Here is a 144,179-nt window from a genome sequence, read left to right on the forward strand (position 1 = left end):
GGCAACAGAGGTTTAGCAAAACAAACCAGCATGTATCGGTTAGCTTGAAACAGAAACAAAAAATGCCTGGGTCAACAAGCCAAATATCTCCAAGAGATACATCTGTAATGGAAAGAAAAACTGTCTTTGCAGCCTTTGTCTTCTCATTTTTATAAGCCTGTTTCTGTCTTGCTGTGCCCTCATGGAAAAGGTTTTATTTATATGGTTTCTCTAAGGCCTTTTTTGAGAGGAGTCACTGTTGTAATCTTCAATGGATGCTACCTTCCACTGTTTTGGAAAAGATGATACCATCACCAGGTAATTGTGTGCTCTTCAGGGGAGCACAGGTTAGAGTGCTGGATACATATAGCAGTGGGCTCATCTCTTGGCTCAGGCAAATTTTAACATTTTCTTTCTTTACAAACTGTATATTCTACTATAGGGAAATTGAGGCAGGTATCCTGAACATTGTAAAACATTATCATAATCTCTGCACAGTTCTTTCCCAAGAATATGCTTCAGGGGCCTGGAGAAAAGAAAGCATAGCAGAGCAGTCCAGTCAGACCAGATGAATGTTAAGAGTTCAGAGGTCCAGTACTTGAGGCTGAAATACGGTGCCTTAATGAGTTTTGAGCCAGAGACAGTCTGCCAGTACAGGATAGCGTGTGACAATTCCTTTATGAGTGAATACATAATAAATTGAGGATTTTCTTTTATTTTGATTAATTAGTATTCAATATTTGCATTATGGAAGTGCCTGAAGGTTCCAGATGTGATTAGTGTTTTATTGTTCTAAGCAGTGTATGAAACCATGGTTAGAGATGAGGAGCTTACCATCTAAACAGATGAAATGGATAAAGGGTGGGAGACAGGAAGTAGCTATTATTCTCATTTCATAGCTGGAGACTTTGGACACAGACAGATTAAGTGACTTTCCCCAGACTATATAGGAAAGCTGATGTGCAATGGTAGACAGCATTAAATGTCCAGCATCCCAGCTTAATACCCTAATCATAACACATCACATTTCCTGTTTAAATGTATCTTGCAACAATCTAATAATAACAACAAAGCATTTTTGAATTTTTTCCTTAAGACATAAAACATGCAAGGAGTGCCCAGAAAGGTTACACGGGTGTTGGGTGTAACTATCTGAACAGAATGATGATCCTCAAATGCCATTACAAAACATTGCTACCTTAGTAGCAAAGATGATCTGTCTTCGTTCCAGCTGCTTTGCAGTACTGGCTAAAGTAATTTCTCTCAGAAGATGCTGCTGTGGCATAACAGACAGGGAGATCAAAATCTGATAGGCCAAAGGAATGAATTTAGCACAATCTGTAGTTTAACAAGAAAGTTTTATTATTGATAAATACTCAGTAATACTACCCCTTGCAGGTTGGAAACTGTCCCCCCTGGTTCCTAATATATATTTTGGTGTAGAAGAACTTGATAGCCAGCCTGTTCCAGACTTATGGACAATTACTGAATCTACTGGCATTAAAATAATTTCTTACCATAATCTTTCAATTCAGCAGCATCTTGAAATGGTATGTAATGAAGGATACTGAATTGAGTCTCACAATAGTCCTTTTTTATGCAACGAAGGGTTAATATTAATTTGTGTGAAGTCTTTCCACCAAGCAACTGACACACAAATATATAGAACAACTTTGTTTATCATTTAAAAGAAAAAGATGAAAACTATTCAGACTGGATTTTCAGAAGTGGGTTTCTATGATAAGTTTCCTAGGTCTGTATTATTCTAGCACCTTAAAAAAAGTTCAGCGTTGCCAAGAAAGGGAGCCATAAATACTTTGGAAACCAGGTAAATATTTTAGCTGCCAGAGTTTGGGTTTGGGCACTTAGTTTTAAAAGAACTTAAAAAGAAAATCTTGGACGAGTATTTAATCACACACAGCATGGTCAAGCAAAAATTATGGACAAGACAGCTTGAATAATAGGGGGGAGATGTTGCTTCCCATCGTCCTCCATGGAGAAGCTAAAGCCTCAGTGATGTGCACGGCCAAATTAGAACCTAGAGGATTTTTCCTCATCGCTCATAAAAGCTTTAGTGCATGGATTTTCTCTTTATTTTTCTTCCATATTATATTCCCATTTTCATCAGATAGAAATGTGACATGCTAGCAAATTCAGCACTGGTACTAGGAGAATTTGCTACCAGCAGGTACCGTATGGCCTGTCCCTCTCATACCTTGCCATCTGTATGCAATATGGCAGGAACTGTGGCTTATTCCTCACTGGAATTCCCATGGAGGAACAGGTTTCCATGGGACCTTGACTACATTAATATCTCCAGGATTTAAGAAAAGGTCAGAGAATCTATGAGGATCAGAACTGAGGGTTTCTCAGAAACTCTGTGTTTCATTTGTTTCTAAGGTGACATTTTCCACATCATCCACGGGAATTAGTTGCCCATCTCACCTTTTCTCTCAGTGGATGCAAGCCCTTTTTCCTTCTGCTTTGTTAAACTTAAACTTTCATCTCCAAAAGTGCTTGAGCTGGGCTCCTGTGGATCGAGCTCAGGAGCAGTCTGAAGTCAGGCACATTTTCATCTTGCTCTGTCAGGAAGAAGAGATGCCAGGTGGAAATGGGTTATGTCTTCACTCTCGCAGACAGAGCCCTGTCGGCATCAGAGATTTTACTGAGCCCAGCTGTGCTTTCCCTGCAGCTGGAGCCACCTCCTTTGTACCATGCCCCACGTTGAACATTAACTGTATGCCTGCCTGTGTGTGGAAGAGGGAACCAGGAGTCCAGCTGACAGCAGTGACAAAGAGCTGGGAATACTGAAAGATTCAATTTAACTTTCCTTCTCCTCCCCCACTTCCATATGCTAGTGGACAGCAGTGTTCGTGCTTTTGAAAGTTGCGGTGCAAAGGAGCATTGGTATCCTCATTTTCCTTCCTCCCTATTGATGTATCATTGCCAGGATGAAAAAGGACGTCTCAAGAGCTTTTGAAAAAATGGGTGACTACTCAAGACATTTTATAAAGGAGGAAGAATGGGAGAGAAAATAGAGCTTGGTAGGGGGTAGAAGGATTCTGAATGTGGGCCTTGTCTGTCTTTTCTTCTGCTTGAAACCTGGAGCTGTTGTTCCTATTTCAGTTCAAACTGTCACCTTTAGTTCGTGATGGCTTTACTGCCCTTGCTTCTGAACCTCAACAGATTGGGGCTTATTTACCTATTCACACTCCACTGTGGAACCTCATTAATAGGCTTATTAGCCACACCATTCACGTGCAGGAGGGCTCACAAAAAAGATTCCAGCCACTTTGAGAGGAGGAGGAAAAACTGTAAAGAGATTATGCTCTCATTCAGCAGCCTAACTGCTATGAAAGGCTCCCTGGGCCCACTGAGATCTCTTGAAGCCTAAATATGATGACAGAATTGATCCTCTCCCCACCCCCTTTAATTCCAAACATGCTTCTGCTTTTCTCAGATTGAGGGGTTTGGCTGTTGTGGGTCACTTTTAAGAGAATGTGGCTCATTTAAGAGAATAGGGCACTATTGATAAGACTGCTATCTTTTCATTCCTCAGAAGAATAATTTCTGACAAGTGCTTCCAGACATTGGAAATAGGTGAACTGATCTGTCATTTTTAGTGGAATGCTTCCTTTTCTTTCAGAGTATGCAAAGATATCGATGAATGAGGCAAGGTATTGCAGCTTCCTGTGTTAGACAATAATTTATGTGAGAATGCATTAATAGCGTTTTCAATGGGCATGCTTGGACCTGGGAAAATTGGATCTTGACTGTGACATCTCAGCTTCTCAATTAGAACATTCAAATGTCTATGGCTTTAGGAACCTAAGAAAAAAAGAAAATTGTGTTTCTAATCAATTACAAATTTGTTTGTTGTCCCTCACAAAGCTTGCATTACTGCTAGTGATGATGGGAAAGCACTTTCTGGGAGGTACATACATACTCTACAGAAAACTTGTTTTCAGGTCTTTTGGTGTCTGGAAGTATGTACAGAGTTACACTGTGCAGTGAAGTCATAGTCCTTGAAAATCCCGTCTGTCAATATTGCACAAAATAAAAATGTACCGTAGAGCTATGCTTAAATAAATTGATCAGCACTGATTTGATTTGAGGCATCCACCACTTACTGATTTTGTTGTCAAGCTGATTTTACAAAGCAAGCATTACATGGACTCTGTATTGGCAACCTTTTAGTTAATGGTATTAAAGTAACTTATACTGCATTTTAAATGGTAATATTATGCATTGTTTTAAATTGTGTGTCCAGGAGAATAATGTTTTCTGAACTATTTGACAACTTTCCCTCTTTGGGCACCACATACGCAATTATTAAAGGCGTTCTGTCGCAATAATCCAAAACTGGCATTGCACTAAAAAGACTCCTAAGAGGATGGTGATTTTTTGGGCGCGCGTTATCCCTTTATCCTCGCAAACTGGAACAGGCTTCCAATCAGCCAGCCACGGCCCTCGGTCCTCAAAACTGCAGGCAAGGTTTTGGGGGAAAGCTGTGCGGGCCGGCGGCCAGGCCCCGACCCCGCGGTCCCGTGGGGACGGCCGGCCCCGCTCCCCAGCTTTCCTCTCCAGCCAGGCAGAAAACTAAACGCAGTAAGGGAGGTGCCGCGGGGCGGGATCCCCCCACGCGCCGCCAGCCCCGGGCGGGATGTGCTTCCCCGGGGCACGGCCGGCTCCTCTCCGTAACGCTGCTCCGCAGCGAGCCCCCGGCGGAGGCGGACACCTCGCCGCTTCGCTTCTGCTGAAGGACGCCCCTTTCCCTGCCGGGGAAGCCGCCCCGACCCCCGGGGCGGGATCGCGGCCGCTGGCCCCGCGGCCGGCGGCGGGACGGCCCCGGGGGCGCACGGCACCGCGCCGCGCCGCGCCGCGCGGGCGGCAGCGGGGGAAGGGGCTCCGCGCCGCGGCCGCCGCGATTGGCAGAGCCCAGCAGCGCCGTCCAGGAAACGGCTCGGGTTGCAGCGGGGGGAGTGACCAGGGGAGGGAGGAAGGGAGCCGGAGGAGTGTGCGGAGAGAGAGAGAGGGAGGGAAAAAAAAAAAAAAAAAAAAAAAAAAAAAAAAAAAAGAGGGGGTTGTCGGCTTGACAAAGCTGCGGCGATTACGGGAGGGAGCCTGGATGGAGCGGACCGGGACCCGCGGCGCTCTGCTCGGCGATGCCCGGGGGGAAGTGGCCGCTGGCGCTGGGCACGGCCGCGTCGCCCCTCTGAGGCGGTAGCCTGCTGCAGCGCAGCCAGGGCACGAGCAGTCGGGCCGGTTTCTGCCTCGCCTCCCGGCCGCGGCTCCTGCCTCCCCGCGCAGCCGTGCGCCGAGCCGCGTCCCGCCGCGCCCGCGCCCCGCGGGGGATGCGCCCCGCTGCGCCGCTGCGGGCTTGCCAGCCGGCCCCGCCGGGGCTGCCTGCGGAGTGACCCGCGGCCGCGCAGGAGTTTCTGCCCGTCCCGCGGAGCCGCTGCTCGGCGCTTCGCCTCCGCCCGCCTGTTGCGGCGGGAGCGCACCCTCTCCGCGGAGCTTCTTCGCTGCAGGTAATGGCACCCGGCTGGGTCCGCGGCAGCGGCGGGCGGGCGTGGGCGGCGGGGGGCACCCCCGCGGGGGGTGGCGGAGCGCGGCGGCGCCGGCCGCGGAGCCGCGAGGGGCCCCGCACCTGGTGCGCGGCGGCGGCAGCGGCGCGGCGCGGCCCGGCCGGGCGCTGCCCGCGGAGCGGCGCGGCGCTGCCCGGCGGCTGCGGCCGCAGCCTGCGGCGGTGCGGAGCGGGGACCTGGCGGGGCCCCGCCGTGCTCGTGTGCCACTCGGCTCGGGGTGGGGGAGCCTGGCGGAAAACGCAGCCCGTTTGGTGCGTGCGCGCCCTCCCCTCCGCAGCCGTTTGATGCGCGGAAACCTCTGGGGAGGGTTTCCAGCGGTGACAGCAGGAGGGCCGTCGGCACAGCTGGCGGGCTTTTTATTAGAAAGGAGGCTTAACGTCTGCTCCCCCGCCGGTTAGGTGCTCGCAGGGCCGCCGGTGCGGGGCACCCGCGCAGCCCCGCTCCCAGCTCGTCCCCGCGGGCTCCGCAGAGCCCGGCCGCCAGCGCCTCGACGGGCCGCCCGGAGCCCGGCGCAAAGGCGGGGAGAAAGTGCCGAGAAGCGGGAGGTCCTCGCCCGCCGTGCCCCGCCGCGACGCTCGGGGTAAGGGGCAGGCGGTACGTAACTGCCCCCGCCTGAGATGAGGGGGGGGGGGAAAGAGATTCTAAATGAAATATATATTTAAATGCAAAACTGCCCGTTCAAACAGTGATCCATTATGTGTTTGGTGTGAAACGCTATCAACATTTAAAACTTCATTGTCTCCTTTGTACGAAATCCCTGTAAATCTTCCACTAGCCTTTACTCATTTTCATCTGAAAAGCCTGTTTGCGCTGAATAGACAGCAATCAGCAGCCTCTGGACTTCTCTCTCTCTCTGGAATGTCAATTAAAATGCAGATTTTTTTTTCTGATCTCTTAGTGGCAAAAGACTTGAGAAAAACAGGATAGTCCTGGAAAGCAAATGAAAGAAGTTTGAACAATGAGAAAGTACTGAAGCCGCCAGCCGGTTCCCATTAGTCCTTCAGAATTAGTGTTTAATAGCTGTGATGCTCAAATCTACTTGGAGATTGAACTGTGATGAAGAGTCTTGTTAATCCGTATGTGTATATGTATATATATGTAGATTAGGTATACACGCACACAGACACAGAGGCTTGTATATTTATGTTTTTCATATATATGATTATATAAATACATAATAGCTAGTTTTAAAGCTTCATATACCTGGATTTTTCTGATAAAGCAACTAGTTCAGGTACTAGAAGTAACAGTGAACTATTGTTGTTAGGGCATTTGGGTTTTCTTTGAGGAGGGAAGATCCATATTTCATTCAGATTTTGCTATTCCCTGCCTAGCAGAGAAAGATGCTAAAGGGTTATACAGTGAGTATAACCCTTTATTGACGTATTGATTTGCTTAACATACTCTACAAATTGTACTCTCCTGGGGAGTGATAAACATCTTATAAACAACAATGGAAGTAGATTAAAAAGAACACGGAGCATTGAATTTAATTAATGCCACTGCTGAACAAGTACTACTTGTTTGTGTGTGCGTGTGTTTAAACTGAAGTACAGCTTTCAGGAATTTGGTTGGGCTCCCAAACCAGTCTGCTTTCCCATGCTTGTCAGTTTGGCAAAGAAATTTGGGCAGGTATGTGACGAGGTGAAAATTGACTTGATGAGCGAGTGGCAAGGAGAGCCATCAATCATTGGAGGCTGACAACTCCTCCCCAAAGTGTAGGCTGAGAAGAGAGACAGAGTTCCCTTTCAAGGGGAAAAATAAACACTACGTGTGGCTTTCACTGAGTCTGAGACTCCAGGAGGGATTATGGTATTGTAGTCAGGAAGCCAGAATTGTGGAGGCCAAAAAGCATGCTGGGGCTGTGTTCCAAACATTGAGATAGAGGTACATAATTATCCAGTGCAGGAGGTCTTTCCAGAGAATCGTCCCCCAGCAACTGTGGCGATTAAACTATGAAAAGAATTTGATTTTGTTGCTTTTTCATTGGACTCTGCTTTTTTGGGGAAAGGGCAATCCTTGAATGATGGTCACTATCATGGTTGTAAAAGGTGTTTTGGTTCCAGAGCTCTGATTTTTGCCTTGCTACACCTTTGCAAGACGCTTTTTTTTGGAATTTTCTGTTGTCCTGTGGATGAAGACTCATTTTGTTCTGCTGGCAAATGTTCAGGTGCAGAAACCGTCAAAAATCTTCAGGTGAGAAGGTACATTGGCAAGTAGCCTTGTGCTACAGTTCAGGACTTAGGATGCTACGTGCATGCTATGAACGGCTTTTAGTATAGCCTAATAGTCGTAAGCAGCTGAACTGTGAATAGAATTGATGCTGTTTAAAAAAGTCCGGAATATATATTAGCATTAGAGTATGTTTTCTTTTTTGCAAAATTATGATTAAATTTTGCATGTATATACCTAGCCTTTAATCAAGTTTCACAGGATGATTTGTGGAAATTGAATGAGCGTTACATTCAGCCTGTTAATTGAGGTTTTTACTCACTTTGCAGCTGGATAAACCGAGCTACAGCACTGTGGCTGTCAGACAGTGAGTCAGAGGGTTGATCTGGGTGATAGTGTCCAGGAGGGCTTGCTCCAGTCCTTCACCAAACACAAACACCAAACACAGTCACGGAGATAAAGCTCACATCAATTCTACACCTGCTCTGCACTTATTTAAAGAAGCGTTCACAGAGCTCTTCGCAAATGTTTATGCAGTGGTCTGGTGGTGTTTTTACTGAAGATTTAATAGTGATTGCTAGCTTGGGTTCTAAAAGAGGCCAGAGCATTGAGCTGATACTAGTTGAGGTGAAAAAATCCTAACTTGAAATGTCATGGCTTCACTAGAAATACCATGTGTTAATGATTTTTCCTCAACTGCCTTATTTATGTCTTCTAAAATCCATTTCTACTGACTTCAGAAGTTACTATATGTGGTATCCAAGATGAAAGATACCTCAGCAGCATTTCTGCCCTTAATACTATGAAGCTGGTTTGTATGTACCAGGTCTTAGCTAAAGGCTAATAAAATTTGAATACACTTCTTAGTGTATTTATAAAGGGAGAGAATAATTTGTCCATGTTTCTGAGTACAGCATATTGAGGTTCTGCACGTTCAGATGACAGGGATTTCTGAGAAGTTTGCCTTTATCCCTGCACTTCCCCTTTCCCCCTTTTCAAGGGTGAAGGCGGGAGGGAAAAAGATTTTATGCTACCTTTTTTTTTTTCTTCAAGATGGGTGCCCTCGAAACTTCAGTTAGCTTTCATCATGTCTAAGATTAATTGGCCAGATTAGAACAATTGATGCAGTTACTGGATTTATCCACTTGTTGAGGTATACTCACTTTTATTTTTGGAGAGGAAAATAAGGTGCACTTTTCTGGTTGAGCTGTGAAGTCACCCTTTGAGGATGCTCTTCAGACCCACACCTGGCATCTTGGTGTGGTGGTAGCTGGGTCTGACACTGAAGGCAGTGTCAGGTAGTTTGGTGCTGTTTTTCTCCTCTTTCTTCCATCAGCACATGGCTGATTTACCACACAGTCATCTGCATCTTAAATGATTTGTTTTACAGTGAATGAAGTAGGCATTTTCCCCTCATTTGTAAAATACATATAAGTAAGCTTCCCCAAGCGAGAATGAGCAGAAATACGTCTGCGCAGGTGAGCGTGTTTTGCAGTTTAGCATTATAGGAATAGAAAGTGATGCTGGGGAGATCTCCCATGAAAAAGCAATCTATATCAAACTTTATACAGATTTTAATTGCTTGCAGTCGTGTTTAATTAAGAATTACCTCTTCAAAGACTAGCTCCTTTTACCTGTACTGAACTCTAAGAGAATCAAATGGACACTGAACTAAGGTAGAAGGAGGGAAGCATACAGAACAGTTAGAATTCCCGAAGAGATATAAAGTTTTCCAGATTATCTAAGTCCAGAGAGTATTTTTCAGCTGTTTTCCTTGTAGAAAATTACTGAATTACTGAAAATTCATCTGTCTGAAGAACTGTCTAGGTAAAAGACTGAAAAATAGGGCAAACTAAACATTCAAACAGTAACAAGAATATAATTTCTATAATTGTGGTAATTTTATAGTATTAAAGGTTATGTGCCTGCACATGTGTGTACTTTTATTTTTTTAAAGCTGTATATTTTCCTGTCATTAAAATACCTCTCTAAATATGTGCTGAGAAGTGATTTTTTGAAAACAAGGAGGACTTGGTTACGCCTCAGGTGATGATGGAAACTGCTAACAGAAAATGAAAAGTCACTCACTTTTCACGTGTTCTTGAAACTGGAAAACTGCTTTTCCCATCCTCCTCCTCCCCCTCTCAGCCCTGTCGGGGCTTTGTGAAATTTTTCAGTTTGCATTTAAAATGGTTGCACTGACGCTGCTAAATCTCTCTCTCCCCCACAGCAGCAGACGACATTCCAAGAGAGGAGGTATTATCGTGGCCAAAGGCACTGCTTTCTGTCCATGCTTCTGTAGAGGTGTTCAGATGGGATTAAAGTCCACATGGAGATATGGAAATGGACCAGGAATTTACACTAAAAAGATGGTCAGCTGGGATTTGAGTTGCCTTATATGCCTGGTGGTGGTCACCATGGCTGGACTTTCCCTGGCTCGACCCTCCTTTAATTTAGTTGTTGAAGATGCCACGTTGGAACCTGAAGGTAAATTATTCTAGAATGCTTAATTCTGCAATACAAGTTAATTTTAAATGCCTGAATATCTGGAATAGAATCCAGTCTCTTTATGTGCTTTGGTAAATACCAGGCAAGCAACCAATTAGCCCTCAATAATTGCATGGTTTCCAGCTTTTACTGTTTACACATTGACTGTGTTCAATGCAAGCATACATATATTTAACTATATGCAAGCAAGTGGTGTCAGTGATTTCACTGAGATTGTCATCACTTCATATAATCTCAATGTATATATAAAAGTTTCCAAGAATGAGTCGTTAAGAAAACCAGTGCGTTGTGCTTGCATACCTGTTGCATATTGACATCTCCAGAAATGAAAATGTTTGTGTAGCTATATGCCTTTGTGATTCTAACTACCTGAAGAGTTAAGAGGAAAAGAAAAATCCCGATAATTTTTTCACTGTATGTCCTACGTGTTTAATTTTGCAGGGTACTCTCCTAAGAGAATAAAAGCAAGTGTCTCAGTTTTATTGATGTTTGTAGTGAGTTACTATAAAGTTCCCTGTTGTTGTTCATGTCCAAAAACAATCAGTGCACGACTGCAAATTGCAGAAGTGTGAAATTTTTGTATCTGTGCAGCGTGGATAGCAATTTATTACTGTGAAAGCAAAGACTAGTTGAAACATTCATGTTGAAAGAGATATTTCAACAAAACCTCCTATTTTGAACCTGTATCTGGTGGTATGTTTTTGTAGGTATATCCTTTACCCAAACTTTTCAAAGTGCTTTCCTTCGGTAAAGAGTTAAAAAAAACTCTGCTCTTTTATTGGCTGTGTTGGCTGTATTTAAGAGTGATTTTACTATTTTGTGGAGTACCCTTCCTGCTCTGTGAACGCATTGCGGGGGAAGTGAGGCTTCCTTCATAAGGCTGTTTTTGGCTGTTCAGTGGAGTGGTTGCATTTCTAATAACTCAACTATCAAAACAATATAATAATCTATAGGTCATTTATGATCCAGCAAGCTTTCTGGAGACAATTTGATTTTTACGCATTTTACTATTCATGTACAGGGACACAGCTTTGTTTTTACTTAACAAATTTTCATGTAAAACTGGTTTGTTTCTACCCATTGCCTCAAAAAATAGATGTCACCAGCTAGCACAGTTTAGAATCCATTCCTAATACATTTTTATTCATGACAGAGCTTGAATTATTTAGAAGTGATGAGCCATCCTCTCTAGCAAGCATTCCTGAAAAAGTCTAACAAAGTATAGTAATATTGTCATCTTTCATTGACAGAGATTGTTGATAGCAAAACTTTTTTTTTGGGGGGGGGAGGGGAGGTAACATGAGAATCAAAAAAGCCCAACTCTCATCACCACTTACTGTTTTATTTATTAATTGTACATCTGGTGCCTTTTTGGCTTTTCAGAAGAACGACAAAATCATGAATAATTCTGGTTTCAGATTAGCTGTTTGCAGTGAGGTCCCCTAGTTTTAGGGTTAAATCAGAAAGAATGTGATTGCATGATTGGTGAAGTATTTTACAGGGACAAGAGTAACATTTTCTGCTTGTGCTTGGTGATTTTTCAGCTTTTCACCTTTATTTTAAACAGCACAGTTTAAAAATACGCTTTTCCCAGACTGAATATCCAGTGGGTAGAATCTGGGTTTTATCAAAGTGTAAATTGTTAAAAGGGATGTGAAACTTCTTCCCTGGACAGGAATGTTACTTACATGGAACAATTTCAGATGTGCGAACCCTGAATCATTACCAGAAAGGAGGAAAAAAAGCTTCCAAGTTAATGGTATAATAAGAGCTTTTATGCTGTAGAATACAGGGAATTGTGTGGGATTTATATCTGAGATTTGGGAAATAAAACCTCCTTTATGTACTTCATTAAATCCCTTTTAAAAAATAACAATTTTTTACACAATCACCTTCTCTGGGTTTCATCAGTGCCACCCACGAGCTCTCTGGGCAGAAAACAAAACAAAAAACCTTTTGGAAAAGCTCTTCAAAGACAAAGCTGTTTTTTTTTAATTTTGCAAATGCCAAATATTTTTGAGCCACAGTTAATTTGGAGGGTAAGGTGCTACAACAATATAAACTGTCAGTAAGGCTACTGAGTCACCGTCAGTGGTGCTACAGCATTTTGGACCAGCTGAGAAGGTCGCCAGGGCTATGACCTTTTATGACATACTTTGATCTGCTCCTTATTTTTGATAAAACCTGTTTTGAGCCTGTATCTGTTGGTACATGCTTGTCTGTATGTCCTTTCCTAAACTTTGCAAAGTCTGGACATACCTTAAATTTTATCCATTTTGGTGTTAGATGCTTTGATTGTTACTATTTATTGTCGTAGTGACTCAGAATATGTAGAAAGCTGTATGTAACTTCAGCAGGAATTGAGATTGTAGCTTTTTGTTTATTTTGATTGTAACATCTAGTTGAAATGTAGTCTTATCTCTTAGCTAAACAACGTTAGGGATATTTGCAACTGTTTTGTTCGTAGTATTTGGTTAACTATGTACTTCAGCACAAGCGATATTTATCCAAATAATGATCCAATAATCAACTGCATAGATACGTATTCAGTATCCTGTCCTGAATATAAGATGTTGTAATGCAGCAAAGTGTTTTACTTTTGATTATCTACAGTATAACTGATCTCGTCAGTGGCAAGCTTCTCTAAGGTTCTTTTATAAAATGCTGGGCTAGTTGAGCTCTGAATCTGACCTGTGACCAGTAGGTATTACTGTGATACATGCAGAAGTATTTGCACTGGAGACAGTATCTTAAGCTACTGTGAATTATAATATCAGTGCTGATAAAATGGATAGTCACTAAGGGTGGATCTTGAATATGTTTATTACCGGTTGCAGCGTTTTCTTCCTTAAGCAGTGAAATCTGAGGCTGTAAGAGGTGTGTGCGTAAACAGGACCTGCAAGAATTCTGGGACTGTCAAATTTGAGTTGTATCTTGCATTATGGATACGTTTTTTATTCTGGGGAGCTTAAAGAATTTTTGCGTTTAAGTATTTAGAAAAAATGACTACCCCAATGTGTAAAAAGGAGTTATTCTCTTTCTATGCACCCAGGCTGTGAAGTCCTTTGATGATAGCCAACATTTCAAAAGGGCTTTGACCGCACACGTAGGTTGAAGGGTTACTTTGTGAACTGAATAATTAGTTTAGACATATACTTGATAAATAGCAAGCTCTCCTTTGACCTTCCCTTGCCCATGTTGTGTGTTATCGTTCTGCTGGGTAGCTAATTTAGTCTCTTCCACACACAGTGCCCTGACACTGTCCTTGGAGCACCAACTCAGGGCCCTCGCCGGGTGCAGTGGCAGTGTGTTCTAGTTCTTCTAATTTAGGTCAAATTTCAAAGGAATAATTTAAGCTTTCCACAAGAGACAGCCTAATTCCATGTCCTGTGAAAATCACGGTAGTTTGAAATGGGCCTTAGATGTGTGTTTGGGAGGTTCCTAGAAGGAGCAGTGGCTGAGCCCTGCTTTAACGGGTGATATGTTCTTATGCTGCACTCTGAACGTGACCAAATCAATTGGTCATTTGATTTTTAACTGTGTCACAGCTGTTTGCTGACAGTGAACAACATAAAAATACAGTCGCATTCAGTGCAGTACCCGGAGCAATAAATTCAGTTTTGTTCAAAAAGCGAAAAAGAAGAGGTTGCACAACACAGAGCAAACGGCAGTGCTCAGAGGTTAGCGTCGCACGCTCCGCAGAGCCCAGCCGCGCACCGGTCAAACGCAGCCTGAGCGGGGCTCCCGCGGGGACCCCGGTGTCTCCCGCCACCGGGTGCAGCGCGTGCTGCATGCTTGTCCCGGCTGCCGCCAGGCTGCCGAGCCGGCGGCGCGGCGGCATCCCCGGCGCGGCGGTCCTGGCGAAGCGGGCGGGACGGGGAGCGCCACGGCGCGCCGTCCCGTCCGAGGAGGAAGACGCAGCCAAAGCGCCTGCCCAGGGCACAGACGTGCCCAGGGTTCCCGTGCGGTACTGTGGCCGTCAGAAGAGCAGTTGTGGTCCCGAAGTCAAACTCACGTTAAAGCGGAGGTTTTGCACTTCCCTCTTCTAAGGAAGCGTGACTGACTGTCGCAGCCCCGTGTCGAGGAGCGGGACGTCCGCGCGGCTTCAGGCGGGGGCTGGATGCCTTTCCAAAGATCCGCTGTCGGAGGTTGTTCGGGCCAGTCCCGGGGCTGCTAGGTGAGATGCTGGTGAGTGGTACACGCAGCCAGATTAAATGAGCCTTAACGTGTTCGTTCTGCATTTGAAATCCACAGTCCTGCCGCAGAGACGCGGTCTTGAGCTGCAGACTAATTAGGCATGGCTATGGTTGATTTTTGCAGTCGGTGGTGGTGAAACACTGGGAGCTGATAATGTGTCAACACGGCAACTGTTTTGCCAAATAGCACAAATAATTGCACATTTCAGGCCTATCTGCCATATGTTAAAATCTGAGCTTTTGAAAAAATTAACTCTTAGAAATTTGATTCTTTTTGTGGTTTTTGGAGATTTTCAGACATGCTGAACTTTCTTTTTAACCACTTCTATAGATAAAACTCGAACCCAACTACCAACTCCAATGGCTGCATACTTTTCTAATTTTAAAATGGATCTTTCTTGGCAGAGAAGTCACAAATAAATTTCAGGCTACAGAAAATGTTTACAGACAATTTTCAAATTTATGAAAGTAGAATTTACAATGACAACGCTGACACAACTTTGGCCATGTAAGGTTATATATGTATGAGATAATGGGCTACTGTAGGTTTTTGTAATAAATTTAACATAGGTCTTGATGAATATATTTCTTCATCCAGCTTTCCAGCTTAAGTAGAAAAGATCATTTGGCTTTATTCAAAAACAATTAGAGATTAGTATTTTCTTAGAATGAATATTTAGTTTAGGAACAGATGGAAATGGGACAGAAATACTTAACTATGCTTTTTTTGTATCATTAAAGTGAGAAAATTTCTTATGAGAAGTCTCTTTTTTTAAGTGATAAAAATTTTGTGATCCTCAAGACTGAAGCTTTACAGTGAGAGTAGAGACTTCCTTTCTTGGAAGCAGGAGAACACCTTAGCAATATAAATCTGTATTTTTAAAAGAACCATCACCCACTTAGGCAAGTTATATCTTGTCTATTTGCAATTATGCACCGTGTTTAATTAGAAGAGAAATTTTATTTTAGCAAAGTTAAACAAGTGCAAAATCTGTGCAGGACTGAAAACACATGGGGAACCCAGAACATGTCTAAAATGATTAAGAGGCTGGAGTTTTGCACTAGTTTTGCTAAGAATTTGGTTCTGCTGTCATTAACCCCAGGCATGTTGCACTCCTGGGTCTCTTAGCAGCGCAAAGCTCCTGTGGGTGAGGTAGGAGCATTTTTTGTGAAGTCAGTCAGAACACGCTAATTTGTGTTCGTGATGGCTGTGGGAAACCAGGCAATACTTGATCTGGCCTAGAGCCTGCCAGGGTGAAATTATCCTTACAGCAGTTTTGGAACTGACTTCAGTGGGAGAGTGAGTTTGAATTTAGGTTTGGTGTGTTGTGCCATGTGGCAGTGGCATTTTTGATTCGACACTGTGTGCCCCCAAATCAGAGATTCCATCGTGTAGTGCTGGGGACTAGCCTGTTTTTTAAGCTGATTGAAAGTGAAGTTGGAACAGCTTTGAATACAGGCAAATCCCAAATAAAGACCAGATTTTCAAGTGCGCAGCAGCCAAGAGCTCCTGTTATAATTATGCAATGTGCACTTGGAGTGCTGCGCTCTTTTGGAATTGTGGCCTTTCTTGCTTCAGTCAGAAAATCAGCAAAATTATTCATTGGCGTGTAATGCTTGCCCAATTGCACCCTCTTTTGAAAAATAACAGTTGCAAAATGGAATATTGTGCAAAAGTAATGGGTAAATATTTGGGTTTATTTTACTTTTAAAACCAAGTATTTACCAATTAATGTACATCTCCACTGTATCCTTTCTCACCTCTTTATTGTTGTTATCGTTGCTGATTTTTTAAAGAAACGCTTGTTTAGGAATATAGGGCTTTGTCTTTCCTAGCTCAAGTTCTGATTGTCAGAGTAGTCAGCACCTAATACAAATACATCTCATAGACTTCATTTTTTACTGATTCAGGTCCTTTTTATTGCTTGTCACTGCATAAATGATGTTATCCGTATCAAAGAGGGACAGAAGGGCAAAGTAAGTGCTAGCTGAATTCTACTGTGCAGCTTTCCTTCAGCTGCCGTGCTATTTTTATTTTAATTGTATTTTTAAAATTACTGTGGTGAAAGCATTTGGTAAACCTCGGAGAAGCTGAAGAGTTCTGAGATCTGACCTACTTTAATTCCCTTCCTCACATGCCTTTGCAAGTTCTGTGTAATTATTGCTTTTCCTCCCCCACAAAGAACTGGCTCATCACAGTTTGGGACAGTAACCGATTTTGAGCAGCTTTCCAAAGCTCCTTGCAGTAACAAAACCGTATGAACTGAGAGGAGGGGAGAATTCGCAGCTTTCGTTTGTGAGGGTTTCGTAGGAAGGACGATGTTCTAGGGGACTGGAAGGGAGAAAGGAGGGTGAGGAGCTGGCTGGGGAGTGCAGAATCATCTTTTCTGCCTCGCCTCCCCTCTTTTCCCTCCTAGCTTTTCAGGCGTTTCTATTTTGAAAGGGGTTTTGTGACATGGTAGTTATCACCTCCCGCTTTCTCCCAAGGGGCTTGTCTGTGTTGTCGCTGTGCTTAAAAGGGATTGGGAATTAGATACTGTGGCCAGGCATGCTTTAGCCGTTTGTGCTGACTGGGACGGTCCGTAGGATGTTAAATTGTGGTTAGATGGAATAGAACAGGCTCACAGCACCGTGCTGTAGCTTAGTTTTTGCATGTGATTAAAAGATTTGGTAGAGAGAACTCCATGGAGTTCATTACTCTTTCTTTAGGACGGCAAAAATAGGTGTGTAGGGGGGTACCAGGTGAGCAGCGAGCATGACTGGCTGCTGGGCAGCAAGTGAGTGTTTGCTTTTATGGGACTTGCTTTGCAAGTTTGTGAAGTGCCCTGCTCAGTGTCTCTGTGTTGCAATGTTTAATTTGCTTCAAGTAAAGTAATATGATTTATAATCCTGAATGCTGCCTTAGGCCACCCAACACCCCTTAAAAATCACTTAAAAAAAAACTGTTTAAATTTTAGGCAGTTCTTGAACTTAGTTCTGGTAAAATGGTTAAATCATGAAAAATAATCATGTTTTGATTTTACGCTGTTGAAGCACCCAAAGGGAGATTACGGATTTATCCAATACTGTTTACTCACTAGTGGAGCACAGACCTTTCAGACATGCAGGATTAACCTGCCAGCTTCGCAATAAATCCACAGTGCATCACTGCCTTTCTACTAACAGTTCAGAAACATTTGAACCATCTTCCATTAATATGGCTATGAGCCCAGGAGTGACTGCTACAATAATGAGCGGCTGATAGGTCTTCAGGTTGAAAATAATCCTTGTCACATAAATGACTGCAGGCCACCTGGAGCCGCAGTTAACTACGCTTACTCCCGAGTACTGCTGGTTGCTACTTTCATTTTGTGGAGTTAGACTTAAATTAGCTTTCGGTACTCTTTTTGAATAAACATTACTTTCAGTGAAAAGGGAGTCTGCTATACCTGGAAGCTCAGTGATTTTGAAGTACATGGAGAATATCCTATGGTTTTTATTCCCTGAAGATAGGACTTAATGAAAGTGCTGAAGAGATGTTTTGGGGATCTTGTTTGCAGTGACTTTTTTTTTCAAATCTTAACTTTAGGAAGTGGTGGAAGTGGTGTTTCAGAGGCAGAGTAGGGAATAAGCAAGATGAGACTTCCAGATGAGCTGCTAAAATTAAGAGGATTTGTATAGTCAAGTAAAAATGGGATTGCACACAAAAGAAACAGCTGCTGACTTGCTTATAGGGAATGTGAGTAGATGTTCTGTGCATCCAGAACTAACACGTGAACATGAAATTGTGCAATTTTTAACCTTACAGTTGTAATTTATTTCTTTTGCATGTTGAGTAGTAATAGTCTCAAGTATGGCCTTCGGCAAACCTGGAACAAAAAGATTATGTTTTTATATTTTGTTTTATGCTATGTTCTGTTATGTTTTTACGTTGCTCTTGAAATACAAATAAAGGATCTGAAATAAGTTATGGATTTGAATGGGTGTAAGAAAATATTAAAAATAATAACACCCTGTACAATTATATATGCAGGCTCATCCCTTTTTCCAAGACTGTATGTGCATTATGGAGCTTTTCCAAGCAGACTTTAGTGCTAAGCTGGAAGATGGAGTTGGTTAAATTGCTCTGCTGCTTTGTTATACATAGAATACTGTAGGGAAGATTGATATTCTGGTGCTGAAAGTAGAAACAAGTAGAAAATTATCCTAGTCTCTTCTCTGATTCTGCCTTTAAGATATAGGAAAGTTAGGTTTATTTTCAGCTCTTCATTCAAGATTCTGACAAAAGGTGATACATTTCCCCCTTGTATTGTATAACAGATTACATGAAAAGACCCTTCTGTAATGAGTTTGAAGATTAGTTAATTATTTTTGAGATTGCATTACGTATGCATTAGGTTTATATTATACTCTCCAGGACACTTAGTCAGCACAGAGACCATCACTATTGCTTTACATTGCTAGTGGAGTTCATGGCTTGAATGGAGATAGTCAAAATCTGGTGTGTGAAAACCAGCAGTTCAAATCCTGAAGATGGTCTGTATTACTTGTCATAATAATGCCAAAATAAAAGGCAGCATAGTGATGTTAGGGTTCCTGGCGTGGCTACTCACTGTTAGGGGGTGGTTTCTCCCTGGCTACCAAGCCTTTGCATAGAAGACATGCTGGTGCTGTCTTTCTGCTTTACTGTTTCTTGCCCTGTCCCATATCTGGATGTGAGTTCTGTAATGAAATCTTCGTCCCGTAAGGAGCAGATGATGAAGCATGGGGACAAACAGGAAGAAATTACAGGGCAGTTCCCAGCAGCAGGAGGTGGCCTTGCTGGTCTTTCTGCTGTTTACTTTGAACTTGGCATGCTCTGAGTCTTCCCTGGCTTGGTTTCCAAAAGCACAAAGCACACAGCCAAGCCCATGGGCATGTGATACTTGGCATTTTTGATGTGCATTGGGTAGTTGTGTACCCATAACTCAATGACCACAACTATAAAGACAGGTAAGAGCAGGCAGGCTATAAGGTGTTAGAATTTTTAATCTCTGCATGAAGCATAGACAAATACATTGTCTTTTTTTGCTTGAGAAGAAGTTCATCTTCTTAACCATGGAGATAGGGGTGTGAGACATCAACTCGACCACTCTGCTACGAGGAAAACCTTGCTTCCACCAAGACAGCCATGTAGGATTTGCCACAGGGGACCTTATGAGGCCCAGATTTGCCACCACTGCTCTGTTCTGCAGGGTGTGATGCACATCCTTGTGTCTGTAGCCAGGACTAAATGCCACTGAGGGTAGTTACATACAGAGTTTCTGTTCTAAAATTGCAGATCTGCCAAACATTATTACACAGGGCAGATCAACCTAATCATGCAAGGATAAATTTTAGGTATATGTACAAAGCTTTTATCTCAGCCAGTGGGATCTGCAAGTGATGGAACTCTTTGCTATACACCAGAATTATTTATTTTTCTAAGTCTTCAAAGCTTAGGAAAACAAGTCAGTGCAGTGTAATATTTTCCCTTACCCATGATGACATTGGCAAGTATTTTAACTGGAGAAGATTCATGTTTTTTTTCCATCGTCTTAGTATATGTAACATTCAATAGGAGTTGACATGATCCTGTAGATCTACGCTCTAGCAAGTCAGTATGACTGAAAGCTATACACTTGCTAGGTACCATACGTATAAAATGCAGCAATATTTACCTTGCTTTGTAATTTTTCAATTCCAAGGCAAAACGGTTCTTCATCTCCTTCAAATAAAGTTTTGTTCCCTTTTTCTTTTGTGTATTAGTCGGATGACAAGGTACATAATGAATAAAGATAATAATAGGGTTAAAGAAGATTCCAGGAAAAAGTCCTCAATTTATTTAGGAGAAACTGCTTCTTAACATTTTGTGGAGGTCCCCATGTTTTCAAGTAGAGCAGCCCAGGAGCTTATTTTAGCAGAACAGATGAAAACTTAGAATCTGTCACGTTTTTTGTTTGTAACTGTCCCATACATCTGTTCTTTGGTGCTGTGCGTTTGATGAAGTTTTTCTACTAGGCCTCGATCTTTTTCATCAGATTTGAACAACTAATGTTTTTAGACGTTGCGGGGGAGGGAAATGATTCCTGCTTTTAGCAATGTTGTTTGCAATGACAGGAGATTTTTTTTTTCAATGTGAAGAAACTTCAATAAGTTTGAAAGGAAAAGTATTATATTAGAACACAGGGACTTCCTGAGTATGCCTGGCTAGGGCATAGCTGGGCATAGCTGGCAGCCAGCTGACGGAAACACAGTACAAATAAGACAGCAGGAATCCTGTAACTTTGGAGAAACAGATGGATGAATTGCAAACACCACTTTGTCCCCTTTTGAATAAGGAGACGTGCTTAGCTTTTGTGACTTGCAGTTGGCTAAGAGTAGATAGTCACTGTGGCAAGAATGATTTTGTTTTTAAGCCAGTGGCCATTGCTGTTGTAGGTTGAATTTACTTCGTATCCATCATCTAGTCAGAATGGGACAGGGAACTGCTCTTAAGATTAGTCTGCTGGCTAAAGCTGATGGAGAAGACAATCAGCTTGTACCAGAGAGGTGGTAGGGAAAGTTGTGAACCTGCCACCTGGATTTCCCAATCCTACAGAGGCTGTCTGGTGGCTTCTGGATAGAGTGTAAAGTTTTGGATTTGACTCACAAAGTTTTGGAGCCTGGGGCTATTCTGCTTCAGGCATAGTTTGATGAGTCAATCCCTGTTGATCATTCAGCATAGTCTTGCTGAATCCTCCGCAGTTACAGGAAAAAAGAGCGGTGTAGGAGGAAGGGCAGGAGAAGCGGTAGAAGGAGGAATGGTTGGCACCCTGGTGTTCCCTGTGGGGACACTGAGTTTTGCAATGAACCTCTTGGATTCTTGACAGGTCAGATCTGTTGACCCTTCTGGGCATGCTATAGTGAGCGTTTAGTTATTTACTAAAGCCTTTTGAAAGGAAAGTGGCTTGATGGGGTCTGAGGCTTTTGTGTTATGGAGAGTTGTGTGAGAATCTTTGCTGGGGTTAGCTATTAGGTATTTGTTTAATTATTTGGCTCTGTAACTAAGTAACTAAATGCCTTGAGCCTTAAGATAAGCAGGTCTTTGTTAACATTTTAATAAATGGAGACAAATAATAATTTAAAACCTAAGGAAGTATAAATCTGTTTTCCAGTGATCTTGAATAGAAACATGTTTTGGAATATAATTGTGTATCTCATATGAAATAGAGCTTTTCAAGTGCCTCCAGTCCTCTATTGTGGTCATGGTTTTTATGAAAACAGTATTTACCCCCATTTGATGACTGGATGGCATAAACCGTGCTGAGAGACTGTATGAGCAGGCAAAAAAGAAAGCTCATGTTTGTTTATTTGACAGCAGTATGGTTTTCTGTGAGGGTGTTGTTCAATAGCCCCACTTAAACAGCATAAGTATGCTTACATTGTGTGTGTCAGTATTGCAGATAAGGATATAGCTGAGAGTAGACAGTATGTAGAAGCAAAGTTCCCTCCCTTGTCCTCCAGTGATCAAGAATGTCAACAGAAGTTTTACGCATGCCTTTTTGTGTTTGATTTTTTTTTTTAAGGAGTGATAGACAGGTGTTACTCATATCAGTTAGTGCTCTGAAGTAGGAACTAATGCCACAATTACAGGGTTTGCAAGAGACCTCACTTAGGATAGGAAACCCTGCTACCTTCCCTCTGCCATGCAGAGCTCATCCAGTAAATTGCCAATTCACAAGCTCATGGTGACGGCTCGGGATGCAGTTACGGACACAGCTTCGCAGAGGGCTAGAGAAGCATAAATGTGACACCAGATCATCCAGCTCTGGTTGGTGGTGCAGGTTCTATAGTTATATCTTCTCCTCCCTTTAGAGATGTAGCTGGTTATTTTGACTTAGCATTCTCATGTTTGGGAAAATTCCAGAGGATGCTGCTGTGAAAACACTAGAGAATAGGTATAAGTGAAGGCTGAGTGAATTTACAGCCTCATTTCTCTGGTACGCTCAAATGACATAGAAGTGGGGAAATAATCCTCATGTAAGCCTCAGGGGCAGCACCGATGTGATTATACAGTGTGAAAGTGAGTTCAAAATTTGGCCCTAAATCTCACAGTAGTGTAAAAATGCTTATGATGCATGTGGTGTGCTGGAGAGAAAGTTAACTTTGCAGTATAGTTGTTTACGTGCTGCCGGGAATTTTCTAACAGTTTAAAGTCATGAGTTTTCCCTGCAAAACTCTTGGATGGAATAATGCTTCAGAATCCCACCTGTTCTCTGTTTGCATTTGGGCACCATTTCAAACCCACATTGGAAAAGTTTATAGGCAAACATTATAAAAAGTGACAGTCTTAAGTGCTGCTACATTCTAGTTTGGCAACACAGAGTCTTACCTGAAATAACTCACTATTTCCAAACATGACTTCATTATTTCATGACAACTCTTAGTGGTATATCTTCCCTGATACTCTGAAGAGAAAGAAGTGGAGGACGATAATGTTTACCAATCTCTACTGTCTGTATGAAACTTATTTTTTTTCAGTTCACTGGTAATTTTCCTTTTAGATTGGTACTTGAGTTTGGCCTTTGGCTTACATTGAAAGATTCCATGTAAATTTGAAGATAGTCATAAAAAAAAAAGATGCAGTCAAGGTTTTGAGGTGCAAGCTTGTCTGCCTTTTTCCCATATAAGTTTAAGGGAAGCAGTCTACGCAGGAAGACACTGAACCCTGCTGCTTGTTTTCTGAGACTGTTCAGCACAAGCCTGCAAAGCCCTCAGAGGAGGGCTAAGTTATCTTTGCCCAACTGGCTTTTTAAAAGTAAATTTTAAAGATGCCTGTAAATTGTTGGTGCAGTGCAAACTGTGTGAAAGAAATATACTTTGCAGGTAGAGTCCTACAAAGAAGTCTAGTAAACTTCAAAGTAAATTAGCAAGCTGGTTTCAGCTACCTTTTTTTTTTTCAAATTATTTTACACTGAAGTCTGAATTAAAAAAATTCTTGTATATGCTCATTATTGATGTGAAGTACATGTAGAAGCAGCCTGTGCTCCATCTGGAGATTAGATTTCTAACAGTGTACCGTACTCCGAGAATCCTCTGCATTCTGGATCTGTGGATTCCTTACTCTATCAACAAGTCTAAATTAGTTTATAAAACGTATAAAGCTATGTTGTAGCTTGTTGTAGACTTCAATAAGGAATTTGATGCTATAAAAAGTTTAGAGACCCACTTACCTAATTCCAAGAAGCTCAGTTGGTTAGAGCGTGGTGCTAATAATGCCAATGTCATGGGTTCGATCCCCGTATGGGCCACTTGCTTGAGGGTTGGACTAGATGATCACCAGAGGTCCCCTCCAACCTTACTGATTCTATGATTCTAAGCATTACTATTTCCATAAATGGCTTTGTTCAGGTTTTACTTAAAGAGTTTTGTATACTTTTCCTGGCCACCATCTTGGTGTGATACAAATCTGTTGTTTGAAAAAACACATAGGCATAGACCAAAATAGAGGAGAGGTTTTGCTTGCTTTGTAAGGTACCTCCTGGGGACTACTCTTGCTTTGCTTCAGGCAAACTCCCAGTGAACTCCCTGAAATCACGTGGTGCCAGAACGAGTGAGAGGAGAAGCTGGGCACAATATTTTCAAGTACATCAGCATAATACAATGTTTAAATGACACATTGGGCCCAGTGTTTTTAAGTATACCAGTATAACAAACTAAATTCTTGAGTGTCGTATTGTGGTGGCTACTTCTGATGCTGACAGAGCTTCAGCATTACCAAATCCCTGTCTGTTGACTATCTCAGACATGACACGTGTTTTGGGCTGCTCTGTAGAAGGTGCAATACAAGAAATGAAAACACTGTGCTGTAAGGACAAGGAACTTAGGTTTCAGTATTCTTAGAAGCAAGGCTGGATACTGAAAACTCACCTATTTTAGTAGTCCCTCGGACTCCCTAAAACAAAGTGGTGTGTGTTTTGTTTATATATATACACAGTGGTGCACAGTTGGTGTCCGCATGCGGACGGATGTGTGCTGGGCTGAAAGCTGAAGAGCAGCTGTCCGTGCGCTGTGACCCTCCTCATGAGCAAACAGAAAATGTATTGGTGCTTCTCTCCCTTATTTACTTTTCATGCGAGTCTTGGGGAAAGTGAGCAGGAGAGTAGGAGAGGGATACTGCGGCTGTAAGTTACCAGTACGAATTGGTTCATAGGGCAGAGCCCCAGTGCTTCCTACACACAGCATAGGGAGGTCCCTCCAGCCTGTCCTGCTGCCCCCATGGAGATGTCCATGAGTGACTGGAGAGATTACCTGTGGTTGTGGGTCCCTTTCCCCTGCTATAAGCCTGCCTTGGAGGGGGGTGATTTAAGCCAGGGTAACTATAGGCAGATGTAGTTTTGCAAAGAATTTTTTAAGACTGCAGTTTGACATTCTTTTGGATACTTAATTACAAAAAGGAACGGATGGACAAACTGTCTCATTTTGAACTTCTATGTACACTGCACCTTTGAAAGCATCGCTTGTTTTTCTGTTTTTCTGCCTTTTTTTTTTTTTTTTTTTTTTTTTTGCTTAGGATTAGGAGAAGTTGTGAAATGAGAAACAAAAAAAAATGGAAAAAATTACTGTAGCTTGGATTTGGCAGTGTAGAAAACAAATGTAGAGACTCTGGAAAAGGTGCCGAGGAAAAAAGAGAGGACATCATATATGCTGTGTATAGGAACCCATGTTTGTTAGTTTAGTTATTGAGAATTTTCTTGGCTGTCCTTCTGTTGCTAAACAGTGCTTTTCAAGTTTAAAAATAATAATAATAAAAAAAAACTTTTAAAGCCAGATGGGGAAAGGCAAACATTTATTTAAATTATAGACACAAGTGCTAAGATATAATTTGGTTTTTGAACTCTTCCTGCCTCCCCCATTTGGGAGAGGAACCCTCAGATGTATATTCACCTCTCCAGAGTTAGATTGCTGTGACCAGCGAGAAGAGGTGGTTGTGCCTTCGTGTGGCACTGTGGAGAAGGCACAGTACAAGACATCAGTCAAAAGAGAAGGAGCTTTCTTTGTGGTTAACTTTTTGGAAATATAACCTATCTCATATCTGCATGTGATTCAGTTTTATGAGGCAGGTTGCTGGGCTAATCTGGATGAAACTTTTTATTTAACATAACTTGGTTTCTGTGGATAAAAAGGGCCCTCACTGACTCTTGTTGGAAATTCTCTCCTTTCCCTTTTCTTTCTCCTTTTTCCTCCTTCATTCCGTCTCTACAGAGCCACCAACCAAATACCAAATCTCTCAGCCCGATGTATATTCAGCACTTCCAGGAGAACCACTTGAGTTGCGCTGTCAGTTGAAAGACGCCGTCATGATCAGTTGGACTAAGGATGGGGCCCCTTTGGGGCCTGACAATAGGACAGTGATTATTGGGGAATACTTACAAATTAAGGATGCTACACCCAGAGATTCGGGCCTGTATGCTTGCACTGCTCTTAGGACCCTAGACAGTGATACGCTGTACTTCATTGTAAATGTTACAGGTGAGTGAGTTAAACATAGGTCTTGCATGGAGAAACTGTACAATGAGATGTAAAGACACATTATGAGAAAACTTGAAACAGTCCAGTTGGGTGTGAAGTAGTGTTTTTTTTTTTTTTTTCTGCAGCTGAGTTTCAAATAGTTTCCTCTTTGTTCAGAGTCTGAAACAGACTCAGTTTGTATGTATTCCATTTACTTCATGGGATCTATGATGATTAATAGCTGCTGAAGATCTAGCCTCCTGTTTTATGCTTCTGTGACAGATTTAAATAATACAGAATCACTGTGATGATGATAAAGCCAGTGAAATGGATACAGAAGCTTTATTTGTACATCAGAAGAGTAAAAGGGATATCCTAGACCCCCTTACACTGCTTTTAGTTTAGAGACAAATCATTCAGAAACACTTTGTTCTGTTCAACTGAATGTCTTTAAGAAAGAGAAAAATTACAAAAGTAGAATGATTTTTGGAGTTAGCAAGCTCTTTTTGGAAACTTTGTAGTGTTTCAGGATTATTAGCTAGTTTTATTAGAATAAGAATCACACATTTTATGGCTGGGTTTTCTTTTACTGTAATTTCTGCACAACTGACATAAATTATCTATCAAGGAGAACAGATGTTAAGATGTAGATGGTTTATTTGCCCATAGATTATGCTGTTTTAAAATCTTGATTATTTTTAATGCACAGATGCTCTTTCCTCTGGGGATGATGAAGATGACAATGATGGTTCTGAGGACTTTGTGAATGACAACAACCAGATGAGTAAGTAACAGCCAACTGCCAGAGGTGACTAGCAGGATCCACTTGGAAAATACTGTCCAGTGTTTTGCACTCCTACCTTTATAGCTTCTTCGATGTTAACTGCATGCGTTACCAAATAATGTCTTTTTCCTTTTCCTTTTTCTGTTTGCATAGTTCATAATTTGGAAATGAGAAAAAATAAACTAATATTCTTCTAAACAAATTTTACTGGTCTGTTCTTTCTGTCTCACTTATTCCTAGCCTTTCTTCAGTTTCCTTTCTTCCTGAACTGATGTTCAGCCTTGGTCTGTTTCAGAGTCTCACACATGAACTAACTTTCCCTTTTACCAAACCTGAGCTGAAATCTAAAGAGAAGAAACAAAAATCTAGCTCACTTGATTAAATGGTGGGATGGAAACTTTAAAAATAAAATTGAGTTGTAATGAGGCAAATCGTGAAGTCCTGAACTAGGTGGAAATCCCACTGGGGAGAATGAGCTACCTTCATCCATGAAGGACCTCAAGGTTTGTCACAAAGAAAGCAATCAAGCACTAAATTCGCATGTTTTATGTTACTTATGTCTGGTGAAAATAGACTAAGAGAGTCTTAAACCTGTCTGGATGTTAAAGTTCAGTCCCCTTACAGAATTTGGAAAGTTATTAATACGCTCTAAAAAGAGCAATCAATAAGGAGAAAAAATGTAGAATTAGTATTTGTTCCTTTTGCCCCTGTGAACTATTGCAAAATCCCTTTGGATGACTGGTAGTTTGCTATTTCTCGTGGTTTGTAAAATCAGTAACATGAAGAACACAGAGATCCTTCGTAAGAGATGTCATCTAGTTAAAGAATGCGGTAGTCAGGCAGCATACTTACTTTCTCGACTGATTTGTAAGTGGCATGTATATTGTATAGTTGAAACGCTTGTTCAGATGATGAAGTCCTAGGCTTATTTCAACTGCTCTAGTTAGTTACTCTTGTATACGACTGCCTCTGTTCTGAAGCTGTGAAACATTAGATGCTATTTAAAATGATATAAGTTCTTAGCTGCCCGCTTGGCCTCTGCCATCTGTTAGGGTGATTAACCCAGTCTGATTCACAGGTGCAGCTTGAAGTGGCTGAGATTAAGCAGCTGTAGGCTGTGCGACAAAGGAATGTGGTGGCAAAGATAATTGGCGAGTTTGGAAAAGGGACACTACTTTTAAAAGAAGCTGTATAGACAAAACCCACAAACACGGGCAATGTTAGTGTACCTCTGAAAAGGACTCATGAGTGAGGCTCCATATGGAGTACTCTGTCCAGTTCTGGGCTCTCCAGTACGAGAGACATGGAGCTACTGGAGTGAGTCCAGCGGAAGGCTACTATGGTGATAGGGCTAGGAAATAAGGGATTGTGGTTGTGGAGTCTCTGTTCTTGGAGATATTCTGGACACAGTCCTAGGCAACGTGCTCTAGGTGATCCCACTTGAGGAAAGGGTTGGACTAGATTATCTCCAGAGGTGCCTCCCAACCTCAGCCATTCTGTGTGATTCTTTACATGTAAAAATTCTTCATTTTCCTTCTTTTAGGAATATCCCTGTATCTGTTATCGTCTTAGTTTTATTGATGTTTGTTAGAAAAGGGCTTGCAGATTTTCAATGTGTTAGTGAAGTACTTCTAGTCCATACTAATAGCTTTGGAGGTGCACTATGAACAAATGGATTTTGAAAGTGCATATATTGAGAAAAAAAAGAAAAAGATGTTATGTCAAGACAGCAAAGTGTGCTCTGTAACATCTTTGTAATCGTTCCTACCCTCGCACGGAGCAGGGAGAGCTACCCAGTGATATTTCCTGTCAAGTTAATGATGTTCTTGTAATATGAGCTATCATTTTAAGCTACTGTTCATCCATCTTTATTCAGGAGATGATGAAAGGCTATCAACAATTTCTGTCTGCCAGGGATGGGGAGTGTACTTTAGCAGGGGTCAGTCACACTTTCCCTGCTCAGAATGAAAGATGCCTCTAAACTGTGCATGTTAAAACATCTGAAGTGGGGGCAAGGGGGAGCTTAAACTTTCAGAGTACAGAAATGAGGAAGGTGTAATAGGACAGAGAGCTCCTGGATGGAGCATTTCACAGAGAAATTCTGATGACACTGCTTGTTAAAAGGGTGCTCACAGACTGCTGGGGCTTCCTGCAGACTGCAGATGGGCACAAGGAGCAGCGGGTCTGTGCAGCCTCCTTCTGGTGTCTAATCGCTCAACTGGAGGAGCTAGAACAAGAAAAATGATTGTGGCATGACATCCCTCCAAGTAGTCTGTTTTCAATGAAAAGTTGCATCGTAGTGACTAACTAAGCTGGATTAATATAACTTTGTTGAAAGATGGTTGTGATTTGGCAACATCAGAGCTGTACGAAAATTAGGGGTGGGACTAATGCTTTCGCAAATCGCTGAAGCTTGCATACTCTAGCATCTTCTAAGCCTTTCCATCAGTGTTCTTTGCCATTCTCCTTCTAGCTTTTATATGACGCCCAAAAGACCACATCTATTTTGAGAAACTGTGTTGCAATACAGATTGAAAAGTGACTCTGAGGAATTGAGGAGTAGTCCAAGTCCATTCTTAAACTGCCATTTGGCAGGCAATGCTGTATAACGGTCAAATGCCCATTACCCCCTTCCTCCTGCCTGATGTGAGGCAGAGCTGGGGGAACTCCAGTATCTCAGTAGTCACTGGTTGCTACTGAAGAACTCTTAAGTGTTTCCTGAATCATGGTTTGAACATTACAAATCTAAATCAATTTAACTGATAATTTACATACAAATTACAGCTGTGATCATTAAGGATAAGCAATGGAAATTGGCCTGGTTATGCCTTTACTGATGAAAACAAAAGGCCATAGTCTTCAAAGCTTGTTGCTTTTTGATGAAACAATTCTGATAAAGTCCAGCTGTCTTGGCATGTTAATTATGATGTGATGAGGCAGGAAATGGCTGTAGTGCCTTCCACAGGAACTGAACCTTGGCATTCTCATTCCTGCATATTTAAAACTAAAGCAAACCTTTTCAGCTGTTTTATTTGTGATTGAAAGTTTTCTTTTAAGCTTTTTTATTTTCTTTTCCTCTGTTAAAAATGTATTTTCTGAGGCCAAGGTTCTCAAACAGAGGCAGAGAGATAGATGAGGAAATTCAGCCTAACTTTCAAGGCTACTTAGAAAATGCAACTGCTTTTGGAGTCAGTGGAGGCTGTGTTGAGAAACAACCCACTTTCATGGAAATGAAGGCGCTTACATGTGCACATGTAAGCTTGACCATTTGGCCTGTGTGCATGTTTAAGTAAAAGGCATGCATAGCAGATTTCACCCCGTGTTTAGTGTCCTTCTAGCTTGACAGATATTTTAACTGTCTGAAAAAACAATGTGGTAGATTTGTTCCAGACTGTATCCTGAACAGCTTTTTATTACTTCCAGCTTTTGTTGACGTGATTAGTATTTTGGGGGAAGGTGCAGGATAGATTCCACTGCAAAATAGAGTCCTCTCTCCCCCCAAAATGTCTTTAATGGCAACTCAGTCTTTCCTATCATTGCTCTAAAGAGATGACTCTACTTGGTTCTGGAGGGCTATCTCCAAGGCTTTTTCCCCACAACGTTGACTTGGGATTCACTCGTACAAAGCTAAGGGCTCATCGCTTCCTACAGGCAGCAGTGGAAAATACATTATTAGTACTTCTTGTCTCATCGTGATTGTAAAAAACAGTTCTAATGTTCGAGAATCCTGTAGTCCTGGCAATCTGCATGCGCTCTTTGCGCTGGTGGCAGTGCTCGTAACGGTCTGTGTGATATGCCTTGCTGAGGACTGGTCGCGCTAAGGTCCACCAGCAGTAGTTTTCTAGAGATACACTAGATAGCCCTGAAAATGCTATTATTTTACTTTGAATTCAAGTCGGACAATTGGAATCTTTATGTTTTCTTTTTTCCTTATCACCCTTTAAAGAATTTCTTCTAGGGCAAGCTATGGTAGATTGGCACTAGGAACAAAAAGTGTCTAAGTATAATCCACATGCTGTTCTTTTCATGCCTTGAAGAATTTCAGAAAGGATAAAAAAAGGTTCAAATTCATCAAGTCCTTTAGAGTGGAAACCCACTCAGGGGAGTAGCAAAAATCGGATGTTGCCTAGAAGTAGTTTTTAATTAAAGGTCAAATACAATTGTAGTGGAAACTTTGGGGCAGTTCGTGGTCATTTCAGATGGACTGTTGCCTGCTCAAGGTGGTTGTCAGTCAGGCTTGGAGTTGACTCCTTTTGTATTTCTTTGTATTAGATAGTTTAACAAAACCCAGGAATCCTGAAGTGAAGTGGTCCCCTGGGTTGTCTAATTTCAATTTCACATGTAGGAGATCTGCCTGATTAGATTTAATGCATTTGCAGTCGAGTGCAGTGTGGGTCAGCAGGATATTTTCTTCACTAATGAGAGTTCTAAAAGCAATCAGGAATTCCCACCAGTTCTCCTACTGCTCATTACCGTTCCCGTGCTGGAGTTTGCCCTAGTGTTGCTGTGAACTTTTAAAACTGGTGCTTCATGTGCCCTATCACTTAGTAAACATGGGATATAGGTGGCGGTGTATGTTGAATACCTACATTCCTTCTTGGTTTTAGCAGATCTGGGCGTCCCCCCCCCGTCTTGATAAGGTCATTATAAAGAGAAACGGCTTGTGTTAGTCTGATCAGTTAGCGTCAGTGTTACGGTTTGTAGATATTGCTGCCTCTTTCTCTTTTCTATTAAAAAAAATGGCAAGCTGTCAATATATGTTGCTATTATCTAGTGAAAAATGGCAGGATATCTTGAAGTATTTTCAAACTGTTTTCAACATGTGATGTTCGCATGTGTTTTGGTCAAGATCCCTGTAACTGGGCAGCATGAGAGGTTATACTTGCATGCAGGGGTGTAAGGGGTAGTTTTCCAAGGAGAGCCCTTTCCCCCAGCACGGCAAGATCCCTTTTCTCCCTATTGCTGTGGACCTGAGCTGGGCTGTTTCTCCTCATACCTGCCCGCATCCTCACAGCCACTTCTTTGCTCCCCTCTCTTCCATAGAGCAAAGTCCTTTTGCGTTGCTGTGTATCCTCCTCTGAATATGAAGCCTATCTGAGCACTTCTCTTCAAGAAGCAGTGTTTTTTTCATGGATGAGGGTTTTTGGAAAGGGGAGCTATATGTGAGAAGATCATAACATGAATTGCACAGCATTGCAGCACAAGCTAGTAGTTAGCTAGAAACCTGTCTGCACAGGGCAGCCTTGTTTCGGGGAGCCAGTTGTTGATGGCTGCGCCCCGACTGACTCGGCTCCGTTGATCCAGCCAGGGCTGCGTCTTCACCGGGGAGCGTGGTCCAGCTCGTACGCTGCAAAGCAGCACTGCCATGGTCAAGCTGGCGGTTCAGAGGTTACGCTCGCCAGCAGTTGCTTCCCAAGCGTCTCGTGCTGTATGTGGGAGCCAGTGCATGTGGATGTGACAAGATGTGACAGTGCTTGCTGGGTCAGCATTGCTAATTTGGGGGAATTTAGCAAGAATTGTGGATAAGGCCCAGTGCTGGTCACGTCATGCTGCCTTGTGCAATATGTTTAGTGATTCAGAGAAAATACTGTTTTTACTTATCAGTACCAACAAGCAATTCTGCCTTTGCCTGTTGTAGTGTTGCAACTAAATTTTCAATAGTTACCCGATTTTCTATTTTGACTGCCTGCACAAATTTGCTTTGCTTTTCTACTTCATTAATTTTAACACTAATTGCCTCTTCAGGCTAAAAAAAATCAGGTCTTAGCATCATTTTAAGACTTGATATTGGAATGTTTTCTTTATACAGAAGGAGATGTTGTTAAGGGATTTATTCCTGAATTTTCTCTCCAGCTGTATTTTTATTTAGAGGGAATGGCAGGATTTCTGAGTTTGTACTGATTGTAAGAACTGCTGTAAATATTTGAGGAATGGAAGAGTTTATTTATAGTGGAGTGTTAGGCTGCTAATGAAGGAAATAAAACAGGACTGAGAGAAATAGAGTTATTTTTCTGGACCCCTCTAGTCTTAAAAATTCCTCACTAATCTGACTTATTTCAGGAAGAATCCATTGTAAAAGAAATTTATGTTTCCTACTGTTAAACAGATCTTGAGTCTTTACTTCTTTAACAACTATTGTGGTGATACAAATGGAGCAATGTCGTGAAACCACTATAGAATTTAGCCCAAGTCATGCATGGGTCCAGGGCACGGGCTAACTTATACATGGATATATCTTTCCAAGTTTATTTCTAGGAAGGTAAAAAGATTGATAGGTTTATATTTTGTTCAGCTCCGTTCGTTGTGTTGGTATGTGACAAATGATTGCAACTCTGCACAAGAGAGGCCTTTTCCATGCACTCTTGATGTTCCTCTGTGTGTGGGCACGTGCCAGGGAATAGTTTGAAGTAAGTGAGAGCCAGAAGAGCCCTTAGAGGATCACTCTAGCACATGTGAACTCAGAGAGTCACTCTCACTTTATGAAACAATGTTGGGCTTGACTGAACCCTTGGGCACGGCAGGCTCATGAGAGTGGCGAATCCATGTCAGGTCTGCAGCTTGACTCCTACAAAACATTAAGAACAGATACTGAATTTAGTGGGTCTGTGTTTATCAGTTTGGCTTCCTGCTCTTTGGGTCAGATTTCAGAAATATCTTTTCTTTGTAGATAAACTTTAGTGGCTTCTCTAGCAGTTAGTATCATTCACATTACTGTGACAACTCTCTAGGCTTGAACATACTATTAGGCAGGTAAGTATTTTACCCCCCTTCCGATAGAGCTGAGGGAAGATTAATGCCGAGGCTTCAAACAGGTCTTCTAATTTTGTATGTGTGGAAACTAAGAAATTGAAGCTTGCTGAGCACTCACAGTAACTCAAGTTGAGGTCAAAAGCATCTCTGAACAGTTGAGTCTGCTGAAAACTTGGTCCCTCTGCCTTTTTTGACATGCACAAAACAAAGGATATTTGTGGTTAATTGTTGAAATTTTGTTGCAAATCATATACTCAAAGCTGCAGTTGGAGCTTTTTTTCAAAACTCCGTTCAACACTTACAGCATTTGATTTCCAATCATGTACTCCTAATTCACACTGTCTCTACTGAAAAAATGCTTACAGCACTTTATGTCTGCGGATAGGGCTGGAAAGGGAACTTGTTTTTTGAGTACTTATATTTCTGGATGTATTTTTTTGAAACAGGAGCACCCTATTGGACACACACAGACAAAATGGAGAAAAGGCTGCATGCGGTGCCAGCAGCTAACACTGTAAAGTTTCGCTGTCCAGCTATGGGAAACCCAACACCAACCATGCGATGGCTGAAAAATGGGAAAGAATTCAAACAAGAACATCGTATTGGCGGTTATAAGGTAAGATCCTGTTATACAATTTTGCAATTTCTGTTCTGGACTAAGGCTGTTAAAAAAAAAAAAAAAAGAAAAAGAAAAAGAAAGAAAGACCAACTTGCTGAAGTCAACAGAAAATCTTTTAAAGGATTTGGATCAAATTTGGAAGCAAAAAAAGTAATTGTTTCCTTTTGGGGAAGGAGGGTGGCTTTTTTGGCTATTACTGAGCTTTTTTCTGCATTTTTTTTTAATTCAAGCTGGTAGAACATGAATGAAGAATATGAACATGAATAAAGACTTGCTTAGAAAACTAAAAATTGACTTTGCAAAATACAATTAGAAATGAAGTTTTAGTTTATTCTTTTTCAGCTACATTGTTAAAAAGATGACCATCCACTTTGGTGATTATAGGCATTTTAATAGAGGAAGGGTTGGAATTCAAAAGTTATTATTTTCTATGGAGTTTATGGCCTGTGAAACTGAAATGGGAAGCAGAACTTGAGGGAAAGTAACAGCAATTGCTTGCAAGGGTTTGTTTGAATTTTAAATAGCTTCAGATTAGATGTTTCATTCTAAATTAGTGGTTACTGATTAAAAGAGATTTAGGGAGGCCAACTGGTTCTCTGGGCTAGTGCACACATCTTTAATCTCCAGGTATCTACCTAGGTCAGGTCAAAAGTCAGAATTTGGTCATCTTATTCTACTCCTTACAAGGCGTGGAACAGCATGTGTTTGATGATCGTTAAATTGCTGTTCAAGCACTATCCTTGACATCCTGAGCCAGATTTCTGTGTTATTTTACCACCTTCTGCAGATCTACTATCAATAGCTTCCTCATGTACACGACACCTCAGGAACTTCCTTCAAGGATAAGAAGTTTCTGAATTAAATTCACTTAGTGTCATGGTTGTAAGCGACAGGGTAGAGCTTCTACTAAGGATCCCTAAGCCGTTGCCTAGGTGAGGTAGTTAGAAGAGAAGTTCACGGACCTTTTTGAACGACACGGTATGATTTCCTGCATGCTTTTCTTCCTGTTGCTTTACCTGCAGCAGAATTGCTTGTAGCTGAGGTGCCATATTTTGCAGTGCCCTGATGTAGCAAATATGTATATTGCTTCATATGCTGTTGACTCAGACCCTGCTTCTTACAAGAAATATATTTTCCATGCAGAGGAGGATGAGACTTAGTCTCTCCTTTCCTAACTAGATTTACTGTAGAACATGTCAATTTTTCCAACATTTGTGCTAGCAGAGAGCAAAGCCCAGAAAATCTCCCTGCATGAACACTAATTATCTAAGTAGACTTTTCCATTTATGTTTGCTTACACCATAAATTACAGTTGCTTATGAGTGTACACCTGGCAACACCTTCTGCCTTTCATAATGCTATGGAGTGTTAATGAATTGGCTACAATTCAGTGATTTTCACCTTTCCTACAGTTATAAAAATGAAGCCAATTAAACCCCCCCTAATCCTGTCTTGGAAAATAATAGTAACTGTTTCAATTCTAACTAAGACATTGCTTGAGCTTTTTACATCTCATGAAGGGGAAATACAGATAGCACTCTTGAAGACAGTGAAGGAAAATCTGTGTCTTGCAAGGCAGGATAGAGATACCTGATCTCTCTGGTTTAGAAAAATAGTCTGTAGCTGGGTAAACTAGCTTGTGTGGAGCTGCATGCTGCCACTGCTAGCTTGTGTTAGGTATCTGGGTGAGCTCATTTTAACTGTACTGTAGACATTCAACGGCACAAATTAAATTTTGGCCATGTATATTAAATGTGTACAATTTCCTAGGTATGCATGTACTCTGGGAAGAAATCACAGATGTCTATTGCTAGAGCCAGCTGGATATGTGAAGTATATACCTATAATTCTAAATCATAAAACATTTTACATCTCTTCAGTCTAAAAGAGAAGAGGAGAGGGGACGCAGCTGTGGATTTGAGGCTTTTGTGTTGCTCATAAATACATCAAATTTAAAATGATCTGGAAGCATTTACTTATCCCTGTCAATGTTCTGAATAACCACCTTTTGTAAGGTGGAAATCTTGTTTTCAGTGAATGGGTGTTAAAGAATGAGGTCTCTAGAGCTTCGAGAGGCTGCCTGTGCTCTTTTTGCTAGAGGGGCTATGTGAGGTCACTCTTGGCTTATTCAAAATTGTTCTGGAATTAGAAGAGTTGTATTTTCTTACCATCACTGTGCAAACTTGTAGTGAAGGAATCCTCAGAAAAAAAGGGAATCTCTCCATATTGATCTGTGTTCAGCCAGGTTTGTGATGGTTTTTGTACACTAGGTTGTACTGAATCTGGATACAGAATTACTAAAGTGTTTCTGCTGTAGAGCTTTGTACTCAAATTATATAGGAAAACTGAGCAACTAAAATAGATAGAAGCAAACTTTGCCATATCTGGCATTACCAGTTCACATAACATGGTCTGTTGCTTGTGGAGGAGACAGTCATCCTCCAACTTAAGAACAAAGGAAGGGAAGGAAAATGTGAAGCTTTTCACTAATCCTCCAGCCACCTCTCTCCTGCTCGCTCCAGCTAAGAAATCTCTTCTTTGTATTCTCTTTATCACAATCAGATAGCGGCCTGTAGCACTTTGTCCCTTCGACTGGGGAATGTCTTGAGTCAATTTACCTTGAGGCAGGCCAGCCGGAGGGGTGTAGGTGCCACGCAGGATAGCTTCCAGGGTGGAATTCCTCCACACTGACTAACGCAGGGTGGTGAATTTCAACATCAAGCCTCAAATCTCTTTCAAGATATAATCAAAGTTCCTATAACAAGGCAAAAATGATCATTTGTTGAATTTACGGACCCTTTTTCGTCTCTTCTGTCTCCCCTAAAGGGATGATTTTTGCCTGTTCGTTTAAAGGGACTATAATTTCTCAGAGTTAATATTCTAAAGCCTTTAGGAGAGAGCACAGGAGCCTAAACTTTTCTGTACACCACCCAGAAAGCAAATGTACTTCTATCAGTTTTTACTGTTTAAGCATTAACAGGTGTGTGTTTTCACATAATGCATTTTGATAAGCTTCATCACTACAGTCTTTTCACTCCAGGTAAATACAGAATAAAGAGATAGTCTTGACTCTGTAGGGACTGTAAAAACTTGTGATTCTTCTTCATGGATTTCCTATATTTAGTCCTTTTATCTGAGGAATAAAAATGTATGGTTGAACTGTGCTGCTTTGTGTGGAGAATTACATTTTGGTTTCTGATCCTTTTTTTCTTTTGAAATTCATTTAAAATTTACCCCTCCCATTTTTTGCCAAATGGAAAATGTTCTTAAAGTATCTGCTTATGAAGACATTTTTATTTTGCTCCTCAAGTTAAACAGAATTGTGTGCATTTTGTTTAATATGATACTTTGAAAGTAGAATGTTTCTATGGAATATTCCTTACCATTTTCTAGATTTCTAATCAATCTTTCTTTGTATTTTGGTTCCAGTTTAGATTTCCCACTTCCAACCTATAGTTTGGGAGTAAAGTTGTATATACTTTTGATATAGACTATTTAGTTTAAGATTGAATTAATTGCTTAGGGAGACCATTGGAAGGATATTGAAAATTAGTTAAAATTTGGTGGAGAGGCTTGGCAAAAAACAAGAAAAAAAGCATCTCAGTAATTTGCTAGAAATATCTATACCAGATCAGGCAAATACTGTTTTTATAATATATTTATTACCTCTTGTAATTGCAGAGAAAGTAGAAAAATGCCAGCTAGTATATTTGTGGTTAAAAAAAAAAAAAAAAAAAAAAAAAGACAGCTGTGACATCCTGAAGGTTGAGCTTCTTAGAGTAACAGCCGTTTTATACGCTACAATTCAGGATGCTTGGAATATATAGTTGGTCTTTGAAGTACACTATTTCAAGGAAAAACAGTGTCAAGTTGGGAGGGATACAATGAGGAAAAAGTGATGGACTTGGTGGGACTATGTGTGTATTCTCAGGTGGTTTGAAAAAACTCGGTATTGAGTAGAAATAACAGGCTAATAGCAGGCAAGGACTTGGTCAGGTTGGTGAGTCACAAAAGATTTCTAAAATTGATGAATCCGAGGCTGAGGGCACTTGCTGTCCTCTGGATACCACATGCCTAGTGAGGACGCTCCAGTTTTCAGCAGTTTGTTGCTGCCCTCGCAGTTTTTCTGTTGCATTAGTTCATGCGAGCTCCCTAACTAGGTAGTTCAGGCAGGTTGTTTAAAAAGCACGTGCAAACTGCATGGTTGCAGAGAAGTGGCTGAACTGTAGGGTTTCTGAAAATGAAAGGCTCTGTGCAGGAGTCCTCAGCAAGAGAAACTGCCCTCATCCGCTGCAAAAGGGTGTTTCACTGGGCTTTGTAGCATTGCATTTGTAACCAAGCGAATCTAGCTGAATCCAGACTCGTGACATAAGTCTGGCTGTGGGATGGTGTGTCATCACATAAATGCTTTGGGCCTCTTTAGCAGTTTAGCTTGAACTGAAGAAGCTTAAATTGTTTTATAGTAAAGATATTCTCTCTTTCACATTGGAGTTATAAGAGAGGAATTATTTTTAAATATTGCCAGTCAGTTTACTTGTAGCTGAAAGTTGCTTTCTTCTTGAATGCTACACAATTTATTGCATTTTCCTATCAAATTAGTTGCTTAAAAAGCAACAGCAAAAACTGTTACTTTTGTTGAACCATATTCTGTTCTTTCTGTTTTTCAAGTAGGCTAAAAACACTTGCTGTATTCAAAGGAATATTTTAAAAATATAAATTGGAAAGGCCAGAAGCTGAGGTGGCTTTGACTGAGTCTCCCCCAAAGTAGCACAGGAAATAGTAAAATATTCAAAACATGTAACTATTGCTTTTGTTCTTTGGTGTCTTCTGATAGTAATTTTTCCTGACCCAAACACTGACTTTCCAAGTAACTTAGCAGAAAAAAGAGAGAACAGAATACCGTTGATAAACACTTTCTAGCTTTACATACTTTTTCTTAAGCTGTTGATACTGTGAAAAAATACTGGTGTATAGTTTTGATGCATATCATTTTATTTCCATGGAAAACATTAACTGCTAAGACTGCATTATATTAGCGTCTAATGACCCTTCAAGTGATGTGAAGGCCTTGTGTTTACTTTCTGCTTCTTCGGGAAAATGCTGAACAGGTCTCCTTACTCAAGGTTGGTTTGAAGTATTTTTTCCATTATGCAGGCACATTTAGCTGGTGGAGCCTATGCAGAAGTACTGCCTTTTACACGGAGCAATAGAGCATTGCTGTAATTCTTTGTATATTAAGTAGAGAGAGATCTTGATAAGACGAGGCAGTGGGCTCTGGGTCTGTGGACCCAGATCAGGGCTGTATTTCTTTCTCTGCTTTCAGTGGCTCCTGCCATGGAGCCTGTTTGTGAGGAGCCACAGGAGGAATACTGTCAGTTAGGGCTGGAGGCTTTGGGCTCATGTGGTTAGACTTTTCTGAGAGATTTTGTTAGTGTTCTGGCCCTTTCTTTACCTGGTGCTGCAGACTTTTGTTTGCTTGTTTTCCAAAGCTCAGATGGCTAGTCATTAGTGGGTATTTTTATCCCGTAATTAGGCAATCATAGTAATAACCAGCCAATTACGAGGTGATGGACCTGAGAAAGCCAGGAGTCCTTTGCAGAGAGCGTTCTTCACTGCTGAGCTTTGAACTGAAGACATTTGAACCTCAAGCAAGTGAGAGCTAAGCTGTTGGACCATGAGTGCAGCCCTGACTAGCCTTTTCCTGCTGGATAAGGACTTACACAACAGTCAAGCATGAAGCAGGATTTCAGGCCTATAGTTGTAGTAATCTTTTAAGAATGTATAGTTTCTGGAAGTGCCACTCAATGATCAATACATATTTCTGATGTATTGCACTGTAGGAGCGATAATTACTACTATTTGGATGATTTTAATTACTGTACCAAATGTTCTTTACTTCATTTACTAAAGCCTGTACATTGCAGTTTAAAAGCTGTACGTTACAGCTACATAATGCGCCCTTTGTCAAAAATGTGCTGTTGAAACAAGAGTTTGATAGCTAGCCAGAATAGGTCATTTTGGGAGCTAATAATGTAGAAGTGAACTACATAACTATATCCTTCCAGTTTTGGGCCTGATTCTTTTTCTGTGAGATCAATTCAAATGCTTGTTTGGCGTTCAAATGGGGACAGATTGAGAACTGTGCTACCTTCTGTCCAAGGATGATTGCGTGAAGTAAACCTGCACCCTTACATTCGGCTCCAGTGAGGATTTTTTAAGGTTCTTTTCATGTGGGAACATCTTCATTTCTTTCAGTTGTGTTCTCCTAGAGCAGCAAGAGATCTGGCCACTATATATGCTTGTGAGAGAGATCCTAAACATTGCCCTTCTGTACTTTATTTCTCCCAAACTTGGGCTGTATAATTGAGCTATCAGAGAAAAGCAGAGGCTTTGATGTTAGGGGATCATATCCATCCTGTATTGCTGGTGGGTAGTTAATGTGATCAGATGATTGTTTGGAGACAGATGGGAAATATCTTGAGGGTGTGAATTCACTTTAGAGCTGATTGAGAGGTAAGACTGGTAAGACAACTGCTGCTAATTGGTGCCATTGTGGTAAGTCTAATAGGACTGAATGTGCACTGAGGTCTAAAGTGCTCAAATTAGGGATGAGGTAAATTTATAACAGAATGCATGAAAGCTTTCACTGCTCCAGCCGTGCTGTACCTGTTCAGGCATAAATAAAGTATTTCAGTCTCCAGAACTCTCAAACGACCACAGAAGAGGCTTTTGAAAATGGATTACAAAAGATTAACTTCTGTGGAAAATAGTTCTTTTTGAGAGGGGGAGAGGGTGAAACTGTGCTGGTAAAGTTTTCAGCCTCTCTTAATTGCAACTCCACCAGGTCCGCAACCAACACTGGAGTCTCATCATGGAGAGTGTAGTCCCGTCCGACAAAGGAAATTATACATGTATAGTGGAAAACCAGTATGGATCCATCAATCACACATACCATCTTGATGTTGTCGGTAAGTAAAATTTCGTCAAATGCAAGAGCATGTTTTTAATTAATGGCTTAGTTTCTTTGTCAAAACATTCAAAACTAAGCTTAACAATTGTGCACAAATTTTAAAGATGATTTCATGGTGATCTGATGGTAGGAATTCAGTGCATAACCAGTTCCTGCATAACTTTATATATTCACCTATTTCACTCATGTCCATATGACTAAGCTACCCGTATCTTGCCAAAGGTGTAATATCTGTGTTTGAGTCCTTGTTAATTCTTTGTTGCTGTGATATGCTTACAAGCTTACTGTGAAGAACAAAAAATAAATATGAATACAATTTTAATTATTGCTCTTACAATTATTCCTGGTACAGTTAATATTAACTTAAATTTTAATAACTGTGGTTATCAAAACGATCAAGTGATCCTCTAGATTGCTGTTATTACAGCTGGAACAATCTTTTTATGAAAAGCTAGATACTGACTTTGATGAAGTTAATATTAATCTAGAGTTTCAGAGAAGATCCTTTGCAAATGCAAATACACCAGAATAACTGACACTAGAATTTAGTCTGTTATGTTGTGCTGTTAGCAGTTCCTGAAACACAGAAGACAAAAAATGTGAAGTCTTTTACCTGAGGACAATTTTAAAAAGCCATGAAAATTCCTATTAGTAGTAAACCCTTAATTCAGCAGAATTATTAAGCACATGCTTAATAACATTATTAAGTAATAATACCAAAATCCTGTTGACTTTAATAAAGCTTACACATATATTTAAGTGCTTAGCTGAATTAGGGCTTGAAATCTCAGGAAGCAATTTCTTTCAGCCCTACTCTTGCTGATTAGCCTGGACGAATGTGAGTAGTTTTATAGAATCTAAAGGGACTGCTACCCAAAAGTAGTAAGTATAGCTATTATAATAGGACTGCATACTAGTGCCTTTGGGAATCTGAGCTGCAGTTTCTGAAGTATGCCTGAACGGACTCTGCTTTCACCACATTTGTGGAGTGATGTGAGCTTCATGAGCTCTGTGTCTGAAACTTTTGATCAATTCGTATTGAAAGCAAAAATGAATTGGATTATTGTAAGCTATTTTGAGCTGGTGGCTTGTGGCCCAACTTGACTTCTAAGGAGTTTTGTTCTGAATTGGTTGTATTGGACCAAAACAGTGATATGATTTTTATTTCTCTATTTGTTGATTGGTTTTATATGAATAAGAATGCATGTCTCATATTGTTTTGGATGCTCTTAAAAATAGTGCCTGATTTTCTTTGGAAGCACTTAAATCTGAAACACCTGCCCCCCCCCCAGTCTAAAACAAAACAAGTGCCAGCTTCTCAGCCTGCAAGAAATAAAAACATTCCTCACGAAAGCCTGGAGTTAAGATTTTTTGAAAATGCCAGTGAGAGTTAGCCCTCGCAGAGCAGGGGAGGAAGAAGAGAATTTTGTGAAGGGGATACCGTCGGACTGAAGCTCTACTACCAGCCAGCAGACACTTCAGTCTGAGAAAACAGTCCGTATGTGAATTGCCCAGCTCATCTACAGTTGTTTTATGGGTGGTTACCATTGAAAACAGCATGAGGATTTTCAGAGCATTGGCAATGTTTTTTCATCCTTGGTAGAGCGTATGCATAACGTTGGGGTGAACTGAGCGTCTTGACAAAGCCATTTTTGTTTGAACACTTGTTTAAACAAAGTTTATTGAGGGTGCAGCTCCGATGGCTGCCAGAGATTGTAGTAAATGGCACATGCCTCCGTGCTGGGCTGGCCAGCGCGCTGGAGGGTGCAGGCAGTCGCGCTGGCTGGCCAGGGAGCAGGCTTGCCGTGCAAAATCCAGCTGAGGAAGGATGCAAGGGGGTGACAGTTTTTTTTAAAAAAAATTCTTTGGGGAGCCTGGATTTGCTCAACTCCGTTCTTGATTAAAACAGCTTTTTAGCAGGCTGCATGAGATGAAAAAGCCACTTCCATAATATTGGGAGTTTTCCTTGCTGAAATAAAACTGGTTAAAAGATTCCTCTTCCCTCTTCTCTCCCCTACTCCTTTTCCTCATAACTACCCCAGCCCCAAGTTGGCATGTTTCATGTTGACTGTAAATTTCTTCACCCACTTTTTTCTCACAAATGTGTTCATGAATGATGTGGTCACTTGAGCAAATATTTGTCAGAAGTCCCCTCACCGCCTCTCCCCGTTTGAGCCTTTCGAATGTCCTACATTGAGGAATATTATGCAGAAATTTATTTTTCCTGGCGGTAAATTAGAGTGACTTGCATGAATGAATGGAATGGTAATAAGGATTATGTCATTTATTTAAATATCTATTCCTTTCCTATAGAGAGGCAGAAAAATAAATAATGAGGTCAAGATTTTCAAAAATGTGATTTGAGGTGCTGAGTATCCAGCTGGTGGCACCTAAAGCAGGCCTGATTTCTCATTGGGTTAATATTCAGTATCTTCTGATGATAGGTCCTGTGAGATATGTTAATCCAAAACTTACTGCTGTAAATCATAGTCTGCATTTTGGAGAAATATAGGCTTAATTATTTCTCTTCCTTTTTGCATTTAATATTATGAGCAAATGAGTGTAATTGTTAGTTTACTTTGAAAACATATGCAGGGTTGTACTCTTTCTATTAAATTATGATGCCTTGTACTCTATTAAATTTGCAGCGAGTCTCAAGAAACACTGGTCTGAGATTTAGCTTGAAAGGAGGTTTTAAGTTAGGGAGCTAAGCCGTTTCTGTGCAACTTTGTAATAATAGTGGAGGTTGGGCTTGAGACTCTTGAAGCAGTAAATTAAGACAGGCTGGAAGGGGAAACTCTGACAGTTCTTCTAGTTAAGGCAGTTTTACAGAAGTTAAGTTTCTGCTTTTTTTTTTCTCTCCCCTTTTCATACGAAGAATTTTCAGTTGCCATAGGATCGTAGAGAGTTATGGATGTTTGTTTAGAGGCAATTGCATATATAGACAGGATCTTAGAAGCTTCAGGTCATAATTTTAGGTCAGGATGTGTACTTAAACATTGGAAAACTGTCAGTTGAAAGTCTCTGAAATTGCTTTTCCTATATGGTTTAACTGGTTCCAGAGCTGATTAAGTGTAAGTAATAGCAAATGATATTAAACATGGTAATGTATTATAGTAACATGAGCATCTGACTATATGGTGTAATGTAGAGAACCCTCTGATTATGTCACAGATTTGGGAGGTATCCCGGCAAAAATCATGCCAAATAATGACACAATACTAGTTAGGAATATCCAGTATTACTTGATGCCAGTAACTTTCCAAACCTTGAACTCTTTTGACAATTAAAAGTCTGGAGCCAGCAGTGCTGAGAAGTTTTCAGTCAGAATGTAGGTGTGAAGTATTCTCATTTTTACCTTGTAATTACTTGCAAGAACCCCTTTAAAATAGTCAGCTCAACTCATGTGTTCTCATTCAAATTTACAAACCTGGCAAACCAGTTGTATTGAATTTTTTTACAATGGGAATAGAAAATACTGAAGAAAAAGCAGCAAATTGTTGGCAGCTTTCATATATAACACAGAATACTTGTCCACATTTACAGTGGTAGTGTGGAAATATCCGGTGAAGTTGGACAGGATATTCTGTGCTGGACAAAGTTATTCTTTAAATATCCGGGATGCCCTCATCCGCCTTCATTTTCAAAAAGGGGCTTGAGGCAGGCTGTATTGAAGGGCTTTGCCTATTCAATACTCCCTATTGAAGGGAGTAAGAGTGTGTTAGACTGTACTAATGGGAATGGTGAAGATAGATACAAAATTCCATCTGTTAGGATCTTGTGAAGCTAAGAGTAACTGTTTTTAGCTGTTTCTTTCAGTACTACTCAGAGTCTTCAATTAGTATCAGGTACTTGATGTCCAAGGCAACACTTGCAATTACTGCACCCAGCAATTGCTTACAAGCCCAATGTGGAGAGCCTGGGAGAAGGACATGTCACTGTTCACTTTATAGATAAAAAGCTGTGTTAGAGTGATGAAGTTTCTTGCCCTGGGTCACACAGGAAGCCTGTTGCAGAGCCAAAAATTAAAGCTGGTACTTGAGTCCTAATTCAACACCTTAATTAAAGGAATGTTCTTTCCCTTATAAAGTTTAGCCCATCAGCTAGTTTTTACATACAGCTGTAGTGCCTTTTTATTCTTTTGTATTTAATGGCAGGTAGAAACTTACATTTTATAGTAAGCTTACTAATAGACTAACTCAGTTCTCGTTAAGCATATGCAAAGTCATACAGTCTTAAGGGAGAACAATTGAAAACTCCGTGTTTTTCACTTTTGAGTCGTCTTGTATTGAATCCGGGTTGTAGGAAGCAACGTGGGAATGCAGCCACTGAGACATATATAATTAGATCACCCTTGGATTGCAATTATCACTAGAGTACAATTTCAGCAGTGACAGTTCTGTTTAAGCATGGAAGGAACTAATTGAATTTATACTTCCACGGCAAAAAAAAAGGTTAGTCGTTGAACGTTCATACTGCAGGTAGCCATTTCTGTCCTATTTAATGTCATCATCCAGGGAAACAAAAGATTAGTTTGGTTTCAGGTTAAGTTCTGCACATTACCTCATTTACTGTTTTTTTAAGCAGCTGCCATAGCACAACACATCTTCCAAGAATGTGCGAGAAGACCCTGCTGTTTACTGTAGAAATGAATGTAGCTTGTGCCAAGTATGTTTTGTTAAAACATGCCTCTTTGCAGACCAGTTTAGCTATATTTTGCTCAGTTTCTAATTTGCTGAGTAGCCATGCTTTTGGTTCACATTACTGAGGAATGAACTCCAGAGGTAGATGAGTACCATGCAGTTGTCCCTAAACAGTAATTTGTAGTTTCATGTGAAAACAGTGTGAGAATAAATTCTCGTCTGGGAATTGTTTTAAATGACTCTCAAGATTAAACCTTGTGCCCCAGAAATTACACGTATGAGTAGTATTGCTGCTGGGTGTACAGAGAATCATTATATTCTGAACTCTTGGAGGTTTAGATAGCTTTAGAGTGAATTTTATTCATGTTGTTCATAACATATTATTAAAATAAAAACTACTTGTTACTTTGATACTTATTCACTATTTGTATTTCTCTTAGTTTAGGCACAAGAAGAAACTTTGCTTGTGTTTCTAGTCAGTTTTATTTTTGGATTTCCATGTGCTCTCAGAGTCTGTAGCTGCAAACATGGCATGGATACATATATTTTTTTAAAGATATGCTTCCGTTTTGTCATTTCTGAATTCATTAAAACATATACATTGGTATTTGTTTTTGCCAAATTTCCTTCTTCAAAATAAAGTTCAGAATTAGTTTGATTTAACTCCTGTATGTTCCTTAGTTTCCAAAGCATTATTTTTAGGATTCAGGTTACATATAAAAAAAGAACTGACACTAACTAAATACATACCTTGCATCACTAATGTCTGGCAGGAATTAAATGTAGGTATTACAACCAAGCCTGAACTTGCATTTCTGGCAGATATGTTCATAGCTGTTGATTAGCTCTTTACATAGACAAGCTTTAGCTTGACATCTTTGCCCAAGTGCTTGCGGCCTGGGACATGATGAGACAGAGGCTGAAAGCATGAAGGAATCCACACTGATGCTTGCCCTCAGGTATTTGGTTAGTCTGAGAGGGGAGAAGATTTTATTTAAAGGACTGATAAGCCTGAATGTGTTCTTTACACCTGGTATAAGATTTTTTGGCAGCAAATGTATTTCTGAGAAGAAATTACGCAAATTGTTTAGTGCTAGAGGTTCACTGTTGAAAACAAAGACCACAGTGCGATGGTTCAGCTAGGCTGAAGGAAAGTGAAAACTTCCTTCTCCCTTCTCTCCCTTAATAAGGTAAAAAATATTCCCAAACTCTAGTTTTATAGCCTTAAAGCTTCTGATTTCATTGGAGTAGTCTGGCTAAGTTACGTTTTATGGACAAATACTAGTGTCTTTACTTCGTCTACTGGTGAATACTGAATTTGTCATGTTTGGAATGCTTCCCATAGACTCTTCTGTGGGAGGACTGGTCTCCCTGCCCCACTTTCTGTCTTATTACAGCCCCGAGGCAGGTATTTCTTTTTCTTTTGATGAATGATGAACAGGATATTGTTTCAGCTCTGTTATTATCATTTTTAATCATGCCTTGTAATTCATGCAGTATCATACTCATGGAAATACTAGTAGGAGTTTGCAGGAGTTGTCTGAAGATGCTAACAAGACTGCTGTGTTGTTAAATGTGCATTTGGAACACGTCAAAGCCATATCTGTGCATAATCAGAGTTTTTTGGACCTGTTTCAAACTTTTCCAACCTTTTTGTTGCTGAGAAAATTGGCAGTGTCACTGAAAATTGGTAAAGTTACTTTCCTTCCAAACAAGAGACTTCAATTATCATAAGTATTAAAAAAGTCATAAATGAACTGTGATACAGATGGAATGAAGAAACCATATTAAAGACAAATGCAAGATTATTGATCATGGTTACTTTGTGAAGAAGAAATTTATAGATCCATTTCTTCTTGTAGTCCATGAGTATGGGAGGGAGTAGAGATAGAATAATCCCTATGGCGGCAGCAGGATAGTTACTGATGATGAGGGAGATGAATTTTTACTGAGATGTTCACTCTTGGGGATGAATGTTTCTAAAGGGACAAAAGTACCCTGGGGATTTGGATTATACTAGGAATAAAAGAGATGTGGCACTGAAGGGGACTGTAAGTGGACCAGGATGCTGTAGATAGAAAAGATGGAAGTAGTAGACGTTAGGGTTTATGCATAACTGATGAGCTGAGGCTGAAGGGGTTGTGACAACTGGGAAATTACAAGAGCAAAAGGCTGTGGGGGCTTTCCCAGAGGTTTAAAATTCAGGAGCGAACAGATTAGGGGATATATGTTGGGGTGAGAAGGTAAGAGGGTGAGAGATCTGGAAGCACCAAAGTTGCAACGAATTAGTAAAATGTAAAATTCTGTGGCTATTAGAAAAAAGGTTGCCCAGGCAACCTTCATGTTGGTTTCTTCTCCTCTCACTGTGATGCAGACCACTGGGTGACTTGAAATCCAGAGGTGGCTGTGTTTAACAGGTTTTGAGGATTTTATGTCATTAGGTCATCTTTTAGATCACTACTGTTCCCGTGGTGTGGCTTTCATAGCAATTGCTCCATTTAAACATAGAAATAAAGTGAAACTTAATTTAGTTATAATTTAAAAGCCACATTAAAATCATAGTTTGTTAAGCACTTTTGAATATTGAACTGCTCTGTAAATACAAAGTATTGTGGTTAAATTTTTAGATTACTCTTTAAAGTTTGCATGAATATGTTGAAATTTTTAACCTCTCAAGTTCATGAAAGGAAAACACTGACACTGTCAGAATTTGAGCTGAATGGAGAGTTCAACATTACATAGTGGTAGTTGCAAAACTCTTTACAATTTTTCCAAATATTTGTGAAATTCTAAAATACATTTATTAGGGTTTTTAATCACCTTCATAAATTAGGCAACCAAAACTGTTCATATGAACCGCTGTTCATATATTCTGCATTTACAGGTTAAAACTCAGGTGTTGGTTAGTGTTTTTTTGCAACATTGTTTCTGCTATTAGATCAGATCATACATATTACTGACCAGTCTAGTTTCAGTTAGACTATCAATTTCAAATGTGTGTTTCCTTTGCTATCTATTCTGATGTACTCTTTTGAGCATTTGTGAAAAAGCTTCTAGCTCTATATTTGAATGATTATTCAAACAAAGAACTTTTTTCCCCACTCTTCAATGAAATTTTGTCATAAAGCAGTTCTGTCAAATGTTTCTCAGCCAGAAGGCTGATGATGGTGCTTCGAGGTCTCAGGGGGGTAGAGTGCAAATCTGTCCATTACAGCTAGCATGCGTAGAGGGTTTTTTCAGTGAAGGTAGTGTCTTTTTCACTATAAAAAAAGATTGATAGATGTTCCAATGAGAGGAAATAGCTGTCTTGATTTTGTGTGCTTCTTATGAAGGTAATGCTGTTCTGTCCATTAGGATATGTGTGCTTAATGTCAGAAAAATGTAGACACAGAAGAGAGATCAATAAATAGAAAAATACATAGAAAAAGACTTTGTAGTTTTTGTAGCACAAAATCTATGTCCCAAGTGTGGCCAGCCTAAGTGTTTTCCATTAAAATTGTTGCATCATCTGTCTTGCAAGCTTTGTGTGAATTTATCTCAATTTTACTTTAAAGGCAGAACTGTTTTTAGGAAAGGAAGTTTGGAGGATGAAAAATACGCAGTTGGGTCACAATAACAACAGCAATAATAACTCCCACTGTGGGCTTTCTGGAATCGTGGGGTGCACTAGTGAGTTAAATCTCCTGCAGCTGGGAGAGAACATCATCCCTGTGGGAGAGATGCCGTTTGCCAGGCGTACGGTAAGTCTTTGGCAGAGTCTGCTGGACAACCTTGTCCAGTTCCCAATCTACTTGACCCCAGCGCTGTTACTGCAGTTATTATAAGCAGCCGAATGCTGGGAGCCGTGCACAGTACAGAGGCTGTTATCTCCATGCATAAAACTCAAAGCAATTTCTGGACACAGCTAGAACGCTAAAATGTTACTGCTTGTCTGTGAGAAGTTAGAAGTTGTTTTTCTTTTTCTCTTGTAGCCTGTCTCTTTCTCTATTTCTTTTAGGGCACTCCCAAAAAGAATTTCAGTGAAAATTTCAGTTCCTCATCGCTCCATTTCCCATGTTTTTTTCACACTGAAATAAGGCTTTTTCCCCCTCTTTGTTCAGACATGTATAAAGCTTTTGCTTATACATGCACTATATGAGGGATAATGCAGGATTAGTATGGTAAGAATCTCTCTGCTATGACACTTTTTGCTTTATGAGGGTGGTGAAAAACACACGATGGCAGCCTGACAATAGAGCTTTGCATTAAAGACAGACTAGTATTAAAACCCTGTTGACAAGTTCACATTTTAAAACAAGAACATTCATGTTGCATGCCTTAGTCCTTGGCTTACTGGACATTCTTCTATTTCTTTTACCCCTCTGATATACATGTCATTTGGAAGGATGCTCTTAACTGATTCTGCTGTGTTTTCGTACTGTTTTCATTGCCATTAACAGGCTTTGTGTCAAGCCAAACTTGTCAGTCTAGCTACAGATTTCTTCTCCCTGACTAGCAGGGAAACTACTGAATTATTAGATTTTAAAGTCCTGAGAAATGCTTTATGTCCTTATCCCATTTTGAAAATTCATCAGGTTGTGGCCTCTGCCTTGTACCCTGCCTGTAAAAGCCTTCAGGTTCTTAGGATGGCATAATTCGAGCTATTCCCAGTTCCCATCTTCCTGCTATATGAGAAAAAAGTGTGCAGATGAATTTAAGTTATAAAGCTGCTATGTGAACATGTGTTTTAGTGAAAATGCACATAGCAAAACAAGCTAAAATTGTACTGTAGAGCTATCCAAAGAGACAGATGGGATAACATCAGTGGGCTGCTTCTGCTGGAGAAACAGTGGCATTACCTGAAATCCGAGGTGAAGGTGATGAATCCAAGGACAGAGAGTTTGAATACACATGATTTATTTCAGTAAAGATTTAAAAAGGCACTGACTTTTACTAAACTGACCGCGGTAAGAAGAGAAGGAGGGTTTGGGTAGCACAAGGAAGTTAGATGGTGTAAGTAAGTGCTTTGCTATAGGTACAATGCTGCCTGCTTCTGGTTTCTATCACAATATTTTAACTTTTAGAACTAAACTCATTTAATAATCGGGTTAAAAATGTTCTATTTTTTAAGAAAGTGGTATTTAGTGACAGGAAGGAAAATTATGGAGGCTGGTTCCCTGGTGCCTTACTTTGTAATACACGTTGATATGGGTCCAGTTCACTAGTGTGAACCAAGGCACCGAGCTGGGCTTTTGGGCCTAGTAATTAGCAATGACATAGAAGCAGAAAGAAATATCTCAAATTTGTATAAAGAGCCCTTAAATCTAAGGACAAAAAGAGATTAAAAAGCAGTTCTGGAGGTAGTTATCCCTCTTCCTCACATATGGATGAATAGATCCCTGCACTGTTTTGGGCCTCACTAGTTTCATTAGAGGATTTCTGAGGGCAAAGAGCTCCAACTACTGTGATACCACTTAGAGCTCTGGGCCATTGACGTTACCTCTTAGAGTAGTGTCGGGCCAATTTTAAATGTTGTATGCAGAGTCTCCTGCTGTATGGGAATGTTTAATGGTACAAACATTCATGGGCTAATATCTATAGATAAAAGATGCCAAAGTTTGTAAGAAATGTTTTCATCAGCACTGGTAATGTTGGTCTGATCCATAAGCTATTCTGCTAGTCTGTCTAAAAGGCTTCTGTTATTTATCAGGCTTGCAGGGGTGGTCTTAATGTTTAATAACACTTAATGTTAAATAACAGTTACCTATTATTTCCTGTAGCCCTAAAACATCTTCTAATTTTACACAGACTTTTGGAAGAGAGCATTGTCCCTAGCTTACCATAGATGATACCTTGGCCTGTGTAAATTACCTAGAAAATGATGATTTGATGGGTCTACATATATGTATATATAAATGGAACATGACAGTGCAGCAGCTCTTTTGAACTGGCTATAAACAACATGCGGTGCTTCATATAATGCAGAAGAGAAACCAAACTGACATGCAGCTGGTAGAAGCTACTCAGTTCCTGGCTCACATATAGTATATGACATTAATTAATAGAGGCATTTGCCTGCACCTGCTCAGTTTTTTCTGGTCTTCTGAAAAAGCAGGCAGCACTCAACCTTACTCCTCCACATCACTGAGCAAACAGTGGAGTTAGCAGTGCTTTCCTTCTGGCATTTCATAGAGTGCTGGCCCCCATAAGCAATTGCTTATTTCTGGAATAAGGAAGCGAAGGTTTAGCTTGGCCTGGGCGTAGAAAGCTACCTTGAAGGAGGAAATTCCTGTGGGGACTCTGAAATCTGTTTAATTAGACCCCTCCTATGTCACTCCACCTAGGGGTATGGAAAACAAGTGTAGTTTCAAATCAGTTCCTTTATATGAGTTTGAGTAATGTTGCATTTACAGAGAAATCTGAATTGCAATTCCTCATGCTCTGACTGGTGCTGGAATTCTCCACCTTTCTAATTCAGAGAGAAATCATTAATCCAGCCCCAAGTGTTCATAAACCTAGGCCAGATTTGCAGCTTATGTAGGTGGGAATGATGTTCTTGTGAAGGACGGTGACCCCCTGTGTCTCCTGCTCTTCCAGGCTATTTCCTTTACTGTCAGTGAGAGCAGGGTAGAAACATGGAAGGTCTTCATCTCTGGAGAACTGAATGACAGAAGATTAATAAAGAACATTTAAACCTTTTACTGGTTTATATTTAGCCCAAACAGGTAGTGACCAGAGACAGATTCCCAGTGGCTAGCCCAGTGACATTAGTAAACACCTTCATCCAGTGGTAGATTTTCACACCACCAAAAAACATCATCAGAGGCAGCAATAATTGTATGTATGTGTACAGTCTCGTGGTGAATGGGTTTAGACTGACTGACTTGCACAGGCAGAGATGGTTGTTCTTAAGACTTTGACTGGAATGTTCATTAGTAGTGTCATTTGGCTAATTCTGAGCTCCCTCACCACATGTTGCTTCTGAGAATAAATAGATATCTTAGCTTTGAGATGGCATAGGATACATTGGCCCTGTGAGAAGTTTGAGCTATACCTGAGAAGTTTCATCTTTTTGTCAACACCAGACAATGGATAAGTCACCTGGCAAGTTACCATACAACTACATTTTTCTTTGGAACAGTTTTGATAATGCTTTGGGTATAGTTTGGAAAAGAGCATAAGGAGTCTGTGTCCCACAGATGGCTCATGCTGCTGGCTTCCCAGTCTGCAAGGATTGTGCTCTGGGGCAGCTGGTGACGTGGGAGAAGTGTCAGGTGGATGTGCCTCTGTCTGTAAAGCCACCTGCTGAAGGATCCTGTGGATGTGCCGCCTCATTTGGTGGGAGAGGACATGCTCAGCTAATTCAAGGAAGTAGTCTTCTTGCAACATATTCTTCCAGCTGCAATGCAGCTGCTTGACCTCTCTTGCCTTCTGAGACAAGACATTAGGTACTCTGGGCTGCAGAAACATTGGACAAGTGCTGCATACTGGGTGAAGCTGGAAATTAGGAGAGAAATATTTCAGTCTAAATGTATGACAGAAAAACTGTGACTGATTTAAGGTTGAAGGGTCAGTCTTGCAAGTTTGGGATACTAAGGCACACGAGCAGTAATTACAGTCTGGCCAAAAAAACTAGAATATTTTTGAGAGACCCATAATTTAAAAGATAATTTGCAGTTTTCCTAAGCAACAGATGTTGCATGATCCAGAAGGAAGGCAATTGAGAATGGGCAGTGTTTTAACAGACAGAGTCCAGAATGCCACTGAGAAGGTACCTGAGGCAGAAAGACTTCCAGAGTTCAGTCAGAGTCAAGCAAAATAAGCAAATGGAGCTGAACTTGCTGCGACTACCAGGGCAAGTGAAGACAAGGGCATGGCAAGATCATGTTTTCTGTTAAGCAGAGAGACAGACAGCTGGAATTGCTTAATTTTATATTCAGTGGTGACTGAATATGGAGAATTTCTGTCAAGGGCTATAGACTTAGAATGGTTACTGATACCTCATTTAAAGGCATAATTTGAGGGATGCCTCTGTAGCTTCACAGTGACAGCTGTCAAGATGACCCCCTTAGGAGTCAGTAACATTTAAAAAATTGGTATTTGAGACTCTGATAAATGTGTCTGGCTAATTAAAAATTGTGGAAAAGAATTAGATTTATCTTCCCTCTCCGCTCCTCTCCTCTCCTCTCCTCTCCTTCTTTTCTTCTGCTTCTCTTTTTTTTTCTTTTTTTTTTTTTAATTGAGGATCTGTCCATTGTCCCCAGAACTCATGTTTGGTCTTACATTCACTATTCAGCTTTTATTTCCAACCCTGCACTTGAGTCGCACATTTGCGAGCAGAGGAAACAAGCACATTCAGAAGGAGAAAATAAGATTAGTTTTCATTTTTTTGGAAATGAATTAAAATGCCTTATCCAAAGCGCATTGAATTCCATGTGAGTTTTTCTCTTGACTTCAATGGGCTTTGATTCTGGCTTTTAGCTCTCATGAAAGGTCCTGAACTGTCTGTCCTTGGGTGACAAGGAGGTTTGGGTAGACAATTACCAGAGCTCTTCTCAGTCCTCGGCACAGCCAGGTTGCTAAGGAGACTTGGCCTCTGGATAGGCCCCAGAGTTCACCCCTTCCGGGGTTATTGTCTCCTCTCCCTGCCAATGCACTCCAGTAGCAGCAGTGGCACTTTTTCGGTCACAATACACTCTACTTGGGCCTCTGGCAGCAGCAAATCCTGTCCTTCTACACCCTCCTTCAGCAGGCATGCTCAACAAGCAGCATCTCTTCCCTCCGTTTATTCCCACTGCTTCCTCCCCTACCCTGGCACTAGAGGGATGTGATCAAATCTTCTGGTCTCATTTGGTGACTGTGAAAGCTGCTTTTTGACCCCCACCCTATGCCTCATTATGCCTGCATACTCATCTCATGCATTGGCATCGTGACATACCTCTTTCTCTGTCCTCTCTGCTGTCCCCTTGTGCTGGCTTCAGGGAAAAAAAAAAAAAAAGGAATATTGCACTTCAAGTAAACCTAAACATCTGAGAGATGAGGCTCTTCTGCAGGAACTACCTGTCCAGGGGCTTAAACTTCTTAAAGAGCCAGTTCTCAGTGCCACCTTGTGAAAGGGACAAGCTCCGGTACAGTCATCTCCAAGATTGTTCTTCCATACACTTCTTCTTCCATCATCTGTGGCAGGATGAGCTCCCACCCATCTCCAGATGTTCTACGGGGCTGGAATATTCCTGGGCAAGTCCCGAAATAGTACCAGTTTTTAGGAAACTTGGTGAGATCAGGCTCCTGGAATTTTCCAGCTTTCTTAGATTCTTCACAGAGAAGATTTTCTTAGATTTTCTTCTTAGAGGAAGGTATTCTGTCCCAAGGATTTAACATTAACAGGTTAAATGACAGGTTCTTTTTTTCTAAGCCGCTGGCAATTTCTGTTTATTGGTCTTCTTTTCAAATAGTGAGTCTGTTTGTCTATAGATAGGCAAGCAGAAATTCAGGAGAGGGGGGAGCTCAAGCCCTGAGAATCTTTATAATGGTGTGTAGTTTAGGTATTTGTAGCCTTGAATATGATGGTCCTCACATGAGCAATCACTGTGGCTCTGCCTTTTGTAAATAACTGACCCTTCAAAAGGAGGTGTTCTTGGTTTATCTAAGCTGCAAACCAGATGAGAGTGCAGGCTGGTGCCTGTTTTTTTAAGGCAGGTTCCAGCTCTTCCTACATACAGAGTATGAAGCTTGTTTTCATACTATAAAATATTAAAAAGATAGACATTGGGAAGAACTAGAATAAAAGCGAAATGTAATATACTGAGATTTATACATATTTATTGACTTTTGGCTCAACTACTTCAGGGAATATCTGTGAAATATCTTTTAGGTCTGTGTTCAGTTCTCTAAGTAACTAATATTTATGGGATTAAAATTAGTACCTCCTATTTTTAATGATGTGGCATTAATAGGCTTGAAGACATTACGAAGTCTTATCTATGGGGTGATTTTCTATATTATGGCACATATTGCTGACTTGTTTTTGGAAACATGTTGTGCTAGCAGTGAGAGTGGAACACTGTAAAATTTTAGTGGTCAATTAGCAAAGCTTTATTTCTCAGGGGTCTGATTCAGCTCGGTGTGAATCAGTGAAGGGCAGTATTGAAATCAATAGGGCTGCAGAGTTACAAGCTCAGTTCCCAAGTTGTTTCCTATCAAAATATTGCTATCTGAGTAAAATAAGTAAAGACATGCACAGTCACTATAGTTTAGTGATGGTCTTGATTATAATTGTTAAGTTTTACAAGGCAAATGCATATTCTTAAATGCTTTTCAGAAAGACTGTTCATGGTGAAGTTAGTTTCACCAACTCTTAAGGTATTTTTGAAGACACCTTCAACTTCTTTGCCGGTCTTTCATAAAAATTTCATGAAAAATATAATTTTCAAATAATGTTTGTGGAGCCACTTGTTTGAGTGATGATAGCAACTTACAAATGTAAGGCCTCTTATTTAAACACCAATATTGATGTGAGATTTATGGACACATTTTGTGAAAGGACTTACACTTAAGCAAGGTCTTTAAATATGTGTAGTTTGCAGAGAAATAGCGAAGGTAGGATAACATCTTGAAATGTTTTTTTCCAAGAGATAATATTGTACTGATATACTTCTTGGTCATTTTTAATTAGGGCAAGTTCCTCCATACTTTGTTATTTTCCCCAATATTCAATTTATTTCCTGTGATCCTGGGACTGCAGGTTTGTCATCAAGCCCTGCTGAATTTGTGTCAGGGTGGGATGTTCTACTTCTGTTTTGTTTGCCTGTGTGGGCCTAGGAGTACTCCCTTCTGCTGAAGTGGAAGAGTTGAATGAATACTGATCATTTCTCCCTATGTCGCAGGATAACTTAATACTTGTTTTTAACACATTAACCCTTAGAGAAGAAAATTTCATGATTATCTTACTTAAATATTTATATTTTTATTTTTTTCTATATTTGTGTACACACACGCACATAGACTTCATTTAATTCTTCAAGGAAGCTGGGGCCAAGAGTGTAAGAACTTTGCTTTTACTTCTTTACTTGGCCTTTTCTTTTTTGTAGAGGAAAGATTTGACAGTCATCAATAAAAGATTAAATCATTGATGGCTATCGGGGTAAACTAAACACATTTTGTGTGTTGATGCTGGCATAGTAGGAACTTTTCCAAGATGTTTCAGGCCTCATTCTCTGGTTTGTTTAAGGGCAGAGAGTAAGGTCACAAAGGAAATCAAACCCTGATGTGGAGAAATGAAACATGAGGCCTACTGACTTCTAAAAAACATTTTAAATAACATTCTCTAAGGTTTCATTTTATACTGAAGGCAGCTGTAATAAGTTTTGGAAGATGGTGTAAGGTTTCTATTAAAGAGAGATTTTGCTCGCTGTTTTTGTACCCAAATGAAGGAGTGGGGGAGATGGAATTAGAGCTTATTTAGTATAAGGTGAGAAACTTTAAAAGTCCTCTCTGGAACTATAAAATAGTAATTTAGATGCTCTACTGTATTTTAAAAATAAAATATTAAACTGTTCCTAGATCTTTGAAAAGGACGTACATAGCCATGGAATAATTTAATAACTGCTATACAAATGCACTTTCGCTACAAGTAAAATAAGACTGCTGCTTTGTAGTATGCTGCCAGCGTTGCCTCAGTAAATAAATTCCCAGTAGATGTTTGCTGCATGCCAAATATATTGGACTGTATGAAAGATCCCATTGTTCCATGGGCATCATTATTTGCTATTACACTCGCAATGTTTGCTTGTGAAACAGTTTATTGGAAACCAGTACGTTTAAGAAGGAGCACTTGGTTTGAAATTCGGTTGATTTGGCTCATAATGTCCAAGCTTTCACAGTACACAGCCTCTAATAATAAATATTTAGGTCCACTGTTTTTTGCTTACCTTTGGAAGAATTCTTGGAGCAGAGGAGAATGGACAGCTCTGGCAGGGAATGAGCAATGGACCTTTCCCTTAGCATTAACTTCAAATTCTTCTGCATTAACTTTGAATTCTTGTCATCTGGGACATATGTGGGAGCATCCAAGTGACAAGGCTATTTCTGATGTGCAGATGTCCGTAAGAAAAGCTGTTGTTCCTCTGTAAGGAAAGGGCAGAGTTAAGTTTTCATGAAGGAGGTGGTAAGTTCCCAGATATATTAAGAAAGTGGCAGCTCTCTGAAGGCTTTCAGGGATGGTGGCATTGCCAACCTGCTCATTAGATAATGAAGAGGCTTTGGTTACTTGGGTTGCCATTTGAGAACTTTCTTTTAGGTGATGTTTGGGTGAAATGTATTTGTGCTTTGCCCACTTTCGTTGTCCTGCAAAAAAGTGGCCATTGAAGGCCCTGGCAGCCTGAGAGCTGAGATCATGCTCTGCTCACCGTCCGTAAGATTTTAACAGCTTTTAGATCAGGCTCTGTGAGTGTAGTGTAAAGCTACAGCGCTGTCATAGCTGAGAGCAAGGTTCCCATCGATTCCAGCACACAGAGATGATATTTTGCCCAAAGTCTGTATTTATCACATCCACAAAATTGGGTTGGGATCACTGACTGTAATGGCTCTCTGGATACCCGGATGACACAGGATACACTGGGTATGTTCAGTGTCATTAGCTTGAGGAATAACATTTAATACTTAGCCAAGTCTACAGACTAAAAAGCTTATCAGGTGACTTATCAGGTCACGTTAAATATGCTGTGGTTTCTCAGAGAACTCAGTGTTTCCTTGTGTTGTGCTTAGAATAAGAACAAACTGGTATTTCTGTTGCTGTGGCTAGGTAACGGTAGAAAACAGCTAACTTAGTAATAATGATCAGAGCGTTTTGAAAAGCCGTCTGGTATGTGTCCTGTGTAAGAGGTTTTAGTGCTGATGCTTCTGCTGCATTCTGAAAACCCTTTGGGTTTATTTTAATGCACTATTAATTCATTTTAAAAACTGATTAATCTTTCTTTCCAATTTGTGGGGATTTAGTCCAGTTAGAATATTTCAAAAGTCAAAGGTACTTATTACAATAAGCACTTAAGAATTACAGAAAAGATATATTTTTAAAGTGATTAAACTATGAAAAATGCTTAAAGTTTTTAGGCAGGCTTTCCCCCCTGCCCCCGAATAGCTATTCTTCATATTACAAGTGTAGTGCTCAAGTCATCTCCTTTGAACTGTAGTTTTTGTTATACATTTTGGCTGCAATGTTATTTCGGAGGAGTCAGCCAACAGGCTTACAGGGCTTTTTGGCTCGAGTTCACTTACAGTTTTCTTGGCAGCTCAGCTTATTTATGCATCTTTATTTCTCTCTCTCTCGCTCTCTCCCCCTCCTTCTCTCACTCACCCTCCCCATCTCAACAGAGCGATCGCCACACAGACCTATCCTCCAAGCTGGTCTCCCAGCAAATGCCTCTGCAGTAGTCGGGGGTGACGTCGAGTTTGTCTGCAAAGTCTACAGTGATGCTCAACCTCATATTCAGTGGATAAAGCATGTAGAGAAGAATGGCAGTAAATATGGACCAGATGGATTGCCGTATCTTCAGGTTTTAAAGGTGAGGCCTGACAGATGCTGGTGCTGGTGACAGCTTCTTTGAAGCATTGAATTTATTTGATGTAAGTCTAAGAATTTTGAGATCAGGATTTCTTTTGAAAGTGGAATGTTTATATTACAAATGAAATAATATGTCAGGCAAACATTTGGTAGTCTAAACGCTAATTGTGCAGCTCGTAGACACTCTTTTGCTGTTCTATGCTTCCATGAAGTCATATATGTGTAATTGTTTCAAGCATGATTTATTAAAAAAAAAAATCCTCTTAAAGGACATCATTGACATGTATTGGTAGGACATGTCCAAAACATACCCAGGAGAATCTACTCCATTTCTCTCACAATTCTTCAGCCTTTTTATTTCAAAGGCCATTCAATAATATAGCACCTGCTGCCAAAAGCTTGTTGGCAGGGCTGGGTTTTCTGGATGCTGCGCCTGCAAAGATGTCACTTTTTCACCAACTGGATGTGGCATATCAGTTGCACCAGGTTATCTTTACTGGCAGGCATTCTAAGCAAGCTCGTTCAAGGAAATTCTCCACTGTGAAGTTTTCCAAGTTGGTTGGTGTTGCCAGACTCCAGGGCTGGTGGTCAGGAGAGCCAGCTCTAAACCATATTGCTCCACACAGCTGGTTTACCAGTTTGGATGCTTCTTCCCCTCCACTATTTTCTACCTTCTCATGTGATGCTTCTGATTAAAAAAAAAAAAAGAAAAACCCTCAATATTTTGACACTGATACTTGCATGAAGTGGAAGACACATTCTTATGACGTGTTGGTGGTGGGACCATAGACAGATTGATGTCCATTTTGGGTAGCAGTTACATTGTTCTCCTATGTTATTGGTCTATTCTAGCATTCGGGGATAAATAGTTCCAATGCTGAAGTGCTGACACTGTACAATGTGACAGAGGCGGACGCTGGAGAATATATTTGTAAGGTCTCCAATTATATAGGGGAGGCCAACCAGTCTGCCTGGCTCTCTGTTCTGCCAAGTATACAAGGTAACAATGTTTTTTAAAGAAAGCTGGATGTAGAAGCTGGAAAAATGGTGCTTTGGGAGACTGCAGGCAGCTTGCAGGATTTCTCTTTGGCCTTGTGGTATATTTGTAATCCTCCTTTGGTGATGCAACTGGTATTACACCAGCAGCCATGGAAAAATTCCCACAATATTCTGTGTGTACCATAAACAATGTTTTCTGAAGTTGGTCTTTATTCTCTCTTATATTTGGTGTCTGTGTGTGTGTGTTTATGTTCAGGTTCGTTGTTAATTCTTCATACTTTGCAATTCACGTATAGGGTATTCATTGAATAACATAATTAAGATCTAATTAGTGTGTGTGTATATATATATATTTACATACATACACATGCATATATATATATATATATATATACACACACACACACACACATATACTTACATATGTGAGGTGTTCGTATAAGTAGTACCCACTAGTCAATTTAGTAACTTGAAGCTTCCATTGTCACCTTCAGCCATGCAGGGCAGAAATCTTTCCCCATTATATTCACTCGTTATTGCTGGTAAAAGCCCATAATAACACTAAAGGCTGGCAATGATGTGAGCACAACTCAGAACTAAACTGGTTTTAGAGAAATATGCTTATTTCATCATCATGTATTTCGAAGTAATGTTTTTGAATGGAACAGAGGCAAAAGTAATAAAACTCTCTCCATTTAAAATAATTTGTCTAAATCACCATCATAGAGTACTTGATGCTCATGCCCTGTTTTGCCTGTCTTGGGACAGCTGGAAAGAGTCAGGTCTAAAAGGCTCTTAAATTTACTCTGTCATAAAAGTTTGGGTAGTCACTGATACAGTGATTGGTTTGCTGCACAATGACTTGTTAAGGGAGAGGTTTAGCAAGCCTTGAAGGAGGCCAGGAAAAACTTCCAGAATTTTTATTTTTTAGATGTAGATTTCTAAGATTAAGAAAACTATTTTTTCCATCTCCTCATTTTTGAACCTCTGGGGTCCAACTTTTCTTTGCATCTGTGATAGCCACAAATGTTCTTTTTTAAACAAGAGCTCATATTCCTTCCTAGCAATGTGACTCTCTCCACTGTGCTTCTAAGCAAGCCACCAAATATTAGCAGACTTCTGATTAAACTGTGAGATTTGGCAAGACTGCACAATGTAGAATATTTAAATGTCGTGCGGTGGATGATAGAAGGACTGTAGATTGCTTAAGACAGCTACTAAGTGCGTCTTTTGGAGAAGAATTTGCCTTTTATTTCATCCTTTCAGAATATATTTTCATAGTAAATTCTTTTCTCTTAAACAGGTAACTACATGTGAAGGATACTGTCCTACTTTGTTTTCTCTTTGTTTTTCTTTCCACATTCTTTTATTAAAAAAGAAGAAAAAAAGCTTTGTGGGTTAATTTTTCCATGTCATTTGATTGCATGCATGTTTAGGTGGTGAGTTTAAGTCTGGTGAAGGGTGTTGATTACTTTCTGAGGTGAGCTGGGACCTGTTGGTAAATGGCTTTTGGATGAGGGATTGTGGATGGGGAAGGAGCTTTGCATCTGTACACCTCTGTCTTTACAAAGTGCAAAGCCCTGTGGCTCCATCTCCCTATCCACAAGGATTCTCTCAATGTCTAGCTTTTTCTCTTGCTTCCCTCTCTCTTTTTTTTTTAGGCTGCCGGTGTTAACACAACGGACAAAGAAATTGAGGTTCTCTATATACGGAATGTAACTTTTGAGGATGCTGGGGAGTATACATGCTTGGCGGGTAATTCTATTGGGATATCCTTTCACACTGCATGGTTGACAGTTCTGCCAGGTATACACTGCTCTCTTTCAGTGGTTTTCCCTCTTTTTTCCCTTGTTGATTGCTGCAGGGTTAGCACAGCTTCTGTCTCAGAGAAAATGACTTTTGGCTTCTTCAACATGTTTTACAATGATTATTTTTCTAAAACACAGTTGTCTCAAGCCAACAAATGCCATATATTCTGAATGCAACTACAAAAACCTAAAGCAAAAGCTGAAACAAGTGGCATGGCTACTGTACTTGATTTAAATGTTTTTACATCTTGTCAAATGTTCATCTGAAATTCTAAGGAAGTGCACTTCCTTACCATTTAAAGAGATAACTGAAAGTCAGCACATTAATCATTGTAAATTGTTTGCTGAAGAGAAAATTCAAATTTTCTTAGGGAGTATTCAGGACCAATTTGGCCATGATCATGCTTAAGCTCACTTTTAAACTCACTTTTACCTATCATCCAAATCTGTTATGAAACCTCTAATTTTAATACCAAAAGATTGTGTACAGAAGCAGTGCATTCTATATCTTGGGAATCGGCTCCATGCATCTTTAAACATTGCATGTTCTAAGAAAACAAGTAGTCATTTGCTTTTACTGCAAAGCATGTTCTGCTGTACTGTGGTTGATGATGTTTCTGTCCTTAAAAGAAACAAGCATCAATGTGCTTTATTGCCTGAAAATTGTTATCAGCTGTTAGAAGATGTAACCATAGTTGGTTCTGACACTAGTTAAATTTTCTCATTTATCACTGTTGGCTATAATGCAGCTTCCTTGGGAGTTCCTTTGGAAAAATGTGAATAACCTGAGGTTTGCTGGGTCACCTTGTGCTTACCATTTATTAATTGTTAATCTGAAGTAAAAGGTACAAAACCTGCATGTGCATATTGCTGAGGTTCGTGTTATGTGATTAAAATGTTCCCACTTTCTGCAGAAAATTTCTTACCTTTTATTAACATGTATTGAACAAGACAACTTTATTACATCTCACTCTTCTATGAGCACCAAGCCTGCATGGTTTGTCACCAAGTCGGAGACAGTACCGGTGTAGAGCTTGCTTCTGCTAGCATTATTTGCATTTTTCAAGTGCGTAAACAGCATATTTTAACGAATTTTTTTGAATGAAATATTTTTTAAGCCTAAAATGAGGCACAAGGAAATTTCAGCTTGAATGTGCATTGCTTGAGAGTGACTGCTGATTGCTGTGGAATGCTATCTATCTGGGGGATGAATTCCAGATACAGGATTAGGGACAGTGTTTGCACATATTATTATTGTGAAGATAATTTCAAAATGGTTTCAATCAGAGTAACAGCTATGTAGAACCACTCGCATAAAATCTAATCTCGTAAACTAGTAACCACTGATGAGGTTACTTAAAATATGTAGTTTTAGTATGGCTGACAAGGGAGGACTCATTAAAATGTGTTGTTAGCAATTCAGCTTTTACTTGCATTTCTCTTTTTAATCTGACACTGGGCCCTTCAAAGCACATCAAGGGAGTTAGTTAGGCACTCAGCATGAACTGAAGTGAATTAAACAGAGCTGGGTGGCCAGATCCTTGGACACTCTTGAAAGCCCCAGCCTGAATTTAGCAGAGCAGTGAGGGACTGATCCATCCTGCCTTCCTTCGGTGTTTTAAGATCCAGTGGAAATTTGGATACACAAGCAATGCAGACGCAAGCCCAAACTTCTGTTTATGAGTTTACAGACTATTCTTTTAGGCTACCTGAGTATTTTTTCTTTAAATGTGGCTTTATGTGGTTAAAAGGAATTACAATGCTTGTGAAAATTGTTTGGAGTTTGATTTGACCAGCAAAATAAGCCTGAACCTAGTTTGAACGCTTTAGTGCTTGTTTTCCCTAAAACTAAATTTGACACACAGTGTTACTATGTATACATATTTACCTAAGCAAGCAGATACATGTTTATGTGTGTATATGCATACACATAAACACAAACAAACACGCACAAATGGCAAATTGAGAAAGTAAAGCAGTGATCTGGAAAGAGGAATTACTGTCAGGTTGCAAGATGACCTAAATATCTGCAGTAGTCCATATGTCACGAAGGCACTGCAAGAATTACTTATCGTTTTATCATTTCATGTTGTTCCAAGCACTGTGCTGAAACATACTTGTACTGTGCGCTAACTCTGTGGTATGATTGTTCCCTCCTAAAAACTTATGATCTAGCTCCTGAAAAAGAAAAGGAATACCCAGCATCTCCAGACTACCTGGAAATAGCAATTTACTGCATAGGGGTCTTCTTAATTGCCTGCATGGTGCTGACAGTCATCCTGTGTCGAATGAAGAACACCACCAAGAAGCCTGATTTCAGCAGCCAGCCCGCCGTCCATAAGCTGACTAAGCGAATCCCTCTGCGCAGACAGGTAACAGAAAGTAGATAAAGAGTTTAAAAAACTTTTACCAAAACTCTAAGCCAGCAAGTCCTTCTGATGAGAGCTTTGAAAGAGCCTTAAATAAGTAATAAACCAAATTGCAATAATGACTGGATTTAATCCGCCACTAGGAGACTGGAATGGGAAGAAAGTACATCGTAACATTCCAGTATGTATCTTAAGGCAAGAAAATCAGGGCAGGGATGTCAGAGGAGAAATGTAGAATTGGAATATGTTCTGTATTAGCAGTCTACAGATGGAGAAAAGTGTATTTAAAGTATTTAGGGGCCTGATCCTGCAGCTCATTGAAGTCAATGGAAAATTTTTTACTCACTTGAGCAGACTTTGGAACAGAATCATATATAATCGTATATTTATAATGTTTCTAAGGTGACTATTACTGTAGTAACTAAGTACCAGATACAGAGAGGTATTTTTCGGGAAGAATTTTTGGAGACTTAAGGGGAGGGAATTCCATAGTCAAGCATCCAGAAACCACCTCCAAATAGAAAAGGACTGTAATAAAATAAAAACAGGGGAGATACTAACTCAGGTCTCAGACAGTTTGGTTGAGATGCTGATGTTTTTGAGTGAGGAACAAAAGCAAATGTCAGATTTGAAATGTGCAAAAGAATGTTACATGAAGTAGATTTTGCAATTGCTTGTTGCTGGCAGTGAAAGTTTCTGGAGAGGGCAATACAACGAACAACAAACCAGTTGAACAAGTAACAGGCCTTTGGCTTTGTCACAGGCCATCACTTGCCAAAACAGCCTAGATTCCCACATATTACCATCTCCTGAAAGACTTGTTTCTTTTGAAGCTGTGGTTTAACATGATTTGATTTTTTTGCAATAAGTCTTCAGAGTAGACATCTAAACCCACAAAATATACACCCAGATTTCCAACACTATAGGATTTGTCTGAATTTGAGGCTTTGGTTCACCTTGTTATAAGAAATAGGGACCATCTGCAGAATCTGAATCCAGACTTTGGTCAGAGGAGTTTGGATCTGAGGGTTTAGTTCAGGTCCATCTGCAGCTTTAATGCCTTATGCAGAATTTCTGCAGCTTGTTTTTAGAGCCTGTCCAGAATATTATAATAATCGTAGTAATACATACACCTTAAAAATAGTTCTTCAGCGTAGGTAAGGGTTTGAAAGGTTAGATGCACATTTGCACAGAGCTAGGGTGGGAGTAGGTCTTGGGGTTTCAAGCATTATTACTTTTTTATTTTAGGTTTGTGATTCTTCTTGGTTAGAATTGCTACAGAGAAATCCCTCTAGTAATGCTTTAGCCATCTTCCTCTATGGTGCAGTTTTTTAAAAACTTGAGGTGGAAGGCATGAACTCTTGTCAGATCTCAAAAATATTTGGTTTACTTTATGAGCAAAAAATGCTAGTTATTATTTTGTGTTACTTTTTTTCCCTCCACCTTCTAGGTTTTTTTTATTTTTATGCAGTGTTTTCACTTGCTTGAAAATTACTGTGAAGGAGAGTTGCCTCTGAGTATGTCAGAAAGAGTTATGAGAAGGCCTCAGCTCAATTTGCCCATATCTCTTTGTCTACAGTTCTGTATATAGTCTTCTGGACAAAGAAGGCTTTTCAGATATTGTATACTTAACCAGAGAGGGGGAAAAAGAGAGGGAGAGAGATGCATGTATTAACTACTTAGATAAAAGATATTTATTAGATTTCTGCCTAAATTTAAAAGCATCATAATTGCCCAAAGATGAGTTGATGCCAGAAAAAATACTGAAGAAACCTCTGACCATCGTTGTTATCCTAGTTCCTAGTTTGGTGTGAGCTCAATTGTGCCAGTTGGAAATGGTTCCTTGAGGGGATGATGTTATTTCACTGTGTGTGACTTCAGTGCCAACTACTGCCCTGAGTTTCGTTATTTATCATTAAATGATGCAATATGGAATTTCTCCAAAGCCATTGTTTTCACAGAAGAAAAATCTCTGTCTTATAACATGCTTGTCAGATCAGTTTTTTATTAGTGTTGTTTTGTTTTTCTAGATTTACTGAGCAAAAATGTCGTTTTGCTTTTAAAAGTGGGAACTTTTCTTTGAAAAGCAATATATGCATGAAAGTGAGAATCCTATTTCAACCCTCAAGCAAAAATTCCACTAATCTCAATTCTCCTGAGCACATTTTTATTAGTACCAGTTTCTCATTCAGCTCTGCTGCAGTATCTTCACACAGGAAAATAGCTACTATAAGTTTTTAAAGAAATCTGTATTTCCATTTTGATGGTTACACTAGCCATTTCACTGGTTTTTAAATTAGATTACAAAAACAGGATAAGACTAGCAGTCTCTGAAAACCTGCTCGTGAAGATTTCTTAAATTTTCAGGAGTAGTCTTGTCTCTAAGATTGTAGCAGTTTTTTACTTTGTGCACCTTTAAAGCTAGTGTTGGATTTCAGAATTGTTGTGACAAATCAGGAGGATGGAAAAAAAAAAGTCCAGGAGGCAATTTATTCAATAGGTTTGTGTTTCTGGATTATTCAAGTAGGTTTGTTTCATTGTGCCACCAAGCTTGCTTTAGTGTTTCAGTTTATTTCTATTTCAGAGAATTGTTTTCAAAGCCTTGGAGACATTTGTCACTAAGCCCCTGTAGATACTCATCGCAAAGGTGCAGAAGGTAGAACATGCTCCTTTGCCTTTGGGCTGTGCTGCATGGGGAAGGAATAGAAAAAGTGGCCAAGCTGTAGAGAGAGAGGGTAAGTGAGAACGAGCAGGGGAAATGCCTGTGACAGGTAGATTGTGTGACCTCGGCAGGGAAGCTGGGTCAGTTAGCCTAATTTGCTGGGATTAAAGTGAAATGAGACCATATATTGGGGAATTCTTGATACTGTTTTTGAAGTGCTCTGCTCTTAGGTCAAGTTCCCTGAGGATGTGGATATGAAAATAATACTGGCACAAGAAGAGGCGTTTGCATGACTGTGATGCCATCCTGTCTAAGTGGGATAAGACTCTTGCTGAGTAACATATGGTTTAGTTTGCAGGCCTGGATTCTCATACACTGACTATTTAGTCTGAGCTACTACAGAATTTTATCATTCCCCACATGCAGGCATTTTTTCCTGCCAGAATGTAGTTCTTTTCACATTCATAGGAAGGGTCACGATGAAGTCAAGAATGATCTGTTCCCTCCCCCTACAATCCTCAGCCTCACCAGGATCTGGTACTTGATTTTAGAAATAGAAACTGCTTGCAGGGAAATCCGGCAAGCAGTTACTCTTCTTTATATAAAAGCAGAGAGGTGCTGTGCTCTGCTGGTATTAGCCCCGTTCTGTACAGAAGCAGCAGTTCACAAGTGAGTGGGAAGCAGCAGTATTTACAGGATTGAACATTGCAACAGCAGCTGCAGTACAAGTCTCATATGACAGGTTCATTGAACTAAATGTTCAAGGGCAGGTGTCAATAAGTTGTGCATTTTGTGGAACTTAATTTTCTTTTTTACTTTTAACAAATGAATTAAAAATAAAACAAGCGAAAGAAAGATAGTGGTACTCCAGTGCATATAGAACCTTCCATCTCTTGTGACTTTTCATTTCACAAATGTTTTCACAGTTAATCTACCAGACAAGTTTGACCCTTCAGTGGGTGTATATACATGTCTTAGAGGGAGGAATGATTTTTTTATGCATATTATTTTAAATACAGGTACATTAATTTATATCTAGTGTGGCTGTGGATTCTAATCCTCCATAAAGATACAGAGAACACATTTGTAATGATCAAAACTGATTGGTTCAAAGGAAGACTTAAAGTCAGCAAGCAGAATACCTATATTCAAAATGATGATGATAGCTAGAACCTGAAAAAAGTAATCTGTAGCAAGTAATGTAACAGTATTTCACATGCTATTGAGCTGTAAAAATATTATTTATTTTAAGGATTAGACCCTGAAATGCAAAGGTTAATATGCCATTTGTAGTAGGATATATTGCAAGGAGTTTACCTTAATACATATTTTAGTCTCTTGCTTTATGCTTGGGTTTCTCTGTACAGAAACTGTTGACTTGCTTAGTAGTGCTGTTTGTTATTTTGTTGTTATTGTTGTTTAAATGTTTTGAAAGAAATTCTTCATGGAGTTGTGCGTGTATGTGTGTTTTAAATGCTAATACTTACATTAAGAATCTTCAGTTTCATGTAATGAATTTACCTTAAATAATTTTAGATACCGTCAGTCAGTTTCTATCAGGCTTTCTGTCAGCAGCTAATTGCGTTACTTAGTAATTATATTTATATCGATATATGCATATGACTTCAAATTAACTTCTATAGCAAAGCCTTCAAAAAGAGTGACAATTATAGGAAATCACTGCATGACTGCTAAAATCTCACAGCATGAGTGCCAGAACTGTCAGATATAAGCTTCAGGGTATAGTATAAACCATAAGTGAAGGAAAACACCCTTCATAATCAATTACAGACAATTACATGCTGTTCTGCAGCTGATTTTGCCACATGGCATTTAAAGATTCCAGTGGAGATTCATTTAAGTTTTAAATGTTCCACTGCTTAGAAGCTGTCACATAAAACTTGTAAAGCATTATCTCAGAGCTGAGTAAATACAGGGTGTTGGCCAAAGGACAAACGTAGTTAAAACGAGGATGTCGTAGCGCATTGGTGCATGACATTTGGAGGTACCGGACCTTTCTCCTTCTGAAACCCAGTATGGCCTTTGCTATGCCTATTCCTATGTTCCTTGAATTTGGGTAACTGAAGCCAAAAAGAGCATATGCGTACATTAAACAAGTGAGAAAGAAGCTCTACACTCTGCAGTGCTGAGTTCATTGCAGGAGCGTAACTGGTTCTTGAACCCATGTGTTAATGGGTTGGAGAGCCATGCTGCAGATGAAAAGGCAAAAGGAGAAATCTGGAAAAAGGTTTTCTACCTACAGGTACATAAATGCATACTGATTATATAGATTAAAGTTGACCAAGTCTACTGAGCTTTGCATATGTAGTTTTCCTCAATTTTTTCCTAGTGCACTCTGAACCAGTGAAAAAAAGATTCTTGAGGCATGAGTTCAAAAGTTAATTCTTCACTATTGCAGAAAAGGGGGAAGAAAGCAGAAAATCTCCTCCAACCACAGAGCAGATCTTTATGGCCCTTTAGCTCCTATAACTCCTTGCCTGCTCCAGTTAATCAGTCAGAAGACTATTCCCTGGGAGTGCCATCCGTTCCTTTTCTTGTCACAGCACTGAGCAGTCCCTGTGGATTTCTGTCCTCATTCACATCCAAGTGATGCACTTTACCTGCAGCATCCCCAGCCAATCAGATAGTTACTGTGTGAAGTAAACATGTTCAATTATGTTAAGGGGGAAATTGGCAGTATCTTTCATCTGCTTTATTATTATTTAACTTCTGTGTTTGAAGCATATTACAAGTGTATTTCAGTTTACTGCAAGTTTACATTTATAGGTTTTAACTGTTGAAGGACTGCTGAATTCAAAGTTTAAGAGCTGGTAAAAAGATGAGGCTTTTGCAGAGATTTGAGCAGGCTCTAATAATGATGTTGAATTAATAAAAAAAGACCCCAGAACATTTTGGGCTATTTCTAATACATGAGGGATATCATGTAAAGTTACAGCTTCACTTCCAGGCCTTTACTGTGCTGTCCCATGAAAATAGTAGCTACAGCAACAAACAAACTGGATATCACTGTCTTTTTACTTGTGCAATTTAGTTTTTCAAGTAAATTATTTTCAACTGTGAGGGTGCTATCCAAAATGAACAAGAGGTGTTGTACCTTCTTAAACATAGTTCTGGAATATGCCAAGAAACCAGTAGCACTCATATTTGGCTGGAATATGACCATTTCTACAATTTTAAGCTGCAGCTATCTGAAAGTGTCCTGCACAAATTTCACCTTATTTTCTTTAAACTCCTGACACTGTGATGAGCTGCAGCTTACAACAGCTAGCAGACGTCAATAAACCAGAAATGCTGCTGTATATGGCAGAGGTTGCCATCTCGTCCCTGCTGAAATCGGAGTGAGCTTTGCTGTCGACTTCACTGTGACAAGGGTTTTCCCAACAAGACCTACCCTTTGTTGTGGAAAGGCAGAAACATTTCTCGAAGAGGCAGTCCACACTAGAAGGTTTAAAGGGAAATTTAAAGAGAATATGCTACATTCAGCAAAGGTTATTCAGCTCAAAGCAGTATATAAACAAAGACAGTGTAGGTCTGGGAAACTGAAGACAAAGAACTTTTTTGGATGCAGAAAAGGTCTAGCAAGTCAATAAGAAGTAAAGAGATTTAAAAAACATCTGAGTGTGTTTTGAGTGTTCAGCAAACATTGATGCTTTGAGCTGGCATTTACAGCTGCTAGAGAAGCCCGAGTCAGGAGTTTGGAAGGCAAGAAAGTGAAGGCTAAAGGTTTTTTTTGTTTGTTTGTTTATTTTTTGTTGTTTTTATTCCCCTAAAAAAAGAAAAGGGCCTGGATAAGGATTTTGGTAGAATAGCTAAGGAATAGAATATTAATATTAGGCTTGCTATGAGAGAGATGAAGAAGTGGAAATAACAGGAAAAGTGAACTTCAGGGAAAGTGATGAGGGACAGAGGAATTGCGACACTGCTATCGAGATTTGTACATTTCTTACTATAGAGCTGGTTCCTTCCATGAGGTTTCATTTTAAAACCATAGTGAAGTCACTAAAATGAGGAAAAGAATAAACAAAAGTCTAGTGCAAGGCCTCATTCTCAGGCTGACTTGCCATACAGCTCTGAGTGAGTGCTTCAGCTTTAGCAGGTATATTCCCCTCTCCGGACTGGGCATAGCAGCATCTCCCTCTCAGGACTCTGGTCAGTATTCATTTATTGCTTTATTTAGAGTTACATAGTCTATATTAATAGGAATTTTCTATTTGCGTCCAAGTGGTCACCATATTTATCATCCTCATTGTGTCTGGTACTTATATTCCTTGAAAATAAATGCTGTCTGACAGTGGTGGGATGGATGAGGGTGGAGGTGGTCCCTCTTATTTGAATGGGTAGCCTTATTTGAGCAGTTGTACTCAGTTGTTCCACAGACGCCCATCTCACATGCAGAAGGTGGGAGTTCCTGATATCAGAGAAGGTCTGCCATTCAGCTGCAAAACTGGTTACCAAGTTTAATATTTTGAAAGTATTCCTTAACATGTTCTTCCTTATGAAATCTCTTTCCAGTCTTAGTCTGGTCTTAGAAAAATGTGTCAAGAAGCCAAATGTATTTGATGTCATGTTAAAAACTTGAGTATGTTTACCTGCAAAAAGACCTCTGAACCAAAACAGTTTGTCAAGGTCATGATGAAAAATTTATCTGAGAACTTTAACCTTGTAGTGTGAAAATACTTGATTTAAGAGCATTACATAGTTTATAGACTTCCAGCCCCATCCTGGGAAGCCAAAGTAATTTAGTAACACTCTAATTGTTAGTGTTCCTGTATATTAAGTCCAATTAAGTTGTTCCTATCTGGTGTCACAAAGACAAGAGGATTTCGCATTCATATCACTGTGTATGACTGATTTGCTGTTAGGATGTTTGTTTATAATTGCTTTCTTTGTACCTAATTATAAGACTGACCTATGGAACAAATGTGAAAGAATATGTAGCCTGGTCATAAGCAATCCTGGTGTCAGAGTTAACTACGGGTGATACAGACAAAGACCAAAAGTGCTAGTTACACTGAGGCTCTAGACGGCAACTTTGGGAAGGGTCCAAGCCATCCTAGCTGACAAGGACCTTCTGCCAGATGATGTGAGGACTCGTATCGGTGACGGCATTGCGAGAGGACCTTCAGGCTGCCGAGGCCACCTGATGCAGGCTTGGCTCAAAGGCTGTCGTGGCCTGAAGAGAGGAGGAGGATTCCCACTTAAAGGAAGGGGCAGAGTGGCAATAAAAGCGTTTTTGTTTTGTCTTCATATTCCCTTGAAACACTGAGATTGACGGACAGCAGATGGCTGTTTGGAGGTTTGAGGAAAGTGTCTTATGGACAATATATCGTTTATACTTAAATGATTTTTTTTGCAGGGATGTAATAGCTGGTGCCTCTCTTTTTTTTCATAGCAATTGTCATTAAGTACTTTTGATGTTCTAGGGAAAATGTATTGAGGTTGATGAGAACTATTAGAAAAATTTGATAGAGGAAATGAAATGGTTTTTATGAACTCTCTTCCACATTGCATCTTTAATTAACAGTATAGTTAATGGAATGCTTGTTTTTGAAGTACCTCTGAACTCGTGTGATGACTTTTTGATACTTTTGATATTAAACTTTTAAAAAGTATGTGAGAGAAAAACGTGGGCAACTAGGAATGAATGGAAGGATATATGAGGAGATAAGGTTTAGGTGCCCAAGTTTCCTGGTGAAGTTTCATATATATTTAGTAGAAGCTCTTAAAATTCTGCTCTGCAGGATATCTTAAGGAGTTTATTGGTGACCTCTGATTGTGGCACAAGCTGCCTGCTTAGGTATCTGAGGTGAATGATCTTAATAAGGTGATAAAAACCTCTGAATTTGATAAATTAAAGAAGAGAAAAGTTTATGTAAATTCACCTCTGAGTGAATATATTAAAAACTTTACTTCTTCTTTTGTTTTCAACTGATGGGACAGACCTACAGCCTTATTGGCAGTTTACCTGGAATCAGTACTGTGCTTAAGGGAGGGTAAACATACTAGAATAGTACACTAGAAGACTGTGGTTTCAGCCACTCTTTTTCCTAAAACCACTGATATTAGCTGGCTTAGTTATCATGTACTGCTGTTTTCAGATACTGGATGAAGATTACATCTCCACTTTCTTTTTCCTGCATCTTGAATAACAGGTGTCGGCCGACTCGAGCTCCTCCATGAATTCCAACACACCTCTGGTGAGGATAACTACCCGTCTCTCCTCCACTGCCGATGCCCCGATGCTGGCAGGAGTCTCAGAATATGAATTGCCAGAAGACCCAAAATGGGAGTTTCCACGAGATAAGTATGTAGTCTCTTTCCCTTAACACTGTCTATATGCATCTGAAAAAGGTGACACAGAATGAAGAGGAAGCTTCTTTCCAAATGTCTCCCAGGGTTTCTTTAGCTATAAGAAAATCAAAGTTATCTGAACCTTCTCATAAGGTCAAGATTCAGTTCCATTATCTGAGCTCAGTTTGTTTTAATAGAAACTGAATTTTCTCTGCCTGACATTCTGATTTATTTTCAGATTTCTTGAAGGTTTTCAGATACTCTGGTGAAAAGTAACTTCTCTGTTAATGAAGGAGTAAATCTGAAATTTTATTCCAAAATATATATGATCTGTACAAGAATAGATATCAGCACACAGGCATTGTTGAAGGACAGTTGACATTTGCCCAGGCAGTATTTCTGTACATTAAACCATGTTTCCTAATCATTGTTGAGGTTAATGCTTAGAAATTAAGTAATATAGTGCCATGTAGGAAATAGAGGAAATCTAAACCATGATATTAGGCAATCTTATTCTTACTGCCTGAACCTATGGGTAGGATTTTCTCGTGTTTTTATATTAGCCTCTATTAATGGAAATAATTTTTGATTTATTAGAACATTTTTCTTGTTGTATACATGTATATGTACAACTTCAGTGCTTTAAAACTATTAGGTTTCCACCAGAGATTATTGAATATTTCTGTATTCATGTAGCTAAATCATATTTTCTTCAAAGTCTGTTGAGTAGCATGCAAAATTAACTGCAGAGGAATCTAATCAAAGTCATATTTATATTTCTTAATATAAAATGGGTATGTAAAGGAAAGGTAATGTTAACACAGGTCTAATCATGATTATATGCTGAAGTTAATACTAGTTTTAAGAAATCTTTAGGTGGCTTTTAAAAAATAACACATTTTATCATGAACAGTTTTCCTTGAAAGCTCTGCATCATGACTCTTGGATGGAGGAGCTGTAATTTTGAACCTTCTGACAACTGCTCTGGAAATTATTTTAATTATGTAGCTGAAAAGTGGTGCAAAATGCTGTAATTGCCACCTGCGGTATTCTAGTCAACAGTGGGGGCCTGTATACATACTTCTGTCAGCCCATACCCTAGGGGGATACACTAAATGCGGAAAATTTTAGAGTGCTAAACATTTAAAACCAACATTCAGCACAAGTGTAGGTGGAGCAGATTTCCAATGAAAAGAGGCTATTTAGAGGCAGTTTATTAGGCTGGGGGCAGGAGGCACACAATGAGGGGTTTGTTACTTTAGGCCTAGCAGGGCAATAGCACATAAATTAACCAGTTTCCAATGCAAATGTTTGTTCTCTGCCAAGATCCTAAATTCAATTTTAGTTCTGGATAACATGCAGGATGACCTCAGCATAACATACGCTGCCCTTCAGTCTTTGCACCTTTTTAAACCAGCATTTGCTTTAGAAACCAATCCAAAACAGATTGAGGAATTCTCACTAATGTTAAGACCGCATTTAAAAAGAGTCTGTGGACTACCCTCAGGAGGAAGTGTCATTCAATATTTTTCTGTCTTGTGCCCAAACAGATAAGTGAGATTTTCAAATCTTTTAGCTCTGATCTAATAGTCTCCTGTTGATGGCATTACAAGACTCATCCCTTCCCCATACTTTCATGGAAAAAGGCCTAAGATTCATGCTTTTGAGAACTGGTCCCTACATATATTCTGTGATTCCTGCATTTGGCTGTGGAAAGTCGTGACCTTGAGAACTCTGTTATGAGACTGCTCATCAGAGTTTGGCCCCTACACTGACTAGTATTACCAGCATCAAACTCCCTGAATGCACTCCCTGATTTCTGCTGTTTCACTGCTTCTGGAGTTAAGTAATATTCTGTGTGAGTAAAGGGATCAGAATCTGCCATTGGCACTTACACTGGAACCAAAAAGATTCACCCAGAAGCTTTGAAGTTTCTGTTTTAGTTTCTCTTTATCCTGAAGTCTCTGTACCTGTTATAGCTGAGCAGGTTTTGCAGCCAGGTACATGCTCCACAAAACACATTTTGCTTATGCAGTTGACCCCGTTACTGACCATTCTTTCTCAAAGGTTCCTGGCACTGATAACGTGATTATAACTGAATTTCAGTTTCCCCTGGTCTCTGCTTCCCATTTTCTGAGAAGAGCCTGGATGTTGCAGACAGGAGGCATCTTCTATTACCCTCATACATGGCATTTGTGGCAGCAAGAGCCTGCAGCCAAAAAACAGGCTCTGTGCTGGACTCAGCTGTGGGCGTATAAAGCATCTCGTCTCGCCCGTTAAGGGATCAAAGCACTGAGGGAATGTGTGAAGATGTAAGAAGAGCAATCTTGCTGTGGATGGCAGGTTGTGGAGGAGAAGTCTTGTAGGGGATGCTAAAATCTGCCAAGTGCTTTGTCCAGAGGAGGGTGCTGCTTTTGTGAGCGCCGATGCCACTTACGCGACCAGGCATGGAGAGGGTTTGCGTCTCTGTGAATAGGACCAGCACTTACAACAGAGGAGCAGAATCAGAGACAGTGCTGGCAGTGGCAGCTCTGGCAGCCAGTCAAGGGTTGGGAGCATGCAGAGAGCCTTTTCCTGCTCTCACACAGCTGCTTTGTAGAAGTACCTCTCCCTGCCACCGCTAGTGAAGAGTTAGCTCTTTGCTTGTCATGGGCATCTTTTCACTACCCATTTTCTCACCTTCATCCTCCCTCCTTTTTTCCCTGCGAGAAGGCGGCTGTCTGGCCACCTCATTATCCTCAAGAAAGAGGGATGGGTGTGATAATTACCCACAGCTGTGCCCAAACATCGGGTCTCCTGGGCTGCTCTCTCTGTCCTAGGCTCTATGGCTCAAGAGATCATTAGGCAAATGGTCATGGCCCACATGCCCCAACACAAAGCGAGAATATGAATTTTGATCTAAAGTTAAGCTATCTGAAAGAATATTTGAATGTTTCCTTTCTGTCTACACTATGCACATTATATCACATTGTATACACATTATATCAGAGGAGCTAGTACTATTTAAGACATCCCTGTGGATTTGATACCACCACAGCACAAATCATCAGCTGCCTGAAAGCAAACACATGGCCACACACACAAAGAAACATTTCTTTCAGCTCCTTGAGGTCCACATGAAAAAGAAGAAAAATAGCCGTCTTACAGTGATACGAAAAGCTCGCATGTTGTTGGCTCTTCTGACATCCTGAACGTCAGTTGCAGTCTTAGGCTTTTCAAAAGCTGTGTTCCTCTGCATTGTGTGCTGTGCGTGTCTGACCAGCTAGCCATCAAATATAGCCTCTGTTATTACAAGGAGGAGGAGAGCTTAAAAGCTGGATTTAGTAACTGATCTGCCTGTATTAGATGCTCACTATACTGTCATTAAGAAAACATACTACAGTGTGCATGAAAACTAGTGTGCACCAAGAGTCTCATTAGTTCCATATGATAAATGCTTCATGCTACAGCAAGTTGTTGAAAGCTTTTTATATTTAGCTCTGGAATTTCGCTGGCTACATCCTTTCACCAGATGCTGTGTGTTAATCCCCTGTTTACACCTCTAGGCTGACGCTGGGTAAGCCCCTTGGGGAAGGTTGCTTTGGGCAAGTTGTCATGGCTGAAGCAGTGGGAATTGACAAAGACAGGCCAAAAGAAGCAGTGACTGTGGCAGTGAAGATGTTGAAAGGTAAGAAAATTGGCTTATTAAGGATCAAGATGGGTGATGTGGTAGTTTTTATACACAGAGTTTCTTTTGTGGCATCTGAGCTCTGTCATTGAAGGGGGGGGGGGTCAAAGTGCACATAGTTGACCTCAGCCCTCAGCAGTCTGTGGTGTAAATCTGTGTCCTTGACAGCCTGTTTATCTTCAGTAGTGTATATTTGCAATCCAGTAGAGGTATTAGAATTCACTGGGTCTCTCTGCTTTTAGTTTTGTTCATGGCGGAGACTGTCAATGTGTAGATCCTAGTCCATTCACTCCAGGTGATAGGTGCCTATTTATTTTGAATTTAGCTGTAAAGTTAATTTTTGGATATAGTTATTAGTTGTTCAGTAGTTAAAGACAGTATATTTTTTCTTGTATTAATATATTGCTTCAACATATGATATGACCGAAGAACTGGTTAGGCCAATCAGAGAGACTGAGACTACTGTTTGTTAGGACATATCATATGACTTTGTATAACTTACAGTGTACACTAGAAAGCAAATCCCATATTCTGCATTTTGAAGCACACATTGTGCACCAACTGATGAGCCTTAGTAAAGTTCAAGCTGGAACACTGTAAAATATGAACTGAACTTGTGTCTTGTACAGATGATGCTACAGAAAAAGATCTGTCCGACCTTGTGTCAGAGATGGAGATGATGAAGATGATTGGGAAGCACAAAAATATCATCAATCTCCTTGGAGCCTGTACCCAGGATGGTGAGTAGAAAGAAGAAAGCAAGCTAGAACTTTCAGACAGGTCTTCAAAAGTCTCGTTAATCATCATTTTTCAAGAGTTTTTAAGGAAACAGTCATGCTGTGATGGGATTTTTAGATATTTCCCTAGCTTAGAGCAATATTTTAACTTCTGTCTCTGATTATAAAGATGCATTGCAGCTTTGAGAAAAGATAGTATATCATATGAAAACTCTCTAATCTCTTGCTGTAGTGAAAGTTGAATTTTTTTACAGTGATTTTAGCCATGTTTGTCATTCTGAATTGTGTCCGTCCTCCCTTAGTGAAACTTGTATCCCTTAAATTTGAAGTGGACAGTTTTACTTTCTAAATATTGCAGTGTTTTTTCATGACATTTTTGCATTGAAAATGCTTGCTTTTCAGAAGATGGCATGGTCTAGAAGGAACATGTGATGGATTAGGATTTAGGTCCTTTCTATTGTCAATTGTTGCTCTGCCACTGTCCTGCTATGTAGCTTTGGGCCAGTCACTTAACAAAGTCTTGACCTCCTTTTTTTTCAAGTCATGCTTACTAATTTCACGGAAAATAAATTAATTGAATTAATAAATGTTTATAAAGCACTTTGAGGTTCTTTACTTAAAATCATTTACCCTTTGACCTTATTCCAGTTTTCACATGGTTCTGTTTATCCAAAGGTCCATTGTATGTGATCGTGGAATATGCTTCCAAAGGAAACCTGCGCGAGTACCTGCGAGCACGCCGCCCACCTGGAATGGAGTATTCATTTGACATTAACAGGGTACCAGAAGAGCAGATGACGTTCAAAGACTTAGTGTCTTGCACATACCAATTGGCAAGAGGCATGGAGTACTTGGCTTCACAAAAAGTAGGTAGAACTCAGAAAATACTGCATAAAGCACTTGGTACATATTTGTTTGGCCTTTTTTTAGTTGAGGTTTGTTCTCATCCCATTTATGTAAAGAATTTGCCAAGAGGGCGACCTTTTCCCAATGAGTTGCATAATGCATGTTCTTGAAGATCTGTGAGGAAACTGATACACAGAGTTTCATACTTGTGTTTAACAGCGCTGCCAGAACTGATCATTTGTAGTAAATACGAATATATATCTGCACTTTGATTTCCTAACACAGGTAGTTACTTGATTATGCAAGTCACATGCTTCACCCTGGAGACAGCAAGGCACCATTTGCTTTCTATTTCCTGTCAGGTCTACTGAATCAACTCACATAGTGATGTAAAGTAAATTAATTCAGTTACCAAAAGGATTTAAGAAATGGTAACAGTTGAGAAGATGACAAGATACCTAGGCAGAAATTGTGAACAGAAGAGGCAAAAATAAATATAGCAAATTAGTCACTTTAATTATACGCTTTACTTAAAAGTGGTATATGTCAGGAGAACAGCTTATTGAAAGAACTTATTTATTCTTTCATGTCCCTAGACACTTATTTCTTCAAATTTTCTTCAAACATTTCTTCAACCAGTACCTTGATTAAATTATAAGTACGAAACCTTAAATAGCTGTGTTTAACTAACTCTCTAAACATATTGTGGCTGCATGGAAGACAGTCATGGATACCCTGGGGTGTTTGAACCTAGTGTGTATGCCAGATCACTGGATATTGGTGCAAGGTGGTGAGTGGTTAGGGGGATTTATAGTGACTTATGGTTGTTTCCACTCCCGAGTATGGAGTTGTTTTTAACCAAAGAAGAGAGCTGAGTGTAAGCCTTTGATCGTATACAGGAGAGAAAGTCTTGGCTTTTCATTGCTTTTCTGTGCTTGTAGAGATCGGGAGGCAGAAACAAGGTCTAATTTTGCTTTTATTCTTATGTTTTGACGCACTGATCATCTGTGCAGTAGGGGAGACAGAGAGGCATGTATGATACCAAGAGGAAATGAAATAAGCATAAGTATTGTATTAGATAAAACATGTAGAATATCTCTTTCTAAGATTAATGAAGCCCTGGCTTGGCAATGAGCCATATCTCAGGAAGAAAGACCTGTTGTGAAAGAAAAAAATAAATCTTTTGATTGGCGAATCTGGAGAACAAGTGTGCACCTGAGAAGCTCTGAAGTGCTATTGTAGGACCCTACCAAGAAGGCATGTGCTCATACAGATGCTCACAGCAGAGTCATTTCATCCTGATCCAGACCCTTTCCAAAAACAGTTGTTCAGTGCAGCACTGAACTTGAATGTAGGACATTGCACAAGGCAAAGCGAAGAGGGAAAGCAAAGCTGTGCATTGCAGTTCTTCAAATAGCTCACCATTTATGTTTGTATTTCACTAGTCTTTTTTTTCTCCTTAGGGAGCCATTTATTGAGGTGGAATAATAAAAGAGCTCATATTTCCGTGGTATTTCCACCATGAAGGGACTGAAACACTGTGAGAGGACCAGTTTTCTTCTTATTTCAATCCAATAATTGGCTCAGTAAGACGTAAAAAAAAAAATCACAAAAAATATAAATGCAAAAACAACCATCTCAAAATATAACTTTAATATGTAAAAGAAGAGCTTTGGGTGCCTACTCCAATTTTTGCCTTTAAGCAAATGGCACATTGCAAAAGGGATACTGTTTCTAAGTTGCATGGATACTTTTTAAAACTTTTTTGATGTGGACTCTTCAGTATTTCAGTATGGCACAAGAATCACCGGCGCACTCCAGATGTAGATGGTTGTCCCAGATCACTGCAAGGAGAGCAAATCGTTAGGGCAAGAAAGTGAGTTATAACCTGTCAGATATGGAAATCAATAATGGCCCTATTTTGGAGACAGGAAGGTTTGAAGTGAAGGACACTTCATTTGCAAAGCTTCAGGATGTGAGAAAGCACAAATACACTGACAGGAGATTCAATCTGACTTGCACGGAGGGGTTGCAGGCTTGTTTGAGATTCTCTGTGGTAGGACCTGCTGGTGTAGCATCCCCAGCTGCCTGCCACTCTGGAAGGGCACAGGTTTGCTGGAGATACTGTATCTTCCCTGTCCATCCCACCAAGATACCGTGGATATCATATGGCCTCTCAGATGGCATTAGGTACCTATATTGGAGCAACCAAACTGAGCTCTCAGAGCATGTTTTGAAGGTGTGAAAACATAGACAAGGGAAGTAGGAAGGTTGGCCTATGTTATTTCTGCTACCATTGCTTTGCTGATGCTGAATTAGAAGCCTAATTTGGTGATGAAAGCATGTCCTGTGTACATGAACACATTGCTGGAGCAGTTTTTTCTTCAGTTGCCCTAGGCTAACCCAGTGCAGAGCAGAAACTCTGTATGCCTGTTTTACCCATGAAGAATGAGATATCTCAGAAAGCTACAGGGCAAGTTACAACACAAGACAGAAACTGTCTGTTATAAAAAAACTTGTAGTGGTGTGGTCTTGCATGCCGGCACACATGCTGAAGTAAGGAGCACATGTAAAGCATAACCCAAAATTGAGGGGGGGGAAAAAAAGAATATTTAAGTTGGAAGGAAGTCAGATATTCTAGGGAGGATTCCAAATGCACCTTGTATTACTCCTAATGTGGCTGCTTGAATATAGAAGTGGTGGTATCCAGAGTAGTCACAACTCCCTTTCAGTGTTGAGAATATCAGTTGGAAATGTTCAGGAGAATGCTGACATGAAGAAAACATTCTGAGGAGATAACGTTTTTAGTTTCTGTGTCAGACCTGTTTAAAAAACAAACAGTGCAGCTCAGGTTTTATTTTTTCCACAGTGAGCTGCTATAGTGCTATGGTTGAAGTAAACGCACACACTCTAGACATCTGATTTAAAATTAAGTACTGTAGATGTATCTCATGATCTTTCTTATTTAAAATGGTTGCACTGATCCAGACCGTCAGGTTTTAGCTCTGTTGATCCAGTATAATTTGAGAAGCAGCGTCATAAAGCACTCATTAACAGTGTTTATAATGAAAATGCTGCAATGCCTGTACCTACGCAAGTGTAGCAGAGATGCACGAACGGCTCGGAACGCTCTGATCACCACCCAAGCCTACAGCCTTAGCAAAATATAAGTCTTAGAAAACCTGACTTTTCTGAGGTTTAGAAATAATTTCAACTGTTTGTTTCAGTGGGACTTTTCTTTCTTTTCAGTGTATCCATCGAGACTTAGCTGCGAGAAATGTTTTGGTAACTGAAAATAATGTGATGAAAATAGCAGACTTTGGTTTAGCCAGAGACATCAACAATATAGATTATTATAAAAAGACTACTAATGTAAGTAGATGGTTTTCTTATCTCTGGCAACAAGTGTTTCTTTCAGGGTTCACTTCAAAACTGTGATTATAATCCTAATGGACTTCTTGCACAGCAGCCTAACTTTTAATCACAGAAAGAAAACAGGGATTAAGAACATAAGCATTTCTATCACCTCTTACTGTGACAGTTAGTTAAAAAGATAACCAAAGAGACTATTTGTTATATGATTTATTATAAATGATGAAATATAAGCATTTGTTTTATATGTTCCTGGCTCTGATCATTTGAAATATGTGGAAATACTCCTTTTGATTCCAGATGCCTTTTTTCTTTCTTTCTTTCTTTATTTTTTTTTTTAAACTGGGCTATGAAACACCATATAAACAGTAGCAGCAAGAACCACAGTAAAAAATCTAGTTGTGTGTGGTAATGTCACATATAACTTTATGCATTTTACTGTACTTGGTTGTTAAAAAAATAGGGGGGGGATATAAGCTGAAATTTTTTTTTTTACTCCCCTGTCACTGTTTATCTGTATAACCTGTACCAAATTAAGAAAGTAAAACATTTCAGAAGCAGCTGTTGAGTTGAGGTGCCTGATTTTGAACATCTTACATTTCGTTCTCAGAGAGCCTGATTAACTACATTTGATTTTTGATGAGAACTTTGCAGAACTCTTTCAAGTCTTCAGACTTCATCAATATTTGTACAAGATATTAATTATTATTATCAATTATTTTTTATCAATAAGCTAATTAAATTGGCTTATCTGTGAAAATAAAGTACTATGAGATTTTAATGATAACATCTGAATCTGCACACTTGCAAAAAGGCAGAGCAACCAGCTATAGGGATGGAGGTACAGGGATATGGCACTGGAGGGAGTTGAACCCATTTCCTATCAAATTTAGTGTGGCTCTGAGCAGAGCAGAATTTCTGTGCAAAGCAACAGCCATTTGTAGCTATGCAAGCTTTGGGTCACTGCAAAAGGCTGAACAGCAAAGCAAAATTCTGGAGTTTAGTGACCAGCTTAGAGTTGCAGGGAGGCCTATTCTTCAGAGAATTATTGAGGTTTTTGTCTTTAAAGAGCCATAGTGGAATGATCTTTTCCACATTGATCTCCTTACTCATTGTAAGGAGATCATTGTCCTTCTAGCAAGCAATGTGGGGACTTTTGGGAAGCTCTCTGTGCTTTAAATTTTATCTTAAATATTTATATCCATTTTCCTTAACTGTCTTTAGTCTTTTTTTTTCCTGAAAATTTTAAAGGTAAATTATATGCTGGTTTGCCTTAGCAGATTGATCTCTGAGAACTGATTAATCATTAAAAATTCAATATTGAAATCATCCTGTAAATTGCTATGTATCGCTATTGTAATGAATTAATTTCTTCATTCTTTCTCTTCCCCTCCAAATTTGTAGGGACGGCTTCCTGTAAAGTGGATGGCTCCAGAAGCTCTATTTGATAGAGTTTACACTCATCAAAGTGATGTGTAAGCAACTTTATTTGAATGTTTTTTGGAAGGGTGGGAAAGGGAGTTCTTTTGGTTTGGATTTCTTAAAGTTTGGGATATCTTTAAATGTATTTTCTTGTTGTCCTTTACCTTTAAACATTTTCATTCTGTGTTTCACATATTAATAGATGGAACAGGACATGCCCTTAGAAAGTGAGGATTTTATGGTAGACTGCTAACCAGTGCTCTGTTACTAATCTGCCCAGCTTCAAAGCACATGAAAGGTGGAAAATGCTAACCTCCTTCTGTCAGTGCGGAAGTTTCCCCCCTTGAACTTATTTACGGATGTGCAGCTACAAAGAGTCTATCTAATTTGCTTGGCTTTTGGCATATTCTGAACTTCCTTCAGGTTTAAGAAAGGAAGAAAGAAAGAAAGAAAGAAAGAAAAGAAGAGAAGAGAAAAGAAAAGGAAAGAAGAGAAAAGAAAAGAGAAAAATCCTGAAAATTATTTTGAAAAGTTGTTCTAATATTAGATACAGTAAAGCATAGAATGGACATACTAGAAAAGTTTTCCCTTATTTTAGAAACATTATTGCTTCCCAGCAGTATTTCACGTGTTAAGGGTAGGAAATCATTGGACTCTGACACTTCAAAATCTTTTAGTGTGTGCACAGCGTAGCTGGCTGATGCAACCTCTCAGGATTTATTCTGCTTCCTATTAAAGTTTCCTAGGCCAATTGAGAGTACTCATATGTACTGTACTTTAGTAGATGTGTATTTTTTATGCAATGCAGATGCATAAAGATCTCGTGTTTTCTATTTCTCCAAGAGAAGCTGTTAACTGTAAAGGGCTGGGTGCTTCCCAAGGCAGGTGTAAAAGTTTATGCATGTCAGTGCAAGGTTAACATGAAAAATAGCAGGGTGGACAGAGTAATAGAGGGCATCTCCTTCTTCTTTAGCCAGAATGCTCTTCCCAAGGTCCTCTCTCCTTGGGACAAGCAGTTACTTAGGCTTTTCCTGCAATCTTTAGATTTACAAAGGAAACTATATATGCAGGTTAAGGGTAGATCAAACTTAATTTTTAAAATAACAGCTTAGCAAGATATTTAAGTGAATGTGAAGTAAACTGCTTCACTGCTTCAGGATTGAAAGTCAGCCTGAGCTCCTCAACAGCCACAGAGCAGAACAATTCCAGTGCTGGAACTTTGAGGCTCTTGGCCCCATGGTGGCTTTGAAGACTGCTAAAGATAATATTATTGCAAGTTTGTGCAAACAGTTTACTGCTGTAAAACTAGGAGAGCTGCAGAGAAGTTTGGGAGCCAGTGCAGGCTTTGTGCTATTGCTCACCTGGCAGAGCAGCCTGCCATAGAGCCCTAGCTTGCCAGCAAGACATGATGAGGCAGGCTCTGAAGGAGATGGCAAGCAGGCAGGCAGAACTGGCTGAAAATTATCTTCTTCTGTTTCCTGACAAAAATTACTCAAACAGAGTAGACTGATGCAAAATATTTTTGTTTTCAACAGCCTTCTTTTTCCAAAATATCCCACCACATAATTGCAAATCAACTTAGCTGGTGACTGTTCTGTAAATAATAAAACTGTGAAGATGAAGTTCTTTGCAGTAGCCTTGGAAACTTGGGTGCTTGGAGCACACCAGACAAAGGCTAGGAATGTGTTTGTGATCATGCTTAGGTCAGTCTCTGTTCAATGTGCTGTTGATCACCTGAAGCACTTAGTGGATTGATGTCCCACTGGAGTCTGTCAGAGATAAGCAGGTGCATGAAGATAAGCTTAAATCTCTTTGAGATTGTGATTGGCAGCTGCTCTGGGGACAGTCTGGGACTAGATCCTGACACACTTCTTTCCTACTGAGTAAACCCACCAGGAGTGTTGCATATAACAAAATAGCATAGATTGGTCTGTCAGACTAGCAGAATCTGGCTCTTAAGCAGACAGGACTTATTTACGAAGTAGCAAGAAACTGCTTTTTGCATCTCTTCTATTTTCAACATTAAAACAGATTTAATACTGCACTGTTTCCTCTTTGTTCCACAGATGGTCCTTTGGTGTATTAATGTGGGAGATCTTCACCTTAGGAGGATCACCCTACCCAGGAATTCCAGTGGAGGAACTTTTTAAGCTGCTTAAAGAAGGGCACCGAATGGATAAACCTGCCAACTGCACCAATGAGCTGTAAGGACCCTTATTTGCTGTGCAAGGATTGAGGGTACAAACTACTGAATTCACTGAATTGATGCTGCCCCAGGCAGAATCTAAAATTTTCAAAACTGCTTGACCTTAGAATTGTGCATATAGATACATAAATAAAAGGTGTGAAAAGGACTTGAGGAAATGTTTGACAGAGGATACTTTTTTACACACCCTGCTGCGATCCCACTGAAAAAGAAGGAGAGAATCTACAAGCCAGTCTTTGTCAGTGGTTTTACACCACTATTTATCTTATTTTAATCTCATTAGTGCAAAGGCTCTTAAATGATGGTACACTGACCACTAATCATATGTAAGCTACATCATGCTGGTTTTATACACAACAAAATACGTAGGGAATCTTCTCCATTAACACAACATTATCCACGGGTGACAATAAGAGAGTTTCACTTTCTTGTATTTGAGTATGGCTCTTGACTATTTCTGCATTTTAATTTCTTGACTTCACAAAAGCTATTGTCTGTACCATAACAAATGCAATGAAATGAAATACCATTGAAATTGCTGGGACAAAAAAAGCTATGGAGTCTCATCCACAAAAATGTAATTTAGGAAGTAGACAAGAAGAGATACAAGAGTAGAAATGCGCCTGTGACAGAAGTGAGGCTATTTCTTTGTTTACAGGATAATGATTCGTCCAGGAGTAGGACTGTGGGGTGCTCACTGTGCTACTTACGATGAGTAAAAATGTTTGTGTATGAAAAGGTTTACAAGAATGACATGTAATTTTAATTAACCCAAGGAAATACTTATTTATTACAGCTATATGATGATGAGAGATTGCTGGCATGCTGTGCCTTCACAGAGACCAACTTTTAAACAGTTGGTAGAAGACTTGGATCGAATTCTTACTCTCACAACTAATGAGGTAGGTAGATTGCGTCTCTTCATAGGCTGCAGATCAGGACATATGGTTCAGGAGACAGATGGATTTTATTCATTTATGAAATACTGCTGTAGTTCTCTTGTTCAGTTTGTCACTGTCCTGTGAGGTTACATGCAGCTAAACTATCTGTCCTATAAAGTTCTGGGTTTCTTGCCAACCTGCCTTGATTTATGTAACTAAACAGAAACACATTTTTAAAATGTTTTTGTTTATTTCTCTTCGCATCTTTTGATGGTTTTAGCATAGCAGTATAGAGGGAATACATGTGGTAGGTTGGGGGTCAATGTTTATATAGCAACATGAGTTTCATGTGAGGGAGGGAACTAGAGTTCATGGTGTTTTTCTTTTATCGACTCAGTTGGATTCTCAGCGATAATATCTAGGTCAGAGGAGGAGTAATTGTCAATGGTAGATTTCAGATTATATGCCTGAAAGTGAATTAGGTTCACTGAAATAGTTCTCTGTGGAGGGAATGAGGATCCACAGGGAATGTAGGAACAGTCATCCAATTATCCAAAGGTCCTGCCTAACACTGCTTCAGGTTGGGATATATGAATGCAGAAAGGTTTTATGTGAGCAGCATTCTTTCAGAGGTCTGAAATATTATTAGTCTTCACAAGGAACACGCTGATTAGCATATTCACACACGGATCAATTCTCTTATCAGTAAATCACAGACACCTGTGAGGAAGTTCACACTAGTAATAGGAATGATGGTTCTTTTGGTAGAAAATTGTTCTAATAGAAAATGCTTGGTGTTCCAGAAGTATTTTACAAATTCCTATTTGTTTTGAGGAATGATACATATAATGAAAAAAAAAGCAGAACAAAACACTTAAAGAAAAATGTCAGAAAAACTTGTTTTGTCAATTTCTAAAATTAAATTTTTGCATTTGATATGATTTTAGGACTTCTTTATGAGGGCAGAAAAGGTAGAAAAACATGTCTGGTTTCTTTTGTGTGAATCTCCAACACTACCTCCTAATTTTTCAGAGTTGCAAGAGAAATAAAAAATCAATTGTTAAGCAGCTTTAGGAAAGCTTACATGCAATAAGGATGAGGGGGAATCTAAGTAAAGGGATGCCATTATTTAGGATGATCATTTTGCCAGTAGGTTAGATTAACCTTTCTGGTTGAAAAAAGATCATTTGGCTTTGATAGTAGCTATAATTTCTCTGGATTCTGTTTTTAAGGCTTATTCTGAAAAGTGGCACCTTCAAGAGTGGCTCAGAGATGACGCAGGAATATGTGCTCCCTACTGAGTCAGTAACATCACTTTATGTACCATTAACATTTTCCCCTCATCCAAGTACTGACTGGATCTTTTCCTGCCTAATTTATATATGATTTCACAAGACCAGTTGGAGGTGGGCTGGCTGCCACTGCCGAATGTTTGGTGGCTTGGACTGGATATGCATTTGCACATTCAGGAGTGAGATTCTGGCCTACAACTCAGAATATTCATTTCTTTCTTTTTTTCTTTCTTTCTTTCTTTCTTTTTTTTTTTTTTTTTCCTTATTCATCTTGCCTTCCCAATTCTGTATTGCTAATGGACCTGGAAAGATCTCAAAGGTAACCTGAAAAGGCCTTTTGCATTATGTAAATTACTTTAGACTGGAATCACAGGAAAAAAGGCTGGAAAAACCTTGGGCGCTCATCTAGTCCATCCAATTGGTCTACAGCAGGATCAGCTATACCTTTGTCTTTCCTGACAGATGTTTACGTAACTTGTTCTTAAAGAACTCCACTGTTGCAGTTCTGCGTCACCTCTCAACAAGCTGTTGTACCATTTCATTAACATTATGTCTCGAAAGCTTTTCCTAATATCTAACCCTACTACCTAAGACGTTGCTTTTGTCCTATTTACCCTGGACAAAGAGAGCAAATTGTTTCACTCCTGTTTGCAGCACATTTTATGTTCTTGAAGACTTGTTACGTCCTCACTCAGTGTCTTATGAGTGCTTCAGCTTGTCCAATAGTCCTCCATAGCTTGTCATTTTGAGACCTCTGATTTTGTGTAATCTGCACAGTTTTCCTGAAGGGCAGCTCCTCTGTGCATCTGTTTGACAGTACTGCTTATCCACTCCACAATGACAAACATGACAAACAACGTAACAGTGGTGTCCTGGCTTACCTTGAAACCCCCAAATTGCTATGGAAGCCAACAGAATCTCATTCTGCATTTGTGCAAGTGATTATTACTGCAGAAATGGTAGTGTCTTGCTCTTGTCCTTCCTGAACCATCACCTGTTATTTCAAAAGATCCAGCTGCCCATGTTTCCCAGAGTATCATGCAGTGTTTCTCAGAGCAGCATGGGATCTTTGTGTAGAAGTCACTGGGGGTCAGCCTAATGGCTGTATTTCACTATATCAACACGAGGGACTATCCTGATGCTGGAGATGAGACATTTTAGGCCCCTTTATGTGATTCTGGCCCTTTTTGTTGGATAAAGAGGCTGGATGGGACATAAGGGTCCCACCTTCAATACTGAATTCATTACTGAATTATTTGAAATCTTTTGATATGACCAGGTGTGTCTGATTGGAATACTTTCTTCTTCTATTCGTGTAGAAATTACTTGATCATTTATGGTCACCTAATATATCACATTCTAGTTCCCTAGTATATAAATACATGCCAAGATCATCCTCGTGGATCCTTTAAGTATCTGTTCTGCAAAATAGGAGGTGATCATAGATGCAAACTGCATTCTGCATCGTCTTTTGCTGCCTACCATATTTGTCATCATTTTAAAGCCTACGTTTTTTCTCTCTTTTTAAAATGGTGACTGTTTTTAAACTATAATGTGGTAGTGATTGAATTTCTGACTTAGAAAATATGTTAACCAAAGAACTAAATTACCCAAAACCTAAGTACAGCAGTATAAAATACTGACTGAGGTGAAAGACTCGTCTCGTCAGTATGATCATAACTTGTGGTTTAGCAAATGAAGAGATTGCATTTAAGTGAATGCAGCTGCCCTTTAGAAGTTGAAAGAGAAGGAACATTTCAAGGGGAAAAATAACTTTATTCTCCTGCCAGAACTGTTGTTTCTAGCGAAAGAGCCATAACCTAAAACTTGGATTCAGCAGATATTATTTCCTTTTTTAATGATTGCTTTGGTCATGGCTATTCTGGCACACGCACACTACACACACACACACGCGTGTATGTGTGCACTCAAACACACACACACACACAAATACAGTGAAAAGAACCCAAATCCAGTAAACTTAATTTTTTGCTTTCAGCTTTTTTTGCATGTAGGCCTCTGCATATTTAAACATAAATTTAATACCACAGAATATAAAACAGATACTCAAACTAACCAAAGAAATACAAAAATGGAAGTATCTATCCATGTGCAAATCATTACCATGTGCTAAAGAAAAATGGTTCTATTTAGGTTGAAATTTCATTTTTATCATTTTAAGTGAAAAGTCCTCTTTTGATGTGGTTGGCATGTTTATTTCTTCTGACACAGCTAATGCTGATGATGTTGGACTTCACAAAAGTACAGTGTTATTGCTCTCTTTTTCTCCCTTTGTTCAAGCTCCTACAGTATTCCTCGTCTTACCAGATATTTAAGCATCAGGCAGTTTTGAATAAGCTAAAATTATAGAACTGACTGTCATTTTTAACTGTTTTTTTGCTCACTGTATGTCCAAGCCAAAACAGAGCTGTAGAAATACGTTACTGTCAATTTTACTTGCTATTTTAAAATGCAATTTATTTCTTTTGGTACAGGAGTATCTGGACCTCAGTGGACCTCTTGAACAGTATTCACCTAGTTACCCTGATACTAGGAGTTCATGTTCTTCAGGTGATGACTCTGTTTTTTCTCCTGATCCAATGCCTTATGAACCTTGTCTTCCCAAGTACCAACATATGAATGGCAGTGTTAAAACATGAGAAGAAACCATTCTTATTGTATAGAGAAATAAAGAGACAAGAACATCAAGCTACCTACCACATACAAAACACAAAATCTTTTCTCCAGGACCTTAATGTTTCTGTTTGTACATATGAAATATGAAAAAAGAGGAAAAAAAAAAAGAAAACTTGGAGGAAAACAGTCAGAACCTTCGTAAAGAATTATATGATTTGCAGCTTTTAAATACTCCCAACAAAGAAGAATGTTTATGAGCTGTGTCTAGATACCCATCATTTCCAATTTTCTGGCTTACTGTAAGCTGCAACAGACTTTGTTTGTACAATGGACCAGTTGGACTTGAGGCAAACTCTAGGTTTGCCTTTCTTGTTTATTTTGTAATATTTGGAGAAAATATATGTTGGCACACACTTACAGAGCACAAATGCAGTATATAGGTGCTGGATGTATGTAAATATATTCAAAATATGTATAAATATATATATTATATATTTACAATGAATTATTTTTTGTATTGATTTAAAAATGGATGTCCCAATCCACCTAGCAAATTAGTCTCTTTTTTTAACAGCTATTTGCTAAATGCTGTTCTTACACAGAATTCTTAATTTTCACCATCCAAAGGTGGAAAATACTTTGCTTTCAGGGAAAATGGTATATCATTAATTTATTAACTAATTGGTAATGTACAAAACAATTAATCGTTTATAGGGTTGTTGTGTTTTTGTAATTTAAATGGCATTTCTATGCAGGCAGCACAGAGAACTAGTAGATATATTGCTCAGACTTTACTAGTTTTCAGATCTTTAAAGAAAGAAATATTTACAGTATATAACTAATTTTGGGGAATTAAACTTTTGATTTATTTGTGTTAAGAAACCTTGGTGTCAGATCATTGTTCTTATCAAACTCGAATCCTTTAACAAGAAAGTCTTTTATTCTCAATACCTGTCACTTTAACAATTTAACTCTTTAGCAATGTTTCCCATGGCCAAAAGGCACAATCATGCCACAAAAAAAGAAAAACTTATAATGGATTCCTAAAGTAAGGAAAGAAATTAATTTGTCTGTAACCGTAGCAGAATGCAGTGGTCTAAAAGGAGCTGAGCTTCTACCCTGGGTTGCACATGCATCAAATTAACTAGCATTCTCTTCACTGAGTTTGATAATATGTTCCAGATCTTTTGGCCTGGAAATAGCCTTTTAGAATATCCTTCTATTGTAACTGCAGTTAAAAAGAGAGAAATTGTTATAATGACAATTTGCCATAGGAATATCAGCATCTTTTTAAGGGATTAATTCATGCTGACTCCAATATTTCCTTCTTATCCATTCCATAATGGCAGGTACAGCACTGGCCTCTGCTGAAATGTCACTGTTATTTGTATCTTTTTACAGAAGTCTTATGTTTTTATTTTCAGAACACTCTCTAACTCTGATATGGCCATGCAATATGAATGCAAATTATACTATTCTATGTGTTTTTTTAAAAAAATTGGGTAAAAAAGTATTAAAATCTGTTAACTTTTGTACTGACAATAAAATGTTTCTACAGATATCAATGTTAAAATTACAAAATAAATATCATGCAGCTTATTTTTCCTAATCCTTTGTGTCATACAAAATGGTTTCCTGGACTTCAAGTCAGTAGCTTCATCACAGATCCCGTATTACCAATCTTCCTTCAGGAAGGCTACTCTTGCCTCTATCTTATAAAATGTCTCCTCATGAGTGATATCGCTTATTTGAGTAAACATATATACAGTCTTTAGTGTCTGCAGGGCTGGGACATGAGCTTGCTGGAAAGTGGTTTGAATTATTTGAAGTAATATGGACATAATGTATAGTCTCTCTTTTTTAATGTTGTTAGGCTGCATCCTTTAATCAGTGAATTTTCATATCATATTGAGGGTGTAACAGTACCATTTGTGTAGGAGTTTTTTTTTTTTTAAAAAAAAAGTAACAGATGGAAAGGCTATCAAGTCATCAAAGTCATCATGAAAAAAATATAAAAAAATTTTTTTTGCTTCAAGATAACCAAAAGAAACACACAACAAAATAGCTAGTGCTTGAGACAGAAACGAGAACTTTACAGTCACAGTACTGCCCCAAATTAGCTAGAAAAGAGCTGTCGAACCTGGTCTTCACCACATCCTGTAAAAATGCCCCAGCCACAAAATTATTGTTTGGCTGCTTTTCCTCTGTAATTTTTTCTGTTTTGACCAGAAATCCCATACCAATCCCAAGAAACTTTCTAAAAAAGTGCCTGTGAAAGACTTGTGTTTTCCAACTAAGCATTATCTGATTGAAAAATTCCCGATGGCTTATTAAAAAAATAACGAAACCCTTTCCCAAGACATTTATTTCTATTAGCAGCAATGGTAGCTGCTCTCTGACTGAAACCACAGTGTTCTAAATGACACACTTCTGTTCTGAAGATGCTCTTAAAGGGTATCAAAAGATCCTGGGTTTTGTTCTGCCAGATAGAAATATATTTAAAAACTCTTCACTGCTTCCATGTCTTTTTAAAACTACAGCGTGTAAAGACACAGAAGTGTAATGGAAAGGAGCTATAAAGTAATGTAAAGTAAGGTGGTTAACCAGTCTTTGTTCCCAATAGTTTACTTTCCTGTGCTTTGTTCATTTTTATTTTAGCTAGATTTAGAGTTGTACCTTGGAGATATACCACAATTTCACAAGTGTTGACTGAAGTACAGTATCCCTTTTTCCTGATTTTATGGTGCAGTTTGTGGATTAAGCTTTTATTCTTTCCTGCTATCTGAAGAATTTTCCGTTGCTTGCTGATTAGTTTCCTTCTGTGAACGCAGGAGTTCTAGGACAGAGCACAGCAGCAGCTTCTGTGGGAAAAGCAGAAAATTCTCTGCGCTTAGAGTTGCAAGAGAAAATGAAAATAGGAGACATATACTTTATTACCAGGACGGCAATGATATCAGTTTGTTTAAGAGAAGGTTGAGTTGTCTTGAATAGGGTATTTGCTATTGGAATAAAATACCTTTTAATAATAAAGATTATTTTTTTTTCCCCATAAAAGATACTCCAGATGCAGTGCCTGAAAGACAGAGCAAGACACACAACTGGCTAGGTGGAAGGTGCATTGTTACAATGGTAAAACTATTTTAAGAACAGTATAGGGAGAGCATATCTATGGATACAATTCTTTTTTTTCCATCACTCTGCATTTGTCTACATAAGATCGCGCTGGCTGGTGTGAGCGTCCCCAGCCGAGCTGCAGCAGCGCCCCTGCCCATGCTGCTCAGCCCTCCTGGGATGCGTGCGTGGGTTTGTGCTTGGCGGCGTGGTCGTGTACCTTGCAGTGTTTTAAATTGTTACTGGCCGCTTCTCAGAAGAGAAGCTCGTCTGCTCGTCAAACAGAACCTGGAAATGAGGCTCATGGTAAGATTCAAAGGCAAGCAAAATCCAGGAATTGAGTAAGCTGGTTGTAGTATTTCTTTCTACCCTCAAAGTCTGATGGAAAAGCACCAATCACTCAGGTCCTTAATGGCAAGTTTTGGACATTTCAGTAGCCAAGGAGAATTCAGTTAGGTGCATTAAGTGGCTGCTCAAATCAGTGTGTGACATTTTCTCTGTCACTGTTAAGGAAATGTAAAGGACTTCTGGAGAAGAAGCCCTTCGGCAAAACCTTCCAGAAACTGTCATATGCTTTTGTTTTATTTGGATGTTTTTAAATAGCCTTTAAACAAGAAAGAAAAAAATTCACAGAAGAAAGAAGAAAGGCATGCAAGATCTGTCTTCAAAAGGTCATCCATCCATTCTGTTATCAGGAAGTTATATATCTACATATTTTTAGCCAATTATTATAAATATGTTTATTGATTTTCTACTACAAGTGTAATATAGTTCTTGTGACAGAACATCAGGCATAGGTTAGTGTCAGTTTGTTCTCGGAAAGACCCTCAACCCTGCCACACCCTTAAATATGTTTGAATACTTCTGAGCTTTCATTATTGTGATTGACACAATTAACATTAATCTGAACGTTACATACAGATTGAAGGCAATAGACTTTGACTGTGCAATGAATCTTTTTTTCTGTTACCTATGCAAAATTCCTATCGATTAACCATGCTTTCCATAAAACTCTTAGCATGGGCCTCCCAATCACAGTGGTTGAGTGCCTAAAAAGATAAGTAGAGGCAAGTGGAGGTGCTCCCGTCACAAGGTCTGATGGTGACAGGGCTGGGGGCAAAAGGTACGAGTTGCTTCAGGGAATTTCTTCCTGGATATATATATATATATAAAAATCTTCACTGTGAGAGCAATGTAACACTGGAATAAGTTGCCCAGAGAAGTGAAGGAATCTCTCTTGCTGAAAATATTCAAGACTTGGCTTCACAGGGCTCTGGATAACCTGATCCAAGGCCCTGCTTTCAACACAAGGTTGGCCAAGATGATCTCCAGGAGTCCCTTCCAACTAAGACTTATTCTATGAGTCTACAAATCTATATTATTGGCATAATATAACCTAGGTATGCAGAGGAGATCTGGAAAGCTGTGCTAACTCATGTTGAATTTGTCAGTGGCATGTATTGCATAGTAAATTTAATTTAGTGGTATGTTAGAGATTCCCCCATATTAAGACATTTGGATTCAGGTCCTGCTAGCTTCTGATTATTACAGCAGGCCAAAAATTTTCTGACTGAACTCCTGTGCGGTGGAAAACATTGTTTTGTCAAAGGCCGTCTGGAGCACAATTGTCTGACAGAAGATAAAGTATTTTGACTTTATCAGAATGATATGATCCTATCAGAGTGACCTTGTCAGAAGAAAATTAAATCACTTAAATGTATTTCATATATTGTAGATCACTAAATATATAAAAGCAAAGTTAGAGTGGAATATTTTTGATTTTATTAAAAAGGAATGGTTTGACTAACTGACACCCACGTTCTGCAAATAATTTGTCTTTTAAAATCTTTTATTTTCAGTTCAGACTGATAATTATTTTTTTTCCAAATACCACAAAAATAGAATACACTTCTAAGTATCAACATGGTCTAATGATCTTTATACTTCTGGAAGATCTTATCAGTGCTTTCAGCAGCCTCTTTTCTGATGCACAGCTGTGGCGCGAAATACACATTTTTCCCTTACAACCAGCAGGCTGTGAGTGAGGCTGAGAGTCTCACTATCTCTCGAGGGCTTGTGAGGAGCCTGGTACCCTGCATTAATCAGCACTGCATGCCAAGACCAGGCTGCCTCCCTTGAAAGAGTGACTTTTTGGGCAAGCTTTTCCCAAAGCCTCAGATGATTTCCAAAGAGAACTAATATTTCCTTGAGGCAAAGCAACTCATCTCTTCTGCTATGGTGTGGTGTCTCTGAATTTTCTGAGGCAATAGGGAGAGAATGGAGAAGAACAAAGGCAAATGAAAGCCCCAGTGTCACTACTGTCTGGAGAAATCTATGTCCTATTATATTGGAACCAAAGAGAATTAAAATTTCTGGAAAAAAAATCTATACTGCCAAAGACTGTTTTAAAGACATCTCAGAGAAGGTAGCCAAGGTACAATATTTCGTCTAGACATGTTTCCCTGGCACAGCTATATTTTTTTTAGGTCTATTCAGCAGCATGCAGTGCTTTTTTTTTTTTTTTTTTCCCACAAAAAAATTGTTGCCACAGAGATGTGCAAACTGAGAGCTAAATAATACTATACTGCAATACGATGAGGGATCTGATGTGGGAATGATGTTGTATTCAGAATACTGAATGTATCCCTGTCTGAAAAGCATGGGTGTAACACCACTGGAGAAAATGGAGCTGCATCTTCTTACACACAGCATGCCTGAATTTCAAGTGTTAAGTCCTGTCAATAGCACTTGAGAAATGTTAGTGCCGCGACACTGAGACAGGTTAGTGCCGATGTTGTTGAGGAAACTGCCTATTCATACCTGCACTCTGCCTATGACGGTATTTACTGAGGAGAGGAATTAAATGCAACAGCAGAAGGATGCCTTTGTTCTTTGCTCTGGCCAGATGGATTATATTTTGCATCTACCTGCTTGCTTTCACAGTGGTCAAAATTTGTTCATGCAAAATGTATTTACCAATTTCTGTTAAATTTGCTTTGCTTAAACTTTCTGTAACAGATTTCTCCATTAGCGTTGCCGCTTCCTCCCATCAAAATTATAAGGGCTACTGTTGTTTTTGGAGAGAAGATCTAGCCCATAGTATGCAGTTACTGCCTATTCAAAACTAGTTCAGAGATGAGAAATATTCTCAGAGCAAACTTCATATTCGTGGTGCAGAAGATCCATGTAAAGGACCTCAGCTGAAAGGAGAGTGATGGTCTACAATACACTAGGAGAAAAGAGGTGAGAGAAGAAAACTTGCACAGTTGGTACTGCTCTTACTTCAGTGTTTCTTTATGAAACTGCTCCTTTTCTCCTCACCAACTCCAGGGAGCTGCCAACCTGAACGGCTTTGTGTTCATCTTCTGTGAAACTGCCAAAAGGTCTAAAATGAAATTGCCAGCAAGCAACTTGCCTGATGCAGCCAACTTTTATGAAGCATTTTCTTTCATGAATGCTCCCTCTTCTTACCAGAGTTCTTGGCTATCTTTCATTTCTTATTTTTAGACAAGAATTTTTTACAAAGTATTTGCATTTTTCAGACCATAGGTTTGGGGAACAAAGGTTCATTTTCTAGAAAAAGTAAATAATAAAAATTTGTTTGCATGTTCTCTCAAATTTGCATTTTTCTCTCATTTAAAACTTCCAGGATTTATTCCCTGACAGTTGTTATACCAAATGGTAGAATTCTTCAGCTGATGTTAACTTCAGAGGAGGTATGATACTTATTTATCAACTGGTCAGTGAAGTGTGATTCATTTGTGTTTTTTTAAATGTTCAATAGCACTTTGAGGGTGTTTTTTCCATAAAAATAGAATATTCATCTCTATTTGATTAGCTATAAAAACTGGAATTGTGCTAGAGTTCTTTTAGGTTGAGCCCCTGATACAGATTGTGAAATCATGAGGCTAATGTCATTTAAATGTTTGGTAGTCTAATATATAATAGACCTAATCATGACAGGATTTTGGACAATTCCGTATAAATGTAAGTAACCAGGAAAAAAAAAAGTTCTGAAGAAGAAATGTTTTTATTATGAGTTAAAAGCTTTTTCTTTTTTTTTTTTTTTTTTTTTTTTTCCCTATTTGGCAGTGCTTTGCCTGCTTCTCTCATCTGACTTTTTGCTTCATTATTCACAACTATTCTGTGTGTCCTCATCAGGTTTAATAACTGCGAAGCAGTAGTTATAGTTCTGAGCTGTTCCAACAAGTCTTAAAGTCACCCCAGAATTTCATGTCCGTTCTCTTCTTCAATATTGACTGGCCGAGATATGAAGGCTGTCACTCTGATACAGACTCAAGGAAGTCATCCATTCCTGGGCCTTTCTAAAAGTCCCCAATCTTTATTTTTCCACCTATTATGTAATTGTGAAGCAAGTTAGGAATATACGTGCTGAGCTGCCTTTATTCTTAGTGTTGCAATAAACAGAGAAAATCTGCTGTGGCTTGCTGTATGCTCTGTTTCATTCACTGCAGACAGAGGAAAAGTGAAGCGGCAACACTTAGTTGTTTTTCATAGTACTTTAGTCACTGTCTCTTTTCCTGGAGCCTCCTCCACGTCCTGTCCTCACAGCCTCAGCCCAGAACCCCTGCCAGAGCACACGCCACATCACTGGTTAAAAAACATACATCCTCAAAGACTTTCATACTTGTGGAGATTTCTTTGTAACTCGACTACAGACAGCCGTTGCTCCATTAATCAACCCCGTCTGTTTGACAACTGGTAGATTTACAATACTGCATTTATGAAACCAAAATGCAATTAAACACAATCAATCAGTTCAGCTGAAGTTTCCAGATACTGCTCACAAAATCCTTTTCAAATGTCATTATGTTTGAGTTGGGGCTTCAGGAAGCATGGAGTGAAAACAAAGAAAAGATGGTAGCTTTCCCAGATTATTTTGAGTCACTCAAAAAGCCCCAAAAGTCTGAAGTATTTTTTTAAAAAATGAAGGAGCAAGGGGGAGACAACAATCTCTCTCTTTGCCATTTCAGCTGTAGGGGTTCACTTTGGCTCCTGGGGTAGGAGTGGGAGTAAAAGGGACATCAAATGACAAAGTGGTAAGTCACCAAATTTTTATGGTTTCTGTGGGCACAATATCTGCTTTCTCTCAGTGGAACAGCAGGAACAGCAGTCATGAATAGTGTGTGCCTTTTGGGGGGGGGAAACATTCCCGCTTAATTAATTCATATCAAAGATATGCTATAAAGATGGCAAAGTTGCGTGCTGAATTTGTAAACAATTTCTTAAATAGTTTTGGATTGCTTGATTGCCACAGTATCTCTGTATCCACCCAATTCCTAGCATAGCAACCTGACTTCCAGAAAATTACCAAGGAGCACAAGTAGATTAAGAAGTAGCTTGATTTCATTTAATACTTTCTTTTAACTATTAACTATTTAACTATTAACTATTAACTTTTAACTATTGTGTGCAAATTTTTATTCTCAAGGCAATTGCAACGGTCACATAACAAATCCAAAACATTTTGAGGTTTCACTCCTGTCTCCACTGTTTATACTTTGAGAAGAAATGCTTAGTATTCCTTGAGATTATACACGTTAATAAATGCACTGTCAATATCATTGTTGCTATATCTACTGCAACTATAGATACGTGTAAATGCACCTGATTCTGTGTTTAATAGTCAGGAAAGGCCATAACTCATTCTCATAACTTTATTTTTCATTATAATCTTATCTTTATCTGAACTTCTGTTTTTGATCTGCTGTGGAGGCAGTATCCAGGTCTCTAATTAAAAAAGTAACAAGGATCTCTCTCAACAAAATCTGTGTACATTAGATGCCATTAAAAACAGACCTTTTGCCAGGACCCATATAATTAAGGTTCCTATGGTGCCATAGGACAGCAATGAGGAAGTTGTTTCTATCTCTAAATTCTCACTTGTCCTATTTTTTGAAAGGCAAAGAATATTTGAAGTGCAGAACACTTGGCTTTTAGCACACTACTCTTCAGAAAACCTGCATCATGTACCAGGAATCTTCTTCTGAAGACGGAATGGCTACATAGGTCTAGATAAATGTGAGCATTTCAAATACTGGGACTATAAATCTGCAGGAAATTATCCCTGTGTATTTATCTTCCATGTACTTAGCCGTTTCATTATATTAATTAGTTGCAGAGAAGCTTCACATAAAAGGAATGTGTTGATTGCTTTTAAATATTCAGCCATCCCCACAGGAACATAATGCCCACAGCTGCTTGGAAGATGGCTCCAGAGCTGGCAGGCATGTTATTTCCTTGCTCATACGGCTGTGGATGTAGCACTTGAAGAGTTACAGAAAGGAGCCGCCACACTGTAGAGATTATTGTTTCACGTAATTAATAGAAAAATGTTGGTTTCTTTCTGGAATCTTGTGGTAAATGGTGTGATATGTTAAACATTTGTGTGTGTCATATCCTAAACTTAGTGTGATAGGATGTTTACTAATTGCAATTCGGGGTCAGATTCTTAGCCCACAAAGTCCAATGACCTGTTTCTACCAGTGCTCAGTGCCCTCAGCACTTGGCAGGGTGACGGCATATTTGCTGCTATTTGCCGTCTCTCTGCAGAAGGCTTGCCGAGATGCTTCGGAGAAAGATGCATAAAACTCCAGAACCAAACACGCAGGAGGAATGTTGCTTGTATGGATTGCTTTCTGTCCTTGAATGTCTTTTCTACTCCTTTATGTAGCGCCAGGCACTACAGCCTCTCTTTCTGCACCAGTAGTAGGAGGAATCAGCTAATGGGGTAAAAGCACATTTTCTCATGTTTGCTTTTGACTCCAAAAGAGTGTCTAGAGCAAGAACCCCATTCTTGTTAAATAAAGGTCCCCCACATGATATGTACTTGGTCCTGTGTTAATATTGCTCGTTGTAGGAGCAAGCAGGTTCCATCCTGGACTTACTTGCCATCACTCTTTCTCCTGAGAAAAGGATCTCAGTTCTATTTTAGAACAAATAACCAGCTTTCAGTGCCTCTATAATATGATCTTCTCAAGACAGCTACTGTATTGACCATATAACCTGGACACTGCTGGATTTATTTGTTTTAAATTTGCCAATTGTTAATTTTATAATGTGTCCCTCAGGTCCCCCTATTAATGGACAACTTACAAAAGAAGTCCAGTTTACTGTTTACCACAGCCCTCAATACTCTGGCATCCTTTGAATCAAACTTAGCTCTCAGATTTCTGCTTGCCAAATTTAGCATTTTTTTAAAATCACCAAACATACATTTCTCAATCTCTCAGACTTAGTGTCAGCAGTTCCGTAAGCACTTGTTGTTTGAAATCAGATCATGATGAAATCTCTTAATAGTCACTCTACAAAAATACTTTGTTTAAAAAACACTCAAAACTTAATTGGAATGAAAACCAGCAGCTGGATAGTAGTTTGAAGTCATAAGTCTGAGAAGCAGCTGAAACAGTGGGACAGAGAGGGGCACTTCTAAATCTTCCTCTTACTACAGGAAAGTTTCAATGCTGTTGTATTGTGGCAGGCGATGAAAACAACCCACTTGAGTTCAGCCTTCTCTGACCGGTATCATATGCTGTTCTCACCGTCTGTCACTTAGATCTTCAGATATCCAAAGAGCACATAAAATGTTCTGTCTTTTTCTAAGTTTTACCAAGGGTTCTGATGAACATGATGTATTATCAAAATATCATTGCCATTATTGCTATATCTGAATAATGTCTTGCTTTAGTAGAGATATTAATTTCTTCTCAGCTCCTTTAATAGTCTTATTAAAAGATACTATGAAAAAACTTTTTGGATGACTTCCTTCACTGGATGAAGGCATTTGCCTTCATCTGTATTGAACCTGGCTCTTAACTTTGCCCTAAAACAAGGATTTAATTAAATTAACACAAGCACTCATTAACTTGCTAGAGAATGTTTGTTTTGTTTTGTTTAGACTTTGTTGGAGAAGTTAAGATTCAGATAGTTGGAGAGCTTGTCACACAAAGTAGTGTCCCTACTATGAGTTAAATCGGCTAAACATTTGAGTTTTCAGACCAGCTCTATCCAGTTCCTCTAGATAAAATTCCTTGTAATACAAGACATAAAATGGAATGACTTGCCTGAAGAAATTGCCTTGAGGTAATCCTCACATATCAGCATAGCAACTTCCTGTTTGTATCTGAAACGACTGGCTCTTCAATATGATCAGTATAGAACATTTTGTTTTAGATAAAGTGAAAGAGGAATTTATAAAAAGACATAATTGCCATACTGGTGCTGTAAGAGGTATATGTCAAAAGACTAAATTAATGCAACTCATTGGAGCATCTTTTAGATAAATTCTTCTCATTGGATGTTTACTTTCAAATTACACAGAGATCAGCACGATACCTGGATGCCCATGGTATTTTTTAGAATGTCCAGCTTGAAGGAATTGTCCCCATTTTAACTACTAAAGAACAATCTAATTATTATAAGATAATTACAACTGTAAGAGTGAGGGGATAGAGAGAGAGGCAGCAAGCACGTTTTAATGCAGAAGGGGTCAGGCTATCTCCTGTTACGGTAAGTCACTACACCCTGGCCACACTGCAAATATTGTTCATTGGAGGAAAAAATGTACTCTATATATGCATCTTATTTATTATCAGCAATATTTTTTTCAGTGGCTATAGGCAACTTGGTTTATGATTCAGCCAAATCTGTAATTTTTCCTGGCTTATTAGTTTCGTCAAGTGCATGATTAATGCATGGACAGTGTACATCTGCAGCCAGGGCTAAAACTCACTAGTGCAGTTTTTACTTTTTCCTAGGAGATTTTTATGTTACTAAACCTTGGTGTATGTGACTAGAGACGACCTGATGAAACAAGAGCTGCCTGACTCTGCCTGTGGGTGACTGAAGCAGTATCTGCTTTGTTTGTTTTCATGATTTTTTTCTGAAACTTCTATGTGGAGAGGCTTCATCTTTCCTACAACAGTGCTATGAGACTGGCCTTAATTGAGAAATTGCTTGAATATTTACTTCATGTATGTCCTTTACTACTACCAAAATCAAACTGAATGTCAATCCTGTGCCAGAATCAGGGCTTCTGTGGCAACGAGATGGAGATAGCCTGTCCAGAAGGCTTTCTAGGGGCCTTGACTGCTCTCGTGTCAAGAAAGACCCAGACACAAGGCCATGGAGCAGGTATCTCCCGGAGGTTTATGCATGTTCAATGTAAGCAGGACACATCACAGCTCTGGATTACCTTTCTGGGCCTACCTCTGTGCTGATGAAAACAGCACTTGTGCCAAAGTTGTCCCAAGGAGGCCAAGATCCGTGGCAAATACAAAGTATAAACAAATCATTTTTAATAGTTGATGGCTAACTCCAGAGGACTTTTTGTTTTTTATTTAACCACCTCCCAAGTTCTGTTTTATTAATACACCTTTCTGGACAACACTGTAGACAGCAGGAATCTCTCATCATTCTGGCAACGTGAAATGGTCGGAGATTAAAAATGTGGTGCAGACTAGACCTGGTGAATATTTATTTGGATTTTGAATTGAATTCAACTTGTCCATATTCCCACTTCTTTGGAGTTCACACACTAAGAGTACTGAATTCTTACCTTCTCTGAACATTTGGAAAAAACAACTTTTAAAATAATTTGCTTCAGTAGAACCTAATTTTGCGTTTACCATGTTTGCATTTCAGGTGCTTGCTCACCTCTCCAGGAAGAAGGGAGAAAAAATGAATACAGCACTTCACAGAAGCTGCTGAAGTGATGAACAAGAAAGGAATTAAAACTTTGATAATTTTGCCTTGTAAGCATAACCTGAGATCAATTTCAGAAAAAATAATGTTAGAAAAGATATTTGTTCCTGTCTTTTGCTGACGATTACAATTCAAAGAGTAGCCACTCCAATTCTTTAACCAACGCAGAGTACAAAAGGAGTGGGAGATCCCAGGTGAAGGCTGGAAATGGAAAAGGGACTTGGACAAGAGATAACATTAAGGTGTTAATACAAAGGAATGTGCATGTTTACTTAGCAGTATTGGATAAAAAGGCAAATGTTTAGCAGCCATATGAGCAATCAATCAATGAAAAAACAGAAGTAAAGCAACATCAGAAAAGAGAACCTATAATGATTTCTAATAAGGACAATATTCAAACAGGCTGTAATCTGTTCATGGATTCTCTACACTTAGGTAAGCTAAATCTGCTAAATGCTCTATTACCTTAAACACTCATTTGAGCAATCAGGGAGTGCATGCCACTCCTGAAGAAGCATATAGGCCAACAGATAACCATCAGTTTCAAGATCAGTTAACTGTAGGATGGCTGAAAGCTGAGATCACAATTATGGTCTTTTAAGTCTGTTTTCCTTTATCCTTTTAGTGTAGTCAGAATCAGGAATTGCTATATTAGGCCTGTGTTTCAGAGAAGAATGAGTTTTTAAAAAAAATTATTTTAGCACACGTTTCCGAAAGCTAAAGCATAAGCCTTCAGCTGCACTCTGCTAAACTTCATATGTTAATGTCATCAGTGTATTGATCAGTTTAGAGACAACTATCACTGCAGATGTAAGAGGGTCATGGATTATTTCCTGAGATCACATTAAATGTTAAATTAAGTTTCTGAATTAGCAGAGTAAATGAAACTAATAGGAGGTATAAATAAATAAATGAATATAAATAAATATCCAAGGAAGCTGTATCAATTTATGCAGCCTATAAACTGTACTTTATTTTGTACCAGCTGAACACACCTATCTTACATATCCAAAGCAGGACTGAGTTACTGTTATGGTGTCTGTTTGTGTGCATATGATTACGAAATAATTCTCTCCTAGAAAAGTGAAAAGTGCCGTGAAGATATCTAGTAATAGGCAACCTTTCCTTCACAATTTTGAATATACTCACAAGCATAAGGGATTTTAAAATCTGTTCTAAGATTTTGCTATTGGAACACAGCCTAGCAGGAGGCCTGCAGATTGTGCAACAGTCCAGAGAAGGGTGAGATTATTACTTCTAGAGTCATTTTTAAATTAGCTTTTAAAAGTACAGGGTTTGGGGAGCAGTTCAACACCTACTGATGCTGGACTACCTGTAATGTCTGTTTTGAATCTGTGATTCTGTGAGGAAAGTGATGTCAATGTTCTTCTGCAATTGGCTAACTAAAAAAGAAAAAAAAATGCCAATCTGCTGATGTCTTCCAGGTGGTAAAATCAGATCTCAGTGCCAGTCTGAGCCAATGATCTCAGAAGCAATCTGCATATTCAAGGATTATAGTTGCCATGTTGTAGTGTCTGATAACATTCTCTGTATGAGCTTTAAATCACTGTTACAAGTAATTTTGTGACCTTCTTGCCACACCTCTTTATTTCACCTCATTATTAGATTTTTCTCTCATTTGTGCATGTCTTTCCCATGCTAAAGCTGTTGTTACCTTAATTGCTATTATGCCAAATGAGAAACACCTGCCCAGCATGTTGCTCCAAAGCAAATTCAATTCCAAAAGGATTTGCCGAAAACAAAATGAAACGGCTTTGAGAATGGATGCTTGTTACTAGTGTTGTTAATAGTGTCTGTTGCAAAATCTGGGGCATTTAAGTGTTGGGGAATCTTTCATGGTTGGGGAATCTTTCATAATTATAACTATCATAGGAGTTATCATAATTCTAGGGTAAATAACAGTCAGGAGACCTCATACACCTTCAACAGTATGGTAACAACCATTAGAGAGGTATGATTGTTTTCAAATATTCTTTGATATTTCACATCCTAGAGATGGATGTGAAATGTCTAAAGCAGAACTTTGGAAGCACCATGTACTCAAGCAGAACTGCAATTATGGAAAGCCTTTGCAGCAGCCAACCACCTGCCCAGGGGATGATTGCCATTAAAGCTGAGCAGGTGGTGTCAGTTAGGTCATTTTGTAGTCCCAGAACTTCTGTAGGTTCAGCAGGATGTAGCAGTTTGGAGTCTATCTTCTTGGAGATCAGGTATGTTTCTCTGGTGGCTTTGTCTGCCAGTGGTGCTTTAGGCACATCAGCAGGGCAAAATGCAGTAGTGGTCCCTAGGGAGTGGTGCTTGAGGAGCTTGCTGTGCAGGCTGTGATTTTTGCATGCTTTTTTAAGCCAAGGAAACCAGCAATGTTTTGGAGAGAAGTAGCTGGGTCATGTGCTACTCTTTCCCTTCCCTTTGCCACCCCGTCCTATGTCTCAGCAGCGGAGGCTGTGAAGCTACAGCCTGAATCTGTTTAGGGCCTGGCAGTTGCTGGGTTGCTGAGCTGAAGGGATGGGATGGGATGGTGGTGTAACACAAGACCTGTCCTTTCGGTAGTACTGCTGTCTTTCTGCTAGCTTGCAGTTTGCATGCAATTGTAGCTGAAGGGATAGGCTAGAAATTGCTCTTCAAGCTGGACTTGTATGTTTGTGGGTCTGAGAGGGTTCACATGTGTCTCCCACCCCTGAGGAGAAGACTGTAGGGTGTGTGTGGGAAATCTCTCCATCTGCCTGTTGTGGCTATATTGCTGTGTGAAAATTAAATAAAGATCAGCTTGGCAAGAGATTTGAATCTCTGTCTAGGGCACTGACCTGACGTGGCCTGCAGTTGTAGATCTTGTGCTAGCAGTAATCGCTAAAAAAGTACTTCTTTCCATTTCCTGGTGATCCCTTGATGGGGCATTTAGTTGTTGGGGAGTCTTTCATTTTTCTGGCTTTCTGGGTTGGAGAGTCTTTCATTTTTTTTCATGTCATGACTGTGCCATGATCCCTATGCTCTCTCTTTGAGCTCATCAGTGTTTTCTCTTTTCTTTCTGTTTCTTGATGATGATCTTAGGGAACAGTTCATTTGGCCTATTTCTAAGGGACAGGGATAAATATATATATATCTGTGTGTGTGTATAAATATACACATCCTCCAAGCTGCTTAAAATTTTCAGTGGGTTGCTTTGGACATGCTTCACTGCTATTTTTTTTTTTTAAATCTGTGTTGTCTTCAGCTTATGGAGATGTGTAATAACAAAAAAAAAAAAAAAAAAAAAAAAAAAAAGCCTATGCCTAATGCTGTAACCTAATTTCTAGGAAGGCATGTATATGTATATTTTTTCCATGCATTAGAGTGTCTAAAGCTCAAAAAGCCATTCAAAAATGACCAGTTGTACAATTACAAATAGCAACTAATCTGTATTTTCAGGAGTCAGAGTATAGTTTATTTCTGTTGTGTATATATCCTGCCAGCCTGTCCCTGACTTCACCAGCTCATTTCATTCCAATGAAATAACTACTGATTCCCACTGCGAAGAGCAAGAGCAGCTTCAGGTCCTCTGTACTGAATGTTCCTATCTGCATAGCAACTGCAGGGGTGTAGGGAAAACTGGCATTTGTTGTGCCAGTGAGCTGAGCTGGCCTGCTGCTGTATTACCGTGGTTTTCTACAGTGCTGACTCAAGTTTAGCCCTGCTAGCACAGAACGCTAAGATTGTGTCCAGTTCTTTACAACCCTGGTCATGGAGCTTTGCCTATGGGCAATATTCTACCTGCAAATATTGGACTGATTTAATTGGCCTATAGGCCTAGGCTGGCTCCTGCAGAAGCACTTGGCACTGCCATGGAGTGGTACGAGAGTGCCTTAGGGTTGCGATTCTGCAGTGCGGAGCCAGCAGGGTTTGGTTCAGTTCTGCCCTGTGAGCAGGGCAGGGGACCCCAGCACCACACCTGCCTGGGGAGGGTTGGGAAGGGGGCGTGTGCTGGCAGGACGGCTCTCGTTTGCATGTTCAGAAACTGTCTGTGGCTTTAACAGCCAGCTGTGCTGACCTGGACCAAACAACCCTCAGCATAGCTCTGAAAGCAGTTAAATTTTCCTCCAGTAATGATCTCCTGGGTGATTGTAATAGATCCTATACTGTGTAGTGTTAGGTAGGAAAGAGACATAGGAATAAGAAGGCTTGGCGACATGGTGTGATACATATCTACTTCCAGCTTTGTTGGCTGTGCTTTTATGAAGTGTCTAATGAGCCTGCCTCCACGCCAGGACCCGTGGCTCTTGGCGAGCCAGCAGAGCACTAGCAGTATTGACAGTGAGCATGAGTCAGTCCTTCCTTGGCAGCCTCCTTCTGCTGCCTCAGGAGCGTTGCTGCTTAGTCATTACTGAGAAAACTTTTCAAAGCCATGCTGGGGCCTCCATCATAGGAAATATCCAGCCTCTGCACGTGGCCCCGTGCTCAAAATACTCACGTTGCTCTTTCACAGACGCTGTTTCATAGATGACAGTGGAACCAAAGTTCTTTTCAGATCCGTCATCTTCTGAGGAGCTAATGGGAGGTCAAAATACCGTTCAGTCCTGTATCCTAGGATGGGGAACTTTGCCAAAAATGAGCTCACAAAGGGCCTTAAAGGATCTTCTCTGCCTACCCTTGTCTGACTATCATAATTAAACGAAATAGGTATTGTTGCTGTGTTGAAAGAAGATTACGGGTGAGCAAACCTTACAAAGGCTGCCTCTGAGCTTCATGATTCCTGGTGAGGCAGAACCAAAATGTGTCTTTAATACTGTAATGCACCATGCAAGAAGCATTTTTACTGCCCCAGCTGCTCCTTTTAAATGTCCTCTTCAGCCCTCACTGGCTTGGCTACAGGGGACGTTCCTCATTAGAAATCCAAATTTAGTTCTGTCTTAAAGAAACCTGGTTTTGATCCTGCACTCTATTGCTTTGGGTTAGTGATTATTTGTGTCTGAAGTGCTGCTTTATGAAATACAGGCTCGTTTAAAAAAGCTTGCCATTAAACAGGACCATAAACTGTAACTTCTCATTTTGTGGCAGATCTTTCCCACAAACTACATTTTTAAGTGAATGCAGAGTTCAGAAAATTAAATTAATAATTCCAAATTTATGGTAGCTACCCCAATACACTCTGTTCAGACAATGTAACTTAACTGCGCTTGAAGGAGTGAGCATTCATTTTGTGCTGTGACAAATGGATACAAAAACAGGAACAGCAAATTTAAGTTCCCTTGAGGACTGTGTGTTTCTGCTGCAGACTGCAGTCAGGAAGGCCCATGCAGTAAATCCCATCCCATAGATTAGAGGTTCGCATGTCACACAAGGACGTCAAGCGAGTGTCTCAGCTTATCGTCGTATCCTTAAATTTGAGCAAACCTATTAAACGCGACAGTTCTGGTGAAATACTTAACTGACAATGTTAAAACCATGTTATGTATTCCATTCACTGTGTAATTTGCTAACGATATTTCAATATATAGCAGGGGGTGTGAGAGGGAGCATGTGTCTGACCTTCTGACCTCACAGCTGTATTCAGGGAATGGTGTCCTTCAGTGATTTCTTGTATACAAATCTGCACTCAGTTAATTTTAAAAATAATTATTCTGAGTTTTTGCAGAAATAGGAGTCGGATACACAACTTACCCCAAGTTTCAAACTAGCAAATATGCTTTTTCTTATGGTACTGAAGCTTTTACTTAGGGTACTGAAAGAACCTTATTTAAGAATGTTACTTTTATCAGAACATAAGCATTGTTTATGACTGCCTTTCGCTATTATTGTGAATTAGTAAATATGCAAGTTTTAACTGCAGCTTTGCTGCTGTTCTTCAAAAGACCTTTGGTGTATTATTATTATCTGATGCTGATTCTCAAGTATTTTAGGACTGAGAGGCTCAAATGAACTATTCTGATTTACCTTACTACAGAATAAACAGTACTTGTATCAGATCAACTGACAGCCAATTCTGTTTATGTTTCAGTGGGTTGTCATCTAATTCCTGCTAGGGCTCTCTGAGAATCCCAGTCTATAAAGATTGGTCATTATGGTAGTTGCACCTTCTTTTCTTTCTTTCTTTTTTTTCCTCCCCATTTTTTTTTTAACTTTTATCATTTCACTACTGTGGTTTATAGCATAGTGTCCTGACCAGTTGCACCAGTGTGAATGTTGGGCAATGAACAGTGGTGCTGGGATGGGAATGTGTATGTAGAGGAAATGAAAGCAGGAACATCTTAAAATAGCTTTGTTCCTGGCAGAAGACTGATGTTAAATTACATACTGATTACCTGAGCAAATTTACCAATGAAAATTGAATTATAAATAAACACACACAACACCCACGTAACTGAAGCACTGCTAGTGGACCCCTGGAAATAGATATCAGTTTTAAGCTTTGACAGTACGTGTCAAGTGAGATGTTTAAGCACAAAAAAATTACAGTAATATTCTTAGAGTTACATTTTTACCTACATCTCAATGCTTATTCTTTTATGCCTGGTACTGCTTTAAATGAAGCAGGTCAAACCTGTGTTTTCAGCATCAGCATTCCCATTCCTTTCTGATCTACTAAATGAAACTTGATGTCCCCATCTGTGATCTCTCTCCCTCCCCTAAAGGTGCTTGGGGACAGAGGCTTCAGCCTGCAGGCAGTATCAGGCAGGCAGGTCCTCGTTCCTGCGAACTGCTGATCACGACACTGCGAGTGCTCCAGATTTGTCTCCTTGCAACATCTTTGCAGTTGAGCTGCCCAAAGCCCTTTGCCTGCCTGGCCTGCAAGGTGACGCATGTGCTTTCCCAAATACCAGGGCATTCACAGGTTACTCTGCGTGGGGGTGAGGCTCGGGGTAAACTCGCAAAAAAACAACAACCCTATTCATCTTCAATATTGTCAAATACTTGACATGTTGCTTCATACAGGATCTAGTAAAATGAGACTCTATAAATTGTATGGGTACAAAAATTAACATTACAGAGTCGATAAATCATGCAAGGAATTTGGTATCTGTGTATTTAATCTAAATTTGTTAACACTGGCAAGATAAGGGTCATTTTGACTCCATGCCGACTCTTGAAACTGGGAAGCTGTTCAGAAATTTGAGGTTTCTTCTTCCAGCTGTGTACATGTGCCTTGTTATCTAATACTTTAATTGCTAACAAAACAGTGGGCGGTAGAAAATATACTGTTCTGTGTCAATATTTAAGCAGGACTTTACTTATGGCTCAAGTTTATTCACCTTGGAGAGAGAATTTTTGCCTCACTTGAATTATTTGACAAAGAAAAAGCAGAGTTTATACTTGCTCTTGTGGTCTGTACTATAGGCAAATAGAAAAATATGCAAGCTATTTTTGTCACTTATGTTGTCCTCAGGCCTATTTTTTTGAAGGTTCAGGAACTGTTGAGACCTCACAAGGACTCTGAGACTTTTCCCCTTTTCTCTTTCCCTTCCCCTGAGACGAGTTACTCAAATATCCTTCAGAAACAATCCAAATAGTTTAAACACTTAAAATCCTTCCACAAAGGAAATTTGCCAATGTAATTGTCTCTCTACCCCTTCTCGCAATTCCTTTGAAAGCTGAGCACGAAGAGGGGAGGCATCTGTAGGCATGCACGTGAGGGGAGTTGAGAGAAGAAAAGAAAAGCCACTAGAGTTTAGATACAAAAATTGCCATTCCTGCCTGTCTCCACCTTGTTCTTGGTGGCTTCTTCCAAAGATGTTGTCATTTAAGGGGTAATACTTCCTAAGTCTTGAGTAATTTGCATAGTTTGATCGTTCCTTCATGCTTCCTGATATATCTTCTGAGTTGATCCTACTTTCCTTTTCATACCAAGTTCCCTCCTTGTATATACTTCTCACCCTTTTTATGGTGCACTAGGACTTGAAATAAATACCTAGTGAAAACCCCTAAATAAAGATCCAAAAGGGATAGTCTCTATATGGTGTCTTTGTTCAATGAAATAAGACAGCGTTGCGAACCAAATGTAGTTTATAGCTATAGTGTGTATCACAGGACTACAGGAGTCCTAGAAATACAAGTGCCAGACTGCTGCTTTTAATAGAAGTCTCCTTATTAGTTTAAGACCTGGCTTATGGCCATAAAAGCTGTTTAAGTAGGGAAAATGCGTAAAGAGTACATACACTGTAACTTAAAGACCTATGAAGAGAGGAAGAAGAGGCAGCAAGCTTTGAACAAAGAACTTTCTCTCTGTAGAAGATGTACATGCATGCTGTGCCTTTATTAAAACTCTGCCAAATCTCTTGCTGACCAGGCTTGTTAGGGAAACAGACTGGAACTTGCCCATGGATCTCCTGAAATGAGCAGGGTGCTAACTATCCCTTCGAGGGGAAATTTGGTAGGCCTGTTACTCTGATCAGGGGATCTGGGGTCTAAATGAAGCTTGCGATGCATGGAAATACAACGGGAAGTATTAGAGAGAGAGTTTGAAGAGCTACGTTTAGCAAGATGAAGGACATATAAAGATTGATGATTTTCAGCCTTTCTCTATACAAGTCAGATTTCCATTTTATTTTGAGGAAAGTTTTGGAGATCCGTCACTTCCAAGATGTGGCAAATTTCGGCATGGTCTTTGTTTACAAAACAGGAATTTATTTCGCATCGTATTTCTGATTCAGATTTTCCAGTAGTTCTGAGCAATTCTCAATGACACACGAGTCCAATGCCAGAACCATCTTAGAACAACCCAGAACTCTATAAAAATATTTAATTGCCTTATAATCATCTGAACAGTTATCTGTGTATTTTCAATTTTTACGTGCTTACAAACTTACGACTGCATAAGAACACTCTTATAGCATGATGAGGATCTAGAGTATGATGTGCGGTAGTTAAAATCAAGATGTTATCCATTCTGAGAACAAACATGAAATCTGCATCTCAATACTGCCAAATCTGAATATAGAAAACATCTTGTCCATCCTCTGTATCTCTCCTCTTCTCACTTATATCTCAAATCATACACTGAAAAGTGTTCCTAGCTCTAAGTAGGATATGACCTTATTAATCATTAGATGGGTGCATCAAGGGAAATATGTATTTCTATGGTAATTCTAGAAATTCTTGCATCTATCCTTACTTGATTTGCCAATTTCTATCACAAGACAAATGGTACATCACTTGCAATGCTAACATCTAACTGGTGATAACTTGAACAGAATCTCTCCAGAGGTCAGTTCTTTGTGTGTGGTTTTTTTTTTTCTTTTTTACCTTGGCAAGCCAGTAGATGATTCACTGTGGCAACTTTAGCATTGTCCTAACTTTTATTTTTGGAAAAAAAAAATAGTAAGACCCTACTCTTCCTTTTTAGGAGATGCATACTTGCTCCTTGTCAAACAGTCCCATAAGCTCATAGTTCCCTTATTCTCTACACTATTTCTACAAGCAATTTTCCAGTTGATGGCATGTTGTTCCACGTATTTTCAGTAATGTTCAGAAAATTCAAGAATCTTTGTGACAATTTAACACTTCTTTCATCAAAAAACAGATCTAAGTGTAGTCTCTATAGGTACAGAATCTTTCTCTTTTCTAAACCATTGCTTTTTCTTTATTCTTTTTTAAGTAGTATATTCCAGATAACAGAATTTAAAACAAATGGTTTAATTTGCAGTCTATCACTTAAAATTGTGCCAAATTTTGTGTTCCCTTGACACTTTAATCAGCCACCTTTGCATTTAATTGCTATTTTGGTAAGCTAGAGAAAGGAAATGGAGATTTTTAACAATTTCTGTATCAACACTAAATGAATTTGATGAGACAAATAAAAAGTCTTTTTCTAACTCAAAGATACTCCACTTGCCAGAAGCTAGAAGCTTTTCGCAGACATCGGAAATGGGGGAGAGATTCTGAGAAAGGCTTGTCAAGCTCCTTTGTAATGGAAGATTTTATGTTTGCATAAGTAGATGTGCTCCCATTTAAAGCATGTCCTGCCTAACACACCTTACCTACCTTATGTTCCACTTCAACAGACCTGCTTCTTGGAAGACTCTATGGGGCCTGATGGATTGATAAGTAACAAACCTGGTATCCCATTCACCTGGGTAAATTTGCCTGGATATCCTATCCTAAGTTGTATTTCCTACTGTAGATATGCACTGCAATATTACTGACTTTCACCTCACTGCTTAGTATCACAAGCACAACCTTTGCCAAATGCATCATTATCGGTAAGGTCTGTTCTCTTCAAATTCATGCGGTGCAAAGCAGTGGTACAGCTGTTAATCAGGAAAGTGGCTGTTTGTCATTAATATCCATTTCACTTCAAACTTAAATAAGTGTTGGAAACCTCAGAAGCAGCTATACCAGTTGCTTATAATGTGCTCTTTGTTTTCTGCTTGGCTTATCTTTAAGTACAATACAATCTCAAGGAAGCACGCCCACTGCCTAATGTTTTTCTTGGGAGCCAGAAGCGTGTGCTGTAGCTTATGCAGTTGCAAGTAGAAGTGAACTGTCTGTTATGAAAGTGTGTGTGGGGGGGCATGGAAATGATGGGACATAGGAAATTACACTGAACTTTAAAGGTTGGAGATGCAGGTTGAAAACAGAGCTATGACATTTCCTGGTTTGAAACGATACAGCTGAAATCACAAAGCTCAAGTAGCTAATACAAAAATACTGAGCTTGCTGTGTTTGATGGATGGCTTTTTAAGGCTGGTACACCTTGTGCTATGAGCAAACCCAGTCTTTAAAAGTTCAGCAGCTAAACTGAAACTAACCATTGTTCAAATACTTTTGTAATGAGAGCACCTCGTTTACCTTAATGGCTTCTCTTTATAAAAGGCATGCTGTTTTATTCTCGGCCTGCAATATTTCTCCTTGTTTTATAGCATTTCTAAAACTGGTATTATCCCTGTTTCACTGAATATGTGAAAAAAGAGCTGTTTTCTTTGCAAAACTTTTTTTTCCAAAAGTATTAAGAGTATCTTTAAAAACTCCTAAATTTTATATTAACAAATGCTAGATCTGTTGGTACAAAAGGCTTAACTCCTTACAAGGCTGGCTTAGTATGCAATGTATATAGGGCAGATCTACTATGCATGCGCGCGCGCGTGTGTGTGTGCAGGGAACAAACAGGTAAGAACGGTATGAGAAAGTATGAGGTTTGGGCATCCTGATGCTGCAGGTGTGAGATCTGGCACCATGGAACGTCTCATTAGCCACTCACTCCTGCATACGAGCACGTGAAGTACCGCAGCCAAAAGCCTGATTGGTATGCAGATCTAAACTAGCACGGGTATGTGCGCACCTTGTCCAATGGCTAATCTATTAAAGGCCTGCAGCTTACTACTATATTACTTACTACAGTTACTTTTTTTTTTTTTTTTTTTTTTTTTTTTTTTTTCTCCTTCAAGCTACTGAGCTCTGCACTGCTGTTCAAAACCTGATGAAATTATTCAGGTCTGATCTCAACCTCCATTTTATTTTTTCTGGAATATGAATCTTCATCTACTGCTGAATATAGATCCACAATGTTAAAAACAAACTGAGCAAAAGTGAATCTAATATTATATGTCAGCATTCAATGTCAGTCTAATATTACATATCATTCAGGTTTTGCCCTCCCCTTTTAAAACTAAGACTGAGCTGTATAGTGATATAGTTGCAGGAGATACAGTCCCTTATTGAGGGACCTCATTTTAGAATCCCTTCAAATCTGCATAATTAATGAATGCTGAAATCGAAAGGTCACTTGTGATTTTGGTGCAAAATCACAGCTAAACTTCCATGGAGGCCTATCTAACTTCCTTGGAGTCATTGTACTGTTCAGACACTGTTGAAAACTCAGTTTAAAAGCTGATATTGGAAGAACTCTGCTTTTAAGAAAGGTATCTTTAAAACAATTTAAAGTTTTTTTTTTTTTTTTTTTCTTTCTGAATAAAACTATTTAAAATTCTACATTTTCAGTTTAAATGTAAGTAATGAACCATTACTGGACTCTTATCCTATCCTTAGCAGAGCAAGTTTCAGATAAGGCTATTTTTTCCATTAATTAAGTATTTGGTATTTTTTTACTGAAAAGCCCCTCCCCCCCTTTTTTTAAAGCCAGAAGTAACTGAAATGTAAGCTTATTAATATAAACAGTAAAAACTGTGACAGAGCCAAGCACTCACTGGTCACAACGAATGGAAAAATGAACAAGTCGTTTCCCCCAACACCTTTGTGCTGCTTAGAGCCAATTGAAAAATTCATTACTAAACTGATTAGTTTGACTTTTTTTTTTTTCCCCCCTTGGGAATATTATTGGGGAGGTTTTATTTTCCTCAGAAGTATTTATATGTTAAGTACTTTTAAAACTATTTTAAATTAGAAATTACCCCTTAAATATAGGTCACTGCAATCTCACTTTCATACCACCCTAATGTTTGTCATTTTTTCTAACTAAAAATGCTTGGAGGAATAAAAAAGATGGACGTGCACTCTTAGTATCGCTTACCTCTTCATTCTTTGTGGAAACAGAAAGTAACAAAAGAGCAGGGAGGAGAAAAACTTGAAACCAGAACACGGAAAGGTGACTTTTTTTTTTTTTTAACTTTTCAGAGGATAAGTTGAAATATTTCAAACTGAAATTGAAGATTTCAGTGTGAATTTTGCAGGCAGAAACAGCATCTTTTTTGCAGTTATTGCAGCTAACTCATTGGTCTCTGAGAAAATGTGCTCAGCACAGAGGTTTGCCCATATGGCAGAAGGGTTTGTACTGGCAGGTGTTTGCATGTAGACTGTAGAATTTGAATTGTAATTGTGTCTTGCAACTTTTCAGTCCCTCACTATATCTCGCCCACTGCAGCATCAGAATATTGGGAAATGGGACATTTCAAAACAACCTAGCACACATCTTCAGCAAATATTCTTTGACTGCTGGATTGCCTCGGGCTGTCAATGAGAGTCAAAGTGGCTGCATGTTTGCAGCTGCTGTGCTGTAGCAGATTTAATGAACAGCCTCACCTGCTAGCAGCTGCAACCAGCTGATGCGATCCTGGCAGCTGGAGAAGGGTAAAGGCCTGTCTGGTGTGTGCTGAGCTGCTGGTACCCAGGGCACCCTTCTAGGGCAAAAGCCTCAGGATCTGCTGCGGGGAAAGTCCAAGCTGCAGAGAGGAGAGTGAGTTGCGGCTCCCTCAGCCTAGTGGGCAAAACCATGGCTGAGGGAGGGCAGTGGGATGTTCTGGGTCCATCCCCATCCCTTGGTGGCTGTGACCTTTGACAGATCGTTGCATCAGTGCAATCTCCACTGTTCAGTACCTCCCTACATTTGCATTGGCAAGGAAGCGGACCATGAGGAAGGTGGGTTGTGGTCAGGGAGTGGCTGCCTGATTTCTTCAGGTGAGGGATTGTGTATAATTGACCTCAGGAGTATAAGAGCAGTTGTTAATACTATTTTATAAAGAGTTGGGGTGTGGGTCCAGATGGGTGAGTTTGATATCCTCACACAGATTATATCTTTATTCCTGTTCCTTTAAAAGTGATAGCTACCTTTTCTTTGATGTGGTCTTCTACTCAGGTCTGTATAGAAATGAACATTTTTACTGTATTGCTTTTGTAGGCTAAATGAATGATTAAGTAAAGGATACTTTAGTGAAACTTCCATAATTAAATCTCTGATCAGTGAAAGCAGTGTCTTTTTGTGCTTGAAACTGCATATCTTCTGAAGTACCCTATGCATCAGGGCCCAGTTTTGGCTTCATACTTCAGACTGTTTCACAAGCAGAAACCAGCTGGCCTAAAGCTTATAAACAACTTTGAGTATTAATGACGTGCTTTGTTAGAACAGCATCTATCACAACAATGTCAAGGATGCAACAGGGTGGTTCATCTTATCTTCTTTTCCTAAGCAGCCGTGTGTACTCATACCTAGACAATTGGCTCATTAGAACAAGGGTGTTATTGCTGAGTACAAAAATAAAAAAGTGAGACACTTTTTTTTTTTTAAAGACTTGGATTTATAGCTCCATGTTGTAATCAGACATCACAAATACTTTCACAAGAGCTATAAAACAAGTTTTCTCATGAGAAGAAAAAAAAATAAGAATAAAAAGTTGAGTATGCTGTCCTCCATTAAAGGATTGTGAATTTCTAGTTCAGTGCAAGCTTAAGGGAAAAAGGGAACCTAGCAGTAAATCATCTGTGCAGTGCTCAGCCATAAAGTTTCTTGAGCAGTCAAAACTGCCAGGACTTGTTTGGATGACTTATTCCCAAGCAGAGGAGATGGAAGAAAGTTTATAATACAGCTGCAAACTCTTGCTGTCTCTAATGTCACTGTTTACATTGAGCAATCTTGTGCTACAACAGCAACCTCCTTCCAATTCAAAGGTGACATTTTCCTCTCCAACTTTGTTCTGAGATGTTCCCACCCAACCAACAGAGCAGAAATCTAACTGTCTTAGCAGTGGTGCAAGTTGGTAAATTCTTTACAGAGAATGGGAATTTGGTAAGTGCTGCAGCAGCTAAGCCTGGTCTGACATGGTTGGAGTTGGGAAGAAAAACCTGTGGGACTAACTAGAGTTTGGATCAGGCTCTTGAACGCTTTGCCAGGAGAGGTGGGGTGGGCTGTTAATCAGATCAGGTGGCTGATTGAGGGGTAACTCTGATCACTTTGTGATTGGCAGAAGGGTGCCAGTGCCAGCTGGTGTAAATGACTGGCAGCTTTTGAATAACCTACCAGTTTCTCCCAAAAAGGTTATCAGCCTTTTACTCCAAATCATTAGGTCCTCTCCATGATGTTAAAATTTTATTGCTTATTTAGATCAATAAAATTTGCTCAAACAACTTTGTCACTATTTGAAACTGTTATTGCTCTAAATTTCCTATTATAGATGGAAGGATTATTTTCACTAGGAGAAAACAGTTATATTGAACACAGTTGTATTTCTGTTATCAAAGGAGGCCTTGGGGAGCAGATCATAGTAATGTATGCATGCAGAGATGCAGTAAACCACCACTGATTGGAAGAGCTATGTAAATGCTGAGGTAGCATGAGAAAAATACTCTGAGAGACCAGTAAAATTTAACTCAGGATAGTGGCATATACTGCAGCTGAAGCATAACATTTGTCTGTCATAGATTTGAATTTGGGCAGTGTTCTCTCTGGGAACAAATAAGCATTCTTCTACAGAAAAATAGCACAGAATATTAACATTGGACCACCTGATCACTGCTTTTCCCCCAGCAGCAAGGATAAAGATATGTTGTTTCATTCAAAAAGGCTTTGCAGGAAGAACAGATATTTCAAGTAAATGCTTTCTCATTATATATTCTCTGACATAAGACAATTGATGAATTACAGAGATTAAATGTCTCTTAAATATATATTTTAGATGAATAACTTGCAAATTTGTTAGAATATTGGAGTTGCCTCATAAACTGTGGTTTGGGGGAGAATGTAAAGAAACTAGCCATTGATCAAAATTGTGTTCCTCTTTCCTCTCCTGAAATATTATTTTCTCACCATCTTTGCTATGTGCATTGTTATAAGAAAAAAATACAGTATCCTGAGACCTTTGACTAATACAGAAAAGATGACTATCTTTCAAATTAAACAGAACTCAGACTGACTTGTCTCAGTCTTGAATTTCTTAATAGTACAAAATATACCCTTCAAACAATCTTAAACCTGTGGTTCCCTCTTCTCCCCTTGATCTAAGGTATGAATAGTGATTAACAGACCTTGAAAAGCACCTTTATTTATAATTGCCACAGCTTGATCTTGTTTAGATATGATCTCCAGTTTTCTATTTTCTCTTGAAATGAAACCTAAAATAATGGTGCACACAATAATTGTGCATGTATATGCTATTTTTTTCAGAACGACCGTCCTTTTTTTGAAAGTGATGCTCTATATATATATATATATATATAAAATATATAATTCCTTTTATGCCAAGAACAATGGACTTCTTTATGCTGGACAGTACTGATAACACAATATCTGTTACACAAGTACACCAGGATATCAGATGCCAAGAAGCACTTCTCGTGGAGGAGAACATCTGAATTCAGGCACTTGCTCTGCACCCGAGGAGGTGCAATCACAGCAAGAGATAGTGAATATGAGAGTCTGTATTTGGCAACACAAAGAGCTCAGAAGCCCTTAGAATATGAGCCTCCATGTGTAAAAACTGATCTGCTATATGGTATTTGTTGAAATCCAGGGATAAATGTATCTAGGACTCAATGTTTTAAGAAAATTAATCCAAGCAGGCAATGACCTTAAGTTTAGCAGCATATCTTCTATTAAAATAAATGATCATGGGTCAAACTTCAGATAAAAGCTGTATGACAGTACATCTGCAGATTGAGTGCAGTTACAGAAATCTTCTAAAGAACTATCTTCCAAATCACATAGCCTCTGCCAAAACCTTCCTAACCCAACTCAGACTAGAAAATAGGAGAGAGGTGAAGCTCTTTGAGCTGGTAGATAATCTTGTTGGATAAGACAGAGTCATTACCTTTGCTAATGCTGTTGAATCTCTGGGATATGCTAATCATAAAGTAACAGCTCCCACATCAAAGTATTGACTTATACTTAGGAATTATATAGGATATTTTCCACCACACTTGCACTGCATCCTAACACAAACTTCCCAAAAGTTTGGATGCATTTACACTCCCAGTATAGCTGGAATTGGATTCTGTTCTATTGGCATTACAGTAAGGTTTAGAGGATTCTGCTGGGATTGTGGCTTCATTGCTCTAGGTAACAACCAAAGAAGTTAAGCAAGTCCACGGGTACGAGACGTCTGCATTAAATTTGTGATGAGCCGTAATGATCTCAAGTGACTAGGCTGAGACTCTAAATCACAAGATAATCCATTTCAATATATTGTTTGTTGTTTTGAATAGTGCTCAAACTTTACAATACAGTAGCTGCTCACCTAGGTTATACCATTTTCTATGGTTAATGGTTTCTGTGCTAATTTTCCAGTAATTAGAACCCCTAGAGCTGGATGCCATAATTCTTATCACCTTAATATCTAAAGGCAGGCTTAAAAAAGAAAAAAAAAAAAGAAAAAAAAAAAAGAAAAAAAAACACCTTCTAATGGGATTTAAATGCCTATAAAGTCTGGATTTACATGCTCATCTTAAAATAACACATTCAAAATGATTACTTTGTTTTTGTCAAACCTCTTAAAAAATATAACTAGTGTGCTATCCTTTTTTCCCTGATGTGTCCTACAACAGCACATTGGCTAGGTATTTACATGCATATATCTAGGTGTTTGTATGGGTATTTATATTTCAACTGGTCATGAAAAATATTTGGTTCTTTCTGCTGCTTTCTGATATATAAGGTATTTGAAGTATTTTTTGCACTCAGAATATCATGCTGTTTTTAAAATAATGCTTAAATTGTTTACATATATTACTGATAAGTCCAAGGATTTTATTTTCACTGCTCGCTGAAAAAATGTGAAGTATGTGTAGGATCTAACTATTTGAACTACCAATGGTAAGGAGGAGAAAAAAAAAAAAAAAAAAAAAGCTTTTCTCTCAGCTTCCCCCATCACACATGAGAAACAGACCAAAGACAAAATATATTTTTACCAGGACCACAGATCCTGACTTCTAGCTAGTGATTCAGATTAGTGCAGCTTCTTAAAGGGTATCCATAACACTGTCTGGATTTGACAAGTACCAGTCCTAAGAGCTATAGTGGTTAATTGGGATCTGACAATCAAGGAACTAGAGCTCTCTTTTTGTGCTTCCTAACCTTTGAATAGTTCTCCAATGCCGTATTTTCTCTCCTGTTGTCTGAGGGATGAGTGAGAAATATGTATTGCACATCCTTGGTCTTTAGTGCTAGCTGTGACTGTATTTATTATCATTTTTATTATTCATGGAAACACTAGACACAAAGAAATTAACTCAAACAGAGGGTTAATTTTGAAAATGTTGAACTAGTCAACAACAACAAGACCCCCCCCCCCACCAGGTTCCTTTTGCTAGTATGTCAAAGAAGTTGATTCTCCAAGCAAAATAAATCCAGCAGGCTCTCTGCCAAACACCAGATGCCCCCACAGGGCAGTGGCTTTCAGAGAGACCTGGCCCTGTGTGTCCAATGCTATTTGTCTGAAGAAGAACACTGAACACAGTAGGTCTCTTTGAAATGCCCAACCTGAATTGTTTTGGCTCCCTAGGAAAAAAAGGAAAGCACAGCCTGGCTGCATTGTAGAAAGGTTGGAAGAGCTTCGCTGTCTTCATTTTTGTTTTTATGCACCAAAACTGCACGAAATTATACGTTTTTTTTCTATTGCACTCTTAACTTTCTGGATCAAGATCATATTCAGCTCAGGTTGCAGACAGAAATGCACTGCCCTCAGTGGAGCTGCTAAGACTCATAAGCATGACTTGTATTTGGGGTACAATAATTTCAGCTTTACTCCACTTGGACATAATTAATTTCTTCATTAGTTGCTAATTACTGTGATTCGTCTTTTTATTAGTTTCTTGATTTTTACATTTTCATTTCAAATACCTTCATTATTCCTTGTGATTTCTTGGTGACTTCAGCAGACTGTCTCAGGAGGCAAAGGACTAATTTGTAAAAGGTTCATACGCTGCTCTATAGAGCAAAGTTGCAGCTACTTCATGTTTAACTAACTTGAATTTTAAACAACAAACAACACATGTTTTTGTGTTGTATCATTGCAGTGGCTGCAGGAAACACAGAAATAAGTTCTTCTTTGTCACGCATCTGTCAGTGACAAATAAATATGGTATGACGCAAATTAGAAGCACCACACCTCTTGCGTTGTTTCAATGTAGAGAGTGGTTATGCATTTAGAGCAGTTCTTTGGAGGAGTGATGCCCTTTCTGTGCTTTTGCGTTTTATCTAGTGTTATCTACTTTCCTGGAGAGAGAGAGAGAGAGAGAGGTGTGTGTGTGTAATATATGTATGTATATTATGTGTATAAAAGATAAAGTCTGCTGATGTTTAAGAGATGGTTAACACGTGCTGTGCTCTGGGATGTAGTTATCTGCTGCACATCCCTCTGCTGGGCAGGTCAGAATAGCTGCCACCAGACAGTTGCATGTGCATTTGTAATTAATGCAGTGATACTATGCAAGCCTATAGAGTACATCGTACCTTGTATGGATGGCACTGCAGCATTAGTACTAGTGTAGCGCCTTGCTGACAAGTTGCTACTCTGATGATGGTAAGAGGTCACATGTATTTCTAACTCATAATTTGCCTGATGAGAGATTATTGAGGTTGAAAGAAGCATTTGCTCCACTTCTACTTTTCTTATATTGTTCTTTCTTTGAGGACAATTTCCTAAACAATCTTGCTGCTCTTAATGAGAAAAAACCCTTATTGTTAGCAGTTTCAGAGCAAGCAGAGCATGGAGGCCTTCGAACAGAGCCTGTCTTGTGCCAAAAAGAGAGCTCTCCGCAGACTCAGGTTGAGGTACAGAAGCAGGGCAGTCAGAGAGCAGCGTTAATAAAAACACTGCAAATGAAACGTTAGCACAGGGTGGTGAAAGAGCTCAATTTTATTTTGTTTTCACACATTAGGTTTTGCTTAAAGCAGACAAGTACCAGGGAGAGCGTTCTGAAAAGGGGCTTTGTATAGGAGCTGGAGTTCTATCCATCAGATTTGTCATTTCAGGAATGCAGCCAGATGTATTGACTTACTAGCAATTGCATTGGTGCCATCTGGCCTGCTGGAGGCTGTATTAAAGATGGAAAAAAATGAACAGAAAGAAATGAAATTTGTTCATCGTGCCATTGCCCTGGCTGCTTATTTAAAGAAGGAAAAAATGTAACTTCTTGGCGGGGGGTATGCTGCTTCAAAACAAAATATAAGGTTTTAAGGACCACAAGTTTCAAAATCAAGCACTGATGTTTATATGTAGGCTGGAAAGCTGGGCCCCACTGTTGTCATTTTGCATATTTTTTCAATGGAAAAGTGCTCTCAAATCCTACTGTTCTGAGTAGGAAAGAGAGGAAAAAAATAAAAGAGAGAGAACTCCCAGCCCCTAACCCCTGCCTGATCCACTACTTAACTTCTACTTGTTCATTCTCAATTTTCCTCAATTTTTTAACATTAGTTTAGCTCTCTGAATTGTCTCCTTTCAGTAACCAAGGTCTGTATGCATTATATTTTTACTGTTGACCATTGAATGCCTTTATAAATTTTGGATCATTTCTTTTCAAACTTATCTATAGCGTTCTCTAAACAAAACAGCTATTCCCACTACCTAAGTAACAATAATATATATCTATTTTAATACCAACACCTCTCAGTGTACTTTTAAAAATTTTTTTAATGAATAAATGCTGGGTCTCAAGTATTTCCATACCTTTCATTTAACAAGATTTCTTTCTTTAATATTAGTAGGATCAGGACAAGTGTTAACATTTATTGTCAGAATAAGAATAAAGCTTTTTCACTCTAGCAGTGTGTTATGTTTATAGTGTGTGAAATGTTCTTCAGCCTTCTTGAAATATGTTTTTTAATATAACTATATTCATATTTAAGTATATAATTTTTCTTTATGAATCAAAGGTTGTAGTCTACAATCTTTCTGGAAAGTGGTGGTATTTGTATCACAAGAGAAAAATATGGGCCTGAATCACCTCCCACAGAAGTCAATGAGGAAATTTTGGGTTTTGGACCAGCTTCTGTAAGAGGCGGTGAAACTAATTCTAGGCATTTTAAGTATTTGTTGAAGGTCAGAATAAAGATTTTTATCATTAAAAATGAAAACAATTTAGGTGCTAAATTAGATTTTATAATTTTTCAGTATTCCTTCATAGACATTTAATTCACAGTTAATTCTCTGTCATAGTAAGTTGTTTACAACATGACAAAACAAAAGACAAGAACAGAAGACTCCTTTTTCCAGTTCTACTCTGTTCTTTTTTACTTCTCTTGCTTTGGTCATTTAATACAGAAAACTCTTGAGGGCATGGAGCTGGAACTTTAAAATGTTGAACTACTTGTGGGTGAAGTCACTGCTTTAGAACCCCCCAAACAATCTGGTAGAAGAATACACAATAGTTTTGGGATTTCTACAACCATGAAACCACCATTCTGGCTTTGCTGGGGTCTTTGCTTTTTTTTCTTTTTTTTTCTTTTTTCTTTTTTTTTTCTTTAATCCAGCAAGAGGAGAAATGCTGGCACCAACACTGGAAAAGTGAATAGTGACTAAATACTCTTAAGAGAAGATGTAATGCTCTTAGTTATAACTAGTTGTCCAGCTATTTGAAAAAGACTCAGTGCAGCCCTCATTAAAGACAGGAGAAAGATTTCTGTCCACTGTAGTGAAATTTGGTTTGTGGCTTCTAATAAAACACTGTGCAGCAGTATCTGAGCAGACGAGTTAGCTGAGTACAGCAATGTGCTAATATGTCCATAGCTGTGGACACTACAGATCACAACTAATTGCAAACATGTAATTGCTCATGATGCTGTAGACCAGATTAACATAGGAACAAGATTGCATAGGTGCATAAGATTATTCTTCATTGGACAGTTAAGGAGTGCAAAGAAACTACTTTGTTATAGAATGTATTGTGCAATTTTTCATAATCTAACTCACTCAGGTCATTTAACCTGCCTTTTCCTTCTGCATTTGGGAGGATGCTTATCTTAATACGTGTGGTACCCCCTCTGCCCTATCTCTTATGGTAATGCAGCCCACCTCCTGATATAAGGAAGGGACAATACTTTAGCTGGTAATGTGGCATTGGGGTTGTGCCAATAAACCCCCCACTATGTTGGCGCCTTGGGTCTGCTGAAGAACACTGTGGCTTTGTGTTGCTATTTAACTTTTAGCCATTTCAATATCTTGGAAATTAATTTAAATGAAATAAGAAGAATGCTTTTTATAGAAATGATATCTCTAGTAGCTATGTCTGGCTTTTCCCTTCAATGCCTAATTAGAGGACTTGATCTCTATGGCTTTCGTTTTGCAAATTCAGAATGTTAACATTATTATTGTTAATACGATTATAAGCAGGAAAGCAGGAGTGCTTCAGTATATGGCATATAGGGCAAAATGCTCTCTTGGCCAGGAACTGCGCACACAGCAGGACAGTAAGAGTAGAAAATAGTCTGGGAAAAGAGAAACATGACCGTTTGTCTACAGGGAAATTCTGCCCATGTAGAAGTTGCCATCAGATACTGGCAGCCCTGTTAGGACCAGAAAAATTTCCAAAACCCTGTGGGTGAGCTTTTGAGGGAAAGGAAGCAAACTATAGGCTTGAAAGTTTTTTAAAAAAGAATGAAAGAGTGACAGATTTGTATTGTAGAAGAGGCTGCAAAATTTTTTTGAGTAGTAATTTTGCTCCCCATGTTCTCACTCTTAGCCAGGTGAACTTAGCCAGGCAGCAATGCGGCTCGCTGGAAAGTGCGGAGTTCTTCAGAAACTTTCATATTTAATCTATGCAAAAGCATGAATATTACATGTATGCTCAGATATGCCTATATGCATTGCATATGTGTATTTATCAATCTTAAGTGTGAGTTACACAGATATTTGAGCTTTAAAGCATATTGTGTAACTGTAGCCAGACACTGGTTCAGTCTATAGTGCTAATGAAAATAATAGAACTACAGAAGTGAGAAAAATAAATATTAATAAGAAAGTAAAATAGGGTAATTAATGTATTAATAAGAAAGTAAAATAGTAAGACTCCCCCCATTTTTTATCATTCATTTATCCTTTTTATTTATGCTACAGCCCTGCATAAGTTCACATACATACTTTCCCTGTGTTTGTTAATGATGTAGTATCCACAGAGATAAAATCAAGGTAGAAAAGGGAAGTAAAGGCAAGAAAGCTGTTTTTTCGTTACATGGAGTGGTGTATTCTTTCATTTCCTTTCTTAATGCTCTTTTAGCACCTACAGAAAGGTGGTAACAAAGAGTGGCATTTGCTAGTCTGCAGAACAAATAGATACCATCTCATTTAGCCCTTATTTGGAGGAGTTAGATTTTTTTTTAATATGATTTTTTTAATATATTCTTGGAAAAGTTCATTGTACCCCAGACCATTTAAAAGAAGAGCACATGTGAAAACTTCTGCTAAACTTTTCTTAAAAACCCATAGCAGCACAGCATATTTATGTTACTATTTAAGCCAAACATTGTGCTTTAGTAGCCACTCTGAAACCAATGGGTGTTTTCTTCATGAATATGAGAACAGTGTTTTGTCAGTCTGTTTTTTATTAACACAAACAGGTTAGTGGTAGTGACGTAAGTAGTGACATACAGTACATTTATAATAAAAATGGATTGTCAAGTGGGAGAACTGCGTAAGAAACAATTTTTAAGTGTTCTTTTTGGTGATGAATAATCTACCTTTATTCCACAAGTCTCTTACCATTTCTAAAGAAACTTGCTTTAGCTAAGTTCATGTAGACTTGATAGATCTATCTTAGTAGTCTTTTATACAGCCCTTCCCAGAGGGCTGATAATACATAGTCATCTGCCTTTTGGCTGTTGTTGGGTCAAGCCAGACAAAATATAGTAGCTTCCAAAACTAAAATTTCTGTATAGGTGAAAAGAGACATAAAAGCCAGGTAAATTAGCTAGAGCCAACCAGCGGTTTCAAGATTGAAACTTTTAAATTCTGAACTACTTTCAAATATGGTCTCCACAGAGACTTGTTGGCACCTTGCACTTTATCTGCTTCTGTTGTTGGTGTTCTTCACATAGAGAGATTTCTGATACCTGAAATAGCTGCAGTCTTTTCCTTGCTGAAGTTTAAGTTTTTATGCGATTAAATGGATTATTGTACATAGTTGATGTACTCAAAAAAAATTTTTTTTAAAGGGACTACTTTTTTTATTATTACTATAATAAACTGACCACTCTGCAAGTGTGTTTAACACTTACGCACCATAGTACTTTATAGCTCAGGAGATCTAGTTGCTTTATTCTTCTGCAGTTCTTCATCCCTAACAGATGCCTGTATTAAGCACAAAGCCAATCTTAATTTTAAAAGTAAAGTAATTTGATGATGCACACAAAGAGCAATGGGGCACGTGCATGCACACAAACACAGAAGTATCGTATGGAACCCCTTAATGAAATCCCTATGATATGAATAATTCTCAAGTTACAAATGCTGCAGCTTATCTCTGGTCACCTGAGGTAGGCGATAACAACTCTGCAATTCAGTTAAAGTAGGAAAGCAATTTTAGTAAACACAATACCTGAAAGCCAATCTTAAATTAATCCCTGAGTTCTAATGTATAGGAGTTTCCAGTTAGGTTACTTTTCATATCCAGTTTCCAGCTTGTGTTGGTGTTTATTCATCGTTAGTACCACATTGCTCACCAGGTCAGATCCCTCAACTTTGGTATGGGATATTTAATGTGTTCTAGAGACGAGGTTATATTGTGTGTGTGCAAGCTGTCAGAATGTACTGCACACTGGAAATCGCAACATGACACAGCAAATTGGGATATGACACGTATCCCAGTATATATGGCATGTGCCCGTATGACACATAAGGGGGGCAACTGGGATATGACACAGATCTGTAGAACTGCTACAGAGAGGGTGATTAGGGAAGCATTGTTAATTATTTCTTAAAGTAAAGGAATTATGGGGTACCTAAGTAAATTGCTACCTAGCAGGTTTAAAGTAAATGTGACAAAGGATAGCTGCACTCTTACCTTCTCCAGATACTGATACGTAGCTGAGGGGAAAAATCATGCTTTTCCATCTTTTTACTGTTCTCTGTCTCCTTTTGTACCCCATGCAAAAGACATACGGAAAAATTGTCCTTAATTTCTGTGTATGACAGGAAATGCTACTATGCTCCTCCCCTCTCCTTAAGTACCTGTAGGGACTATCCAGCTTTTCACTGTAGCAATTACTGTATCAGACGCTCAGTAACAGAACAGTATCAATATCATTCTGAAAGACATGCTTTTACTATCCTGACGTAAACTGCCTTAAACTGTCAAAATTCTTCTTTAGCTATGCCAGGAAAATAAGTGAAAACACATTTAGCTGTATGGATGTAAAAACCTAGAGGAATTTCATTGGTCTTGTGGTTAGTTCAGGAGAGATGCTGAGAGATGTATATTCATGTCCCTGAAATTTGAGAGAACATCTTTGACAATAGTATTAATTTTAAAAACTGTGTTCAAGAATCTTTAGGATCGTTCTTGTGTGCCTTTGGTTGCCTTAGTAATATTTTTGAAGAGAGAATTTCTGTCATGATTCAGGACTTCTTCAGGGAAGGCAACTTGGACTTTTTTGAAGCTGATGCACTTCTATCTTAACCACGGGGAAATGCTCTTCAGCTAATGTTCCAGCTTACCTGAGGGTGTGCTTTTTTTTTTTTTTTTTTTTTCCTCTCTTCCTAAAGAGAATCACTTTCTGAACGTTGCAATTTATGCAAGCTTTCCATCCCGATCAAAGCATATAGCCTGGCTCTGTTATCACCTGACAATATTATCATAGGGAATACGTAGATCTAAAGGAAGCATTTACTCAAGCTGTAGTGAATTATAGAGGACGAGAATCTATCACACAAGTCTAATTTTCTATGTTTTTTCCTAATTCTATAATTCTAATAGTTTCAATCTGATCACAGCACGGATTTCCCTATAGTTTTAAATCATGCTCAAGACACCTTCTAACAGCTTAGTTATGGGATTTACAACAATTTAAAACATTTGTGCAAGTATTTAAATTATTTGTTTAAATGAGTTCAAACCCACGTGTGCCAAGCCTATGTTTGTCCAAAGTAGCGTCTTTTTGCTAAAATGATCACTGCTGTTTTGTATTTTATGTATTTTATAGTTTCTTGCTGCATTCCTGATTAATATGTTGTTTGCATGGATTTCTTCTAACACACACACACATCATTTGGGACTGAGTGTGGGTCAGTGTCAAGTGGGACAGGATTAGGATGTGGGAGGTTGCCAGTGTTAATGCTTAGCTGGCAGGATTAGGCTAAGGCTGTAATTGAACAGTTCAGCTAACCTGGGATTCATCAAGAGATCTGCAAAAGCACATTACAGTGGCACGTCAGTGAAAGGAACATTTTAGCTATCAAGGCAACTTCATATTACAAAGCTCTAATTGCAAAGAAACAGAGTTAAGCACTTATCTCATTCTGCATGTAAGATTCTTTACTGGTTTTGGCATTACAATTTGTGTTTCTGAATGTTTAAAGATAGTGGGGCAAAGGGAAAGGTTCAGAGAATGGCAGAGAGACAAGAGTATTTTATGAAATCCCACACACTATCTAGTGGAATTCAGATTTTTTTTCTTTTTAAAAAAAAAAAAAAAAACTCAAGATACATCTTAAAAAGGTATTTTAAATCACTCCAGAAATATTTACTATTTGCAGAGACAAAATTTCACATATCCTAGCTGTTCCTGGACTAGAGGAGGGTAACACTGGCTTGAACAAATACATGAAGAATGAAGAATTGTCCAAGAATTCATCACTTATGGACAAGGTCATTAACATAAATATAAATAAGTTTTGTAGTGCTCTGTGCAGGGATAATGCATAATAATACAGTGTAAAAATGGTCCCCCTAGCCTTGACAGCTGACCCCAAAATGTAACGGACTATACTGTTGAAAGGCCCACAATGTTGGTGAATTCCTAAAAACTGTATTCTATTTTCACCTAAATCAGCATTCCAACCACCGCACAACTGACACGTTAGTGTACAGAGAGCAATCTCATTGTGCAATTTGTCTTGGCTGCACTCATTTTTGGAGGAGAAAAAAAGAATGAAATAACAGCTTTTGATGACATCATAGCTATGGCTGAGATCAAAACTGCTCCCCTGTGGTATGTTGGTGAGATTTTTGCTCTATCAGTTTCATGGACGTGTATATTTGTACTGTATTGGCAGCAGGCCAGTTTCTATGATTGTTTTATTGGGTGTCCAATGTTATTAAGCCTCTCTGTTTTTTTTTCCCTTTTGCTTTTTATTTCTGAACTGCATTTCTGTAACCAATTTGCATTGCTTTATATTAAGTTTCACGTGCCATGTGTCAGCTAAATTACACATCAGAGCTAAAGGTTCAAAGCCCTTTGAATTCTTTTCGGTGGCTATGCTATATTTACTACTAACTCACTTGTGTGCCATCAAGGAATTTCACAAGTTTTCAACTGTTTTCCATGACTGAGGCTATTTATACAGAGGATAGATTAAAAAATTGTACAGATCCAAAAAGGGAACAGTTAGATATCTAGCCATACAATTTATACCCACTGTATAATGATCCTCTTGTGTTCTGGCTTTTATGTGCATTCAGCTATTGCATTATTCTGTAGATTTATGGGAGAAAAAAGGCCATTCTTTATGTCTGTGAAATGCATAGCGCAGATAGGTCTTGATGTTGTCTCAGGAGAACCAGAGGGGTATTGAAACATACAAATCATTAATAAATTGTCATGTTAATAATGTCAAGTTGCTATATGCTAGTCTGCTTGAGGTTGTAAAATAGGCTTGAGGTTGTAAGAATATATAATTCTTTTAAAAAGCTTAAAATATTTTTACTGTGGTTTGTATTTTAATTTATCCACACTGATGTATTTCTAAGGTTCAGTAAAAATAATGTAACCATGTGGACTGCATAATAGTAGACTATATCCCATTCTCAGAAAGTATGGATTTCTAAAGATTCAGCAGTATTGCTGAATCTAACATCTTTCTTTTCATCAGTTCTCTTGATTCCAGCATGGGCCACCCATGAAGTTGACTGAATATTACATAGAATTTTTCTTTTTTTCTTTTTTTCTCCTTTTTTGAGCTGCTGGGATAGATACATCAGGCATGATTCTCCCCCTTTTTTGTGTGTGTCTGAGCTTCTATAAATTGCAGAGAACAGAGATAGCCCTGAATGACTCTAATTCTGATCTTTCATCCAGCTGAAGTCGGTGGAGTAAAGACAGTGTAAATATGGTCAGAGTCAGGCCATTAGTCATGATAAATTTCCTTCTGCTTGTGGCAGTATGTTCAGAATGCTTTGAAGTGCTGGTTTGTCAGAGTTCACAACAGTTCATTTCAGCTCCAAATAAAATATTATCTGACTTTGCTGGCTTTCTAGCATCAGTTGATGTAACAGTAAAGCTGTTCTAGCTCATTTTATGAATCTAGTTTTCTTACACTAGTGTCTTTATTGGAATTCATACAGAGCTTTCTTTAAACAGAGCTTTTCACAAAAGAATAACAAAAGAATGTTTACATAGGACAATAGGGCAGACATCATTTACTGTATTGGGTTGATTTTGAGTTTATGCATCTAAGACAAAGGGAAATGAACACCCCCATGTGGTATAACCTCTGCAAGAGTGTAGCTTTGTTATTTTAAGGCTTGAAATGCCATTTAAAGTTTGAATTATTGAAGCACATATTCCGTAACATGTACTGTGTTCTACAGAATTCAGGCGCAATAGTTTCCTTATGTTTTTTTTTTTTTAATTTAGCATGTATTTCAAGCAAGACAACTTCCACCTTTTCTGAAGTAGTCTACAACCTAGCCTAAATATTGCTTATCCCACTTCTGACAGTTAAAGAAATGTAAGCAGAGGTTGTTGATTTTGCAGGTCTAAAAACGTTCATACTAGGGCTTAAAATAAGCCCAGCTGCCAAATAGAATCTCTTGAACGCATAGTCCTTAATTCTGATGTATTCTCTATATTCTTTCTGTTTCATAGTTTGTGAAATTCTGACTGAATGGCCGCTTGAGGCACTTTCAAAGATTATGAAGTTGTGTGCGCAAAAGGTGAGGACACTAAGGAATTTCAGGGCCCATGTATGTGGGGTAATGTAATGAATTGTCACTTTTCCACTTTTATCTTCCAGCTTCTGCTAGCTTCTAGGTTAAGAAATAATGTCTTAAGATAACTGATTAAGGGTAGAGAAAATCAGAAACTATCCTCTTTATTAATAGGATAAAGAGGAGATTTTTCCTCAGTGTGTTGTTTGCTGGAAATTAGATATCTGGCTCTAATCATGACACATGGCTAGCAAGCTTCACATATTATGCAATCTCACAGGACTGACCTCAGCACCACTATGAAGCTAAAATAAACCCAAAGGAATTAGCAAATAGCTTTTGCAAGATTAAAAACTTACTTTCCATATTTTTACCTCTTGTGAACAGGTTTAAATAAAAGAAAAATGGTAAATGATAGAAAAAGAAATTTGAAAAGAGTTAATGTTCAGGAGGGGGAGTTAGTTGTGGTGCATTGGTCTTGATATGCGATTTTTTTGTTGAATTTGAACATTTTCTGTGTGGAAGACTAGTCCATCACTACCTTCTGGAGCAGAAGTCCATGTAGCTGCTCAGGCTTCATCATAGGGATGGGAATGGAAACACTTCATCTCTTTTTGTATGAAAAGTCCACTGAACTACTTTCTCTCTCCTTGGTTTGGAAGTATCTGGGTCTTCTGACCTGCAAATCATTAACTCATTTTCTTGAATGTAAACTGCGCAGTGTAAAAGAAACTTTCATCATCTGTTTAGGTACGTCTTACTACGATAGGTAGCTCAGGAACTAATATCCAAGTTGAAGAGGACTTATTGGCCTAGCCTTTGTGCAATAGCAACTGTACAAAATCATGTTTGAATTAGTGATGATGTATCCACCTATATAAACAGTAGATTTTTCTGGTGTTCATACTCTATTCACTCCAGTGTCAGACTTCATGCTATATTCCTTATCGTAGGGTAGGAGAGTCCCTGTTTTTGCTTCCTAGCAGGCTGGGAGGGATCTTGGCTGTTCTTTGAGACAAGCACGTGTGAGAAATGTGGGGAGGCATTGGCTGACTAGCAACAGTCAAATAATGTAGCCTGCAGTCATTCTGCTAGCTGACTAGGAGTTAAAACACTATTTCAGTCAATCGATGACAGATCATCCAGTTTAAGTGACAAATACTGCCACTTCCCAAAGGCAAGATGGTTCTAAGTACGAATGACAGTTAAGTAAAAAAATCCAAGTAAACTATACAATGAAGTCATGCTTTATTGAACTTCCTTACAACTTGCTTAATAAAATACAATTTATATCTAAAGAAGAAAGCAATATTATGGTGTATGGGGAATATTTTATTATAAGGGATGTACAATATTTATTGGTGTTTCAACTGTTATTAGATACCTAGAAATATATAAACTGAAATGTATGTGGAGACTGTGCATTTCTCCATTAGTAATATTTAATTTTCACAGAAAATGGATGAATTCTACAAATATATTTCAAAAATCAACTTCAGCTGGACTATTTTATTAATAAGAATTTGCAGACTTGGATTTTAAATATATAGAAGTCATACTTTCTTTCTACAGAACTAAAGGGTAATCCCTAGACTGTTCTTTTCATAACTGCTAAATGCTTGAACTTTGCCTGTGTCAGCTGCCTCTTAACTAGCAAAGGCAAGTTTATTTTTAGCGAGTGAGAGACTGAAAGTTTCATTTTGAGAACTTCAAACAAAGTATAAATCAAGATAGTCCAGTGATAAAAAAGACTTGGCTGGGGACTTCTATTGGCTTTTTCCATATGAAATACAACATGAGTTTTTTTTTTTTTTTTTTTTTTTATGGGCACAAATGTTATTTTTCACTAGCTGTCAGACGCAGCCTATTTCAGCTTCTTGTACAATTCACCATTGTGATAACTCAGTGAATTTGTCCTTTTTATCCATTAGAATGAATAAACACTGGGATTTTGTTCATCTTTTAAATCCATTATATGGGATTTCCTGGAGGAGTTAAGCTTTTTATTTACTTGTGTGGCAACTCTTTGAAATATGGCATTTTGATTTTTTTTTAAAAAAAACTTTTTATCCTTAAAAGCATTTCCAACAAACCAGGAATTTGACTTTATATGTGAGTTTCAAGGTCTAAAATCACCCCTTAATGTGTAGACATATTATAAGCTTTAATTAAACACAGGATTACTACCAGATTAGATCAGTAGATTGTTTATATCCACAATGCTTTCCAGAAAAAGTTTTGACAACCAACTGCTGAAAATAGCAGCAGAAAACCTGTAAAGAAAACCAGCAGTAAAAAGAGATCCCCAAGACTAATTCACACAAAATTGAAGATGGAATGGTTGGAGACCCTATCTCAGCTTAATGATGTCATCTTCATGGAATATTTTCTTTTGATGATCTTAGGGAGCTGTCTTGATGCTTTATATACTTGTGATTTTATTTTTTTTTTTTTAATTTCAATGGAGATTTGAAGGTGAATACTTCTTGGATTTGGGGCAAGTCCCAGACAAGGACTATTCAAAGAAGAAGACATTTCAAAGAGACACAAATACAGTATTTTCACATGTGACAGGTATTTCTTCAGTAAAGTCTTTGAAAACTTGAGAGGATAAAGAAAGAGAAAGGACACAGTATAACAGAAAAATCCTTCATCGGGAACTACCAGAGCTATTATTGATGCTATCCTTGATGTTTGTCTAAGCTTGACGAACAGCTGTTAGAAAATGAAAGCTTTTATGAGAAGTTTCTACTTTGGTATTTTGTCAAATTGAATGGATGCAGTTGCTTAGCATAGACTTATTCTGTCACTTGAGATACCTTAGAGTACTCTGACTTCCAGCTGTTGAAGGGCCTGGTCTCCCAGAGATCTTGCATTTTATTTACAAATCCTAGGAAGGTGTCTCAGATGTTCTGAAACACCTTAAATGGCACTTGGCGCTTGCATTTAGGCAACTGAGTGTTTTGGTAAGTTATGGACTGAACTTTTTTTTCCTTGAAAAAGAGCCATAACCAGGAAGAGAACCACTCACTTGACTGACAGATATATCGAAGTTGGACAAATTTAAATTAGCTGATGTGGTTACTTCTAGAAATATTGTCACAAGAGTTAGAACTTGGCATAATCTGCAGGCTCAAATAGATGTCCAGTTTCTTACATGGCCTGAGCAAGTCCTAACCATAACCACATAGGATTCACCTAGACTAATAGCAGTATTCTAGGTAGAAAATAGTTAGCTGAAAGCTATCTTGAATATGTGCACTCACCACAATATACATACATCTGCTGTAGATGTGTATCCTGAGATTACAGCCACAGTAGTTAACAACCTGTGAGTTCCTTTTCCTTCTGGTTGGTCATACAGCACCAATGTACAGGACTTGCGTGCGAGCTGATCAGTAGGAGCAGCAGACTACTTGGGAGAACAGAGCTATCAAATGCTTTCTCAAGAAATAAGACACTCAGTTTGGGAAACACTACAGTTACAGACTTGCAGTGAATTTTTTTTTTTTTTTTTTTTTTTTTTTTTTTTTTTTTTTTTATGTTAAAGGTTAAAGCTGTAGGAAGCAACTTTGGTAACATTTGGAGACTTAGGTCTCCTTGACACCAGACAACTTGTTTTCAGGGCTGTGTAATAGCACAGAGCCCTTAGTAATTGCGCTAATGAAGTATTCTTTGTAGTAGATGGAGATCAGGTGTTCCCACTGATACTTTTAGATCTGCCAGCTCCCTTTGGTGCATGAGGACTAGCTGAAGCATCCATGGGCCCCATGAAAGGAAGATGGAGTCACTTTTGATTGCCTATATTTGTTTCATTTGAAATTTTGGATTGTGCTCCTCTTACTAGAGAAACTTGAGGGATTAACCCTGAATAGACCTATATGTGGGATGAGGTGCCCAGCCAGGCCTGACAATGGCATTATTTCCTATCAGTATGAATTTTCCTGGCTTTTATTACACATGTTCACAAGTGCTGCTGGGTTCCCAAGTATCTGTGGTTTGTAAGCCAGCAGAGAAGCAAACATGCTTTCACCACTCATTTGTCTATATACAAAATACATGTATAGTTATATTTAGTTAGTCTGAATTTATGGTAGTAGCTTATGCTTTTAGCAGCTTGATCATGCTGATCATGAATATGTCATCCAGTTCCCTTTTAAAGAACTGGATGTGTATACCTCTGTATGAGTATACATACTTTAATATGGGCTTTGGTTTGGTCCATGGTGGGGTGGATCTAGTCATCTTTTTTTTGTAAAAAGGAAAGAAAGAAAAGATTAGTCATCAAGATTATGTTCAAAGTTATGTCCCTGCAATGAATAAAAGACTTTAAAGATATTTATGCTTAACAGGATCATCAAAATTATTTATATTAGTAAAAGTTCTTCATTGCAACATTTACTGTGATAGACTAGAAGCTCTAGTAGTGCCAAGTGCTGAAACAGATTTTTGAGATCCATTTGGAATAAAGCTATGACATTAAGTACTAGCATCTTAATTGCTTTGGAAATAGTCATTTCAGTCATTATTAAATTAGACTTTGCACATTTGTATTAAAAGTTTTAATATTATGCGTGTCCAAAATACATGAAATTCCACTTTGAATGTGAGTTAATGTTTCATCTGAGGTGAAATGAATCTTTCCATTCCATCACAAACAACTTTCTTCTTACATTTTGGATTCATTAGAAATGTATCATGGTAGATCACTTGTTCAGTAACTCAAAAAGTCATTTGTGTGTGTATTTCTATTTGGGACCCTCAATCTGTTTCAGAGCAATCTTTTCAAGCCTAAAGCTCTTGCATCTTTCTAAGGCATGCCTGGAAACTTCTAACTGACTTTGCACAGGGAAAGAAAGTAAATAATGTGGAGCTGAAAAAAGTAGCAAATATAGATTATGTAATTACATCATGAAAAGATGCCGCATGCAGAGTGGAATTTATGAAAGGGCTTAAGCAAGGCAGGTGTCTAGATGCTTGAGTAAGCCATGATGCACAGACCCTTGTGGAACATGGTGTGTATAGCTTTAAGCTATCCCCAGATGAACTTGCAGAGGAACTTGCGATCTTTTACTAAGATTGCATTGCTAGTAGTGCTTAATATCCTAAATGAGACATTTAATAAGCCTTCATTTAAGCAATAGATAGGTGGGGTGCACTATTATAATAAATACCAATAGTGCTTTGGAGACCTGAGTACTCAGGTAGTAGTACTCAGTAGTACTCTTCAGTGTACTACTGCATTTTAGCTCAGCTTGGAGCAGAGCTAAATTGGGATCTCTGCCTTGCTGCACTGCCTAGCTTAGAGGAGACCCAAGTGCCATTTTAAAGATTATGTAAGGTTCATATCTAGTTCACAGAAAATTAGAATACTTCTGAGGCCACCTAAGTTAGATGTTTCTGATAATTTTACTCTAAAAGATTGGGAGCTAAAATTTAACTCAATCTTTCTCCCAGTCATCCGTGTTTGAGCTTCCAAGACAGGAAGTGGGCATGCACTGTACGCTGACATACAAACTCTTCTGCACTACTGTCATCTTCTTTGCTTGCATCATGTATTTGCCATCAGATAAGTTAGTTTTTCCCATTTTTATGTTTTAATGTGCTGGTGTGAAAACTTAATCAGTCTGGACAAACAAGCGTGGTTAAATACTGAAACAGATGAAAGAAACCGAGGACAGTACTAGTTGAAATATTGTTCATATTTAACCTTATTGTGTGTAGGTGAGACTCTCATGTTATTCTCTTGAGGCTTTGATTCTTACTTTTTAAAATAATTATCTAGACTACCTGACCTTGTGCTTGGCTATCAGACTTGCTGAGTTAGGAACACTGAGGAAAAGTTAATGTGTTCTCCTGCTGTGCTCTCCATGCCAGAATGGGCTAAGTCTGTGAGATATAAATATCCTGGATGCCAAAGCAAATATTCTGATTCCCTTGCACTCCTTTGAAAAAGTTTGTTTTAGATGTGATAGGATGCAAGCTCTAGAACAGAACAGACAGATTAGAATGGAGAGAATTCATGCATAAAGCAGGTCAGTATCTATTGGAACGTAACTTCATTATTAAAAGGTCAAAACCTGCTTCATTTATAAATAAGTTTAAAAATAATTTATTTCATATTTCATTACTTATAAGTAGATTTTTCTTTTCTTTTGGTCCTTTCTGGGTTTGGGCTTTCCGCCTTGAATGGAAACAAGGTAAATCCATTAACTGGCTCATATTTCATACTAAAAGGGGAATGACAGCAATAACTCAGTGTAAGCAGCATATAGAAGCGTGAACACCATGTAAAAGGTCATGTAGCTTATTGAGCTTAAAGCTAAAACATGGGCAGCACAACAGCATCTGAGGAAGTATCTGAGGCGTTTTGTTTCTGTCCAAACTGTAAGTTTGATATTGTTTTCTTAACAGAGTGAGCTGCCATTCAGTCTCAATTAAACTGCCAGAGCTGTAAGATAATGACATCAGGAAATTCTTGAAAGATAAATTCAAGATGGTAGCAACAACTGGACTTCTCAGAACTGATTATAGCTATAATTATATCGTGAAGCATATTTACAATAAGGCTAAAATGTACTCTCATTTATTTATTTATTTTTTAACTATTAAGAAGTACAAAAGAAACATCTTATCTCACTTTACTTACATGCCATAGCCAATATATTCATTCTTGAACTCATTCTGTTTATAGCTAGCAAGGGACAAGGTTTATTTGAACTGGTTATGTTTTGAGTTCATGTGGGTTTCTGTCTTCAACTGCAGAATGTACTCCACAAGTTCTCGTGTCACTCTGGCTATTCTTTTTGTTGCTGTGCCAGGGTTTATCACCACTTACTTCTGGATAGCGTTAATGATGCAGTCACTTCCTGTCTGCCAAACAATTGTAACATTCACCAGACTTCCTGCATGTTATGGAGAAAGTCAAGTATCATTACCTGAAATGGTAATAAAAAAATAAAAATAAAAAGGAGAGAGAAAAGGAGAAAAAAGTTAATACTGTTTATAGAAGAAATTTTGATAGATGCTGAATACACTCTTGAAAGATTAATGTGAGGAAAAGCAGTCATTCTGGATCTATCAGCAGCATTTCAGCTGAATGATACACTTCACAATATTCAGACTTTTAAAATTTGCCATGGAAGCCAGCTCCTCATTTCTACCCTTTGCTGAAACAAATTGTGTGCATTAAAGGGAAATGAAAACTAAGAAGCAGCAGCTAAAAAATGATGAAGGGGTGAAATCCATGCTGTGTCATTGCCCCGTGCAGTCTCAGCATATGGCGTAGAATGGCTGACATGGACAGTTATCACAATAATGTCAATTCTCAAGTCATCTTTTCTCCTTCAAAACAAGCAGAATGTATTTTATTGTGGAGGCTCTTTGGAAAGAGCCCTTATAGGGATGGAAGATATGTACATGTATATATGCAATTGAAATTCTGAAAAAAAAAAAGAAAAACATTTTGGAGAATCCTGAAGAAGAGAAACAGTTCATCTATGTAGGATGTAATGGAAAATAGCTAAGGTGTTTGCTACCTAACTGATCAACTTCAACGGCATTTTTGTTGACAGTAGGTTATGGTAGAAGTTTTGTTGAAGATAACCAGTTTTACCACAACAAATTTCTTAGTAATTGGTTAAAAGATGGTGACATTTACCTTTGGAAAAATATCAGTATGTTGTCAGCCACACCAGTCAGAGAACACTGCAAATATTCCACATTCTCATTCACTTAGGCTTGACCCAATGCAAGAAAATAGCTCACGTTCACCACAGCTGAATGAAGAGGTGGTAAGTCAGCGCCTTCCAGTTCTCTGTGATACTGAATGGAGCCAGTTCTGTGCACTGGCCCAGGATTCTCTTCTTTTCTCAACATCAGATGGAGGATCAATACCTGAAATATTTTGGGTGTACTAGCATTATTACAGAGCCATCTTCGTTATGTAGAGAACAATAAGGAGACTAAATCCTAAATGGAAGGTTCTTTGTAACCTTCAAATTTTTTTCAAGGATAGATTGAAATGAACTTTAGATACCTAAACATCTTTGACGATCTGGTCCCAAAAGCTAATAGTCTGTGAGAAGGGAGTCTTTTGGTTTAAAGAGGAATATTATTCTAACCAGATTTTCTAGACTAGATTCCTTCTCCTCCGTTTGAACTGGAAATTCAGACCAAAGAAAACTTCTGAATGGAAGTTTTGTTAAAATCAGCCCTCCAAAAAAACATTCTCTCTGAACAAATGTTTCATAGATTTATCCAGCTTTGTTCTGGAAAGCGTGTTATCTCCAAGGTTCTTCCTTAAAACATTCAGTACTAAATACATTGAAGGCATAAGGAGAAAGAAGAGGTTTTCTATATCTCTGGAATTTTTAAAAGCTCCTATGGAATTATAAAGTGGATAGAGAAATGACAACTCATTCAGAGCTTACAGAAGCTGAATGACTCCATCTGCAAGTTGAAGCTAAGACAGATACTGCTGCCAAAAAGTGAGTTGGGTTATCAAAACAGGGATTGTTTCATGTTTCTCAACCTTCAGTATGCCTGTTTGTTACCTTATTCGTGGTTTCCAGAAGTGTTTTTGACCCATTTCTAACAATGAGCTGGCATCCTTGCCCCGGTTCAACCGATCCCCATGAGGCCCTTCTGGAGGAATAACCCTAGTTTCCAAAGAGTGAAGGAAATGAGCCCCTCTGATTACACAAACTGGCCCTTTGCTTACACAGACCAGAGAACTCAGCTCAGGAGGTCTTGGTTTGGAACCAAATCTGAGCTAACAGAGCATGCATCTTTTAGGCAACTGAGGGGAAATACGCTATTTCAAACTGCCTTGATCCTCAGTCAAAATGGAGGATTTCTGGATCTTTAGACTCAGGCCCAGGATTTTCAGAGGAAATTAAGAAATGGTCCCAAAAACAGCTAATGCTATGTCTGAGACATGGATGTTCCATGTTAGACACTGAATTTTCTTCAATTCCTGAAAAAAACTCTCAGATTTAAAGAGTAAAAAGAGCTAAATTTGCCATGGTTCTTTACTACACATAGTACCTGGGTTAGCATGATTTGTAACCATTTATCAGTTTGCTTGTTTGTTTTCCTTTTTTGGGGGGGGATAAGTTAAATGTGTTTTTTAACCTGTTAAACAGCTGTTGCCCAGTACACCTACTACTTGACTTCACTGAAATACTGTTTCACTGAACTTTCTGTGAATGTAATTTTTTGTGATAGTCAGAACAAGCACAAATCTTTTTAGAAAGGATGATTAGTAAGGACTCGAGTGGGCCAGAACTGAATAGTGGAGTGAAATATTGTTCACAGAATTATTGTCATCAGTTAGGTGAAACTCATATCCTTGTTGAAAATGTTATTTAAATGAGTTACCAGGTAGTAGCACATTTCCTGCTAGTGATCGATATATTTTCTTTGCTGAGCCTTTACTCATACAAAAGGCACGTATTGGCAGAGTTAGAGGAAGTCCGTGAAAAGTACATAAAAACTTCTTACCTGAAAATGTTAGCGATACCTCTCCCCTCTCTCAGATGTGTGTCTCAGCACGGCCTGGAATGCACGGATAATTGCTTTGAACTTCCACCTCAGCGCTTACTCACAAAATGCATTTTTAAAACAAACTCTTGCAAGTTGCTGCTTGAATGTGATGGATGTTACCTTGCAAGAAAACCTCCCAAAAAACTTAATGTATTTTGTTCTGATGTATCCTGGCACCCATTAAATGGTAACACCCGTTTGACTTAATACTTAGCTTTTTTCAAACCTTAATACTGCTGGCTTTATTTATTTTCCTGCAGAGCTATTTCTTCATGTCTATCTTAAACTGCTCTTCTTTAATTTTTTAAAATGGAAGAAATATATGTGCAACTAAAATTTTACTATTCAATGATTTCTTGCTAAGTTCATGGCAGTTTTAGTACGTTCAATCTGATAATCACAGGCTCATCCTTTAAGCTTTCTACAAGTTACATGGAGGTAGAACCTGTTAGTTTGAATAATTTATGTCAGAAGCATAGATACAGAGCCACTTGTGTTGTAGCAGTTTAAGAACTGTTGTTTCTTTGTAAGCTATACCCAATCATTTTCAAGGAATGATTTTTAGACTAGGGTTTTCAAAATGACATTATTTAGATGTGTGTGATTTTGCCAAATGCAATTCTCTGGCTAAGTACAGAAAGTGTGCTGGTTTGTGATATACAAGAGCCAAGCTGTGGGAGAAGCAGCTTAGGTAGTCTCAGGACTGCTTGAGGGAAGTGCTGCAGTGAAGATCTGCCAAAATCTCCTCAGTGGGGACCGTTGTTTCATATTAAGCGTGTTGCTGACGCTCTTCCAGAACAACCCTCAAATCGTAGCACTCAAGACAGCAGCTAGCCCTTACTGGACTGGTGCTGGGGGGGGTCTGACACCCCATGCTGGGGTGTACACCCGGATTTCCTTCACTCAGGCTGTTGAGAAGTGCTGTGTGTTTCTTTCTGCTCTCCCTCCTGCACCTGTGTTTGTGAGAAGGGGATGACTCGCATTGTGTTAGAGCCAAATCATCTCCTTTTGAACGTAAATATTCAAATATTTCCTAAATCACACAGGATCAGATTAAGAGCCTAGGCTCCATTCTGGATAGGGCACTAGGTCCTGCGTTGGGGAAGGTGCAGAAACGTGTGCTCTCAGAAAAAGGAAGCAGCTGAAACAGGGTCCCCACCAAGTCTGTTAGACAGTAAGTGAACAGTAGGTGCTCCTCTCATTAGGAGATGAGTAGATCTCATCCAGCTTTGAATCCCAGGAAGGATGAGACAAAAATCATCATTCCTTTTCATGTCTGGAAGCAAACACTGAATGCTACGGGAGTTTGTTGATGGGAACCACAGGGCCTGCCTTCACAGAGAAGTGTCCCAACAGTCAGAGCTCCTCTGACTTTGGCCAGAGCCTGTGGGACACAAGGCAGCTCTGGACTAGAAGCAAGATGGGTGCGTTAGCTCTAGCTATGCAGGTTCTGGATTGGAGTAGGGCTGTAATGGATCTGTCTGACCTGGCTGGCTTGTGCGCAGAGCAAGCCTGGCCTCTGTCGTGTGTCAGTGTAGATGTACCTTAGGTAGACTTGGGTTTTAGGCAACTGTGAAGTTCAACATTGCCCTAGGAAATGAAATTCTGCCTGTAGGTGCCACTCTGGGGAACAACTTTCCCTAGGAGAAATGTTAGCTAAGTGACCGGAAAGAAGGGCAACATCAGGCCTTCTTATTCTAGTCCCATCCTTATCCAGCATTTCCTGTACTTTTTCCGCCCTACATTTGGTTTAAAAAAGGCGTCCCAATCTTTGCAAAAATATTTTTTTCCTTAAAAAAATTATTTTTTTATTTTCTCAGCAGGCAGGCTTTGGATCTGGGTCTGTTTAGAATTTTATAGGAAAGATGCCAGATCAAGAGACCAAATAATTGTGTGTGAACTTGCATAAAACAAGAAGAAAAGTAATGCCCAAAGTTCCTTCTCTTCTCCTAGAAGATCTGTTATATAACTCATGGCCTCACTACAAATTCTTGCAAAAGCAGGATATACCAAAATCTTTTAAGATATACAAAACTGCTATTTTGATGCTGAAAATAATGGGTAAATTAGGATTGTATACTGGTAAATGTCATAGGTGGAAGAAAGAGAGAGGAAAAAAGGCATATTGATTGCCTGGGTCCCTTTAAGGAGAATATGACAGATTCAAGACAGATGCAAGTGAATAAATCTTCTTTTAATGAACGACACTTAGCTCTGCTGGGCTGTATCAAAAATATTGCCATGGTGTCTGTGCAGCTTCAGCAGCAGGAAGCTGAGTTGCCAGAGAGGTAATATCCTGAGTCTGATCATTGTATCATAATCAAACAGACTCTAAACAAGAAGGATAGTGTGCCTTACAAACCATATTGGATTAAACAAGCTTGCTAACTATCTGTAATTTCTATGGGCTTCAATAACTGTCTTAAAGGGCTAGACAGAAGCAGGATCACAGAGTGCATTATTTCCGATGATTGTCATCTCCCTGAACATTGTCCTTACTGTAATATAGTGATGAATGCATTGCTATGGTTAATATTCCATTATAGACCTCATTTTCCCAGGGTCTATAACTCACCCATAATAATTTGCTGAAGGTTGAAACTTGGCAGACAGAGCTGCAGA

At 39.0% G+C, this 144,179-nt stretch overlaps 1 protein-coding gene across 1 annotated transcript; it reads left to right on the plus strand.

Moving 5' to 3' along the window:
* The first annotated feature begins 5,455 nt into the window (after window positions 1-5,455).
* On the plus strand, window positions 5,456-90,891 carry FGFR2 (fibroblast growth factor receptor 2). Its single transcript, XM_062580781.1, has 18 exons — window positions 5,456-5,510; window positions 9,970-10,226; window positions 25,688-25,954; window positions 26,643-26,717; window positions 33,914-34,083; window positions 40,931-41,054; window positions 59,050-59,240; window positions 61,900-62,044; window positions 64,222-64,418; window positions 73,251-73,402; window positions 76,935-77,056; window positions 77,686-77,796; window positions 78,469-78,659; window positions 81,889-82,011; window positions 83,416-83,486; window positions 85,500-85,637; window positions 86,436-86,541; window positions 90,308-90,891. Exons 2-18 carry the CDS (start codon window positions 10,052-10,054, stop codon window positions 90,470-90,472), a joined length of 2,523 nt encoding a protein of 840 aa, XP_062436765.1. The 5' UTR covers window positions 5,456-5,510; window positions 9,970-10,051; the 3' UTR covers window positions 90,473-90,891.
* Window positions 90,892-144,179: the final 53,288 nt, after the last annotated feature.

This window comes from Rhea pennata, chromosome 7 (assembly GCF_028389875.1).
Source record: "Rhea pennata isolate bPtePen1 chromosome 7, bPtePen1.pri, whole genome shotgun sequence".
Taxonomy (NCBI): domain Eukaryota; kingdom Metazoa; phylum Chordata; class Aves; order Rheiformes; family Rheidae; genus Rhea; species Rhea pennata.

What these genes read in the sequence shown, in the direction of transcription:
- FGFR2 (XM_062580781.1), top strand. Translation starts at nt 10,052, where the DNA reads ATGGGATTAAAGTCCACATGGAGATATGGAAATGGACCAGGAATTTAC. An exon ending in ATACCATCTTGATGTTGTCG is followed by an intron (nt 41,055 to 59,049) that starts GTAAGTAAAATT and finishes CCATCTCAACAG; the next exon opens with AGCGATCGCCACACAGACCT. An exon ending in TGGAGCCTGTACCCAGGATG is followed by an intron (nt 77,797 to 78,468) that starts GTGAGTAGAAAG and finishes GTTTATCCAAAG; the next exon opens with GTCCATTGTATGTGATCGTG.